At 32.7% G+C, this 144,179-nt stretch overlaps 4 protein-coding genes and 1 long non-coding RNA gene across 10 annotated transcripts; 3 read left to right on the plus strand and 2 right to left on the minus strand.

Moving 5' to 3' along the window:
- Positions 1-211: 211 nt before the first annotated feature.
- On the plus strand, positions 212-8,355 carry LOC149033113 (uncharacterized). The gene is made up of 2 exons (XR_016176027.1): positions 212-4,666; positions 5,128-8,355. It is a non-coding gene; the product is annotated as an uncharacterized LOC149033113 (long non-coding RNA).
- A 736-nt stretch (positions 8,356-9,091) lies between these two features.
- Positions 9,092-76,670, plus strand: LOC107067045 (uncharacterized). Of its 3 annotated transcripts, XM_089170716.1 has the most exons (4): positions 9,092-9,895; positions 38,987-40,186; positions 40,837-41,600; positions 41,721-76,670. In XM_089170716.1, exons 1-4 carry the CDS (start codon positions 9,793-9,795, stop codon positions 41,838-41,840), a joined length of 2,187 nt encoding a protein of 728 aa, XP_089026842.1. In that variant the 5' UTR covers positions 9,092-9,792; the 3' UTR covers positions 41,841-76,670. The 3 variants fall into 3 exon arrangements, with proteins under 3 accessions (XP_089026842.1, XP_089026840.1, XP_089026841.1); XM_089170714.1 differs by having other exon boundaries at positions 40,837-76,670; XM_089170715.1 differs by having other exon boundaries at positions 38,987-40,102; positions 40,837-76,670.
- LOC107067129 (uncharacterized) lies at positions 55,537-81,132 on the minus strand. Of its 2 annotated transcripts, XM_015322354.2 has the most exons (7): positions 80,993-81,132; positions 80,335-80,428; positions 79,926-80,261; positions 79,458-79,811; positions 79,200-79,321; positions 78,828-79,133; positions 55,537-78,740 (listed from the first exon to the last, which is right to left on the minus strand). In XM_015322354.2, the coding sequence occupies exons 2-7, from the start codon at positions 80,422-80,424 to the stop codon at positions 77,888-77,890; spliced, it is 2,061 nt and encodes a 686-aa protein (XP_015177840.2). In that variant the 5' UTR covers positions 80,425-80,428; positions 80,993-81,132; the 3' UTR covers positions 55,537-77,887. The 2 variants fall into 2 exon arrangements, with proteins under 2 accessions (XP_015177840.2, XP_089026844.1); XM_089170718.1 differs by lacking the exon at positions 80,993-81,132 and having other exon boundaries at positions 78,828-79,321; positions 80,335-80,743.
- Ndc80 (kinetochore protein Ndc80) lies at positions 80,210-84,550 on the minus strand. Its single transcript, XM_015322358.2, is given in 4 exon segments — positions 80,210-80,428; positions 80,993-82,109; positions 82,112-83,722; positions 83,982-84,550. Coding segments are annotated over 3 exon segments (1,908 nt in total). The 5' UTR covers positions 84,208-84,550; the 3' UTR covers positions 80,210-80,428; positions 80,993-82,038.
- A 149-nt stretch (positions 84,551-84,699) lies between these two features.
- Positions 84,700-89,671, plus strand: LOC107067131 (calnexin). 3 transcript variants are annotated; one of them, XM_015322359.2, is made up of 8 exons: positions 84,700-84,841; positions 85,569-85,824; positions 85,951-86,252; positions 86,343-87,002; positions 87,081-87,221; positions 87,457-87,582; positions 88,467-88,637; positions 88,938-89,671. In XM_015322359.2, the coding sequence occupies exons 2-8, from the start codon at positions 85,578-85,580 to the stop codon at positions 88,989-88,991; spliced, it is 1,701 nt and encodes a 566-aa protein (XP_015177845.2). In that variant the 5' UTR covers positions 84,700-84,841; positions 85,569-85,577; the 3' UTR covers positions 88,992-89,671. The 3 variants fall into 3 exon arrangements, with proteins under 3 accessions (XP_015177845.2, XP_015177847.2, XP_015177846.2); XM_015322361.2 differs by lacking the exon at positions 87,457-87,582 and adding an exon at positions 87,993-88,115 and having other exon boundaries at positions 84,702-84,841; XM_015322360.2 differs by lacking the exon at positions 84,700-84,841 and adding an exon at positions 84,977-85,147.
- The last annotated feature ends 54,508 nt before the right edge of the window (positions 89,672-144,179 follow it).

The following is a 144,179-nucleotide window of genomic DNA, read 5'->3' on the forward strand; positions in this document are numbered from 1 at the left end:
TTTTAATATTAGTAATAAAAGAATTCAAAAAGTCGAAATAAAAGAAGGGTAATTTATTGAAACATTATTTAGTAATACCATTTAATTATTATTTCTGAATAATATTTAACATTTGTATATAAATCTCTTTATAATTAACATTTTTTTTTTTAACCATCCATACAACTAATAATAATAATAATAATATTGCCATCGTATATTAAAAATTACAATTAATATTAAAATTTCTAATTATCTTTATAATTAATTTTTTGTATAAATCGTCCACAACTAATAATAATAATAATAATAATAATAATAATAATAATATTGCTATCGTACAATTAATATTAAAATTTATGTATAATTAAAATATAAAAACAAAAAAATTCATTTAAAAAAATACCATTAACAACGGATATTAAAAACATCGATCGAGAAAAGAAAAAAGAAAAAAGAAAAAAGAAAAAGGATAGTAGATAAATCGAAATCGATATGGGGTTGCTCATAAGCAGCGAATAAAGCTTGAATAAACGAAAGGGGGAGAATAGATCGCGAAAAAAGGGGTTGAAACCGCGTGCCGATAGTCGACAACAACGACTAACTTTCCTTGTCGTGTTGTCGTTGGTAGTCGTCGTTGGTAGTCGTCGTTGGTAGTCGTCGTTGTAGTCGTCGTAGTCGTTGTCGTCGTTACGATCGATCGAAATGCGACGAATGTTTACGGTCTCTCAGCTCGGGCCGCGCGAACCCGAAGAAGCCATTGCCCCCTTCCTTCTTTTATCTCGCAATATGAACACTTATACGCCACTTAATTACCAATAATCGAACGAACCACGATCATTCTTGACAATTCACAATGTGATTCGGAGATCTTCAACTTCGTCGTCGTCGACCATAGCAAAAAAAGCTTAACAATTATTTTTATACAATTATACAACGATAACTGTATGTATATCTCTTTGACAATTTTTATAAAAATTGTCAGATCGTCTTTTTTTTCGTCTTTACATATCTTCCTCTCTTTGACCATTTTATACAAAAAAAAAAAAATCTTCTATTCTACAAAAATCGAAGTATCAACAAAGGTCACCGAAACATTATCCCATATTCCGCATTCTCTAAATGTTCTCAACCGTTAAATTTACCTTTCCACCATTTCTAAAGGTAGATACACATAGATGTAACTATAACTACATATTATCGATATTCTCCAAGTCTATACACCATTATCGTTGCTCGTTACGCGACTCTTGAAATTTGATAACGGTTCGTTCCGTCTTCCATCGCTAAAGCATCTTTACATGAAATTACAAGTCACGCGGATTTATTTCTTCGATCAAAAAAAAAAAAGAAAAGAACAAAAAAAACGTTCATTCGTTCGTTCGTTCGTTCGTTCATTATAATAACGAATAATAATTTACGACAATTTCCTGGAAGATACGCGTTAGATACGTAAGCGTGCAAAATATAATAACGTAAAATGAAAACACCAAAAAAAAAAAATAAAAAGAAGAAAAATATAATATTAAAACAGAAAGAGGATAGAGAGAGAGAGAGAGAGAGAGAGAGAGAGAGAGGTAGAAAAAAGGGCCCAAAAGAAAAAAATTACTAACATGAGCGATTTACTCGAAGAGACAAGGTCGGAAAAGAGTAGAGTAGAGTAGAGTAGAGTAGAGTAGAGTAGGGTAGAGTAGGAGAAGAAGAAGAAGGTGAGGGATGTGATCGGGGATTTAGAGAGAGGGATGGAGAGAGAGAGTAGAGAAAAAAAGTAGAGAAAGAAGGAGAGGAAGAGGAGGTATAGGTTGAGAGAAGGGAAGAAGAGAGGAGAAGTAGCAGGTTCGTCGATCGGAGGGAAAAATCATCCTGTCGCGGTGATTAGCCGGCGCTAGGCGTTAACGTCGTCTCGGAGCACCAGCACCAGCACCAGCACTAATACCAACACCAGCAGCAGCAGCAGCAAGCAGGTTTGGTTGGTGGGAGCTTGAACCAAAGAAAGAAAGAAAGAGACAGAAGAAGAAGAAGAAGAAGAAGAAAAAATCTAGAGAGAAAGAGAAATAAAAAGAAAAGGAAAAAGATGCTGAAAGAGAGAAAGAGAAAGAGAGAGAGAGAGAGAGAGAGAGAGAAAGAGGGAATAGAAGGGAAAGAGAAGGAAAGCGAATCAGTCCCAGCAGCAAACAAGAAACGAGCCGCAATGCATTCGCTCTACTCGCGCGCTAGATATAAATACGCGACAGAGGGCAAGGAACCAGCCACGCCTGTGCAACGACAGCAGCTACTACTGCCTAACGCTACGTATATACTTATACCTGCATATATACGTATATACATACATACATATATATATATATATACGACGGCCTCGTTCATTGTGATAAAGCAAAAGAAGGAACAGCGTCGTATGCACACACCATCTCTTTCTTTTCTTTTCTTTTCTTTCTTTCTTTCTTTCTTTCTTTCTTTCTATATATATATATAATATATATGTATATAGACATATAGATGCTGTAGGAAAAAGCGAGAGAAAAGAAAAAGAAAAGAAAGAAAGCTGGCTGCTCGGAGCTGCCGCGTTCGTTCATACGAGAGCGCATTTGTTCGTTCGTTCCTTCGTTCATTCGTTTATTCGTTCATTCGTTCATTCGTTCGTTCCTTCGTTCGTTCGTTTGAGCGAGAGTCGAATGAGAGATAAATGTGGCCGAACGACTTTCTTTCTCTTTCTTTCGTTCTTTCGTTCTCGTTCATACGAGAGTTCATCTGTTCGTTCGTTCGTTCCTTCGTTCATTCCTTCGTTCATTCCTTCGTTCCTTCCTTGGATTGGTTCGTTCGTTCGTTCGCTCGTTCGTTTGTGGGAGAGTCGAATGTGAGACGAATGTGGTCGAACGAGTGAGACTTTCTTTCTCTCTCTTTCTCTCTCTTTCTTTCGTTCGTCCTACCCCTCCAACTGTTTCTTTCTCTCTTACACTCTCACACTCACTCAACTCAAAGAGACGCAGCCAAATATTGCATCGAAGGATAAATATAGTCGGGCCATGGGCTACACAACGGCAGGCAGCCTCGACCGCTTAACGCGCACTTTTCTTCTTCTTCTTCTTCTTCTTCTTCTTCTTCTTCTTCCTAACCGTCTTCTTTGGGACGGCCATCTAACCCCCGTTGGCATTCCTTACTCACTAGAACGACTAAGAAAGAAATCTTCTTCTTCTTCTTTGTCTTCTTTCTCTTTCTTATTCGTTCTTTCTCTTTGAGATCGTTAAATACGTTCGGTTGGCCGAGAACTTCGAAGAGGCAAATTCTATCTCTTTTTTTTTTTATTTCTTTTTCTTTTTTTATGTTCTTTATTTATTTCTTTCTATGTTTTTCTATCTCTTTCTAGCACGCAAGCAAATAAACGAAAGAACAAACCACAATGCGCAAATCTACCGACGCCGATTCTTAACGGAGCGTCGAATTACCGTAGGTTTTGTTTTACGAATATCTTCCCGCCTCCCTTTTCATTTTTAATAATCCTATTTTGTAAGCTGCTTTATAGATTTGTTATATAAAAAGATTTTTAGAGTTGTTTAGAAAAAAACATAACACGAAATCTACCAATGACGATTCTTAACGTAGTGTCGAGTTACCGTAGGTTCTGTTTTACGAATACTTCCTCAATAAAACTTATTCCCCCTTTTTCATTTTTAATAATACAATTTTGTAAGTTTTATAGATTTGTTATATAAAAAGATTTTTAATGTTATTTTCAAATTTGGGACTATTTAAAATCACACATGTTTAATCAATTAACTACTAAATATTATTTGGCGAATGTTTGAATAATATGTTTCCGTGTATACGTTTTAGAAGTTCATTAAAATATTAATTAATCATATTACTTTCTAACGAGTGCATTTCTTGCATACTTTCATAGAAATAACATATGTTTCTTACGAGTTTTTTTATAATTAGAAAATCAATTATGGCAAGTTACAGTCTTTGTACAAAGTTCAACAAACTTTTTGCGATATATGGTAGATTTTGCTTGGCTTTAAAACGAGTCTGTTATTTTTTTTATTACTTTAATCGTAAGACATGTATCACGTTTGAAAAGAAAATCTTATTTTTATGTTAACAATTAGTACTTTTTTTGAATAAAAAAACAAAAAGGTACCTCTCTTGTCAAACATGTTTATTATTACCAAAATATCATTTAAATGAAAAAAAAAAAGTAATGAAATTATATGTAAATATAATTTTGATTTTAATATTACACACATGATCAGATCTTAATTTGAATTAGTCAATTCTTATACCGCGTGCAAAATTCACTTAAACATTATTTTCGTTGATTTAAATATTAATATATTCGTCGTTAATTATTAAATCAAGATAAAAAAACCGATAATAGATATACCGCGCATTGCAAGTAATTAAGCGAAGCTAAAAAGAGGTGAATCTCAAAAGATGGCACCACTAGTACGTACATTAACATGAATGCAAAACAATCAAATTCCCATGAGGGTCTTTACGTAAGATTTCATTATTTTACGTTTCAGAATCAATTTCCCAAGGTATACGTCGTAAAATGTCGCGATACGAAGGGCGGTCGATTGCGACGAGCAGTGGGAGGAGGAGGAGGAGGAGGAGGAGGACGTTCCTCGTTCGTTGACCGAATCGTACGTTTTCTTTTAAACTCGTGACTACTACTATTATACAGGTGAACGTTCTTTATTCTACAAGAATTTATTATTTTATTATTATTCCAAATATAATGGAAATAAAACTTCTCGATTATTCATACATTTAATTCATTCAAAAAAACACAACATTATCGTAAAGAAATTTTTATTGATAGATCATTCTTATATAAAATATCTGATATCAATTTAATGATATATTTACATGCAATTTTATGTATGATTTAATTAATGGCATTTCATTCCTGGTTTTTGATACGTATCTCAATTTTTGTAAACATTTACTTCATGATTAATGATATTTCATCCAAAAATTATTATGAGATTGGACACTTGTGTGTTTTTTTAGAGTTCTATAGTTTTTTTTTTTTTTTTTCAAATAAAATATCGTATAAATTAAAATTCAAACAGTTTTTTTTTTTAATGGCTTTGATATTTTGGTTAATTCGATGAAACTCGTTTTGGTTTTTTTTTTTTTTAGGTTTCGCTTGAAAGATATTTTGGAAAAACAGAAATGTTGAAAAAAATTATAATTCGAATTGGTACGATTAAGTCGTGCAAAAAATCTTTACTGAATGTATAAGAAAAATAAGAAAAGATGAAGAAGAAGAAGAAGAAGAAGAAAAGGTTCTTCCAGATCGGACACCCCTTATCGTCGTGCACGCATTACGAGCGGCGATAACTCGTAATCGGGTCGGTACAAGGATGCATTGTACGTGCCGTTAGATTTACAACGTTCGCCTTTGACGTTTTTATCTCCGACGGCGAAAGAACGGCGTCTATCGATGATAGAGTTGAAACGAACCAACGTGTTGTTGTTAGCTTCGACTCATCTAATTTCTCTGTACACTTATTATTACTTTTTTTTACATTTATTATTTATATATTTAATAATTTAATTAATATTATTATTATTATTATTATATATCTAAAATATATTATTATTATTATTATTATTATTATTACATATCTAAAGTGACAGAGAATAATATTTTATAATATGAATATGGTCGCCATAGTAAGAACACCATTTGCCGCCATTTTGGTGTGCCAAATTTATTCGTGATAAATTCAAAAAAAAAACAAACAAACTAATTGTAACTATCTGATTGAAAATCACATATCATATCCATAATATATAAAGTATTGCTATATAAATCTATAATCATTAAAGTACATAAAATGTATACTAAGAAAAAGATACAAAGAATCTATAGAATAGATAATCAAAAAAGAAAATCTTTATTAAAAGAGTTAGTCTATTACGATGGGCAAAGTACAAGTAGCAAAGTAGATAAGAGTCAAAGAATTCGGACGATAAAGAAAGTCCAAAGTGTGTTATGATCGTAAGACGGTCCAGCGATTTCATCTTTTATCATGGAAGAAGCGTCATCGCGAGCGCGTGGGATTTTCGCGGGAGTAACGCAGGTGAAAGGGTATATACGCGCGCTTTGTTTTCGCACGAGGTGCACCCGTGCACGTGGTTAGGTGCGCGCGCGCGCGGGAAAGAGAAAGAGAAAGAGAGAGAGAAAGAGTCAGTGAAAATCATCGTGCGCGGTCATCGAAAAGGGATGCTAGTGGGGGATGCCTTTGTTACTGGTAGCGTAGTTGGCGGGAAACGTGCGTGACTGGAGAAACTGGCGGAAGGAGGTCCTAATCTTTTCGCTCACTCTCTCTCTCTCTCTCTGTCTCTCTCTATCTCTTTCTCTGTCGTAAACATCAAACCAACAAGAAGGAGGAGAAGGGAAGACGCTACATAGAAGTAGACGACGACGACGACGACGACGACGACGACTACGACGACGAGGACAACGACGATGACAACGACCGTTATCGCGGAAGTTCGGCAATTATAGACGCGCGGAGAATCGCCTTTTCTCTTTTTCCTCCGGGTTTTTTTTTCGACGAGTGATATTGATTTGGGAGAGGCAGTTCGTATTCGTGGCACGAGCATACCTTGTGACTCGTGAAAAGAGAGAAAAAGACGGCATCTGACAGGGGAAGTGGGGTGCTAGCGGGCAGGGGGCTGGGGTTGGGTGGTATGGGTGGGTAGGTGGGAGAGGGAGGAGGGATGTGGCCAGCAGCGCGATGCATCACGGCGCAACGCGCATCGAGGGGGTACACCTCGCGGTGGGCTCACGGAGGGATGATCGCGTGGACGACCAAGAGAAAGAGAGAGATACGGCGAGAGAAGGGCAGAGCGGAGGTGGCCCGAGACCGAGGATCGCCTCCACCTTCCTCTACCCTTCTACTATTCCCTCTCTTTCCCTCCTGCTCCTCCTCCACGTCAACCAAACTCCGTCCCTCTACCGCTAGTCGAACAGCGACGCGACGCACGCTATCGCGTACCCCCTTCCATCAGTTCGACGAACGTATCTTGCCCCTCTGGACCCTCCAACCCTCTTCATTCCTCACTCTTTCTCTTTCTATTCTACCACGCCCCCCTCCCTCAACCTTTCTCGTCCGCCGTCGTCTCGTTCACCACCACTATGCCACCACCACCACCACCACCACCACCACCATCACCACCTCCATCGCCACCGGCAGTCGCAGACTCGGATACCGTGTCTTAACTCAGCCGTTGATTTTATCATCGATTTTGTGCTTTCGATCCTTAGTTATAGATCATAGATCTATTCTAAGAAAGAAATTCTTTCTTCCTTCGTTGATCTACGCGGATAACAGACTCTTAGAGTCATAATAAAGTTGAGAGAACAATAATTGTCTTTCCCAAGTAAAAAGAAATGCATATCATTGCCATCAACGAATTTTAATTCCGCTATGAAAAAGTAGGTGGCGCAGAGATTAGTCGGTGCGGTTATCATCGCGAGAGATGAATCGCGACAAAGAGTCGATAGTAATTTATTTACAAATGTATATATAAACCGATCGATTTAACGCAGTACGGAAAGTTTTCATTAAAGTTCATTATAGATTTAATCGAATATATATAAAAACGGTATAAAAAGATCGTTGGCTATATGTATAATATACGTGTAAGTATGTTAAACCACGATTAACACATATGAGTATGCATTAGACTGTATAAATAATTTTAACGTATTTGTTTTCCTAGACATTTGCACTATGTTTATCTCGTTATTTCTAATGCGAATACAATGCAAAGCAACGGAAATACACATGTATATATAAACAAAAGGGTTACGAGGCAACATTTCGACGCGCCATCTGTCTTCTAATGCAGAAAAGTAAAAATTGTGGAGATAGTGCATCGCGTTCGGATATATAAAGTTGGAGGGCCCTGAAGGCGAATCCGATCCTGTTGGGTTGTTGTAAGCGGCGGCGGCGGCGGCAGTAGCCTCCCCTCCCACCCTTGGGACGCGCGTCTCCACCATCCGAAAGGCGAACCAGTCGAGAGAGATCCCCCCCCACTCTGCCAGACTTGAGGCAGATCGTGCGCTGTTCGGTGCGGGGTGGTGCGGTGTGGTACGCGGCGTGGCGCGGCGCGACGTGTGGTATGGTATGGTGCACGGCGCGCCACCACGGAAGTCTGGCAACCTCGCTTCGCAGCTCGACAGTCTCTCGGTTTCTGCGAGTTACTCGGGGAAGTTCTCAGGCCGAGTCTGCTGCCGCGAGAGAGTTTTGTTCCACCGTAGACACGGCGCGCGCGCGCGCGGTTACACTTTAGTTAAAAAGAGTCAGCAAAAGAGAAAGAGAGAGAGAAAGAAAGAGAGAGAGAGAGAGAGGAGAGAGAGAGGAGAAATACAAATACAAAGAACGTGAGTGGTAACGAAAACGACGGTGACAGTGACGGTAACGGTGTGACACACGGTGACGGTAACGGAGACACAGAGACTGTAACGACGACGACAGTGACGGCGAAGACGACGGCAACCACGGCGGCGGCGGCGGCGGCGGTGGCGGCGACGACAACGACACGACGACGACGACGACGACAGTTAGAACGTAGATAGACACGCGAGAGAGAACGGAGCATGCGAGACCGTCACGAGACTGCTGCTGCTGCTGCTCCTCCTCCTCGTCGACGTGGTAGTAGTAGTAGTAGTAGTAATAGTAGTAGTCATAGCGATAGCAATAGTAGTAGTGGTGGTTGTGTCGAGACTAACGATACTACTAGTGGGAAGTGGCCATAGATCGAGTTTCGTCGCGCGCGCAAACACTCGAAAAAGAAGGAGAATAAGAGCGTCGAACGATACGAGAAAGAAGATAACGAAACCGAAATCAAATTTAAAGAGAAACGAAAGGAGAAAGAAGAAAAAGACGAAGACGCAGACAGGGACGAAGACAGAAACGAAGACGATAAGGAAGACGACTACGACGACGACAACAACGACAACAACGACGGCGGCAGCGGTGGCGACTACGGCTACAGCGACGGCGACGTCGAGGTCGGTGACGGTGACGGTGAAAAGCGGCGTCGGCGGCGGCAACAATACAGTGTCTTGCGGAGGAGTAGCGCGTGATCAGGAAGTGGAGGAGGAGTCGGACGAAGGAGAAGGAGGAGGTGGCCCAGGGGGAGGCGGCGGTGGAGGAGGTGGAGGAGGACGAGGAGGAGAAGAGGAGGAAGAGGAGGAGGCGGCGGTGGCGGTGGTGGCGGAGGTGGTGGCCAAGGTGTTTTTCACGGCCGCTAACCGATTGTCCGGTAACGTGCCAAGAAGGAGGAGGAGGAGGAGGATACCGACGACGACGACGACGACGACGACGACCACGACGACGACGACCACCACGACGACGACGACGACGACGACGACGGCGACGACGACGACGACGACGACGACGACGACGACAACGACGACAGCGGTGGCAACGAGGACGAGAACAAGGACAAGGACGAAGACGGATACCAAGAGGACGAAAACGGTTAATAATAAAAGCGATAATAAAAGTGTTGCTTGCAAAAGCGTTAAAGATTTTGGCGTTACCGCGCACCTTTACACGTTTCGTTTCGTTTGTGTCATCCCAACCGTCGCCGTGCAGGACGAAGACGAAGACGAGGACGATTCCGAATATTGGAACAAAAAGAAACAAGACACGAATAAAAAATATTTCATCGAGGACGCGTTGTGCTCCCGCGTTTCTCACCGCTACCACTTTTAGCTTTCTTATTATTCTTCTACGGTGTTGTGTGAGCCGCGAGCGCGCGCGCGCGTAAAAAACAGTGTAAATGGCGCTCTCAGCACAGAACCAGTCGACGTCCTACGTGAACTTGTACTACTCGATCGTCCAGCGTGCGGCGACGCGATATTTTAAGGAATACTACAATTCCGGTAAGTAAAAAAAAACAACCAAAAAAAATTGTCCAATTTTCTTATATTTATTCTTTCTCTTCTTCATCTTCGTCTTCTTAATCTTAATCTTCTACTTTTCCTCATTCTAAAAGTGCCCTTTAATAAGTCGAACAATAGCGCGCGCAACATTTCCATGTGTCCGCTGTTTGTTTTGCAAAAAGCTGACGCGAACGTGCTTTCGAATTTTCCCGCCGTGTCGTTCGTTTATCGCGTCTCCTGTTCCCCACCTATTAGCCACTTTCTTCCCACCCGGCGAGTGCGACACACGCGCCGTGCGCGTTGCAATCGAAAACAAGCTACGACTAAACCTAACGAAGGAACGAACGAACGAACAAGCGAACGAAAGAACGAACGAACGAACGAACGAACAGCCGGCAGAAATACACTCTCTTATTACACGACGCCTCAAACATGCCGACTAGACACGTGCTGCATCTTTTCAATGTGTTTTTAGAAATTTCAAAAAAGAACGTACGTTTGCTTGGCTATAAGATTATGATTGTGTTAAAATTCGTAATATGAAACAAAATATTACCCATTTTTTTTTGTCTTCTTCATATTTTCGAGACTAATTCTTAAACGATGAAAAAGAGTTTCTTCCTTATTACTAAGAATCATGTTTCAAGGAAAAAGAAAGGCCATCTTTATTTATAGTTTTGATAAGCCACGAAACATAAGGAACGAGAACGGCCGACGTGGGACGTTAACGCGTTCGACGAACAATCCAATTGGAAGCTATTTAAAGTCGAAAAAGGGGGCTTGTACGCGTGGGACAGGAGGCTTGTTCGCCGACCAGATAACGTCCGAAGAGGAGACAAAGTACCGTGAAGTCTCGTTCGCGTTCACTACGATCGAGGGATAGCGATTTAACGAGGGATCAACGATTATTCTTTCGTATAATGATTTACTACAAAACCACAAGCTCTCTTTCTCCAACTAGAAGACAATTTAACAAAACTTTGTTTTTCATCTCACACATATATTATATATTTCCGAATAATCCGAAATTTTGAATATTGTTTTAACACTAGATATACCAGACCAATTATTTTAACTTGTCGGACCGGGCCATTTTAATTCCAAATTTCTACTTCATGTAACATTTGATTTCTGTAAATAATTAAGCGTTTTGTTATTTACAAATGTCTCTAAATCTATCATTTATCTATTAAAATTATTATTGTTTAACATTTTGTGTTATTTTTTTATTTTAAAGCATTTTTTTGTATACACCAGTCATTTTGACTAATATGGTAGAAATAGATATATTAAAAATGGTGGTATATCTAGTGTTAAATTAAACATCCCTTTTACTAAATCTCTAACGTCAGAGTTGTTTCAATATAATTTCTTTGTTTGTTTCCAATCTAAATGAAAATAACGCATTTGAAATGAAACAATATGTTGCCATCATTTTCGAACTCTAACTGTTCTTTCATATTCCTTTTTTATGTCAGAATTTGTTATTTGGTTTTTTAAAACATACGCCAATTGAAAATAACTTTATTTGTCATTTTGTCGATCACAGAACATCTCACACGTGCTCGTTTGCATTCCTTGAAAAGGGTAGCGATCTCTCGACTCATCGTTTAAGAAAAATTTTATCGAATTACGTAAGTGTTTCGCGACATTTTTTTTTTATCGCTACTTACATATTATACATGTATCATATTTTTAATAATACACACGCACGAAACTTATAACCAACCAAGTTATCTCGGTCTCGGACATTACAGCTAAAAAAACTGTTCGATCGTGGCATTAGGAAAATTACACAAACACACAATTACACAGAGAAAGATTTTTTTGTCAATTTTTATATTATTAATATTAATCGATAAAGTCATTGATCGTTTTTCTACAATTGCTTTTTTAAAATATTTTTTTATTTTTATTTTTTTGCACAGAATATTTAATTAAAGTAACCTATATATCTCATTTGTCCGAATTTCATTTGTATTGGACAGAAAAAATATAAAAATAACACTTAAAATATTATATAATATTTAATAATAAAAATATAAATAATAATTTGATGTATAAATTGGTATGAATAAAATAAACAAATGTTATTCAAAAGTTATAACATCAATTGTACAAATTTATAAATGTTGTACTGTTCAAAATATTGACCACTAATAATATGCCGAATATTTTTTTTATAGATTTCTATTAATATCTGCAATTGTGTAGACTTTTTATTTCATTCTTTCAGTAACCTCAAGTTTAGTTATATCTCTGTTGGTTTGCTTAAAAACTTCTTCTTTTAGTTTAGTCCACAAATAAAAATCTACTAGGGTAAGGTCAGGTGATTTTAGGTGACCCAAGTTATTTTGTTCAAAGTGGGGAAAATACATTGAGTCATTCGAAGATGGTAAACAATATTTTTACATAATGGTTAAAAATCATATTTGTTTTTATATTTTATATAACATAGTTTAAAAAATATAAACTAAAAATAAAATAAACCAAAGAGTTAAATAAAAATATAAATCCAAAAATCGTTAATTTTATTTTAGGAAAATAAAAAAAAATATTCTTTCATTATTACTAAGTTATTTAAATTATTATATTATTAATTATTAAACAATTGAACGAAATTAATACTATTTTCAATATATATATATATATATATATGTGTAAATACTTGACAAACATATTCAGATAATAGAAATTACAGAATTTAAATATAAACTAAAAATAAAATAAATCAAAGAGTAAAATATAAACGAAAAATCATTAAAAATGCATGAAATATGTGAATGTGTATATATTATATTAAACGATAAGTTATAAATCTTTTCTATAAGAATTTATCGATAAGAAAAATGATTCAGCGTTCTAACACGAAAAGTAGTTAAGAAAAGAAAGATTTGGTGTCTCGATTTTCGATGATCCTCAGACGAGGGGAGTCTCGTTCGAGACTACGAAGTGTGGTTCCCGCCGGTCAAGGTGAACGTCGGAGCCGGTTCGTAAAACAAGGGAGTAAAAAGCAGAAACAGAGAGAGAGAGAGAGAGAGAGAGAAAGAGAGAAAGAGAATTCTCGACGAGATCCATCACAATTTTGTGGCCACAATCAAGAAAACGATGGTGTCTGATCGTCATCTTCTTCTCCTCATTATAATCTTACAAATACTAAACTTTGAAATAATTTATTCAAACTTGAATGCAAATAATCGCGTTGAATAAATTTCAATGATCATCAAATCATCAATGAAATAATATGAATCAAAGTATGTAGATAATAATAAAATATAAATTACTATTTTAATATCTACATAATCATTCTATCTTTTTTTTTTTTTTTTTAACAAATCTTATATACAATTGTCGTCATCATTATTTTAAAAACTACAAATTTGAAATCATTTATTCAAACTTAAATGCAAATTATTGAATATATCTTAATGGTAGTCAATTCATCAATGAAATAATATGAATCAAAGTATATATAGATTATAATAAAATATAAATTACTACTATTTTAATCTACATGATCATTCAATCTTTCTTTTTTTTTTTTTTTTGAACGAATCATCAATAGATTTTTTTTGAAATATAAAATTGTCGTCATCATTATCTTACAAATACTAAACTTTGAAATAATTTATTCAAACTTAAATGCAAATCGTTGAATAAATTTCAATGATCATCATCAAATCATCAATGAAACAATAAGAATGAAAGTATGTAGATATCGTTTAAAAAAAAAAAAAAAAATAATAATAATAAAATTTAAATCATTATTAATCTACATGATCATTCATCTTTTTTTGTGTGTTTTTTATTTCAACGATTCATCGATAAATCTTATGAGAGACTACACGATTGTCTAACGATTGTCTATATTATAGTACAGTTTAACAGAGATTTGTGATAGAAAGATGATCGGTTATAGAACAAATTAAAATGTCCACTTTCGATCGTGACTGTTAGAATATCGAATAATAGTGATACGTAACAAATTTGAAATCCGTTGCAATTCTCTGTTGCATTCAGGTACGAATAGCATTTGACAGACGCAAGCAAGCAAGACCGGTAAAAACATATCCAACTGTCAACGTTACTACCAATGACGTTTTGATCCTTTTCATTCTCTCTGCGCTTGGTCAACCTAACGCAACACATCAAAGATACTTTCTCTTATTTACAAGAATCGATTCGTCTAAGTCGTCGTTTATCTATGAGAAATAAATAAATAAAAAAAAATCAAAAAAAATAAAGAAAAGAAAAAGAAAAGAATAGATGTTACATTGTGTTATTATAACGGCAAAGTTACTATAAGTAAACTACAAAAACTATAAAAGAAAATAGTAAAGTTAAAAGGTTTTTTTTTACTTTTTTCATTTTTTTTTGTTTTTTTTTTTTCGTTATAATTTTACGATTAAATCGTCGTCAATCTATGTAGAAGTAAATAAATGAAACAAAATAGAATGAAAGAAAGATGTTACGTCGCGTTATTATCACGGCAAAGTTACTATAAGTTACTATAAAAGAAAATAGTAAAGTTAAAAGGTTTTTTTGTTTACTTTTTTTTTTTTTTTTTTTTATACAGATTTATTTAATTTAGATAATAATTTTGTAATTTTTCTCAATGTATAATAGTATAATAATACATTAAAAGATTACAGTGTAAATTTTAATGTGAACTAATAAAAACAATTACAAAAGTATATCTAAACAAAAAATATGTAATAATAGGAAAATATATATATATATATATATAAGATGGAATATATTTTGTTCTAACAAAAAATTCGACATATTATCAAATGTCAATTTATTATCTAATAATTATCACGTGAATTAATTTAAAATATGTCATGTAAATTATGTGTGTGTATGTGTGTAATATGAATTTTTGTTGTCTCGTTAAATGATTATAAAAAAAGAAAGAAAAAAATTCAAGGTATATCTGTTATTATTATTATTTTTTTTTTTTTTTTTTTTTGTAAAGAACAGATCTTTGTAGATTTTTCTGTTTCTTTTTCTTTTTCTTTTTTTTTTTTTTTGTTCAAAGTACTCTGAACACCTAAAGTTGTTAAACGAACGAACGATCGTCGTTCACACTGAGCAAAGTATCGAATGAAAAGTTTACGAGACAGTTCCGCAATAACATTCACATATACACGAACAACTCGGTTTCCATATATATCGATATATAATACCACTACCACTATCACAATTCGATAAAAAAAAAAAAAAAAAAAAAAAAGTTTCTTACCATTTTTCCGCATTCACGTGAACACAACCCAAATTCACATCGATAGTTCCTACAAATATAAACCCTGTTTTAATGTGTAATATTAACCTTGAACGAGGTTTTTTTATTTTTTTTTTTAAAGAAAAAAGAGAAAGCAAAGGCCATCATCATCTTTGATCTTTTGTATCCTAGGAAATTTTGGTTTTAATGAAAAAAAAAATTGCTATTGTTGTTAAGAAACAACCGGTTTTTATTTTACATTCAACCATACTACTACAGGTTACATCAAAAGTTATTAACGGATCATTTTAACAAATCAATTATGTAAGTTTTCTGTTTTTTTTTTTTCAAAATTGTTTTGATTTTATTTGTTTTATTTCAGTTTATAAATTTAAAAAGTTTAGGAGTTCTGTTACAATGTAGAAAAATGTCTCTGAATTTTCTTTTGAATGATTAACTATTAAAATTATTATTTACTTTTGACCCCTCTCGTATACAGTTTGACACTTTTTGAATTTTGTGAATCTTTCGAAAGGTTAAGAAAAAAAAAAAAAATCAAAAATTAATAACAAGTTTTGCCAGTTTGTTATCTAAACAATTAAAATTCAAATTATTTCTTCTTGGGTGGGTTATGATATTTTTCAGGACAACAAAATGTATATTAAAAACACGAAGTATTGCAAATTGGTTAATCGTCATTTTTGAAGTATTCAAAAGTCGAATATTTACAGGCTAATATTATTCAGTATTATACAGTAAATATTAATGATTAATATACTAACTAATACAGTTATTAATTATTCGATAAATTATCTTTTTTATGATTAGAAAAAATTATAGTAATTATTTGATATTGAAACAATTTTAATTTTATTTAGAAAATTACATTCGAATGAATTCAAATTGATACAACATATTTCTCTATTTTTATTAAGTTGTAATACTTAATATTGTAACATCAAAATATAAAATTGATATTTTGATTACGTTTATCAAATCCAAAATCTTTCAAAGATTAATGCTGATTAATTCAAAACGATTACAAACAAAATTCGATGAAATATTTTCCATTTTCTAATATCGATAATATAAATCGTGTGGTGGTGTGTTTTGTTTTCTAATTCTTTTGACTTATTTCAAGATATTTATAAAAGTAAATATTTATGAGAAAACTTCTTTAACTTTCTAGACGATCGACACAACGTATGTGTACTATAATATACATATATAGTAATTATATATATATATATATATATATATATATATATTTATATCGGAACGGATAATACTCGATTTCTTCGTCGGCTTCTTATCATCGAACAACAGTGAGATAAAAGCAAAACGCGAAAATCGTAAAATTTTCCATAATTCACTGTGAGATTCCTTAGAAATTATTTATTATTTTGTCAATTGATTTTTTTAAATTAATTTCTCAATATTACAAATTACAATCAAAATATAATAAAATATTATATTTTATATTATTATATAATTCATATTTTATTTTATGCATTATGATATAATATAAAATATAATTTATCAAATAATATAATTTATAATTATTAAATAATTATTAATAATAATTTATTATCTATAAAATTATTAAATAAATTAAAATATAATAAATTATATATAAATATATAAATATATATATATAATAAAATAATTAATTATTAATTAATTTTGAAAATCATATTCAAAATTTATATTAATAATAATTTATATAATTGAAATTATTGATCACTTCAGTTTATTATTATTTTTGATAAATACTAAGAAAAATAGGAGGTTGGGGTGATAGGAGGGATGTTCGAAGGAAAGAGACGAGTTGAAAGATCGTTTGTATTTTTTTTTCTCTCTTCGTTTTTCTATCGAATCAACTTCAATCGGTTAAGAATCTTTTGAAATTCAAAGCAACGTAATATCCGTAAGCTTCTCCTCTCTCTCTCTCTCTCTCTCGTATATAAAACTTGCCGTTGAAAGCTATACGAGCGCGCATATTCATTCGTTAGTATAATATATATGGTCTATTGCTAATAACTTTTCTATTCTAGTCGTTGGCAAAAAAAAAAAAAAAGAAAAAAAAAACTGTATACCTCTTTAACGTTAAAGATACTTTTTCTTTCTTTCTCTTTTTTTTTTTTTTTTTTTTTTATATTTTATTTTCTATTTTTCTTCCTTCCCCTTGACTCACCTCGTTTTCTATTCTTTTCTATTTTTTTTTCTTTTATTTACTTTTCTTGTATATTTCATCACTAAGAGAAATGATTTTTGATTTTTTTTTTGCATAACATTTGCATTTGCATAAATTATTTGATAAATATTTAAATAATTATATATAATTAATGTATTTTGAATAAATAGTTATATTTTATATTATATATAATTTGTATATTAAAATGCAACAATAAACTTTCGAGTTCCTATGGCCAATTAATAATAATAATAATAATAATAATAATAATAATCACAATAATAATATATTAAAATAAATAAATATATAAATTGAATATTTAAAAGTAATTTATTATTTAAAAAAAAAAAAAAGAGAAAAATTCGTCATTCGAAATAATCAAATTAGCTTTAACAGTTCAATTTAGTCGTGCAAAATATTACAAAAATGTTGTCCAATCATATTTGACATCTATGAGATATCAATAAATTTTCTAATTTAACGAACTCGATATATTAAACAATAACAATCATTTATTATTCATAGTTTATAGAATCTATGATTTTTAATGTAATCTTCTCTTTTTCACTACTTTTCTCTGTTTCTCATCATCATCATCATGATCATTATTATTATCATAAAGCTTTTATTCCCTTCTTTATACCTTTTTTAATCCTTCTATATATTATTCCACCTACCTACCCTTTTTCTCTCTCTCGTTGTTGAAGCTTTACGCAATTCGATTCGTCTGTTTCATCATATTATTGTCTCATTATAAAGTAATGTAATTATCTTTCGAATAATTGCACTTTGTCGCGATTTCTTATCACGTTTGTCTCTCACACTGACTCTCTTTCTCTTATTCTCATTATTTAACGAGATACTTTGAATGTGAACAAACAAATGCAAAAAAAAAAAAAATAAAAAAAAAGAAAAAAAATATTTTTAAAAAAATATACAACCATCTTATATCGACCCCGTATCCTGTGCCAAGAGTTATGATTTACCGTGACAAAGTGTATCTCAGTTATTGCAACCTTTTCATGCATCGTCAATTTCACATATGTATCATCTATTCATCTATTTATCTATCTATCTATCTGTCTATCTTTCTCACTCCCTCTCTCTCTCTTTCACTGTTTGTATTCCTCTAGCTCCTTCTTGCTTTTTCTAAAATTGCGTCTTTTTTTTTTTTCTTTTTTCATTTACATTTCGAATATTTTATTAATTTATATATATATGTATGAGACGTCATGTCGATTGATAAATTGATCATGATAAAATTTCAATGAGGAATGAGGTGACAAAAAGTTATTAATAATGTCTAATAATGTTATTATAAACAAAGTAGTTATGAATAACATATAAATGTTTGAGCGAATGAAATTTAGAATTTAGAAAGTAGAATAAGGATTGATCATTGATGAATAAACATTTAAATGTCGTTTGTTTTGATTACAGGCGCTAGAATAAAATGTTCCGTAATGTTTTACATGTGTATTTCTTTTTAATTGAAATAAGTACAAATTATAATAATAAAAATAAAAAAATAAACTTTGATTACAGAGCAACAACAACAACAACGACAACAACAACAAAATAAGAATTTATTTTTAAATAAATTAATAAATAATAAAAAGAAAATAAATAAATTTAAACATATATATGTATAAATACGTATAAGTATGTATAGTTAATATAATAATGTAATTTAAAGTAATTTAATAAAATAAAAAAATTAACTTTGATTACAGAGCAACAACAACAACAACAAAATAAAAAAGAGTTTATTTTTAAATAAATTAATAAATAATTATGTATAGGTAATATAATAAAATAATTTAAAATAATTAAATAAAATAAACAAATAAACTTTGATTACAGAGCAACATAAAAAGAATAAAATTAAAAAAAAAAAAAAAAAGCTCATCTTAAATAAATTAATGAAAAAAAAGAAATAAATTTAAAAATTACATTAAAAATTAAATTAAAAATTAAATTATAACAAATACGTATATGTACAGTTATGTATAGTGTAATAGGAAAATAGATAAATAATGCTAGTTTTTTAGCTCAGGGAATTTTCGTGATAAAAATAATACTTATTTTTATTATATTTTTTTATATTTTTTTTTTTTGTTAATTTAGATTATCGCGTATTAGTCCTTCATTGTTAAATATATGTGCCCATAATAATGAAAGTGGTCTAAGTCTCACAAATCTTCTTTTTTTTTTGTTTCGAAATATTTTAAACAATTACATTTGTATGCCAAATGAATTCTATGTTATAAATATTGAAATATATATATATATATAACAAACACCTATATCTTTGACAATAATCTTCTGAAAAATTACAATTTTGAATTGATTTCATTTTATTAAAATAATGTGGTGTGATACTAAACTAATAAACTCATTTTTTTTTTTTTTTTTTTACTTTTTTCTTTTCTTTTTTTTTTTTTTTAATTTTGACTAATGGTTAGACCACTTTCATAATTATGGGCACATATATGTGTTACAGTTACTCGACGGCAAGGACCATAATTATCAACGTAGACAGGAAAACTATCTACGAGGCTGAGGTAAGAACACAGGGGGGAACAAAATTGTAAAACGTGTCATACGTTTAATTTATTTATATAAATTAAATTATGAATAATAATATTAAAATAAATGATAAATAATATTATATGTAATAAAAAAATATATACATATATAATATAAATTAAATAATAAAAAGTGATGGGGGGGGGGGAGGGTGGTGTTGTTGAACGAACGATTAAGGGACGATTGAAAAGTTAAATGAATGAAATGAAAGATTTGTAAAAAAAAAAAAAAAAAAAAAAAAAAAAAATTGTTCAATCAAACTAACAACTATATGCCATTCAATAATAATAAGATCATAAAATTAATAAAAACTTTAGAAAACGTAGATCTGACAGCCACTTATCTCAGGCCTCACTACTCACCAGGCGGAATATATTTGTTAAATAGTTCAAACAGATTTATGTATATATATATATATACATGATCTTAGTAGGTATGTAGTACTGTATACGTTTGACTAACTCGCAAGTGACGGGGAAACGTTTTAGAGAAAGTATGTTAACCTCGAACAGAACTCTCGCAGACATCGACGTTATCTTGATCACGTCAAATAAAAAAATTATGTATCATCGACTTTCATAATCAGAACGAATTTTATCCCCGCCTATGAAATCGGTATATACATATTTTTATATATATATATATATACCGGTCAAGATTTTTATTTTCCTCCCCTATTTCCGATCTCTCAACGAGATCGTAGGATTTTTTCGTACAGGTGGCAACGTTAGATTCCGCCATTACTCTTATTTCGCCTATGATATTTCGTTATAGGTTTTTTTTTTCTTTATTTTTTTTTTTGTGCAAGTCACTATTTAATCCGTTAAAATTGATCGTTCTTCGATTAAAACATAGTACACGGTCTCGCACCGTGTGATATGAAATCATTTCCATACGGATGAATATAACGTATTTCTTTTTCATTTCGTTTCTACCCCATAACTTCGTCTCTCCGAAGCGCTCAATATACACACACACACACACACACATATATATATATATATATATAGATACGTATTTCAATTATCACATCTTTCGATAATATTTTTCTTTCTTTAAAGTTCGCCAACGCTTGGATGGTTCGTTTTCTTTTCTAAAAAAAATTATTCAGAAAAGCAAAGGAAAAAAAACAATCTAATACAAATAACAATTTCATATATGTAATAAGTAATAGTAAAAAATACAATTAGAAAATATAAAATATAAATATAATTATAATTATATAAATGATATTAAATGTTGTTCAAAATATGTATGAACAAAAATGTAATTTTACGTCAAATAAAATTATTTCGCCAAAATCATTTATATATTACATTATATAATAAATAAATAAATAAATAAATATGCAGTATTAAAAATATATATATATATATATATATAAACATTTGATTAAAATTATCAAATTATTTCGGTAGAAAATAATTTTCTTTTTTTTTGTCTATGATAATAAAATAATAAAATAAAAAGAAAATAAAAACTAAATAAGAACTTTACTAAATTAATTGAAATTATTAAGTAGATATAAAAAAAATAAAAAAAAAAAGAAAGTTTAAGTAACACTTAACATTAACCAACCAACCAACCCTGTAGTGATAATAAAAAGTTAGAAGGGGTTAAAATAGGATCAAAGACAACACGCGACAAGCCGTTCATTGATTTGGCATTGGATTCGCGACTCGTTGTCTTCGTCGTCGTCGTCGTCGTCGTCGTTGTTGTCGTCATTGTCGTCATCGTCGTCATCGTCGAGACGACAATTTTAAATGATAGTAGTTGTACATGCAGCTGTTATAACTGGACAGTACATACGAGTTTCGAATATCACATATGCCATGGGTAATAGCAATCATTCATTTTTCTATCGAAGAATGTGTGACCATATTTCATACCTTATCGGTTCACTTTTTCCTTTTTATTGTTCATTTTTTTTTGACTTCATCCAAAAAACAAAAAAAATTATCGTACATTTGAAAAAAAAAAAAAGAGGCGATAAATTTTAATGATCTTTTTAAAATAAATTGAAACATTAATTATATTTGAGTTAATCATTAAATAAGTAAAGATGGTGGAATATTTTAATGTAGGCATGGACGAAAGTTTTTTTTTAAACAATATTACAAATTAATTTAAAAATATATTTGTAATTTCGTTAGTTTTGCAAATGAATTTTGTAACTTTTGTATTTATATGAAAATATATATATTTTTCATTTATTTATAAAATACATTTTATATTAATTATATTATAAATATAATATAAAAATAATATTATAATTAAATTAATTAAATTATAATGTAATATAAAAAATAAAGAAAATTAATTTATTTAAATTAAATTAAAAAAAAATAAATAAATAAATAAAAATTAAATGAAATAAAATAAAATAAAAAATACAAATAATATAATATAAAAATTATATTTATAACATATATATATATATATAAATTTTTGATGGCACAAAAAAAAAGTAAAAGAATGATTAAATTATTAAATAAATCATTAACATTATTAAAATTAATACTTACTAATCACTATAACTCGCCTTCTTCAGTTTTTCTTTTTTTCTTTTTATATACGAGCTACTTTTCTTTTTTTAAAGCCAAATTATAAGTTTTTTTTTGTAAACTTATTTGGAAAAACAACAACAACAAAAAAGAAGAAAAATTGGTGTTTGTATTCTTTAAATTCTACAATTTGCTCTTTTGATTTTTTTTATTATTTGAGTTGTTACGTTTTTGTTTGATTAGCGTATGATCTGTGTTTGTAAAAAAAGAGTTTGGTAAAATCATTGAGAAAAATACATCTAACTGTTCGATTCGTAAACGTTCGAATTTTTATTGACTTTTATCTGACAAAGGATTAAATTTGTACAAGTTATTTATGGAAGTAAAATGATTCATCTTCAGAAAATTAGTACAAACATATAAAATATATATTTATACACAATTTATAATCTTATAATCTATCTTATTATTTTTCTATTTTTTTTTTTTTTTTTTTTTTCATAAGATGTATATAAATAAGAACCATTAATTTACTATAATTATCATTCAATTGGAAAGAAAATGTTTATCAAACGTTCTATGTTTAAACGAGATATTAAATATAAATAAACAAACAACAAAAATTCAATCTAATCTTGAATATATATATATATAAGTAGATCCTGATTTAATCTAAAGTTTCTTAAAAAGAAAAAAGAAAAGAAAACTCTATTAGAAAATCGTTCGACTTTCCGACAAACACGTTTTCATCCAAATAAAAAATAACTCGCGATGACTTCCGATCGTTTCCCCACAGCATATTATTATTATTATCATTATTATTATTATTATTATTATTATTATTATTATTATTATTTTCATCATTAACATCGTTATTATTTTATATTATTTATATTTCTTCTTCTTATTATTATTATTATCGCGAATGAGTTTAAACTAAATGCAGAAATGGATAAGAATATAATACAATATTATATATATATATATATTATAATTATATATTTATTTTATATAATTTATTTTTTATTTTTTATTACATATATTTTTTAATACTAATTGTATATTATATCAATTATTTGATATATATTATTTATTATACAATTATTATAATTATATATATATATATAATTGATAAAAAAAATATATAAATATTTTATCTATTATATAAAATAATTATTATAAATTATACATATTATATATTTATTTATATTATTATTATTAATATATAATATGAAAAGAAAAATATATATATGTCTATAACTTATGAAGATGATAAGAATATTGCTGATTATCTTTTAAGTTTTTTTCTTTTTCAATCAAAACCACCGAATAGGATCGTTAACTGATGCGAATCGTTGAGAGAATCGTTTAATAAAATGCTCTTTCAGAGAGAGAGAAAGAGAGAAAGAGAGTGAACAAACTTGTAATATCCAAGCAGTAGCTTCGTTAACCTTATTATTTCGTAGCAGGCGAATCCAAACAAAAGCAAAACAAGTTAATTTGCATTTACCAAGCGGAACATGATCAAAAACGTAAAATCAGAACCAATCGAGAGAGATTTTGCTTTTCTAATAACACATTTTCTTTTTTTTTTTTATATATACGTTTTACAACACGACTAGTTGTCGCCGTCCTATATTTTATATATATATAATCCTCCATTTATACTAATAACTTTATTTTTTTTATATTTTTTTCATAAACTAATAATTATCAAAAAAAAAAAAAGAAAAGAAAATTCGCGTTTTAAATTATTTTTTCTCCTTTTTTTTTTTTTATTATTATTTCGTACTTTAATCGTAAAATATATTTCAATATAATAATAATCCTCTTCTTCTTCTTGGGACCAGTTTTACTTTTTATTTTATATTTTATATTTTATATTTTATATGTATGTGTTTTTTGTATAAGAAGAAGATAAAAAAAGAAGAACCGGTATCAGCCAACGATATAATTCGACTTTCACATAATCATGAAGATACTACTAATACTACTACTTCTTATCTCTATTGAAATAAGAAGAAAATCGGCTGGAAATTGGTCCGATTTGCTCGTGAGAAAGTTTCCCTCCTCTTATTCGATGTATCTTTTACGGTTTTTCCCCTTTTCTCTTTTTTCTTCTTTCTTTCTTTCTTTTTCTTTCTTCCCCCCTTCCCTCCCATTTTCTTCTCTTTATTTCTCAACCTCGTAGAAATCCTCCTCTATCTCTTTTTCTTCTCTTACTTCAAGAAACTACTTCTTTCTTATTCGAGTACGATATTATAACTAAATCAATAGAGTATATTTTTGTTGTTGATGAAAAAGAAGAAAAAAAAAATAAAGTAAGAAAAGTATAGTAAAACTAATGTATACATACATATGCGTAAATGTGAAGTTCTACAAATTCATTTGAGATCAAAATTGATGAAAGTTGAATAAAAAAAAAAAAAAATCAAAATAAAAATGTAAACGGACACGCAAACGAGAGACATTTCGGAAAAAAAGAAGGAAAAAAAAATAACAATATTTAATATGAAACAAAAATGTTCAAAAAGATAAACAAAGAAAAATAAAACAAAAAAACTAGACAGTGGGGTAGTGGTGGTGGTGGTGGTGGTGGTGGTGGTGGTGGTGGTGAGTGAGGTAGGTGGAAGAGAGGTGGAAGAGGTTTAGAGAGGTAAAAATTGAAAACGCAAAAATATTGTAGAAAATAATAGAGAAAGGATAGAGAGATAAATTAAAAAAAAAAAAAAAAAATAACAAGAGAGAGAGAGAAAAAGAAGAGGGGGATAGAGAAAAAAAAACTTGATCCAATTGAGAAAAGGTGCATATATGTATATATGTGTGTGTGTGTGTGTGTATGAGTGTGTGTTAGGCGCCGTTGGCAAATCGACCCGGGCGACTTAAATCTGCGAGCCGCGGCTATAGGAGAGAGAGTCGGCTGGAAAAATCTTTAAAAATGCTGTCCGACGAAAAAAGTGCGCCTGCGCGTGCACGGGCCATCTTTTCCTCTCTCTCTCTCTCTCTTTCTATCTCTACCCCTACCCCTATCCCAACCCCAACCCCCTACTTCCACTTCTTCATCCCTTCATCGCACTCTTTTTCTCTGTGTGTCTCGGCCTCCGATCAAGCACCCTCCCCTACTCTTCTTCTTCTTTTTTTTTTCTCTCTCTCTCTCTCTCTCTATTTCTACCTATCTCCAACCCTATGCCCACTCTCTCTCTCTCTCTATTTTCCTATTTCTCCTCCCTTTTCTTCCATTTTCTATTCTGTTCTATTCTGTTCACTTCTCGCCGCCAAAACAAATCGTAAAGACGACTTCCAGCACGTAATCGCGTGCTTCTTTCCAACGAATCGATGATACAATACCCCCACCCCTTTTACTCTAACCAATCCTCTCCTCCTCTTCCTCCTCCTTCTCTTCTTTCTACCTGCTTCTCTGCCTCTTCTTTGCCCCACCTTTTCCCTTACCCCCTGTCCTATTCTACACAACCTTTCCAACTTGCATTTCGTTGAATTTTTGGAGAAGACTAGAAGGCGACGACTAATACTACTACTACTACTACTACTACTATTACTATTACTATTACTACTACTATTACGATGAGGACGATGACGATGAGGACAAGGACGAGGACAAGGACGAGGATGAGGATGGAACGCGGTCGAACGTGAAATTTGTCGAGTGACTTCGAGTCACTCGAATTTTCCCGACCATTGGGACTCGATGAGAGAAGATATCCGAGCGAGTTTTCACAAGCTTTTTCTTTTTTTTTTCTTCTTCTTCTTCTTTTTTGCTTTTTTTAAATCTTTTTTCTTTTAATTTTTTTATCAACGTTTTAGAAAAACACACACAGACACACAGCCCGTTCTCAAAGAAGAAGAAGAAGAAGAAGAAGAAAGTATTTCTTTGTAAATCGGGTCCATTTTGTTTCTCCCTCTTCCATCTTTTCTCCCATCTTTTTTTTTTCCATTCTTCTCTCTTCACATTCTTCCCACCATTTTAAATTACATTTTTACTAAGTATTTCAGAGGATGAATTTTTTTTTTTACACTCATTTTATCAATGGGATAATTACAGAGATTGATTATAGGAAATTTTATCAATGAAATAAAATAGAAATTTATTCTACTAAATTATATCTATATATGTGTTCTTTGTATATAAATATTAACATGACCCAGTATTATTATTGTTCATTTTGTAAATTTGTGTTTACATTTTGTTGAAACATCATGGAATCATCTTTAATTATTAACGACAAAAAAGAGAGAGAGAGAGAGAGAGAGAGAGAGAATAAAAATAGAAAATATCCACATCGCAACTGTTAAATATCCGACAGTAAACTTTCGGGATTTGTTTGTGTTGTGTAAAACCTATAGAAATTATATATTCGTAAGCTCGTTGCTTCTCTCTCTCTCTCTCTCTCTCTTTCTCTCTCTCTCTCTCACACACCTCCCCTGTTCTATATTTTTTTTAAAATTTTTTATTTTTTTGAACCTCACTTAACACGTTCCAGTATGACTATTATCGTTCGTACTCGCGATAAACCAGCAACATTAACGATCGTTTTCTACATAAAGTATTTAAACATTTTAATTGCATCAACTTTTTATTTTTTTATTTTTAATCTTTTTTTTTGTTTGTTTTGTTTTGTTTCTTTTTCGTCAATTAATTTTTGCCACTTTGTTCTTATAATAATAGATTTTACGCGCCGTTTTATATTACGCATAAAATTTTCAACAATAATAAGTTATTGTAAATAATTTAATACTAACTGAATTTTTTTTTCTTATTCTATATTATTTTTCTATATATATATAGATATATACGTGGAAGATGAAAGTCGCGAGATAAGTTGCCTTCGACACGCTTAAAAGAGGAAATCGTGCGTTTATTTTACTCTAGGAATATAATTAAAGTTGCCGGACGTTTCAGACATTTTTTTTTTCCTCTCTTTCTTCTTACTTCTTCTTCTTCTTCTTACTCTTACTCTTAGGACTTTGATCATACGCCATACAGTAAGCCATAAACATTTATAAACGCATATATGTATAATTATATATTGTATTATTATATAATATTAATTATATATTTTATATATATTACATTTATAAATTACATATATATATATATAACTACTTACTCGAGGATAGAAACTCACAAAAAATATTGGACACGTTCGTATATAATAATCGATACGCCATAATATCATCGATATCGGTCAATTTCGATTGGCTGATGTTACTTGTAAAATCCGATACAGAATATTATTCCTATCATTCTCTACTCTGGGTTCTAATTACAATGATATTCGGTTATCGTTAAATGGGTAGAACCATTTAAATGAAAAAAAAAAAAAAAAAAAAAAAATTAAAATTGGAAAAGACTAAGAAAATATAGTTTAGCGATATGGAAAAGAACTTTGCTTTCCCCCAGCCCCCCACCCCACCCCCTTCTTTTTTTCATATAAGCGATTTATGTTTGTCATTATCGTTAAAAGTTTGTCTTGTCTTCCTTTCTCTTTCTATCGAAAGAAAATTGTATTCTATACACGTCATTTTAATTGGAGAAAAATAATTCGATGAATTTTATACGTGGTGGGGTGAGGGGAAGGGGATGGAACAGGAGGTAGCGGTTACAAGTTCGATTAAAGCTCTCATATGAAAATGATTTTGGCGAATCTGTTTTTTTTTCTTTTTGTTCAAACGAATCGCACGAAATAACAAAAAATATTTCTCGCGAATTTTATTAATAATAGTAACATTGAATTTGTTTAGTATTTCAAATTTGTTGACCAAAAAAAGTTCTCGTCTTTTGAACCCAAGAACGTATTCAGCCAAAATTTTAATTCCCCCTACTGAAGTGAAGCGCATTCCGGTAAGAGCGTTCTGCATCGATCGAAACAAGTGATAGTCGGATGGCGCCAAATTTGAACTATAAGGCGGGGGTGAGGTAGAATTTCCCATCCACTATTATCCAAGTAATTTTTGTACCGAAGCAGCAACATGTGGCCGAGTGTTGTCGTGGTTTTTCCGCCAATGTCCGCTTCAAACGAATTAGTTGGGTTCGATACAATGATCCTTTGATGGTTTGACCACTCGAAAGCAGTTCGTAGTATATAACAACCCTTCCGATCCCACCATATGCAGAGTATGACCTTATTCATGTAAATATTTCGCTTCGGCGTCGATTTGGCCGGTTCGCCAGGCTTCTGCATATGTTTTTTTTTCGCTTAGGATTATCATAATAGATCCACTTTTCGTCACCAGTGACAATACGATGCAGAAAGGACTTTTTTTTTTTGATGCCGTTGCAGCAACATTTCTGACATGCAAAATCGCCCGTTCGACATCTCTCGGCTTCAACTCGTACAGCACCCCCAATTTCCAACTTTTTGGATGAATCCCAAAGCTTTCAGGCGCAGGAAAAAATGGCTTGTTGTGTGACGCCCAATGATGCAGCAAGCTCTTCTTGAATTTAACACGGATCCTCATCCTGCAAAGCCTCCAATTCCTCGTCTTCAAAATTTGTCGGCCTTTCGGAGCACTCCTTGTCTTCAACGTCAAAATCACTATTTTTGAACCTTTTGAACACCACTCACGACAAGTCGATTCACCAATACATTCCGTCCCGTAAATTTCCAGAAACAAACGATAGGCCTCAGCTGCACCTTTTTTTCATATTAAATAATAGAAGCAACGCGCGTCCCGTAAATGACACTTATTTGGCACATAACTTGCCATGTTTTTGCTTCGTCAAATATACGACGCCGATAGAAATGCGCAAATATGATGATGCAGTGTTGTTAACAGATACACAAGCTTCGAAAATGACACATGAGGTGTAACACATTTTCTGCCCGGAATCTACTCGTGACACCATCTATTTAAAAAACGCTGGAAATTTACTTGTAGGCTCATATATGTAGGATTCGTGAAAAAAATTGGGACCGCTGGACTGATTGGACCGAGACTCGAACCACGGATGTGGTATATGTCGTATTATTTTGCATTATGATATTTTAAAAAAATTATTTAAAAATTTTTTATTTACCCTATATACATATATATATGTAATGTAAGTAAATATGTATAAAATCAACATATATTCAGTATGTCCAGTGTTTTACGGCTAAGAAATCTTAACTTTATAGGATATGTGTTTTACCGGTGCGTCCGTATAAACTTGAAAGCTTGCGAAAAGTTTTCGGAGAGAAACGTTTCCAAGTCTCGGGAAAGTTCGACTATTAAACTACTTGTACTTTCTTCTTACATTAGAAGAAGGAGGAAGGGCCCGTGCTGGTTTTAAACCTGGCAAATCTTTCTGGTGCCTATCGTTCCACGTTTCTCATTCAACAATGTGTGCGAAAGTTTATTTTCATTTTCACAATGAAATAGAATTTATCTTTTAATTAAATTTTCTATTTTATAAGAAAAAAAGAAAATAAATTATCGTCAGTTGTTAATGCACACGATAAAATGTTGAATACAATTATTTGCGATTTATCATTTTTTTTTTTTTATGATCTCATCTCATTATGAAATATGGCCAAAAGAATTTATTTCTATTAATTATTTTATCACAATCGTATTTTCGAATGTTTAAAAACTAACGTCGTTATGATTTACCAATAATTATATTTGTGCTAAGAAATGCCAAAAATATAGGAATTTTGCACAATATAAGCTTAACACAAATAATTGGATCAAGTAATGAGAAGAATATAATTCGTTATAAACGTTTGTTTTGAACAAATTCAAGACTTAAACTATCGTTAAGTAACGATATAATGTTTACATTTTTTGAAAATATATATATATATATACAATCTAAAACAAAACTTTGGTAAAGTCGTGTACTGTAGCTTGTTTTCATTTTGTTCTAACACTTGATCAGTTGTTTTTAAGTCACTGTAATTGCAAGTTCTTCGACTTTCTTTGAGGATTGATTTGTGCTGTTTTTTTTTTGGATTGTGATACAACTACGGAATTTGAACAACCTTTGTGAATTCATCTGACGAGAAAGGACTCTGTTAGATATCTACAAATGTACTGTAAGTTACGCGTTTTAATCGAAGGTCGAAATATATATATATATTTTATTTTGGTCAAACTTCTTTAAAATATTTGTGTGTTTTTTTTTTTTTAAATACATATACATTTATCTATCCATTTATCAATCTATCGAATACTTTTCTATTTCATATTAATTATTTATTAATCTTTAACATATAAATCTTTATCCTAAAACGATTAATCGTTTCTCTTGGAAAGTTCGGTCTCTTGTGATCTCTTGGAATGCGTGATATTTTCTTTGTTCAATTTTTACCATTTGAATAAAAGTAATAGATAATATTCACGGGCACGATTTTACTTGACTGAAAGAAATTTATCGTCCACCTTAAAAATGGTTAGATCAGTACAAATGATGCGTCCTAAGGAAGTTTATAATTCTTCCAAGACCACCTTTTAAACCACCAACTCTGCTTACTCTTCTTCTTCTTCTTCTTCTTCTTTCTTGTCCTTTTTGTTACTACATTTTCTCTTCTTTTCTTCAAATCATCGTCAGAAAAATATGATAGAATCACGGTGCCAGTATTTCTTTTTCCCTTTTTGTATTCTTCTCTCCCTTTCCCTTCCCTAGTCTCCTTTTTTTTCACCCTTCATTCTATTTTGTTAAAATAGTTCCAGCCAGAGGTGTGCAACCTTATTTTAACAACGGGTCTATTTAAATTTTGAAATTTTTTCACGGCCCAAAATCGCACTTTTTAGTAGTATTTTAAATTGTATTCATATTATAAATACGAAATGTGAACAAAAAAAAAATAGATTACATACCAAAAATATATTAGCGGGAGAATATCTGTAATATAAATAAACGTTTAGTGGGCCGCAGGTTGGTAACCCCTGGCCTTCATATATAGGGTGTTTAATATCAATGCACAATATATATATATATTATATTATATAATATTAATATAATTTATTATTTTGTTAATATATATATATTAAATATATGTGCCCATAATTATAAAAGTAGTCTCTAAAAGTTGAAATTAAAAATAACAAAAAAAAAACATAATAACCAAAAAATATGTATTTATGAAACACCTTGTATATTAGAAATATCTCATACTTTTTCCACGATTCTATTTTATTCTTCGAAATTTCAAAAATTCTATTTGACAGTATGAATAATTCATTTTATTTTATTTTATTTTTCTTTTTTTTTTTTTATCTCTCTTCTTATCAATCATATTATTTATTTTGTATATTTATACAAAAAAAAAAAAAAAAAATTATGCATATCGTAACATTTCAACTAACAGTAATATTATGTCTGTTACAATTATTGATAATGTTTTAAAATAAATGAATCGTTCTTCAAAATTAGAACCCTTAACGAACTAGTTTTAAAATACATATATAATTAGATAAAATTATAGAATAATTATTAACAACAAATATATATATATATATATATATATATATAACAATCGTTTAATCTTGTAAAAGATCATTCGCACTTCTTTTCTTTTTGTTTTTTTTTTTTTTCACCTGTATTCCTTCTTCAATTCACAATAATTCAATTGAGTAGGTAAGTAGTAAGTACTAGAGAAGTAGATTTTATTTTGAGTACAAAAGCCGAAACCGGGTGTTTGTATGCACGCCGGAAGAAGAGCGCAACAATGCCGGAGGCAACCGATAAGAGTACTACATCCAAGCAAGACCAATTGCCCTTTGCTGTTTCTCATCCTCCATCTTCTTACATCTACGTCTTATTCCTCTTGTCGTGTATTATATCGAGCAAACCAACAAACCAAACACCATGTGGACTTTTTACATCAACCAACTATACACCAGTTAAACTAACTCCTAAAAAAGTCACTTCAATATAAATACACGAATAAAAAGTATACTAATTTTTTTTTTACATTCGACATCACCACACTTTTATTTAAGTGAAAACTTCTTTAGAATGGGTGTAATTTGACAAAATGAAACAGTAAATTGCCAAATAATTTAAGAATTTGGCATGTTGAATTCTTGCAATTGTATTTCAAGACAAAGATTTCTAAGCTTTGAAAAGAATAATATTTTATTAAACAAAGACTCTTGTTCGAATACAAACATTTTATATGAGTAACGGTCAGAGCAGAAGTGAGCATCGGAAGATATTTTTAACGGAAATCTTATTGGTGGAAGCAGCAGTCTCATTGTGGGGCGTTTCTATATTCGGTATTGGTATAAATCTCTAGCGTATGAATATCCGATTTAATAACTAACTAAAAATTAGAAGATTACATTGGTTGAAATGAACCCCTCTACATTAGGCATTTGTCAAATTGTCAATAGATTTCCTTAAAAACAGGTTTTTAAACAAACAAAAGAATATACCTGAGCATAGACCTTCTTCACGTTGAACGAGACAACTCACCGCAGTTTCCAACGGTCCCCGGAAGACCTAAATAGTGATATGTAGTAATATTATTTTTGTGATTAATTATATTTTAAGGTAACAATTTCGTTCAACGATGTCATATATTGCGTATATAAAATGCGAAATTAAAAGTTTGTAATAATTATTCAAAAAGTATAGTTAATAGTGTTAGAGAATCAAGAACAGTAAAGATGGCGGATAACTCATTTGCAGGATATTACATTGGGATTACATGGAATACGAAGGTAATAATATATTGAAACACTTAAAAGACGGGCCCTGGAAATTTACGTTTTTCCTTAGTAGAAGTTACTAGAACGGGCCACGTGAATCTACTTTCCGTTCTAACTTTCCAGAATCGACCACGTGGTTCTACATGTTTCCATGAATTTGTAGTATGTTGCATTAGGGTTTTCTTTTTTTTTTTTGCACATTGTTATTTTTTCATGATATCATCAGTTACAGGTATAAATACCGTTATAAAATATTATAAGAAATATAATTTATTGAATAAAACTACAACACTTTCAATCCATACATTTCATGTTGATCTAATTAACCTGAAAAACGTCCGTTAAGTGTTAATATTGTTGAAAATAATTTTATGACTGGCAAAAAGACACCATCAGAAATCCCGACAATTGTGGGCTTCAGACAGAGTGAAATAATGATGATGAAATATATATATATATATATATATATATATTAGGTCAAAAATATTTCATTCTAATGTTGTTTTGATAGTTTATAGGTGTATATTTTAATTAATTATATTATTTATTGCCCGAGATATAATAAATCAAAATTTCGATCTCAAATCAGACATTTTATACTTAATGACCTAATATATATATATATATAATAGTTTATTAAATTATAATGATGAAGAGTGGTACTTACATAAGTTTACATAAAGTGACGTGGTTACAAAAATACAGAATACAAAAGAGTTACAAATATAACACCGACTGACTGATTTACAGAATAACAGATAACTGACTAATGAAACTTTCTTATTTCTTTTCACATATTGATTAGAATGAGTAAAAAATGAATTCTCCTTTGGAGAGGGGATGAATGAATCTATTTGACCAATAGCAGCATAAGGATCCACCCCATAGTCCACTAGTGAGTAAAGCCTATGATTGTTGGTAACGGAATCTAGGCATAAAGAAACTAGTTCTAAAATATCGGTATGCTATTTCTTTTTATGGTATTGTACGTGCTTAGATATGAATGTGAATCTTGACACTGCACAAAGGGTTTTTTTTCGCACCAATATATCTCGATAATTCTTAAGTTTATTTATGATCTTATGGGCCCTCCTAAAGAATTTCTTTTAGTCTCTAAATAGAGTTTTCTTTTCGGAAAATAAAATATAAAGAAAAGAAGTAAATACTAGTTTTTCATTTACAACAAGGGTGGGTCGTCGGCAACCTTTTCAGTCGGAAGAATCAAATAATTACTAAATATAGAAAATTTCAAAGTTTTTCAAGAGTCACCAAAATTTTGTTCTTGCCAACAATAAATAGTGCTCGTATAAATGAAGTTTTTTTGATAAAAAAAAAAAAAAAAAATAATAATAATCTATTTATTCATCGTGTGCCTAATCCTCGTGTTAATCGATTCCGAACGATTTTTAAATGTTTTTTTTTTTTTCTTTTCCTTGTTGTTTCTTTTTTCTTTTTTTCTTTTTAGTAAACTAAATATTTGCGTATGGAACTAAAGAGCCTCGCAGGTTCACATCGAAAAAGCCGCATGTGGCTTGTGAGCCGCAGGTACATCAACGGATGGGACAGCCGTAGCGAAAGGGTTAACCTCGTAAAAGTCATACCGATTAAGATGGGCCTGTCACGTGGTGCACTTGGGGAAGGATCGAACACAATCGATGGATCGGTGAACAAAATATTGATCGGTGGTATACCGATGAACGAGAAAAGACTACTAATTAAATCGAGACGTAGATGGAAGGACAATATTAAAAGGGATCTGAAAAAAAATGGAATACGATACCGCGAATGCAAGGATCCCCCGCTCAGAGATGGAAACAATGACGAGATTTCGTATTTGCAGCAATGAACTTTCGAATTTCTAATGTCAATTAATAATAATCAAATGGTACATATGAGGTAGAAATTTTGAATAAAAATGATCCGACCAGTCCAAATGACTGGTTTGGGTATATCAAATGTTCAAAACAATGGTTATCATTAAAAGAAAGAAAAATGAAAAATAATTATTCTTCTTACATTTATCCTTCCTTTCTAGATCACAAAACGGAATATATGTAAATAAAATATATACTTGGTAATTAGAAGTTATCTATCCTATACATTTATATGCGTGTACAGTCACTATACTTGTTTATGTTTTTTCCTACTACATAAATCGAGATATACTTTTCTTTTCTTTTTTTTTTTCTTTTTTTTCTTCTTCTTCTTCTTCTTTTATATCGTTATTAGTTGAAACATGAAAAGTTAGAATGCGGTAAGAAGCCGGTAGGTAGGTAAGGTAGGTAATTAAAAAAAAAAAAAAAATAAACCACCTTTAAACTCGAAGTGTATTCGAACGGAAATAAAAGATTAAACGTTTGAACGTCGTGTCGACGATTAGTTGAGATGCAACGATTAGTATAGTAGCATTAGTATACTTAGCAATATTCTAATAAACGACGGAAGTGTCTAACACCGCGTTAAGAACTTTTTTCTTTTTTCTTGCAAACCGGCTTATCGTTACTTCATTTTTTTTTTGGACTTCATCATTATAACTATTATTATTATTATTATTAGTAATAGTAGTAGTAGTAGTAGTAGTAGAAGTAGTAATATTTTTATTCTTTTATTATTTTTCTATTTAATTTGATGAAAGAAAAGTATATTATTGCAGACAAAAAGAAAAAAGGTGAAAGAAAGAAAAAAAGAAAGAAAGAAGGAATGAAGGACGTAACGAAGCCGAGAGAAAGTTGACCAACCGGTAGAAATGAAGGTGGTGGGGAAAGGGTGGGGGAAAGTAGAGAGAGGGTTGGGAGGGGAGTAGAGGGGCATTCAAGTATGGTGAACGGTTATCAAAAACCGACCTTCACCGCGAAATCAGTATACCTATCTATTTTCGTGGAAGCAAACATGCTAACGGATGAGATATATATATATCAATAAATTCATATGTTGAATGTTGAAATATAATTGAAATATATTTTGAATGAATAATTGAAATGAAATATAATTCAATATTATATATTATTACTATTATTATTATTTATTATTTATATAAATATATAATATTATAATATTTAATTATATTAAAATATTAAAATATATATTTATAATATTATAATAATATAATTATGTATTATAATATAAAAATATAATTATATATTTAATAAAATAAATTAATTAATTAATTATAATATAATAATATTATTCCGGTAATAGTCTTTTTTTGGATGCTAAATTATCGTTCAAGTCAAAATTGCAAGGGGAAGAAAAAATACAAACAAATTTCGGATTTGAATTTTTGTAAATTTTTTTTTTTTTTAAACGATTCGAAATGAGCATTTCGTCGATACGACGCAAAATCGTATAATCGTGATCTTATCGCTTGTAAGCCAGTTCAAGAGTATAACCTTCGGATAAGGTTGCTAGCTACTGCTAGCTATAGCAAATATGATCAAATAATCTTTAAGGGGAGAACTTGATGAAAAATCAGACTTTTTGATTTTTATTTTATACAACAACATTATTTTTTCTTTTTTTTTTTCTTTTTTTTTTTACACATTACTACCTTTCCATATCCTCATTTCAACTTCATTGTATTTATATTAACAAAACAAAACACCTTTCTCAAAAAAAAGAAAGAAAAAGTTATGAATTTTTAAAGATCATTCATCTTATAACTTTTAGAACTTTTGGCCCGTCTAGGAAACTGTTTTATTTATTTTTTTTTTTTTTTTGAGAGTCTTAAGTTCGTATTACTAATAGATTTAATTTAAAAAAAAAAAAAACCAAATTCATATTCATATTCATATTGTCTATTAAAATTTATTCTACATATAAATTAATCGATGAATTTTTGTCAATAGGCTTTATTCATTAAAATAAAATGAATTTTTGTATTATAATTATTTATTATTATTTTATTTAATTATTTTGTATTTATTTTAATAATATATATATATATAATTTAATCAATCTTTGCGATTAAAATAGCTAATAATTTTTGTTGTTGTCTTTCTTCGAGATCTTATTTACATTATATACATATTGTATAAATACAGGAGATAGATTGAAAGATAAAATTCATTAGTATGGTGTCGTTGATTTAATCATGTATAGTCAAGCTAACTACGTGTCGATGATCTTCTTGACCGCTAAATACATATATATAAGAGAGAGAGATCATTAGAATTCCATGCAGGATTAAAAAGGATCAGCATGTAACCTAAGAGAAATAGAAGGAAGAAGAAGAAGAAGAAGAAAAAGAGAAAAATAAAATGAAAAATATATACACTATCCTTATCGTTTATATATATTATACTTTGGTCAGTTAATGACTTCCTTCGACCAAACGGGAATTTTAACGCCCAAGAGAACTTGGGATTATCGATTTAATAAAGTGTTACCATTTAAAAGACGTTCATAAACTTTTCCACGCGAAACTCTATTAATTTGTGAAAAAAAGAAAATATAAGAAAAAAAAAATTGAAAAAGATCTTCAAGGACTAGCAATCTTTCCTATTTATTTTTTATTTATTTTATATATATATATATATAATATAAATATAATTTTTATTAAAAAAAATAAATATTAATATATATATTTATTATTATAAAGTTAATTAATCATTATTAAAATTAAATAATATAATATATTTAAAAAATCATCTAATTAAATATGTACATATATACCAAGAGATGATATATAATATCGAATAAAAAGATTTCATTTAAAGAATGATTTAATAACATATATATATATATATATATTATTTTTTTCTATATGTAATCAGTAAAATTGCCGATATGCACAATCTGCAAAAAAACATTAGGAGTAACTAAATATACACATGAGTTCACGGAGCGATAGCGTCAAGAGATAAGTCTATTGCACCGTTAATGTCTCTTCGATGATCGAATTACGAACAAAAATTCATATATTTACTTAAATTATTATTTATAGAAATTTAGATAAGAGAGATAAAATTGGATTTTTTCTTCTTTTTCTTTTTTTCTTTTTTTTTTTTTTTGTATTTTATTTTATTTTATTTTATTTTTGTTTCTTCTTCTTTTTACTTATTCAATTTATTTTCGATAACTTTGAAATATAATTCGAGAATGAATAATAAAACGATTGGAAATTTCTAGTAACTATTTCTGGTAATTATTGGAATATTTTGTTGTCTCTTCATGTTATGGTTTCATAGGATTCGAACAGTATGAATAAGCCGGTTCAATTTGCAACGTTCAAACCGGATATATCAGTTCATGCGTGACCAAGAACAACGTGGTCAATTCGATATTGAACGAAGAATATTTTGTTAAACGATTTTATTTTATTATTTATCATTATTATTTTCAATACTTTGGTTGAAATTAAACAAACGTCGTTATATTATCGTTAGTTTTTAACGAGACGACTATCGAAATAAATAAAAAGTAGTAGAATTTAATCAAAAGTTCTTTTTCTTTTTTTGTTTTTGTTTTTTTTTTTTTTTTTTTTTTTAATACGTACCACCACACATGGACAAATTATATAAATGAAACTGACTGTCTATTATGTGAAACACCTTTCACACATAGAAAAGTGTTAGGTGAATATTTGTTAGCTAAAGGTGCACGCAATTCTCGTGTTCGCGGGGTCAATCGCAGGAAAAGTAGAACATGCCTTTGATAAAAACTTTTTTGTCCCCCCCCCCTCCCTTCTATAGTGCATAAAAAAGTACAAACGTTTATTATCGTTTTCTTTCTTTTTTCTTTTTGTTATGACAAAAAGTTGTTTCCTTTTTATATGAATAGAATGAAACCTTTGGTATATTCAATCGAATGCATTGCAATTAGCGAAAATATCTCATTCGCTTTTATTTGCGTAATGAAACATTATAATGTTTTACGCGTACACGTGTACGTAAGTATGAACGATTGTTGAAATTGCCTGATTACAGATACTGGCGCGCCTTACGTGTTATACAAGGATAACATGGAGAGACCCCAAGGGCAATGGGGCCCGGGGCCGGGATCTCTCCAGGACGGAGGACTGTATCCTCAACAGCAGCAACAGCAGCAGCAGCAACAGCAGCAACAGCAGCAGCAGCAACAACAACAGCAGCAACAGCAGCAGCAGCAGCAACAGCAGCAGCAACAGCAGCAAGGTTCCTCCTCGTCTGGTAGTCCACAGCAGGCCTGTGGTCCTCCCGTCGAAGGAGAAAACGGTCCTCCGCCCTCGTTGGCCTCCCCTGTGCCCTCCCCTTATCCCTCGGCACCTCCCGAGCCTCAAGCCTTAACCCCGGCCGAGGACGATATACAATCGAATCAGACCACCTCTCAGCAACAACAACAACAACAGCAGCAACAACAACAACAGCAGCAGCAACAACAGACGCAACAACAACAGCAACAGGTTCAACAACAACAAGTTCAACAACAACAGCAGCAGCAACAACAACAACAGCAGCAACAGTCGCAACAGGACCATTCACCGCAGCAGCAATTAACGCCACACGAGGTGGATCGAAGCGATTGCTTTCCAGGTGCGGGGGAACTTCAACAATATCCACAACATTATTTCAAAGAGGCAAGGCCTCATCCGTCACCGTCCGTACCGCCACACATGCTTACGCCCGGCGGCTTCTCGGCGTTACATTATTTGAAGCAGCCTGGGGTAATGCTTACGTCTCTTGGTCAAGGAGATGGCGGACCCGGTGGCCTAGAAGCTCATCAGTACGCGAGTCCAGGAGCGCCAAACATGGCGACAGGTCTACCCGATATTGTACAACAAAGTGGGAAATCGTCGAAAGGCGCTAACAGCGATCTACGCCTCTTCAAATGTCTCACCTGCGGCAAGGACTTTAAGCAAAAGTCTACTCTGCTACAGCACGAGCGGATTCATACGGATAGTCGGCCGTACGGATGTCCAGAATGCGGGAAGCGGTTCAGGCAGCAATCGCATCTGACGCAGCACCTGCGCATACACGCGAACGAGAAGCCCTATGCTTGCGTATACTGCGAGCGTACGTTCCGTCAGCGTGCCATCCTCAACCAGCATCTGCGCATCCACTCGGGTGAGAAGCCATACCAATGTCCGGAGTGCGGAAAACACTTCCGTCAGAAGGCGATCCTGAATCAGCACGTCCGCACACACCAAGGCGAGCATTTCTCTCTGCCTCCCAGACTCCCAAACGGGGGTGTCCATCCACGGTCGCAACCACCCACGGTCGCTACCCATCCACCTTTGCTACACCATCATAACGTTTATAATAACGATCGTTTCTAACGACGGGACGACTAACGACCCTGCATCTCTTATTCTTTATCTCTCTCTCTCTCTTTTCTCTCTCTCTCTCTCTCTCTCTCTCTCTCTCTCTCATTTGTTCACTCTCTTTCTCGTTTCTTTCTTTTTTTTTTTTTTTTTTTTGTTTTTTTCTTTCTTGCTTTCTTTCTTTCTTTCGTCGAGCAGACCAAATGCGAGCCGCGAAACGGAGAGAGAGAAAGAATGCTCTTTATGCTAATCCTTGCGGATTCCTTCACAGCTACTAAATTTCCACCTACCTGCCTACCTTGCCTACCTTGCCGACCTTATCTACCTACCTAAACCTATTTACACCTACCTACCTACCTATCCATATTTCCTAACCATTGTCTAACATATGCCTCTTGTCTTCTTGTACGAACGCAAATTATATTATCGGATCTCTGGTTCGACGCGTTACGCTTATGGAGAATAACGTTCCTAGGGCGCTAAGATAATAGGAGAGATGAGCGAGTCCAAATGACGAAGGTAACGTTCTCGTTTCAGACGTGAGCCCGCATCTTATCTTCAAGAACGGGATGACACCGACCCTTTGGCCGCAAGATGTACCATTTCCACCGGAGGAAGGCAAGGAGGAGGTAGCGTCGACCTTCGGCGACACGGACACGCAATCGGGTGCGTTTAGTCCCGCGCCTGACGCGAATTCCATCCAGTATCCGGCATACTTCAAAGACCCAAAAGGCGGAAATCATGCAGTGTTCGGTGCCGGTGGTTCGAGCAGTTTTGGCGCATTACAATATATAAAACAACAAGGTGGTAGTAAAGGCTGCCTACCGGACGTGATACAACACGGTCGTTCCGCGGGAATGCCACTTTACGTTCGTTGTCCGATTTGTCAAAAGGAGTTTAAACAAAAATCGACTCTCTTACAACACGGTTGCATACACATAGAGTCGAGACCTTATCCCTGTCCGGAATGTGGCAAGAGGTTCAGACAACAGTCCCACCTCACTCAACACTTGCGCATACATACGAACGAAAAGCCATACGGTTGCGTTTATTGCGGTCGTAATTTTCGACAACGTACAATCTTGAATCAACATTTGCGCATTCATACGGGCGAAAAACCATACAAGTGTCAACAGTGCGGCAAGGATTTTCGTCAGAAGGCGATATTGGACCAGCACACACGTACCCACCAAGGTGACCGGCCATTTTGCTGTCCAATGCCAAATTGTAGGCGACGATTCGCTACGGAGCCGGAGGTTAAGAAGCACATCGACAACCATATGAATCCACATGCGGCGAAGGTGCGTAGGAACTCGAGCAGCGACGCGAAACCACCCGGTACGCCTACCGGTTTAGGACCCGTGCCGGTACCGCGCGGCCTCACACCAACTGTCGTCAAACCCGAGCTATACTTTCCACAGTGTTACGCGCCCGCGTTCAATCATCAGCCGCCGGTATCGACTGCACAGTTCCCCGGTCAGACGAACGGGGTATCCGTGGCTGGCGAGTTCAAACCACCTAGTGGGCTGCCGCCACAGTGACTAACCGTCCATCCTGCCGCCTACTAGCAAGCAGGAATACCGCTGTCCTTTCAGCGATCCTTTGCTCATCGCTTCGAGGCTGAGCAGCCATCCGCCTCCGCCGCCACCACCGTCGCCGCCGTCGTCGCCACCGCCTCCACCACCATTGCCACCACCTCCAACAACGTCATCACTACCTCCGTCGACAGATGCGGACAACAGCAACAACAACAGCAACAACAACAGCAACTGATTCAGTAACTCATTTCCTATTATCCGTACGATCTAACAGGATCTAAGGAAGAACATCTAAAAGCAAAATCTAGAAAAGGAGATCCTTGATCTAATTACGATCCTCTTCCTCGACTATCTTAATCATCTACCTACCTACCTACCTACCTACCTACCTACCTACCTACCTACCTACCTACCTACCTATCTACCTACTACTAGTTCCACCTATTCACTTATCGCCTTTCCTTTCGTAACCGATCCAAAATCGGTTTTTAGTAGAAGAAGGATGACCAACAATTGAATATACTCTCGTCTCTTCCTCCGTACGTATTTTTTTTATATCGTCCGATTTACAAACAAAGCAGTCTCGTCTTTCTTTCCTTTCAGTAATAACTCTTAAACTATTCGACTCATTTGATCATGAGAGTCGTCTACTCGTGATAAAAAACAAAATGGCTTGAGAACATCATGTTCAATTATCGATTATGATATCGATATTTCTACTTGCCTATGTTTCGAACAACTATATATATCTATATATATATAAAGAGAGAGAGAGAGAATAAATTTGGTTTGCATTGTTGCAATAAAAAATAAAAAAGGATACACACACGATCATACGAGACCAATAATACGTACGTACGTCTCCTGTATATATCTCTTTGTATGTAAAAGCCGTTTTGCTTGAAAGGAAGAGAGGGAGAGGAAAGGAAAAGAGAAAGAAAGAGAGAAAGAGAGAGAGAGAGAGAAAAGTAGGGAGAGAGTAAAATCGTGCAACCAGAAAATATATATATATATATATATATATATATATATATATATATACATACATATATATTAAAATAGCGCGAGAATGGTGGAGTGAATGCGTGAATGTTATACTGTACAAAAGGATACGTGAATCAGTCAGAGGGGAGGACCTGTTAGGAGCAAGAAAAAAGAAAGAGATAAAGAAAAATTATACACATACACACAAAAAAAATAGTGCAAAAAAAAAAGTGCATAAGAGGACAAGAGGACAAGAAGAAGGGGGATTGGATGACGAACGGAAGCGAAGAAGGGAGTAGGTAGGATTTAAGAGGACTACGTATTCCAAACCAACCCCACACCCCATCCTTAACCCATCACCCTACCTACCATTCTACCAATACATACGATTATCCTACAATCACGTACATATTACACACAAATTTACATACATTCATACACAACTCATGTATAGAAGCGTGCGGAGCCATAAGCTTTTTCGGTATGACCGATTTAAACGATGACGATTTTTTGGTCTCGAGGGATAGAGGTAAAAAACCCAACAACTCTTGTATACTATATATTATAATAGTAATATTTGAATGTATATTTATACGACAGGTTCTTATTATTCTAACTAATAATTGACACGATATTTTGAATCAGTTTTAAAAATCAGAATTGGTGCTGATAATGAAAAAAAAAAAATGAAAAAAAAAAAATAATAGATAAGCAAACGAAAGAGGAGGGAACGTGGAAGAAGGCTGAGACATCTTAGAATAGAAGAGAAAAGAGAATTTAAATAGGGGATATAGTTGATAGAGATAGTAGAAATCGTCGAAATATTCAAATCATTGACAACAAATATATACAACACACACACACACACACATATATACACGAGCATACACGCACATATTTTACATGTAAAGAACTCACGTGACGTCACACGATGTGTTAACGTGTGAAAAGAAGACTAAGGAAGAAAGAAAGAAAGAAAGAAAGAATGAAAAAAAATAAATAAAGAAAGAAAAGATGTCCACTTGCAATCGAGATATGTAAAAAGGAGAAAAAAAGAAAGAAAGAAAAAAGAGAAAAGAGAAAAAAAGATGGTTCACCACCACACACCGATGATAAAAAATATACATTTCATGGCAATACTTAAAATGAGTAAACAAAAAAAAAACAATTATTTCAACGTACTAGAGAATAGTCTTTTAAATTTCTAATTAAGACGTGTGATCTCTCTAATTAGTGTACTATATATATATATATACATATATATATATGCATATATATATGTTTATATATATATAAAATATATAAATATATAATAATAATAATAATAATAATGATATATCTATATCTAGATAACTCGAGATGCATAAGTATAATTATGATTACGTATATTAGGCGTTCGACAGTTAGTCTTTTATCATTTAGAGACACAGAGATCTGAAGAAGATGATGATGATGATGATGATGATAATTGTGCGGCCATATTCTCTGTGGCCTGTTCGTAGTGCCTCGGAATTGCTGCTCGCGGCAGTAATTTGACCGTATTTTAGGATGGTGTATTATAATTATTATATTGTGAACTACAATTATATATATATATATATATATATATATATATATATAAATATAATATATATATATATATTTAATATATATGTATAATTTAATACATAATATTATCTATATGTATATATACATACAAATATATATATATAATATCGATACTCTCTGATACAGTACTAAAAAAAAGGAAAAGTTTAAAAAGAAAAGAAAAAAAAAAAGAAAAAATACAATACGTGGGGGTGAGAGTTAAAAAAAAAAAAAAAGAATAAAAAAAGGGAAAGAAAGAAAAATATTCCGTGAGAGAGACGTGTCACGTTAAACGACTCGATTTAATAAATTATTAGAATCTTAACTTATATAATATTCGCGCGTTTAAATGTGCAACAAGAGAGCACCGAAACCGCAGAGTACGTAAAATCATCCACCAACATAACCTCCCACACACGCAACATAACCACCTCCACCAACATATAAATACATACTTACATGGCATACATAAAACATTAAAGTTTTCAAATGAAAAAAGAAAAAAAAGAGAAAAAGATGATGTGGAAGGGAAAAGAAAAATGAAAAGGAAAACCGATTCAATCGTGTTAGTTATATTTAATCGTTGTTCTTTATCCTTGTGCTTATCTTTTCCGCGTTTAATACGAAAATACATAGTGAAGAGAGAGAGAGAGAGAGAGAGAGAGAGAGAGAAAGAGAAAGAGAGAGAGAGAGAGAGAGAGAAAAAGAGAGAGAGAGAGAGAATAATCCCTGTACACTTGAACGTATTACCGGTTATTGTCTTTGTCTTTTTTCTTTTATTTACTTCTTTACTTCTTTACTTCTTTAGTTCTCTTCTTTTCTTAGGCTATTTTTTTTTCTTTTATTTAATCATATCATTTTTTATAATATTATATATTCTGTTGCCCAAGTACAAGGGGTGGTGAAATTTTCAACTTATGCCGCGTTTGTTATTGTTTTAACTTATTAAAAACCGATTGCTATTATTTTACTACTTTTCGTGCCTCGTATGCATGAATATATTAGGTCTACCAAGAAAGTTCTGTCCATTGTAACAAACAACAGTTCAATTTTTCATTTCAAGGGATAAAACATTTTCTAAAAGTGCAATATACAGATTGTCATCACACTGTGATAAGAAATTAGAAATAATATAATAATAATATAATTGAGAAACAGAAGACCCAAGGATTCAAGAAAAATAACAGTGTATAAAGAAGAAAGAAGCATCTATAAAGTATTTAACAACTCGAACTGTTAAGTCATGCAACGCATATAACTCAGAATTAATGACACCTACTTCCAACCATAAAGCTCAACACAAATTCACGTTTGGTAACAACCGAGGTCAAAAGTCAACTATTGACTATTTCACAAACAACTTCCTTTAAATCTCTGAAATACACAACAGAGATTTAAACAACACTCGCATGGTAATTTTACTACAAGCGTGTGAGAAATTTTTTCAAAGATGATTTATCAAAAAGGAAGTAATGGAGAACTACTTATCAATATAACATATGGATACATCGATAAAACTATTGGACAATTCAGTTCGCTGAAGATTGTGAACAGCGTTCATCCATCAAGCGGACAACTAAGGGGTGGTTGCATCTTCCTCAGCGTGCAAGCGTGGAGGTAGTGTTCCTAACCCCCAAGGAAGTTGAAGGAAAGCTCCTCTCACTCGCAGACTTCGTGACAATTAGCCATTCATTTAAACTATTATTAAATATTATTAACATCTGGGGATCGTGGAGTCAGGAAATTGGCGTGGGATTCGCTTCGAAGATGATGTATCAAAGAAGAAGTAATGAAGAACTACTTATCAATATAACATATGGATACATCGATAAAACTATTGAACAATTCAGTTCGCTGAAGATGGTGAACAGCGTTCATCCATCAAGCGGACAACTAAGGGATGGTTGCATCTTCCTCAGCGTGCAAGCGTAGAGGTAGTGTTCCTACCCCCAGGGAAGTTGAAGGAGGGCTCCTCTCACTCGCAGACCTCGTGACAATTAGCCATGCATTTAAACTATTATTAAATATTATTAACATCTGGGAATCGTGTAGTCAGGAAATTGACGTGGGATTTGCTGAGGGGAGTCGGTAGCCTTCAAGTTGAGACACTTTCTCGCTGTGGTCGAGGACTCGCAATGCCACGAGAAGAAGGAGGGCAACGAATTTTGGAATCCGGTGGGAATGGTGTGGGAAGAACCAGGAACTCTCTCCCTGATGTGCCGAGGAGATAGGAAACGATTTCGCATGTCTTGAACCACTGCTGTCCTTACTCTGCTACACGGCAGCTCTAAACCAGAAGGTGAAGGGTGCGCGATCTCCCAACGTGACGTTGAAGCCAGACACCGTAATAAGAAACGAAGCTGAGAAAAAGATAACGATCATCGATGTCGCAGTTCCATTTCAAAAACCGGAGGGAGGTACCGAGGTGGGCAATATATATTTACTTTTGACATCCTATATATACATTTTAGTAATTGTTCTATTAAATTCCATTTAAAAATTCAATTAAAAATCCTGTTAACTTCAACAAGAAGAACGTCACCCATATTTCAGGTGATGGGGGCCCCCACAGAAATATACTCAGATCGTCTTCATTTTCCAATATGATGACTGCTTCGTCGATGTAACATATTATTTTTATATTTTCTTGATTTTTCTATCTTAACTCCTTCTCCAGCTGTTTTCACCTCCTTGATTATTTCGTCCATGATCAGGTTAAACAAGATCGGACTTAGACTGTCTCCTTCCTTGTTTGATTCCGCTTGTTATTGGGATCTTTTTCGTTGTTTCGATAAGGATTATGGAGGCAAATGCACGCTCGGCGAAGTTTTCGCTGTTTACTGCTGTCTTATATGCATAATCATAAATACATAGAAAAAAAAAATAATATTCAGTCCCAAGCTGATCGCTTCAACTTAAAGTAGTTAGCAGTCATAGGGTTAAAACTATCGAAAACATCTACCGAAATAATCGAGTACAGGCAAAGATAAACAACGATTTGGTGGAAAGAGGATGATTCACTGAGTCTCCTACTTTTTAATATTATAATGGATGAAATCATAAAGAAGGTGCGCGGACAAAGAGGATATCGAATGGAGAACCGAAAGATAACAATTTGGAAGACCCCGAAAGCGCTGGAGCGATAATCTTACTATATGAAGCGAGAATATGAGGAATAAGCATTGTATCAAGATTTATTAATTTGTTTAATTCTAAAAATGGACAGAACTTTTCCCGGTAGACCTAATATAATATATATATACTAACAATATATTTACGTTCATACATTTATTCATTATCAAATCATCATCATTCGTTCATTTATTATTCATTCATTCATTCGTTTTGCTCGGGTCTTTCTTTTGTAAACTCTCGATTAACTGGCATACGTTTTAAAAGATATTTGTGAAAATTTTTGTCTTTTTTCTTTCTTTTTTTTAACCATTTGGCTGTTGACAGTATATTTTCGAATATATGCCAAAACAATGACACTAATTGCACGTATATGGGAAAAAATGTAAAACACTTGAAAATATATTGGGTCATTAAATATGAAATGTCTGCTTTCTAGATGAAAACAATTCGAGTAATCAGACATTTCATAGTTAATAACCTAATATATAATATTATTACAACAAATGAAAAATCATATGACTCGCAAATACAACGCGTTTCACTAGACATACAAATTTTACTAATTCAGAGTAGCGTTATTGAGCAATCTGCAGTTTTAAGAAAAAGAAAGAAAAAAACAAACATTTAGGATTGAGCCTGCGAGAGAATGAGACCGACAAAAAAATGCTGAAAAAAAAATGTAGATAAAAATGGGAATTCGAAAATCAGCTTAATCAATAATATTTTATACCTAAGTTTTACAAAAAGGATATTATTCTATATTTATTTATTTTACAACGATAAACATTCTTGAAGAATGAAAACGTTGATGCAAAACTCTAGTCCAAGAAAAAACCCAATTTCTATCCTTAATCTTACATTTCTTGGGGCACGTATCGAGGCTTGATAATACCTTCAACAACATTATTATAAATAATAAACTGTAAATTTAGCTAATACCGTATCAAAACTGTACACATTCGTCTCATTCTCTCGAAGATTGGATTTTTGAAAGTTTCACTACTAACATGTAGAATACACATATTTTTTTTTTTCTTTTTTTTAATACAATTTCATATTAGTTTTAGTTATTTTATTTTTTTCTCTGTCTTTTGTGTGGAAAAAAAGAATTTGTCTTTTTTTATTTTTTATTTGTAAATGAATACTTTTATAATTAATTATAACAGTTTCATTAGTTTATTTCGTGCATGCAATTTATTATTTTATCTTCAGGGTTTAATTTTTGTGTTTCTTAAGGTATGCTTTTAATTTAAGAATCTGAATTTTTTTGTGGTATTTCTCTTTTGTTAAACATAGACTTATTATGCTTATTTATTTTTCAATATTTTTTATGCAATTAAACACTTGACATATCTTGATTTCATTTCATGTGCTATTGTAGACTTTGATGACGTCTCCGACACGTCAAGAATTGTTTTTGGCCAACAACGTTTAGTATACCATTAAATTAACTCTATCAGTCGTGCAATTTCTTTTCAAAAAATAGCCTAAAGCAATGTACATGTAAATATAAAAAGCTCTGGTTTTTGGTTTGTACATAAGTGTTCACAATTAAGTCAAATTAAATGGTATCCTATGAACGCGTCGGCAAAAAAAAAAAATTTTGTTCATATGTCAAGTGGTTAATGTTTATATTTGTAATGCATTTTAAATTTAAAAAAAAAAAAAATTTATCAAAATTCCTAGAGTCATAAAATTTTTTTGTTATCCCCTTGTTTACTAACTTTTTTTTCTTTTTTCTTACTATCGACACGGTTCAAAACGGTTCATATATTAGGTTAGCAAGTGAAGATAATTGCTGATTTTTAAGTGGCCACCTTAAAAAAAAGAAATCTGCAATTATTTACTTGCAAACCCAATATATATATACATGTGAAAATTAGATTTTTCAAATATTTTTTGAATAATCGATACTTTTATTCCAACTTGCATTTATTACACATATTATACAATATACATATATATATAATACTAGAAAAAACTTCATCTAGATAGAAAATTGTTTTCTTCGTTCGACACAAACACGTATCCCTCAAATTTGCATAATAACCAATTTTAATGAACACAAATTTATCGATAGGAGGAAGAAAAAAGAAAAAAGAAACAATAACAACAAATCTTATTTCCCACCTGAGATTGAAATATTATAAAAATGTATTTATTTATTTTTTTCTTCTTTTTTTTCATTCAATTGCAAAATTACGAGAATAATTAATAATTCATAGTGAAATGCTTAATTTCGAAGGTTTTTCTAACTTTCAAAAGATAGGGGGGTTGTTGAAGGGAATTTAACCCTTTGAGTGTTGAATACTTTTAACTAAAGTGCTTTTATAGGAACGGAATAATTTATTATTAACTAAATTCTAATAATAAATTATATTTAATAATTAAAGTTTTTCTTTCTTTGAATATAATTTAATTAATTAATATAAGCATTACATTATTTTACATTAATATTAACAAACACGTATATGCGTCAATAGACCTCCCTAGTAATTTTTACCAAACACCAATAGGCGCCCATAACACTCAAAGGGTTAACAAATATTAATACTAACATAATTACTAACAAATTTTCTATTGACAAACTAAGTTTGTGCAAAAAGAAATAAAATTATGGATTTTTTCCAGGAAAATAATTAATGTATACACTATATAAAATAATAGTATGTGTTAGAGAAAGAGAATAAGTGATAGAGTGTGAGGTTAGGTATGAAGAGAGGGAGAGAGAGAGAGAGAGGAGAGAGAGAGAGAGGAACAGAAGAAAAAGACATACAACATGTCGCGATCGAGACGTTAATAAGAAAAGAAATAGACAAACATTTGAATAAAATGAAATAGTTAAGAAATTCGTCAACCAAAAAAAGAATAAACAATAACAATAAAAACAACAACAATAACAGTGTGTGTGTGTGTGTGTGTGGAGGTCTTACACGATGTAGAAATTGAACTGTTCGAATAGAAATTCTCGTCTTCGTCTTCGTCGTCGTCGTCGTCGTCGTCGTGTAGTAGTCGTCCGTGTGTGTCTCGTTGTTGTTCTTTCGAATGAACGACGAAAAGACGAAAAAAAAAAAAATAATAAAGAAAAAAATAAAAAGGGGGATGTTTGTGTATCGCGTGGCCGTGGGGAAAATGAAAAAAAGGGGTAAAGGGGAAGAAGGAAGGAAGGGAGGAAGGGGATGATGATAATCAACGACGAATATTATGACCCGCGGTTTCTTCTCCTTTTTTCTCTTTTTTTTTTCTTTTTAATCTTTTTTATTATTATTATTATTATTTTTTTTTTTTTTTTTTTTCATCTTTTTCTCCTTTTCTGTAGAGACAAAGTGTAGATATAATAATGTCACCTCTTGTTTTTTTTATATTATTATTATTATTATTATTATTATTATTATTATTATTATTATTATTATTATTATTATTATTATTTACAAATTATATCGTTCTAAGTGCATATATTATATATATATATATAAAATATTATTGTCATTTTATTAGAATTATTTTATTATTATTATTTGTACTATTAATTATTGTTTTATTATAATCGTAATCGATCGATGATTATTATTATAAATATATATATATATATATATATATATATATATTATTATTATTATTATTATTATTATTATTATTATTATTATTATTATTATTATGATTATTATTATAATTATTAAGTTTTCGGAAAAGATTTCGTATACGGTGCAGTGGTTAATTTCATTTATAGAATTGTTTTTTTTCCTTTTCTTTTCTTTTCTTTTCTTTTCTTTTATACAGCCTTAATAATAATATTGTAATTACATGCTCGTTCAACTATATGTCGAAAAAGAAAAAGAAAAAAAAGGAAAATGAGAAAAAGAGTGAAAAGAGAGAGAGAGAGAGAGAGAGAGTAACAAAGTGAGGGAGAGAAAGAGAGAGAGAGAGAAATGCTCCTCACCCCTTCAACCAACACACATTCTTTTTTATATCTGACGTTCAGAATGTTTTATCTTTTACCCTTTTTTTTTATATACGTTATTATCTTGAATAGTCGATTGCTAGCGCTTATACTTATCATTATATTATTATTATTATTATTATTATTATTATTATTATTATTATTATTATTATTATTATTATTATTATTATTATTATTATTATGATTATTATGATTATTATTATACTCTATATATCTCGCAGTCACAAAATTCAAAGTGTAGTATATACATGTATATAATATATGTATAAATATATATATATATATATATACATGACACATTGATATGACTCGATGAAAACGTAAAAGAAAAACATTAATGATTATAACGAAAAATGTGCGATATTCAATTGAAATATACATTAAACTTTTTTTTTTTAATTATAGAAAAAAACAAAGGGATAAATGTAATTATAAATATGGATTATAATTACACATATAATAATAATACGCACACTCAAAACAGGCATACACTTAAACACACAGGGACATATATGAGATAAACAATATATAGATATGTATATGCATAAGTGCTTGATCCGATTCGTTAAAAAAAAATAAAAAACAAAAAACGTTTTTTAAAATGAAAAAACAAACGTTAAAGGAAAAATAGAGAAAAGAGAAAAAAAACATTGGACTTTTGCACACAAAAGGATAATAATTAAAAAATATATATATAGGTATATATAAAAAAATGAATAAGAGCCATGATGGTGTGTGTTGCATCTGGCACGATAAAAAGAGAGAGAGAAATAATGTTTCTTTTAATTTTATTATTATTATTATTATTATTATTATTATATTATTATTATTATTATTTAAGTTCCTTATATGCGTGCGTGTAACGAAAGGAGAGAACTCAAAGTAGTAGAACTCCTCCTTCGAAATTAACTGCGGATTAATGTTGGAAGAAAACTGGTTCGATCGGTTGGTTGGTTGGTTGGTTGGTTGGTTTACTTGCTTGATCGGTTAGACGACGTCAGAATCTTACCCGGTGCCATTTTGATCGACGAATGTGTTATTATAACTTTAATCATTTTAATAACCACAGAAAAATATTAATACATATATATATAGATGATATGTATAATCTACAAATTTCATAATTTAACTGAACTCTATACACATGTATACGTATATATATATATATATATATATATATATATATATATATATATACGCACTGTGATTTAAAAAAATTAAAAATTGTTCTCATTATTATTGTTCTATTTAAACAATAACGAGAAAATATATATCAAAAGAAATTGAATACCGATCGAAATAGGATTAATTTTCAATAAGAACAAATATTTCGTCGATACAATTTTTTAATACAAATATCTATAATACATACATATTACATATATATAGATATATATATATATATATATCTTTTATATTTTGCGACAGAAACGCAGAGATACGAGATAACGACGTTGTCTGACCGAATCGAAATATGTTTTTATATATTATTTGTTAGGGGGTGAAAATAGTCTCTTTCTTCGTTCTTGCCTCTGATTTCAATCCATTTTATTATTATTATTATTATTATTATTATTATTATTATTATTATTATTATTATTATTATTATTCTATAGTCGATTTAACTATATCGCAATATTGTTTTATTTTTTCTTCATTTATATGATAATAATAATAATTATTGTTTTAATTATTTGATAAGGTTAAAAAAATTCGTATACATATATACATACATACATACATATATATGTATGTAGGTTAATGGCGACAGAAATAGACTAGATATATTCTTCTTTTTTTGTTCCGTAATGAATTTTATTTAAAACAAATATTTCTAATATTATCATTAACCGTGCCTATCAATTTTTTTATTATTATTATTATTATAATTATTGTTTAGTCGATTGTGTGCTTTCATAAGAACGAAATGTCGTTTAGATTGGGCCATCCCCGTCGTCCCATTCAATGCTCAACATAAATATATATATATATAGATATATATATTATATATAATGTAGAAGTTAAGTTTTATTATTTTTTTCTTATTATAATAATAATAATAATTATTATTATTATTATTATCATATTATATTATATTATATTATTATTTGTATTTCTTTTAATATTTTTATTGTCATCGTTAATCATAATAATCATAGTTCAGCGTGGTTGGTCGTTAATTAATATTTGTATTTACAATTTGTAAATTATTGTTTTTCTTATTATTTTTTTTTTTTTTTTTTTTTTATATAAGACTCAGAGTTTATTGGACGATTTAAAAAAAAAAAGAAAATCGAACCAAAACTCGCGACAGGATGGCGCATCTCCAACGACTTTTATTAATTATCATTATTATTATTATTATTATTATTGTATCTAATATTCTTATAGATATATATATATGCATATATATATATGTTCTTCTCCTCCTTTGTTTATTAATTTTTAGAAACTTCTTACTACCTTGAAATATGTTTGTAATTTATATATACGTTGTCTGTTTTTTTTTTTTTATTATTTTTTAAATCAAAATCTTTTCAAAATTTTATTTTAAAGTTTTTTTTTGTATTTTAAATGAAAAAAAAAAGAAAGAGAAAAAATAACAAAGCATAAGAATATTATAATAATACCTTTTGAGGTTATGTCAATATAATAATGCAGGTGCAATACACAAGATCGTTTGTGCGTTAGAAAGAAAGAAAGGAAGGAAGAAAAGAAAAGAAAAAAAAAACGAAAATAATACACACATTTTTTTTAGGATTGTGGCTCGTGATGCGTTGGAAAGTTATATATATATAAATGTTTTTTTTTTTTTTTCGATGTAAACGAATGTATTTAGAAATAATTATTCGAAAATTTGATTATTTTTAATTTTAATTTTAATTTTAATTTTAATTTTAATTTTAATTTTAATTTTAGTTTTAGTTTTAATTTTAATTTTATTTCGACTAAAAAATAAACGAAAAATATATATTATATATTATATTATATATTATATTATATATTATATTATATATTCTACTATATTATATTATATTATATTATATATTATTATATTATATTATATATTATTATATTATATTATATTATATATTATTATATTATATTATACATTATTATATTATATTATATTATATATTAGATTATAATTAAGACAAAAAAACACACACCCATGTAGGAGAACGTTAATTTAACAAAAACAAAAAAAAAAATCTTTCAAGCTTTTTACTTAAAAAAAGAAAAAAAAAAGGAAAAAAAAATAAACAACGAGAGGTTATTATTATTTTTTACGTTTTTCTCTTCTATTTTATATTTTTGTAGAGAAAGAACGAGAGAGAGAGAGAGAGAGAGAAAGAAAGAGAGAGAAAGAAGGTGAGAAAGTTAAAAGAAAATTTTTTTCTTTTTAAAATATCTATTTATATTTTCAAGAATCTTGAATAATAATAAAAAAGAAAAATGTGATAATGTTAAGAAACGAATTATGTTATGTGAAAATAAAAGAGAGTAAAAGAAAAAGAAAAAAAAATTATGAAAAAAAAAAAAATTCAAAAGAAGATGGCGCATTTATCGTTTTCAACGCACGCGTAGCCCGCCTTTTATTTATATAAATTTATATATACATATATATATATATATATATTTATATATTTATATATGAATAATATAAATATATATGTATATGTATGTATCAAATGCAAATACATAATATACAGACACATACACACAACACACAAAGATAAGTTGCACGGTCGTAATTGTAAAAAAAAAGAAGAAATAAAAATACCGCTAGAAAGAGAGAGAGAAAGTTAGTGTGTAAGAGAGAAGAAAAAGTGAAAAAGAGAGAGAAAGAGAGAAAGAAAGAAAGAAAGATATAGAGAAAGAGATAGTAGCCGTTGTGCCAAGCACCGGTGATGCATATATCATTATTTACAAGTTTTACAAGCGAAAGCAGCGAAACACCGAGTCCCAAACTCTCTCGACATCATCCGATTTTTAAAATCTCTATTCCTTTTTTCTTTGTGCTGAAAAAAAAAAAAAAAAAAAAAAAAAAAACAAGAAAAAAAAACTTCTTTGTCCCCTTTTGAGATTTGGAAATTAAAAGCAAAATAAAAGGAATAAATAACAAAAAGGTGTAACAAAAAGAAAAGAAAAAACTCTCATTGCGCTATAATTCGTTTTAATTAAAACATCATCATTTTTATTATTATTATTATTATTATTATTATTATTAGTAGTAGTAGTAGTAGTAGTAGTAGTATCAATATATTTGTATTATTATTATATATATGTATATTGTAATTTTTGTTTTTGTTTTAAATGAATCATTGTGATCTCGTCGGCCGAGATTCGGCACGGTTTTCGCTGCTATCCAATTAGATGTAAAGTTGTGGCGGAACCAGGTTCCTAATAGTAATATTTTTTAGGGGAGTGGGAAAAGAGAACGAAAAAGAACAAGAAGAAAAATAAGAAAAGAAAAGAAAAGAAAAGAAAAGAAAAAAAAAAGAAAAAACACAAGATTCGATTCGTCTCATAAACATTTTGTGACTGACGAGAGAGTAGTGTCTCGGCGTAAGTTACGGGCCCAGGATCTCTAGGGTTGAACAAGCAGCACCCAAAGAGAGATACGTCAACCAGGATTTTTATAATCTTTTATGTCTTCTTTGTGACGTTGTTTTTCTTTTTCAACCTTCTTCTTCTTCTACTATTACTATCCCTCCCCCTTCCCTTCCCCACAGCTTCCAATATTCTCCATCTTTTTTTTTATTGCCGAGAGTCTTACCCCCCTACTCTCGATTACCGTATACGATTTTTTTTTTTTCTTACTTCACATACTTCTTCTTCTTCTTCTTCTTTCTTTCTTTCGTTCTTTCTTTTTATTTCTCCTTCTTTTTCAATTTCTTTTTAATATATTATATAGACGTGTATATTATAATTAATCAGCACGCGTTGAAGTTCACCGAGAAAATGGGCCCGTTTAACCCCCTGTCCCGAGCGTGTTCTGTTTTTCATTTTCACTTTTTTATACAATAAAACTTACAATAAAACCAGAGGCTGACGTATTCGCCTAGGAGGAGGCAGACAACAGGACCTCTTATATCCTCAAATCCTTCCCATCCCTGATCCTTTATCCTCCCCCTCCCCCCAAAACCTATTTTATTCTTTTCTCTTTAGTTTTTCTTCATTATTTTTTTTTTTTGTTCCTTTCGGTCGTAATAATCACGGATGTTTCACCGAGAAGATTAAAAAACACCGAGAAGACGCACGACTGACAAAAGTCATCTACCTTTCTTTTTTTTTTATATATATATTAAAAAAATTCCTTTCATCGATAAGAAAAAAAAAAATGGAATATGTGTGTGTTTGAGAAAATATATGAAAAAAAATTTTTTTAATTGTCTCGGTTAAATATCCGACATTTTAATATTTTTATAATTCGTTAATATATATATATTTTCAGTTTTTGTCAATTTATTTCCTACCCGTTCCGTTTGATTTTCTTTTAGGAGCAAAAGAAAAAAAACCTCTCGGCCATTGGTTTTTTTTTAATATTTTTTTTTACATAAAATAACAATGAAAAAAAATAAACAACTATGAGAGAAAGAAAAATAACGTAAAAATTGTGTATTTTCAATCGTACAACGCGTAATTCAATTGTCAAAATATTAGCAATAACACTTTAAAATCGAATTTTGAAGAATGATCTATATCAAAATGGCGGCTACTCCATTTTTAAATTCATTAATAATTTTGTTTCTTTATTAAATTCGTGTTTTATTTTCAAAAATACACACATATAATACACACAACGATTAAATGAATATTTAAAATGTGTCATATAAATATAAGTAAAACGAGAGAACAATTAATAACAAGATACTTAATTATTTTCTTTTTTTTTTTTTTTGGTTATAATTTCAAATCGAAACATGTCGATCAAGATGGCCGACAAAAAATGGACCACGAATTCGTGTGCTCGTCTTTAAATCACATTCCATTCTCTAAACTAAAAAATATACAAAACAATATTTGAAAAAGACTAATATTAAGATGCGTCATAAATTCGACGAGGGCGAGACGGAACTTTCGACGTCATCAAAAAGAAAACGATTCGGCATTCACGTTCCGAGTCCGAAGTAAGAGTCCGAATGAGCCCGATGCTAAAAAGAAAGAAAAGAAAGAAAGAAAGAGAGAGAGAGAGAGAGAAAGAGAGAGGATGATTTAGCCTTGATTCAGATTATTTGCGCGACTCTTTGCACACCACACGTTTTATATATACATGTATATGTATATGTGAACGTATATGTGAACGTATATGTGTCTCGATCCCATACTTGGCACGTAGAATATTAGTAGTAGTAGTAGTAGTAACAAGCAGCTCAACATACACACACATTAAAATCTTCGCGAACGAAGGTTCGCGATCGTACGGTCAATTTGCTTTCGCTGTGCGCACGCGCGCGCAAGAACTCTCTAAGAATCAGTGGTTCTCAATCTTCGAGGAAAAAAATTGACGGATCCGTCATTATTCGTTGAACAATCATCAAAGTTTTTGAGAATATCGTGTAAGATTCTTCTCTCAAGCAGTCATAACCCAGTGTCTCATTCTCTTCCAGAGAATTAGCTTTTGTAGAGAAGGGTTAAAGGTCGAGCGACAAGAAAGGGGATACTGAGGGGGAGAAGTGGAGTGGAGAGGGAATGGGAGGGGAGTTAACAGGAGATAAACGATGTACTATGATTGACGATGGAAACTGATCTCTTTTACGTATTTTCAAATGATTAAATGTATGCAAATATTATGGTGAACCAATGAATGGTGATTATTTTAGGGTGAACCAAAAACATCCCTATTAGCACAAAATATTGAAAAAATAAAAAGAGAATCAATGTTATTGGTATCTTTTAAAATGAATATTTTCAAAGTAAATTGTACAAAAAAAAAAAAAGAAATAAAACCAATCAATTCATTGTATGCAATTTCAAAGTGAAGTTTCAACGCAATAAAACTCACGAACCTTTTTTTGGTTCACCCTAATTATATGAACAAATTTTATGAAGTTATTATACCATACTTCTTTTGGCGCGTTAAGGAAAAAATATGACGAGAGTGAATTTTTACGACTTGCGCTCCTCACAGCGTGACACGAAGAAAACAATTTAACAGGATGAAGTTGGTCGATGATATTTATATTCGATATATTCGATATATCTCTCTTATTATCCGTATTTCAATATACACAATACTTGTTTTATTTATTTCAAACATTTTTTAAGTTAAATTTTTATTTCAACGTAACATTTTTGTTGAAAATTTTTATCTAAAAGGAAAGAAAATAGAAAAAAGATCGTCATAGACTAACAATAAAGTAAATAGACTCGAAAGTTCGATTTAAAAAGTTTAAGAACATTGCAGCGTGTAGAGAACAAATTTTGATAGGACTTTGGCGTGTTCTGAAATAAAAAAAAATGATTAGAAAAGTGTGCGAAGAAGTAAATCGAATTAAATAATGTCTCAGTTTACGAGACAATGGAGGACGATGGAAAGAAAGAGAGAGAAAGAGATCAACAGATATCAGAAGAAAAAAGGGAATAAAAAAGAAACTTGCGAAAAGATCTTTTTTCTTATTCGTTGAGCGAATAAATGAAAAATAGAAGGAGTGGGAGGTTGAAAGGGAAGGGGATGGAAGTGAAATTATAAAAGAGAATAAATTTCACGTCAATTGTATTATTAATATTCGATATCACGAAGAAGAGGACAATGGAAAGAGAATTTCTTTCATTCAAAGTGAAAGAAAGAGAAAGAGATAATAAAGGAATAGTAAAAAATCGCTAGTTCGAAGTTTGCCGCGTCGATAAATCCAATAGAGATGCGTGACCCCCTCTGTTCATTCGCTTACTTGCTTGCTTGCTTATGCGCGTATGCGCGCGCCCGCTAACAGAACAACAAGAGATAAGAAACGAAGAAAAAGGAGAGATAAGAGCTTTGAAATAAGCATCCATCGAAACTCAAGACACCACTTTATATAGTTACAATTGAAAAGACTTGGAAGAAGTAAAAGAACATTTGTCAAAAATTATGCACGTGACTGTTAATGAAAAATAATATCCCCTAATAGCACAATATATTGACAAATATTGTAAATGTCCTAAGATGGCGGAAATAGAAAGAATTTCTTATTTAGAAATAGATAGAAGATATTTCCTTACGTTAGTCTTTCTGCTGTAAAACTTGGCCATAAAGACTTAGACTTCTGTTAGCGTTAGCGTTCGCGTTCTTTGTGGTTAGAACGAGCGAAGAAGAAGAAGAAGAAGAAGAAGAAGAAGCGCGTTAATGTAGTTATTGCCAAAAATGACGAGGAACGAGTTTACGCGGCTCGCCAATCGTCGCGTACCACCTTAACCAGCCGCACGACGAATCCGGTTAGACCGGTTCGGTGAGACGCGTTAGATTTTCGCGTGATCGCACTTTCGGTTTCTGAATATTGTGTCCTTGAATGGAGTCGAACACGTACGAAGCGCTCGGATAGTCCACCTTCGTCGTGTTCGATGATGCAAGAAGAAACGAGAACACACGATCAAAATGATCAAATATAATTTAGACTTTTAAGTTATCTCGAGCAAGCAACGATGAGAAATCAATCTTTTTCATTGCTCATTGTCAGAAAAAAAGATTCTATTGGGTTGGCAGCTAAAAGTAATTACGGATTTTAAATAAAGATTGACAATTCCAAATTTTTGCTTAAAAATATAAGATTTATTCAATTAGGTACTGTCCATTTTTGTTGATGACCATTTGCCATCGATCAGGCAGTGTCATAATGCCACGAATGCCACGGAATGACGCGAACATTTTTAGAGAAAAAGATAAAATACGTCATTTAAAAAATGCGAATAATTATATCGTATATAAATATTAGACACTGAAATCTTAATTACAAAATTATTAATAAGTACATTTGTTGTTTGAAGTTGTACTTTTTTTGGCGCGTTAGAGACATAATAAATGATGAGGAATGAATATGGTTACGATGCGCGCGTACAGCGACGCGAAATAACAGTTTAACAGGATGAAGTTAGCCGATATCGATTTTTTATCTCTCGATCATTTGAAGAAACGGTGTGAACGAGGCTTAATCATTGTCATTATTTGGCGAGTTTAACGGACGATGGATTGTCGTTCTTTTCTGACGATTTGAGTAGGAGAAGAAAGAAAAGAAAAGAAAAGAAAAGGTAAAAATGCGGAGGTGGGGAATATGACGGGTGAGAAAAAGCAAGAAAGGAAAGGAAAGAAAAGAAAAGAAAAGAAAAGAAAAGAAAAGAAAAGAACAGAAAGAGACAGAGATCTTGGTTGGGAGGGCAGAACGTTTGCTTTGCCAGAGAATAGTTGCACGTTCAGCCGCGAAACGTAAGCCGAAGGATAAGAAGAACGAGCAGAGGCATCGGTATGGTGCGAAGGATGATGGATCATCGCGCATGCCCGAAAACCCGTTGGGACTCGTACTGGAGACGAAGAATGTTGTCCAGGGAAGAGGATCCAGCCAAGGAGAAGTAACACGCTACGATATCGCGCTGCACACCCAACCATGATCATCCCACTAACATCTTCTATATATTTCTTCCCTTCTCTCCTAACTTCTCTTTTGATCGTTATATACCTACATATGTATACACCCTAAATATTTTCTCATCGATACGATTATTTTAAACAAGTATATTGAGACCAATTTTCATCGCTAATATATTGGTAACAATTTAACAATGACTTTTAATTTGTTCATCAATAGATTCTCTCTCTTCTAATCGTTTAAAGATTATATTAACCTATGAATGTCAGGGGTTCCCAACTTGAACTACATATTTCGTCTCGTTCATCTTTTTCTTTTTTATATTGTACATTATATATATATATAATTATGTTGGTAATTGTAATTCTGAACAATAAGTCGTAAAATAGACAACATTTTATTTTATCAATTAATCATTTAATCACAATGTTACTTTTCAATTTCTTTTATTTTTACCTAGTCCATCATCCAATTATAAAACGTATTTGATGAAATTGTTTAAAATAAAAGTAAAAATATCAAAGAAGAATATAAAGTATAATTAAAAGGTGAAAATATAGAAAAGATAATCAAATGATAATAAGAGTTTTAAGATGAAAAATAATCACAAATAAAAGAAGATTTAAAGAATCATAGGTGCAAGTTAAAGAAAGACAACCCCAACAGGGTACATGGATATATATGGATACAGTACCTTAACATAGAACACACATAGAGGACATGCATAGGTGCAAAGAAGAGAAAATAAAATAAAAGAAAAGAAAATAAAATAAAATAAAATAAAAGAAAAAAAGAAATGAGAAGAAAGAGAAGAAGCAAGCAAGCAAGCAGGCTGGTTATGTGGCTTCGAGTCGAGTCGGACCGGGCTGGGCCGGACCAGACCAAGCCGGGCCGGGCCTAGCGGTGGGGGCTAACGCCCTTGACTCGACTGGCGGGGGAGTGGGACCGTCGTGCGGCCTTGAGCCGACTCGTCTCGTTCCACACAACAGCGTTTCTCAATCTCTTTCTTTTTCTCAATCGCTCGGAGTGTGACATTTTTCGATGAGAGAAAAGAACTAACTCCTCTTGGAGTTATCACTTTGCGTTCTGCTTGCACCCAATTCTTTCTTTATTTCTTTCTTTTTTCGTTCCTTTTCTTTCCATTTTTACAAATAAATATACTCTACATTGATACCTTTCGATGGTTTGTTCCTTTTTTTCTTTTTCTTCTTTTCTTTTTCGTTTTTTTTTTCTTTTTCTTTTTCTTTTGGTAGAAAGAACAAATGGAATGAAGAAAAAGAGAGACAGACAGAAAGAAAGAAAGAAAGAAAAGTAAGATACCAAAAAGAAAATTGTGAATGAAATGAAAGATAGAAAGTGTTGCGTTAGGTCAGGAAACACATCGTGAATTCGCGACGAATAAAACAAGTGTAGAAATTTAAATAAAATTGATTTCGTAATTTATCAACGAATTCTCTTTTTACGTAATGCAAATACATTATAGTAGTACAACATTAATAGGTGGTATCATATGCAAACAAAAAGAAAAAAGTCAAGATATATATGCGAATACATATATAAATATACATATTTTATGATCGCGAAACGAATCGCGAATAAACGAGAATAAACGTATAGTAGAAAGAAAGGTCCAGGGCTGAAATAACGAGATCGAAAGAAGGGTTCAAGGTTCGCGAACTTGGCACGACGCGACTGTCGCGACGGCTTTTACGAATGGCTCTCGGAGAGAGTCCGGGTTTAGATCTTCACGTTTCGTTGTTCCTTTATTCGCACATTTTCGTTTTTATGAATCGTCAAGAAACTAAGATTAATAAAAAAGTAGACGAATAAAATTTCGCATTTTATTATGAATGTGCTGCATCGCAATGTGAGACATCGATCAATATCTTTAAATATATTTTATCCTCATTTACTTCTTGTTTCTTTTTCTTTTTCTTTTTCTTTTTTTTATCGAAAATATGCGTAGGTAAGTGAAAAACGCCTCTCTCATCGTGTCGTCTCCTTTCATGCAAAAAAAAAAAAAAAAGAAAAAAAAAAAGTTGATATACTCGATCGATGATATGTAGAATAGAAGAATTGGTGATGGTGGTGGTGGTGGTGGTGGTGGATCGTCGGTCATGCAAATTCATATTTCAATGTGATACCTTTAGGCGTACACGATCAAAGGCGAACACTCTATAACCTCTATAATTTTATACGATCGTGATCGAATTATGTGCCATTCCAAGCTCGATGAACGATACGATCGCGTTTCTCCATAACTAATTCGATTAAAGCTTCTTCTTCGTCGTCGTCATCATCGTATCGTCATCGTCGTTGCTCGTTAACTTCCATAATTATTCGCATTCTTAATTTTTCACGACGTACATATACATACATATACATAAATGAAATATACGAGTATACATACGTATACTTCTCGTTGATTAATTCAATAATCGTCTTATACGAATTCGATTGAGAAATAATCCTGTACAAAAAAGAAAAAAAAAGTATAATTTCAACAACAACCAAAAAAAAAACAAGAATCAAAAATAGGGAGAAAGTAATAATTTGATCAGGATCTGTGTAAAAAAAAAAAAAAAAAAAAAAAAAAAAAAACAGAAAAAAAAGGGAAAAAAGTGTGTTGATGTGGGGGGGGGAGGGAAAATGAGATATTTTGAAAACATCGAGTAAGAAAAGTTGTTGACGATAGAACGAGGGTAATAAAGAAAAAGAGAGCCCTTTGATTTCCGGAAGACACGAAAATGCAAGGAAGTTGAGAACTCGTCCCGTCTGGCAGAAACGTCTGCGCGAGCCCAATGGAGTAGAGAGTAAGAAGGGGAAAGAAGTCTGAGGGGTCTGGCAGATATCGTGGAAAACGAGAAGAAGAAGAAGTAGAAGAAGAAAAAGAAAAAGAAGCAGGAGGAGAAAGAGGAGAAGGTGGGAGAGAGTGAATGCAGCAACACCACCACCACCACCACCACCACTACCACTATCACCAACCACTTGGGAAGAAGCAAGAAAGAGAAACTGTGAGAGGGATTAGAGAAAAAGAAGAAAAAAAAAGAAAAAGAAGAAAAGAAAATAAAAAAAAGATGGGGGAACGACGACTACGACGACGATCCAAAGTAGAGAAAATAAAAGATGAAGAAGGAAGGTTCCTCCACTCTTGTACGCGATATACCAAACGACGCACCAAACACCCTTTATACTTTATTTTGCGTCCGCGAAATACCGGCTGACTGTTACTCCCTCGAACGAAATAAAAGATACCACCTTACCTTTTTCACTCTCTCTCTCTCTCTCTCTCTCTCATCTTGTTTCATCTCTTTTTCTTCGTCTGTCTCGGAAGAAAAGGAGCAACACTCGAAGGAAGTTCCTTCCACTTGGCCTACTACTCCACTCAGCTTGTTCGCCATGGACGAGCGCTACTGAGAAAAAGAGAAAAAGAGAGAAAGAGAGAAGAGAGAAGGCTTTTCTTTTTAGGCGAGCCACTTCCTGCTTGAACTTTGTTTTTCTTGCTTGTCCCTCGACCGTTCACGGCTCTCCTCTTTTCTTTCTTTCTTTCTTTCTTTCTTTCTTTCTTTCTTTCTTTCTTCATTTCTTCCTTTCCCTTTTCTTTTTCCACGACCGACCGGCCGCCCCATAAACTCACACACACACACACACAAATACATACGCGTGTATACTACACAACAAGAGTTATGCAATGCATAACGGGAGATATTTAAAACGAGCACGACGAAATTCAACGAGTTTCAAAATGTTAGACCCGTTAGATTAATCGTATTATCTAATTTAATAGGAAAAATCTTCCAAGACATTCTTGTTTATTTTTATTTATTCAAAAATAACGATACAGTGCAAAACTATACGGTTACTTTTGATCTTTTTTTTGTTTATTTGTTGTTCTACTGCTACAACTTCATAGAAGACTATTCTATATTTCATGCCGAATACAAAGGGTTCAATCATTTGCTCGTAGTATTCAAATATTGGGTTGGCAAGAAAGTAATCTCGGTTTTCTAGTGTAAAGTTAAACTCAATTGTTTCTAAACTAACAGTTGTAAACAAAATTACACAAAGTTTGTTTCAATAGCAACTTAAAAGTGTCAACTACCAAACCTCAAAAGAAACAAATTCTAACATCAACCAAAAAATAACGAAACAAACATAACGCTGTCTATTGGCGCAAGCCAAAATTACATTCTTGCTAACCCAGTAGATCAAACAAAAATGGAGGAAAAGGGGGGGGGCTAAAATAAAAAGATAATTAAATCACGATTATGATTTTTAGTATTAAATCATAATATACGACGATTACTATGTGATCTTACTACATACTTTCGTAGAAATATACGATGGATTCTTCCCCAACAGTGTTTATATGTTGAGAGATCTTTTTTCTTCCTTTTTTTTTTTTTTTTTAACGTAAAAGCTACCTGCTACGCCAATGAAACGCCTGTCGACCTTCGAATCGGCGTTCAAGCGTTTTTCTTGCTCTCCACCATACACCATTGCCAGTAGCAACCCAAGGAGGGCGCGATCAGAGAGTGGAAATAAACTTTTAAGAGGTGGTAGAAGGTGGTAGTGGTGATGGTGGTGGTGATGGTGGTACGGGGGAGAAGGGGGGTAGAGAACAAGAAGAGAGCACGACGACACCACGACGACGATCAACTCTCTTTCTTTCTTTCTTTCTTTCTTTCTTTATCTCTCTCACTCTTTTACTCTCTTTCTCTCTTTTTCTTCTTACAGGCATTCGTAATCGAATATAAAATACGTACATGGGCTATCAAGTGCCATTTCTCGTGCACTTTTATTTCAAATCGTTTATTTCAAAATCCGTACGATCATCTCATTAATTTCTTTGTCTCTTCCATTTTTCTCGTACGTGTCTGTCTGTCTGTCTGTCTGTCTGCTGTGTGTATGCGTGAGATTGTATATTATTTATTTGATATTTTGGAAATTATTAGGCAACAAAAAAAAACCCAAAAAAAAACAATGACGAGAGTGAATTTGTACCGATGCGCGCGCACAACGCGACATGATAATTTTCTACGCCATGAAGTTAGTCGACTACTTCAGGACTATCGATAAAATCGATAAATCTTTATTAAATATGGTGTTGACTGATATAATATACCTATTTCAAGATATTTATTCTCGTATATATTTATATTCTTTTTCATATTCGACTAGATTATACGAAAAGATTCCCATTTATTATATTTCTTTAATTTATCACGAATTTATCTCTGTGGGTGGGGGGGGGGGACCCACACACACACACGTTGTTAGTCATACAACATCTCTTATATTTCTTTGGTATGCTTAGGAAAGGTTAGGTTAGGATCAACGTACCTACTTTATTCCAATGCGCTCTCTTTATGTCCCAATTTCAATAGCGTTCTTATATTTGAAAGAAAGTACACGGGATAAAGATATGAAGTGTTATGTTTGTTGTGTTTGTATTCTCTCTCTCGTCTCAACATTTTTACATGAAATTTTTTTTCTTTTCTTTTCTTTTCTTTGTTCATTTTTCATTTTTCATTTTTCATTTTTCATTTTTTTTTTTAAACACGAATACGATCTTTGAGTCGTAAACTTTTTTACATCTTCTTCTTTACTCTTTTTTACTTTTATCGCAAAACACACAACTGTTAACACTAGATATACCAAATCAGTCATTTTTTGACTGATGTCCGGCCATTTTTAATTGAAAATGTCTACTTCATGTAACATTTTGATTTTTTTAAATAATTAATCGTTTTGTTATTTACAAATGTCTATAAATCTATCATTTATTTATTACAATTATTATTGCTAAACATTTTGGGGTTTTATTTTGTAAAAGTAGAAAATAAAGACTGGAAACAAAGCTCAAACAGCATTCTTTTTGTATAAACCAGTCATTTTGACTGGTGCAATAGAAATAGGTATATACTGATAATGATGGTATATCTAGTGTTAAGGAAAATAGTAAAAAAAAAAAAAAATGGGGAGGGGATAAAATGTAAAAGTGTACAAAAGGTTTCGATGCTTTCGCAAACGTACGATTCAAAATTTGAAATAACTTGTAATAATTCTCTTCACAAAGAGTATTATATACTTCGTTTAACGAAAATAAGATAATCAAACGCATTCTGCAATTCGTTAATAATAAAGTGAAATTATTATTGATACGATGACGCACAAAAGGGTAAAGAAACGAAAGAAAAATGTTGTCGTAATAAAATTGCAGAGTGCAGAAACGGTTAACTGTGATTGGCTGGTTAATAACCGCATGGCTTTTATGGCCACGATTATATCAGCATAGAAACGATTACTCCTCTGATCCCAATAAACTGATTCATTTTCAAAGATTTTTTGGGATTTTTCAAAGAGCGAGTAGTAATAATAATAATAATAATAATAATAATAATTAATTAATTAATTAATTAATGAAAAAATAACAAGAAAGAAAAAAGATAAAAATAAAAACGAAACAAACAAAAAGAAACAGGAATACCGTAGCTGGTCCGGTTTTTCATTCAAAAAAAAAAACCATACAAAACAAAACAAAACAAAAAATACTTATATATAAATAACTAAACAAAATGAAAAGAAAAAATAATAAAAAAAAAAAGGGGAAAAGAGAAAATCTTAAATCGCGAATTTTAAGAGGCTCGATTCGATAAACAACATCCTAATAATAACAATAATTATTATTATTATTATTATTATTTAAGTATAATAATAATAATAATAATAATAATAATAATAATAATAATAATAATAATAATGATTATTATTATTATGGTTTGGCAGAGTAAAAGAAAGAAAAAAAAGACAAAACAAAAGAAGAAAAAAAAAGGTGTAAAATCATTATCAACGTCATCGTGGTCGTTATCATCGAGCACGCACGTAAGTACATAATATAATTACATATGTGTACATGAATAAAGAAAAAAATAAAATAAAATAAAATAAAATAAAATAAAAAAAGGGGATATTGCGGATAGGTGCTCCGAAACTTTATATAAGTGAGCATCTTCCACACGCTCTACCGAAGAATACGTAATTCAGTGTGACTTATTATAGATTGAGATTGCGAGAAGAAGAAAGAAAGAAAGAAAGAGAAAAAAATAAACAGGGAGGGGTGGGATGGGGGCGGGGGGAAACAAAACGAGATAGAAAAAAAAAATAAATAAATAAATAAACAGAGAGAGAAAGAGACAGACAAGTAATAAAAAAAAAAGAAAAAAAAAAAGAAAGGAAGAAAGAAAAAAAAAGAGTATAAAATATAATTAATAAAAAACATTACATTTTAAAATGACTGTTTTACCAAAAATAAAAACGTCTTTTGCCGCAAACAAAAAACTTACGGATAAGATTTTCGCGATAGGAAAATTAAGAAGGAGAGAGAGAGAGAGAGAGAGAGAGAGAGAGAAAATAAAAACGAAGTAAAATAAAAAAAAAAAAATAAAATTTCAAACGATCTCGATCGATGGGAAGCAGCAATGAATTTTTTCTTTTTTTTTTTTTTTAAAGAATATAAATGTTGAAAGGAAATAAAATTAAAAAAAAAAAAAGAAATTAAAATCAAATTACCAAAAATTCACGTGCCTCCAACGATCCAGATTGTTATCCAATTTTTTCGATCGCGTCGTAATGTTTATATCATTAATTATGTTTTATTATTATTAATTATTAATTATTATTAATTATTATTATTATTATCATCGATAAGACGGTGTCCCTCGTGAGGATTGCACGCGTACGATGCGCAATGTTATTATTGTGTATTTAATTAAACAACATGATGAAAAATGAAAGCGAAAATAAATAGTAAGAGTGAGTGAGTGAGAGAGAGAGAGGGAGACAGAGAGAATGAGAGAGTGTGTATAAGAGAGAGAGAGAGAGAGAGAGAGAGAGAGAGAGAAAGAGAGAAAGGGCGCGCGCACGCACACTCACGTACATAAACAAAAAAAAATAAACACTACACATACACATTACTTACATCATACACTTATCATAATAAACAACATTTTTGAATCGATCGAAGTTGAACACGCGAGGGGACCGCCATAAAAACGCGAGGAATCGTATAAAGTGTGCATAAACGAAATATTATAGTAAATAAGGATAAAATTACAAAAACTGAACAAAAGAAAAAAAGGTGAGGGAGAGAAAAGAGAGAGAGAGAGAGAGAGACAGGTAAACGAAAAATCTGCATGAAAAAAAAAAAACCCAAAAATAACAGAAGCTAATTATTATTAAACAAACAAAACCAAAAAAACATTCCATTGGTTAATTTCTACAGTTAGACGACGACACATTTTTCGATTTGGATCTCTCGCATCTCTTTTTAAAGAACTTTGTTTTTATTTCTTTCTTCTCTAATAATTTGTTTGAAAGAAAGGACAAAGTATAGTTAGAGAAAAAGGAAAATATTGAAAGAGACAGCAGAATAATTGCACATATGCAAAGTAAATATATCAATTGGTCTCTTTTGAAGAAAAAGTAGGGGGAGGGAAGGGAAGGGAAGGGAAGGGAAGGAAAAGATATCAAAATATCCTTAAATTTTAAGGAAGAAAGGGAAAAAATACAAACAAAAAATGGAGAGAGAGAGAGAGAGAGAGAGAGAGATAGGATAAACAGATGGAATTAACACTTTCCTTGCGCCGCTTCTTTCAAAAAAAAAAGAAAAGGTAAAAAAAAAGGAATAAAAAAAAAAGAAGAAAAATAAAATGTCGCGTCGTGTCCGATAAATTACGATTTTAAGGAGAGAATAAAGGTAGCCCATATTAACGAAATATTCTCATTTATCTATCTCCCTTTGAAGAAAAAAAAAACAAACAAACAAACAAAGAGAAGGGGGATAAATAAATGAAAAAGAAAATAAAATAAAGTAAAATAAAGTAAAATAAAGTAAAATAAAGTAAAATAAAATAAAGTAAAGTAAAGTAAAGTAAAATAAAATAAAATAAAATAAAAACGTCATTTTTTCCAAGTGATCTCTAGTTTTACTTACTACAGGATTTAGTCAACCGCACGCTAAAGAAGAAGAAGAAAGAAAAAAAAAGAAAGAAAGGAAAAAAAAAAAAGATTAATCACACAATATATTAAAATTAAACATTTAGTAACGGTATTAAGAATATTTCTCGGTATACGGCATATAAACAAAAAAAAAAGTGAAAGAAAGAAAGTGAGAGAGAGAGAGAGAGAGAGAGAGAGAGAGAGAAGAATGAAGTAAATAAAAGGTAATAAGGGAATGAGAGAGAGAGAGAGAAGATGTATGATGAAAATTGTAGAAATGAGATGATAAAAAAGTGGGAAAAGCAAAGAAACACTAGGTGTATAGTGTGTGTATATATATATACAGGACCACATGGTACCACAGATTCGTTAATTTTTACAGTGTGACAAACACGAGCGTTCTTTATATATTATATATACATATATATATATTATATATATAAGAAATAAAAAAATGGCGATAGATAAAAGATATGATGGGGATTTTCGCTGCTCTGTCCTCTTGTTGAAGCGCCCAAAGGACCATAACCCATTTTTATTATTATTATTATTCTTGTGCTATAAAATCGATGAAAATTATTATTATTATTATTATTATTATTATTATTATTATTATTATTATTATTATTATTATTATATATACCATGAATTATGTCAAAAATAATAAAAAACAATAAAAAACAATGGGATGCGCGTAGAGTCCTTTTGGCGCACGAAACGGGAAGTGCATAGTGTTTTTAAAAGAAGAATAAAATAAAAATAAGTATAATTGCAGCAAAACGATAAGAAAAAAAAAGTATGTGTCCCAAGATATAAAGAAGAAGAAAAAAAATAAAATAAAATAAAATAAAAGAAAATAAATAACCCCCGGAGCCCTTGTTGATAATAAAAATACGCCACCAGTTGAATGACGATATCTTATTTGTTACAGAGTGCAGTAATACCACAAGCGAAACCGTTTTTAAAATACATTTGTTATACATGCATATTGTTATCATTACCACATAAAAAAAAAAAAAACAGAGAAGCAATTATTAACTCCATAGCCTGGGCGCCATTGTTAAATGAAAAGATTGAAAGAAGAGATGGCAAGATGATTTTTCAAATATCGCTCCTTGAAACTGGGCAACAACAACAAATTTATATTACCGATATTATTGTATATTTGTTTTTTTTTCTTTCTTTCTTTTGCACTACTTTTATTCACTTTCTTTATCTCATGATATTATTTACGTATAAGAATTATTCAAAATTGTATGAAAAAAAAGCATCATTATGCATCATTATGCATCATTCACACTTGATTTTACATTCGTTTTACAATAGATCCTTTTGTCGTTGTATTTTACTTTTGTTTTTCATCGATAAAAACCCAGTGTCAAGAAGAGAAATTATCAAATGTGAAAGAGAGAGAGAGAATGAATGAGTTGGAGAGAGAGAGAGAGAGAGAGAGAGAGAGAGAGAGATATCGATAATAGCCAGGAACAAAAAAAAAAAGTAATATTTATGTTCATTAACAATGGCACCTTGCGTACGAAGTCTGTAATCGAAATGCTTTATATTTTTACACCGAACAAAGCAGTATATAACGTACAATAAACAATAAAACATGTCCTTCCATACGCAACCTCAAGATGACAAATGTTAAATTTTTATTTTTACAGCAAACCCACTATCACTTCCGATATATCTGAGCTATATTCGAAACGTATAAAATAGTTAAATGCTAATTACTTAGGATAATTCGAGTCGATTAGATTCATTTTAATGGACTCATCACCACACACACATGGTTTTACAATTTTTACTCGATATGACCGTCTATTGTAATATATTATTATTATTATTATTATTATTACTATTATTATATTATTATGATTATGATTATTATTATTATACATTACATTATACGGTAATTTGTAATGAAAGGAAAGAAAAAAAAAACAATTAAAATAAGGAAAAAAAAAAAAAAAGAAAATAGCGAATATTGTCTATTGTATAAAAACGGTGACGTTTTGCTGCTTCTTGTGTTTCATTATTAAATAAAAATTGACAATTTGTTTTCTTTCTATTTCTTTTTATCATTGGAATTAAATTTGTTGATGATGATAATAATAATAATAATAATTAAACCAAATAAAATAAAATAAAATAAAATTAGGAAGAAAAAAAAATGAGAAATGAGAGAGAAAATGAGAAATGAGAGAAAAAAGCGTCGCCGTTTTGTAATGAAAAAATAAAAAACAAAAAAAAAAGAACAAAAAAAAAGTGCACCACGATTTCTTCTTCTAAAAATAAAAAATAATAATAAAAAAAAAAACTCATCATATGACATGTGCCGACTTTAAAAAAAAAAACATACAAACATACACATATACATCTACACATATGTACAACACCGTGCATAATACACGCATATTACAAATGGACACGCTATTTAGATTTTAGGACAATTTATCTTCGTGTTTTTTTTTTGTTTGTTAGATTTATCGAACATTTCGTTGAAAAAGAGAAACAAAAGAAAATTTTAAAACGACCGACCCCCTTTTTCTAATCAACAAAAAAAAAACAAAATGCGAAGAGATCCCACAATTATTTTGTTAATGTAAATTACTATTTACTATGAAAAAATATTGTGTAATTATTTATTCTTCTCGATGATGATAATGATGATGATGATGATGATGATGATGATGATGATGATGATGATGAGATGCCCTATAACGCTCAATCAAAATTCATGAGAAAAAAAATACAAACAAAAAACTGAATATTCAAATGTCACAATCAAAAGAAATGAATAATAATAATAATAATAATAATAAAAAAAAAGAGAAAAACAAAAAGAAAGAAACACACACACACAACACACAACCAACAACAAATCTATCAAAGTTAAACTCCTTTTTGCAGAATACACTCAAAACTATTCTTCTTTTTTATTTTATTTTCCTTGCAAAAATAATATTCAATATAGAAAAAAAAAAATAAACAAGGCTTGAAAAAAACGAGTATGTTTCGTAATTAATCGAAAAGAGAGAGAGAGAGAGAGAGAGAGAGAGAGAGTGAGAGAGAAAAAGAGTGAGAGAGAGACAGAGAGAGAGAGGGAGAGAAATATTTCGCATCATCGTGAAAAAAATAAAAAAAGAAATGAAATGAAACATCGTGCGTTGGTCGTGATCGATTTAAAAAAAAAAAAAATAATAATAATAATAATAAAAATTAGAATATATATATATACATATATACATATATGTATATATTTATATATATATGTGTGTGTGTGTGTGTGTGCGAAAAAAATCTAATATCGTTGAGATTAAAAAAAAAAAATAAATTAAAAAAAAGTAATAAACATCAGCATCGTTGTAACACAGAGAGTGAGAGAGAGAGAGAGAGTGTGAGAGAGAGATTTTACACATTCGATATTTTATTCATTGTAAAATGATATCTATCTTCTCAACGACACAGTGTATTTCAAAATGGCGGCGCATCGTTAAAAGGAAAGAGAGAGAGAAAAAAAATAATAAAAATGCAATTGTAAAGAAAAGAAGAAGAAAGAAAGAAAGAAAGAAAGAAAAAATAAAAGTAAAAGTACAGAGATACAAAAGTAAGAATTTTAAATAATGGTAAATACAAGATTTCGTTCGTTTTAGCGAAAAACGCCGCTCTTTAACATTTTATCAAGTAAGTAAATAAATAAAATTAAAATTACAATTACAATTACAAATAAAAATTTAAAATAAAAATAAAAATTAAAAAAAAAAGCATTAATTTGCAACGTGCACGTAAAACGATCACTTTTGTATTATATGTATAGCGTACGATTTAGGAAAGAAAGAAAGAGAGAAAGAGAGAAATTGTGAGTGAGAGAGAGAGAGAGAGAAAGAGAGAGAGAGAGAGAGGTAAGATGTTTTTATATCAACGAAGAATCAAAGATTGTTTCCCGATTAATCTCGGTGTGTAATTTAAAAGCCAATATTCAATATTAATGTGTGAATGAGCGTTAATAAGCGAAAAAGAATGCGTAAGAAAAGAAAAAAAAAGAAAAAAGAAAAGAAAAAAAAAATGCAAAAAATTAAGAAGCAATAGAACAGAATAATTCTTCTTCTTCTTCGATTTGGTAATTTTCGGAATATCGTTCGATCGATTTGATTTATTTATTCATTATTCATTATTATTATTATTAATATTATTATTATTGTTATAAATCGTTATTTTGATTTTCGTAGCAACAAAAAAGAAGATGGAAAAAGAACAAAAATATGATAACGACACACTTATTGTAAATCCTTGTTCCGTACCACACATACACACAAATGTACACACAAACAACACATGTCATCGTCACATATATATATATACATATATAAAGTGAGTGTCACTAAAAATTGTATATTGTTACCTTTGCTAAATTTTTTTGCTTAAAAATGATCGATATGTAGTGTATTTAGTATGAAGGATAATTTCTAAATAAATACGTTTAATATACCTTTATTACATATTTCATGAGTTTAACTGTTTCACACACACACACATGTATTTAATAATATATACTTGAAATATTAAACAATGTTCATTTGTTATTTTATGAAATGTGAGTTTTGATATTAATATGAATAGTTTTCAATGAAAAATTTAATTAAACAATAACTGTTGTACAATTTTACGTATAACACTCACTTTATGTATTTGTTTAGTTTGATTTTTCATAAGTATACGAAATTTTTTATTGCAAAAAATCTATATATCTCTCTCAAATGAACGTTTCATTTCTTTCATTTTTGTCATATTTCTATCTTGCACATAAACATATTTACACATCATACATACACAGACACAGACACATATTTTTCTATATTCTCTATACGCGCGATCATTATAAAAATATGAAATATTATTATACATACAACAAGAAACAAAGAGAGAGAGAGAGAGAGAGAGAGAGAGAGGGAAAGAAATATAAAATAACAAAGAAACAAATGAAATAAAGGATACGTAGGATTAGCCATTTTAAAAACCATCGTTAGGCTATAATGAATGACGATGATGGTGATGATGATGATGATCATGATGATGAAAAAAAAAAAAATGGAAGCAAAAGAACAAAATAAAACAAAACAAAAAAAAAAGAGAGAGAGAGAGACAGAGAGAAGTAAGAAAAAAAAATAAAATTTATGTTTTTAAAATGCATCAGATATTATGTCCGTGTAAGGTCGTAAAGATAAGGAAAAAAATAAAATAAAATAAAATAAAATAAAATAAAATAAAATAAAATAAAGTAAAATAAAAATAAAAATAAAAATAAAAGTAAAAATAAAAGTAAAAATAAAAGTAAAAATAAAAATAACGTACGTACAATTTAAATGTACGTGAAAGTATACGTATGCGAAGAGGAAAGTTTAAGTATTCAAAAGAAAGAAAGAAAGAAAGAAAGAAAGAAAGAAAGCAAGAAAAAGGAAGAGAAAATAAAAAAAAAAAACTTCAAAAAAAGAATTAAAAAAAAAAAAAAGAAAGAAAAAAAAACGGAAATAAAAAATTGAAAAGAAAATGAACTTGAAACCAAAATACGTAGGAATTTTCTTCGACTCCTTCGAGAATCTTTCATAATCAGCATTTAATTTAATCGATGGCCTATTGAAATTTTTCAAACGTAAAAATTTTTAACGAAAATCAACACGAATCACAACGAATTGTCGAGCGAAAAGAAGGAAAAAGAAAAAAAAGAAAAAAGATAAATGTCGAAGGATTACACACAAAACAAACGGGCAAAATATAAAATTTTGACGATAGATTTAAAAAAAAAAAGAAAAAAGGAAGAAGAAAAAAAATAATAAATAAATAAATAAATAAATAAAGAAAGAAAAAAAAAGATTAGAAAGGAAAGATGAAGAAAATATCGTATATGTATGCATGTATGTATATGTTTGTGTATATACTTACATATATATATACGTATATATATATATATAATGCGTGAATATTCATCGAGGAAGATTCCATCGTGAAACGGGGAATGTGTATAAATAATGGTTTTAAACGAATATACAATATATTTCGCGTTTTATCGCATTTTTATCGAAACTAAGAAAATGCGAAGACAGTCTCCTTCCTTCCATTTCGTATTGATACCAACCATTTTCATTCGTTAATTCGTTTGTACCGTAATTTTGTTTCATAATATGCGATTTGTGTGAAAAGAAAAAACAACAACAAAAAAAAAGTCGAACGTTTACATCTTCTTCTTCTTCTTCTTCTTCTTCTGCTTCTTCTACTTCTTCTACTTCTACTTCTTCTTCTTCTTCTTCTTCTTCGATCAGTGGAAATCATGAAGATCCAGTTTCGTTGTATAAAAAAAAAAAAAAAAAAAAAAATTGGTACACAAACACACACACAGGACACATGTGTACTTTTTTAACACGCTTATTGGAAAAACGCGTATGTATTTAAAGACGTCTTCGCTCAAAATCGATGAATGTTTTACTTGTACTAAAAATGTTCCCTTTTAATCCTATTAAGACTTACAAAATATTATATATAAGTATTATACTTTACTTGTATATATACATATGTGATAAAAAATATATATATATATACACCTGGTTTTTCATGTCAAACTTATATTTGTTACCTTAATTCCGCATAGCGTTAGACTTTTTAAACAAGATCTAATAATAATAATAATACATTATATATATTTCATTATAATAATAATAACAACAACAACAACAACAACAAATTATTTTCATCAATGACAATCGATTGAGCGTCGAGTTAAACGAATTTATTTATCGTTTAGTCTCGACCAAAAGTATTACCATTTTTTTTTTTTTAAATATAGTTCCGATTACATTTATCTAATTAATCTCGAAAAAAAAAAACTTTAAAATATTAAAACGAATATAAATTGGTTCTATTAAACAAAAAAAAGAAAAAAAAAGTAGAAAAAGAAAAAAAAACGAAAATTTATATTTCTCGATTGATCTATTCAAATTTTGGGATAATATAATAATAAATAAAGTGGACCTATCTCACTGATCGTATCGTATATAACATTTGTCGAGCAATATAAAGCTGTCTTTATTATTTTGTAATTTGCACAAAAAGAAGATTTTTCTCAAGAAAATTTTTCGCTATACTTAGATAAATCGCAGGATATATTAAATATAAAACCACGTGAAAATATATATTTATAAAATAAATTTTCAATCGAAACGAAACAAAACAAAAAAACAAAACAAAAAAAAAATAAGTACATGTACAATTTTAAACTTACACACACGATTCTCTTTTTGATATATCATATATTAAAAAATAAAGTTTGATGTAATAAAATTTAAACACAATCAAAAGAATTAATTCATTAAATGTTTGTTTCTTTTTTTTTTTTTTCAGTTATTACCATATAACACGTTATGTTTCTATTTTTATTATATCTTTCTTTTCAATATAATAAATCTCTGCAATGGATAATAATGAGTCTTGAAAGTTAACTCAAACGGAATATAATGCTTTGATTTATGATAATTCATATTAAATAAAATTAAATGTCGAATGTTCATTTATTAAAAAGTATTTCTTTAAAATACTTATATATATTTATATATGTATATTTATCTCTCTAATATTTATTTTTCATTATCATATATCATATTATATATATATATATATATCTACACAACCTTATAGGGGGGTATATTCTCATTTCAGAGATGAAAATGTTATAAATAAGAAATATTAGTTCAGTTTAGTTTTGATATAAAAATATAAAGAGGTATATATATATATATAAAATAGAAACACAATATAAAAATACAAGATCAAATAATATTAGGCTGATCAATATTTAATTCGGAATCGACACTAACACTACTAGGTAAAGTACTATCGGTCCAATCCGGATGAGGATAATTTCGTGGTGGACTTGGTACATTGACAGAAATTCTAGGCTTACGTCGAACTTCATCGAACATAGCTTCAAATCGTTCACTTATATTGGAAGTTATTATATCACCTGATACGTTAGTTTCTCTAAATGTACAACTATCTTCTATACTTTCATTATCATGATTTTTGTTCTTATTATCGAATTGTAATGTTTTTCGAATTTTGGACAAATGTTTTTTATATGTTTTGTTTTCATTGTCATTTTCATTAATACACGGAACACTAGATTTTGTAGAATCAGCATCAACAAATTGTTGAACACAATCAGATAATTTAGATTTGGACGGAAACAAATAATCTTTATCTTTATTGATACCACTTTCATCTAAACATTCTTGATCTTTATAAGATCGAAATGAAGTTGATTCCCCAGGAGGTAAACTAATAAATTCTAATTGTGAAGAGTCCCTATTATTCTTTGATTCATTAATCTCTTCCATTATAGTTTCTGCCGTATCTTGTTCTGTTATTCTACTGTAAGATGGAATTAATAAGTTGCCCTTTTTAGATGTTGCCTTTTTTTTCTTATCATCTATTAAAGATACAGACACTTCCAATGAACCATTCCAGGATGTAGGAATATTAGATCGATCGGAAGATGTTGGAGAAGGTGAAGAACAAGAAAATCCATGTTGTACTAATGAACCATGTAAGTTTGCATTTTTTTCTTTGATAATAGCTTCTTTAAACAAATCTAACCAATCTTTTATTTCATTTTGGAATTCCCTAAAAATCATAAATTAAATATTAATTACATTTAACAAGTTTTATTTCTTCAATTATAATAATATATTTATTATCTATAATACTAACTTCATGACATTATGATGATATTCGTTAAATTGTGAGTCTTTATGAGAATTTATAACCGACAATTTGTCCCTTTCCAGCATTACATTTTGTAATTCTAAATGACTCTGTCGTGTAAGCTCTATTTGTTTATTCAAATCTGTTCTTAATTCTGTTAATTTTGTTTGTAATTCTGATATTACTTCATCTTTACTTTCTATTGTCTTCAATGCTTCGTTTAATTGTTCTTTTAATTTTGATATAGTAGATTCTGAGTCTAATTGTTTGCGCTGAGCTTCTTCTAGAAGCTTAGAATGTTTCTCAACATCCCTAAAATAATATAAAATTAGGGAACATTGTATAAGGTTATTCAATAAAAATAATATATCTATATACCGTTTTAAAGCATTTCGTTCTTCGCGTAAAGATCCACATACGGTATTCACTTGTTTACACATTTTCTCTATTTCCACAGTCTTTTCATCAAGTATTGTATGAGGAGTTAATACATGTAAATCCTATTACAGAAATTTATACATCAACTTGCATGTTGCACACAATTATTATGCTATATGATGCAAGATACCTACATTGTTCAAAGTGTCGATATCAAAGAATGTTAAAGGGTTAACATTTGTATTTTCATTAACGTACCGTTGTTGTTGTTGACTTTGTAAATTCTATTGGTATACGAATTAACATTTGTTCCATTTTCGTGAGAATTATGCTGGATTCCTCATCTTTTATTAAACGTTCTAATTCTTTCATCAAAAATCCCAATGTTCGAACAGGATTAAGACTATTATATTGACCATACGAGGAATCAAATATTCCACCACATTGAACTTCTTCGTCAATAACGAGAACCGATTTAGTACATTTTATACATTTTGTAGACGCGCTGCTTGATGAAAATCCCGTTTGTTGAGATTTTTTCACATGTTCTTTTGATACTTTTTGCAAAGGAACCTGTTTAACTGGTACTTCATCCAACTGTTTATTAAAACTCTATAACGATAGAAATTGTTGGTTCTTTAAATTGGAATAATTAAATAAACAAAAAAGTTATTATCAACGACGTTTGTAATATTTTCATTATTCTCTTGTTATATCTTTACTTACATTACTTTTATATCTTAATTTTTGTTGAGGAGTCGAAAGTTTTTTATTGTCTTTACATTCAGAGGAAGATATTTTTTTCGTATGTTGATTTTTGGAAGATAAATTTTGCAAATTTTTCTTTAAATAAGGTCGAGTATGTTCCTGTAAATCTTGCAACCAATTTTGACGATGCTCTCCGTTAGATCTTTGTCTTTCTTCGGTATTTTGTTCACGGTTATATGTACTACTGACCATTTTTTCAGCTGGTTTAGAAGTTTTTTTTTTTATTTTTACTTCTAATATCGTGTTATAATTATCTAATACAAGTTTGCTAGGGAATGCATTTTGAAATATATGCTATAGAAACAAAAAGATTCACATTTTGTTAAATTTCATCATATTTACATTAAAATAAAACAATCCGTAATACCTGGTTATCTGAAGGGTTCTGAATGTTATCCGAAGAATATCCATTACATTGATCCAAAGTTTTACATGTCTCTTCAATTTTATTGCTCATTATACTAAAAAAAACAAAAAGAGAAACAATTTTAATAAAACAAAAGTACTTCTATGTGATAAAAATAAAAAATATTAATTGAATTTATGTATTAATTGTTCATTTGCCAAATTGATTAGCTCAATATAATAAAAAATATCATTTATTGTTCAACAGTCATACACCAATACGTTATTTAATGGTGTTAAGCTTATTATTAAAAAAAGAAATTTATTTTAAATATGAAATGAATGTTTAGCATCAATTAAGTATTTCTACATTAACATTTGTAAACATTCTAAAAGTAAAGTTAATCTCGTTGGCTTGCAATGGCTTATAAATCATTGCTATACTTAACTAAAAAAATATGAACTTTTTAAATTCATTATTGTCACATTATGCAATTGTAGGATATGATCACATATATTATTTTTATATTAAAAGCTTCTTATAATAATTTAAAATCTATATATATACACACACACACATATTACTTCACATTAATATAAAAGATCATAACCTCAAAGTTGTTTGAAAAACATTTACATATTTCATTATAAATATTAATTTATTTAATTTAAACACGTACCGTATAATAAGTATATATATATATCTGTTAGTTATATTATTATAATATTAATATTATGTACATAATTCTTCAAAAGTTGTCATATATAGGAAAATTCGATTTTTCATCAAATTGAGACTTATCGACCATTTATATAAAATTCAACAAATGCACGTATGCTTATTTATTTCAATTTCTCCGATTTGACATATATAAAATCTTATTTATATTTTTATTGTCAAAGTTATCCGATCGTATACGTTTGCATAAATTTTCTATCTATATTTATTATTACGCTACCAACATAAAATAATTACAAACTAGGGATAACCTATTAATAGTTGTAAAATCGATTTATATCGTAGAATATTAAAAATTAATAAAATTAGATTTTTAAAACGTTAAATCTTATTCACATATGTCATTTTTATATAAATTTTTATTGATATGTAATATCTTAGTTTGGTGGAACTAGTTTCGAAATGTATTATAGGAAGCAGGGAAAAGCACGCGTTATTCGATTTACTATATGTTTCTTTGGTGTAACCTACAGATGGCGTTTGTGTTGCAACGTGCCAGCGAGCGCCAAAATTTTCACAATTTGAAAAGAGAAAGAAAGTAAGACAAAAAGAGACACAGCTACAACGCTTTAAAATTTTAAACAATATATTATACAATATTATACAATATCATATAATACTTGCAGAAATATTATTTACATTATAAGTAGATATGACTCTTTTTAAATTATATAAGTAATGTTTCGAGTAAATCGAAATATATATATACAATAATTATGAATTATTTCTTACAAAATTATAGATTGCTGAAATCACAAAAGTATTTAAACACAGAGAAATACGATACAAGAATCAATGAAAACAAAGCTATTTGTCAGTCATAAATCAGAATTTATACAGTATAAATAATATTTCTGTAAGTATAATGTAATATATACTTATATTATTATTAATAAAATATTTCAAGGTAAGTGTTCAAATACTTTCATGAGTTATTATATATATACAAAAAGATAATATTTTAATAATGTATCATGATGACCAGTGTTAATCTTTTTTTAAAATTTTATGCAACTCATTTCTATGTTCACCCAAAGTTTCATATAATTTTTCAAAAATCTTTTCCCATTTTGTTCAATGTACAATTTTCTTCTCCTTACAGCATCTAATTTTTCTTTTAACTCTTCTAATTCACTCGTAACACCTTGTAAATTAGGAGTCATCTCCTTATAACTTTGTATTTCATTTTGCAATATCTGTATTTGTTCTCGTAATGTGTTCTCCTCATTTTTCCAATCATTGATATGAGCTTTTTTATCTTTTAATTTATTATGTAAAATTACATTTTCTTCCTCTAAAGTTTTCATTTGTCTCTGCAAAAGTTCTAATTTATTTGTATCAGCTTCTATATAAGATTCCAATTTAGTTAAATTTTTAATCCATCCATCTTTTAATTCATTCATCAAATTAGCTTTACTATTTAAATTATCCATAATATTCGGATCTAGCATATCTTTTTCTGGCATTTTAAGTTCTTCGACATCTATATTAGTATCACTACCAAAATGTTTAAATATTTCTTGATTGTAATTTAAAACTATTTTGTTTAAATTGCTATTTACAGATGCTATTTTAATATCCAATTTATATATGTCTTTTTGCATATCTTTCAAATGTTCATCAAATTGTTGTATATAAGTTTTAAGTTCCAAACATTTATTAAGTATGTCTTCTTTTTCTCTTTTAGACATTGGTTGTTCTTTTATTACTGAAAGTAATTCTTTATATTGCTTGTTTTGTATTTGAATTTTTTCATAGAAACGTTTATTTTGAATCTGAAATTGTTCTTTTTCTATATTAAGATTCTTAATGTACTCTTCTTGTGCTTTTATATCATTAGACTGTTTAGCTGCATCTTTTTCAAGAGACATTAAAACATCCTTTAAGTTTTGAACATCTGTATCAATATCTTTTAATTGTCGTTCAGTCTCTTGTAAGCTGAGTTCTTCTTTATCTAGAGCAGCGTATGCTTCTGCTAAATCATTTTCAGTAACTCCATACTGTTTTTCAATATCTTGCAAATATTCATTGACAAGAGTTGCTTCTTCATCAAGGTTTTCATTATTCCAAGCAGCATAGATTTTTAGCATAAAAAAGAAAGAATTTCTATTATCTTTCATTTGTTGCTCCGTACCTATAAATGGCAAATTATCTAATTGAAAGCTATTATATGCCAAATCTTTAATTTGACAAACTTCGACCAACCAACATAACCAGCCCAAAACATAAGGCCAAGAATGAGGAGTATTTGCTGTTTTTAACAACGATTTGGAAATCATTCCAGGATAATGCAATTTCTTAGCAGTTTTTGGTAATTGTTCTATATAATTGGCAAGAGTTAAAGTTTGCTTAGGATCTATAAGTTTTACCAATAAATCAGATACTTCAACAAACATTTTCAATGTAATAGGTTTCAAACTGCCATTACTGTTTAACATAGAAGAACATTGAATTTCGTGAATATAACTGTCTATTTTATGTAGCATTTGAGCTTGATAATTTCTATCTAGCAAAGTTCGTGTATCTTTACGAGCTCCTTTAGCACCGATGTTACTTGCTCGATCTTTTGATGGCGTTCTTCGACCAGTTGACAAACTCATCATATTATGCTTACGGACATTGCTGTTTGATGGTGTGGCTGGAGTCGTTGGCAGATGAAGCATGCTTTTGCCTGTGTAATTAATAACAAATATTTGATAAATATCTATTACTTAATAAAGTACTATTTACTAGGTCTTATATAAATTTAGATACATGTATATATATTAATTTCAATTAAAGTAAATATATTAATTTATACTCATTTCTATGTTCACCCATATGAAATATAAAATAAATATACAAATACCTTTGGTATTTCTGGAGTAGAAATACCAAATCCCTACATATATATTATATATAATTTATATATTAATATCATAACATTTTACCAGTATTTTTTAAGGTGGAAAGTCTATTTTTCTCTGAATCACAAGAAGAACTTCTCATACGAGGTCTGGGAATATGAGATACGTCAGAAGTAGAAAAAGAAGTTTTCGTCTTTACTGAAAACGTTTTTCTTGTATCATTTTTAATTAAACTCTTATCCACTTTATCTATACTAGAAATTCTTATGGGATTTGAAGATGATCTGCGTTTAGTCGAATTGTTCTGCATTTTTTTTTTACGATTTTTACACTTTTACGACGATAACACTGTTTTATTTTCTTGACAATTTACTACACATCCAACGGACAACTTTCAAATTTTCGTTGTAGCGCGGAATGATGCCAACATGGTAAAGTGAGTGTATATGCATACGTACCCCACACATGCATAATATAACCCCACTTCTTCCTTTTTTATCGTATGGCGTATTTTCATGTACTGATTAATATTAAAGTACAATATGTGCTAAAATTTTAATTGTATTTATTTTGAATTGAACAAATTTATCAAATTCATCTTTATTCTACAATTTAAAACAAAATATTAAAGTTTTAAAATGGTCCAAAGAAAGATAAAGAAAGTTATATATATTTTCATTGATATAAATATATAAATTCAAAGTTTCCCGCCATATTGAATAAGTGTACCCAACATAACCAATAGTTAGTTATCTTCCCCAAAAAGCGGGATTTTTTGAATCAATTATCAAGGAATATTTCAAGTATAAGATTGGCAGCACTGGTATATATGTATAGTTATATATACGTATTATATATCTATATACATGGATATTGAGCATGATATTTTGTAAGTGACGTTACGGTGTAATAAACAATTATTAAAAATTAAAATACGTATTCAGGTGAGTCCGTTATCTTTTTTATTATAAATTTTAGGATTTTTTTTCTATTAAAATTATTTACTTATCAAAGAAATGTATTGATTAAACATGGCACTCCCTTATTTTCCATTAATCATTTCCGGTAGTGGAATTCGTTTTTAGTACACGTCAAAGTAAAAAGCCCCACGTATAGATTAACATTGCTGCTTAATTAAATAATACAATTTCTATCTTTGTCAAAGCGTATATTAAACTTATTCATTAAGAATTAAATAAAATACATTTTAACAGTGATATTAATAAAATTTAGTATACGGTGTTTCACGTGTAAGTAATATTAATGAAAATATTTAGATAAATAATTAATTATTAATATATAATTTATTATTTTTATGATTTTTTTTCCTCAAACATACATTTTTTTTTGTTCAGAATATATTTCATTTATCAATTAGCAATTATTAAATTATATCATATTATCAATGAAAGTATTTAATTCAAAATTAGCAAGGTTTTGTTTAAGATAATCATATATCAATTTATCAACAAAATTGATATATTTTTTTTTTAACAAACTTAAATCTTCATTATATAATTTATCAGAATGATTTTTTACAATATGACTTACATGAATTGATTATTTAAAGTTTTACCATGTTTTCTCTGTCAATTTAAATAACAGATTTATAAACAAATATTAGATTTATAAGAAATTTCATTTGAATTGAACTTTGTCTTTATATTTCAGGAATATGAGATGGCAAAAATCGTAGCGTGTGCATTATTAATTTATTTAAGTTTAATTTGTAATATATTAAATGCTAATGAACAACATGATAATGATATTAAAGATACAAATACAAGATCAACGTACCAAAGTCCAAAGCCATCTGGATTTGTTTACTTAGCAGAACATTTTGACAATAAGGAAAGATTTGATACTACCTGGGTATTGTCAGAAGCTAAAAAAGATCATATCGATGAAGATATAGCCAAATATGATGGTTCGTATTACCATTACTATTTATTATTATTTTTATTCATATATTGAAACATTTCAATGAAAAATGATCATTAAAAGTTAAGTGAAATAAAAAAAGAATTGTTTTTTTTTTTTTTTTTTTTTATAGGAATCTGGACTATCGAAGAGCCTAAAAGACCTATACAAGATGGTGACTTAGGTTTAGTATTGAAAAGCAAAGCTAGACATGCAGCTATTTCTACTTTATTAAGTACTCCTTTTCATTTCAATGATAAACCATTAATTGTACAATATGAGGTTAATTTTCAAGATGGTCAAGAATGTGGTGGCGCATACCTTAAATTATTAACGCTTGATCCTAAAAATAAGGAATCAAATTTAAAAAACTTTCATGATAAAACTCCATATACTATTATGTTTGGACCAGATAAGTGTGGGAATGATCATAAGGTATATAAAGATATTATAAAATATACACACACATATAAGATTTCTTTGTTTCTATGGATTAATTTATATAACTTTTTTCTCTTAATATAGCTACATTTTATTTTCTGCCATAAAAATCCTTTAAATGGTATAGTAGAAGAAAAACATAGTAAGAAGCCAAAGGAGAGATTGGAAGATTTCTTTAAAGATAAACAACCACATTTATATACTTTAATAGTTCGTCCTAATAACACTTTTGAAATCAAAGTTGACAATAAGATTGTAAATACAGGATCGTTATTAGACGATTTTATTCCTCCTGTAAATCCACCTTTAGAAATAGAAGATCCAAATGATAAACAACCCGATGATTGGGACGATAGAGAAAAAATCTCTGATCCGTCAGCAGTTAAACCTGATGATTGGGATGAAGATGCTCCAGCTCAAATAGTGGATGAAGAAGATGTTATGCCAGAAGGTTGGTTGGAAGATGAGCCACCTATGATACCAAATACTGATTCTGTTAAGCCTGAAGATTGGGACGTTGATATGGATGGAGAATGGGCACCTCCAGAAATACCAAATCCTAAATGCGCAGATGCTCCAGGTTGTGGTCCTTACAAGCAGAAAATGAAGAAGAATCCACGTTATAAAGGAAAATGGTTACCCCCATTGATTAATAATCCTAATTACAGTGGAAAATGGAAACCTAAATTAATTCATAATCCTGATTATTTTAATGACGAACATCCATTCTTAATGTCATCAATTGTAAGTTTTGAAGATGAAATATTAGAAACAAATTATGTTCAATTAAAATCAGTTTTATAATTCAACTAAAAATTACAGTATGCTATTGGATTTGAACTGTGGTCCATGTCTTCTGATATTATTTTTGACAATATTCTTATTACCGATGACGAAGAAGTTGCAAGAAAATGGTCCGATGAAACATTTGAAGTGAGACGAGTTAAAATTGCTGAAGAAAGTGTAAGTAGTTTTATTATCAACATTTTTAAATATTTCTACATATAAAAATTCATTTTTACATTTTATTTGAAATAATAGGTAAAATCCATATTAGCTATTCTTGCCTTTTTTTTTCTTATATAACAATAGCTATTGGTAATAATATTTTATACATTTTATTTATTGTTTTTCTTATGTCAAAACTGAAACTTTATAATCTTTCTTTTATTTGAAATACGCACATTATAACATAAAGGAAACATTTTGGGGACGTATGATGCGTTCCATGAACTACAAACCTGGCTGGTGGGCCCTTTATTTTTGTTACTGTATGGTACCAATCACAATATATGTTTGGTATTTAATAAAACGTTCACGCGAGGTACTTCATTCATTCACGAAATTTAAAATCTCTGCTTATATAATGTATTCAATTTTTTGTAGTAACTTATGAGACCACAATTTTTTCAAAGTTTGAGCAAAATAATAGGACTATCATTATTATGTATATTTTATAATGCTTTTGATTTGTTGATGGCTTTAATAAGCTGTAAGTAGTTATTGTGTAAACAAGAAAAAAAGAAAAAAAGACAATGTATATTTTATATATTATTATAGATCATTTGAACAATTTGTACAGTAATTTAACTATTTCTCATTACAATTTATAATGTATATCATACATGATCACGTAATATTGGTGTTTTTTTTTTTTTATTACATTTATACAGTTAAATTTGTAAATGTATTCGCACAATTAATTTGCAGTATTTTATTGCTGGTTATTTATAGTGGACTATGTGGCGTCAAATAGCAACATTTACTACAGAACATCCTTGGATGTGGGCTGTATATATACTAGGTGCAGGCCTACCTGTACTTCTATTACTTTATTGTTGCTGTTCTGGTAGTCAGGTATAAAACATATTTTGTTGTTGTTGTTGATAAATTTGATGATATTTTTTTACTCTATTTCTCTTGATAAAGTTTTTATAATTAATATTGCAATATATCACAGTATTCACATATGGTATGTGTTCAGATTATAAATTAAAGTTAAACTACATTTGATTTATATTTTTAAAAATTATTTAAGCTAGTTCAAATTATTGCTTGTAAAGTACGTGTTTTCGTGCTATCAATTGCACCAGTAGTGCTATTCTAATATAAATAGTTTTGTATATTATAATATTATTAAACTATTATGTGTTAAATTCGAAATATATATATTTATATTACAAATAATCTTTGCTATATTATTTGTAGGAAAAAAATGATGGTAAAGAAGAGGAAAAGGAAACTTTAGATATTAATAAAGAATTACTAAATAATGAAGAAGAAGAAGAAGAAGGAGAAACTCAGCAAGAGGCAGCTATAGAAGAAAACAAAGAAATTGAAAATACAAGTGAAACAGAGGAGATCATTGAATCTAAAATGGTAAAAGTATTATTATTAACTAGCATTAGGAATTGGAAAGTTCATTGCCACAAATATCAAATCCCGGGGCCATTGTTTCTGTCCCTGAGCGCGATCCTTCCATTCGCGGTCTTCGTATCCTATTTCTTTCAGGTCCCTTCTAATATTATCCTCATGTTAAGAGCATATATATAGTTTCAATTTTATTTAAATAATCTATATATGTTTATTTTATTTATTTACAACAAAGAAAAAAGAAACAGCTTAATGAAATTCTAAATAGATACATTCATAATTAATAATATTTGATTTCTCCTATAGGATAAATCTAGTGGTGAAGATGGTCCAAGGCGAAGAAAACCAAATAAAGAATAATAAACATAAAAATAAATATAAGAAAAAAATTTATTGTTAAAGTGTTCGTCATACTTTCACATTCCACATTATGCTTGTCATTGTGGATAGTAGTATTATCAATCACTAAATATGCGATGTTTTCATTAGCAATTAGTTCCTTGTTTAGAGATATGCTAAGGGATGTGCTTCAATTTTAAGTATAGTTTATCATTATATAATAATTTAAAAAAAAAAAAAAACGTCCTTGTGTACTGTACACAGTAAGTATATTTATAATATATTAAAAAAAAAAAACTCGACTCTCTTATGTGCATTTCAATATTCATATGAGAGATTTTCACGTATGTAATAAATATCACTTTAGCTGATAGAAACTTCTTACCTCGTAGTAATGCGACAATTATTTAAAGTACGGAGGAAAGTTGGTCAAATGGGAAAAACTATGTTGACCAATGTTAAGAAATCTTTTTTTTAAGATCTGTTAAAAAGACGAGTAGGTATATAGATATTAAATACATTCGTTCTTCGATTTACATGGCACTTTTTATATATAAGTGATAAATAATCTCTACGGTTTCAATTTATAAAGTAGAACATTCATTTTATACATTAGACTTATGTTGAATATTTATAATGAAACACATTACTAGCACTCTGAAATAACATGGATTAAAAATTAATATAAAAAAAATAAGAAACGCGTTGATTGTTTTTAATTACAATAGCAAACTAAAATATTATTACTGCTAAGGAAATTCAAATTTATGTGATATTTCTATTCGTCATTTTTCGCAAATGGTTAAATATGTACATCATGTTGCATGCTTAGGATAATCACTCTAATGCCAGTCGATGGTATTTCTCATGCTTACTTATACTATCTGTTGGTATTATATCGATCGTTTCCTTTTTATCATCACCAGTTTCATAAATAATTGCTATCAACACTAGATTGCCCAAGGAAGTCATTTTGACTACTTTTTAGTTTCAATTAGAAAAATAATGATTTATATAATGATACAATTTTTTTAGAATTGTGTTTGTTAAATTAAATTGTAATTGTAAATAATATAAAAAAATATTAAAAATTAATTTTTTATTAAATAAATTTCTTTACACATTAGTTATTCCTTCACAAAGTAGTCATTTTGACTGCTTTTGGGTAATATAAAAAATGGGAATTAAAAAAAAAACTTGTAAAATATATGCATGGTGTCGAGAAGAAACGATGCGGGTTTACCCGAATTCCCGAAGCTTTCAAGATCTCGTGATATCATTGAATTGTTGCACGAAATTGCAATGTTTAGTCTTTTTTTTTTTTTTTTAAATAATTTTTTAAATTTTCAGCATTCAAAATTAACTCGGATAATTGAATGTATTGATTATTGAATAATAAGCGATAGTATTGCGATTAATTATTGAGAAAGTTGATAAAATCATGAATAAAATAGAGTATAATGGTAAAAACCATTGCAGAAACCAATATTAACCCTTTGACTGCCACGTCGAAATCAAATGTTTTGCCCACGGCATTATTTTTATTATTCAAAGAATATAATGGCAAAATAATAATAAATTGATGTTAATTTTGATGTACTAATAAAAAATGTTAATTGTTCAATATGACAATATAGGAGGAGGAGGATACTCGGTTTTACGTAAAAGGAAATAAAAATAGTAGGGAAATGAAAAGGGGGTAGGGGTAAGAAAAAGATAAGGGGATATAAAACAAATAAATATTAAGAAGGTAGAAAAATAAAGGAAAGGTAAGAGAGAGAGAGAGAGAGAGAGAGACAGTTCTTTTCTCGTGTAGGATCTTTCGAAGAGATCTTTGGAGGAGTAGTAGTACCTTTACTAATGGCATCGAGAAACGGTCCCTTTTTTTTCTTATTTCTCATCGAGAAAACGAAGCTCTCTTCTCTCTCTCTCTCTCTTCTCTCTCTCTCTCTCTTCTCTCTCTTTTTCTCTTGTTTTGTGATCTCGCGTTTTAAAACTCCTCCTCCTCCTTCGTTGTGTCGCGCGAGTTTCGTTTATACGACGTAACGCGCGTACAGTTACGTAAGATCGTGCGGGCGTTCGTTCTTATCTGATTGTCCACCGTAGAGAGACCTGGCCAGCGCAGAAGTCGTTTCTCGAAAGTTATGTCGCATGCAAGTGGAGGGGAAGGAAAAAAAAACAAGAAGAAGAAGAAGAAGAAGAAGAAAACGACTCGCTGAAATTGCACAAGAGTGTTCTCCTCCGAATGTTTCTTTGATTTTTTTTCGTACCTTCTTTTTCGATCCTCGTTATATATCCACAACCTTTCGAATCAACCTCGATTGATCTATCATTACCACGAGTTTAAACGAATTTAGAATCTTTCCAATGAAAATACTTTTGATTCTTGAACCGTCGTCAGCGGTTAACCAGGAATAGAACTTGAAAAAACGTGAATTCACGTCAGCGAATGGTCGCAAATGTGTTAACATTTATAAAGTAAATTTTACAAAGAACAAATCTAATTGTGCAGTTTTCAAAGTAAACTTTCAACATAATAAACTCTTGGGGTTCACCTTAATATAATTACCATTGAATAGTACAAAAATAATATTTAAATTGTATTAATAAATAGTCAAATATCTAATCTAATAAGAAGATTCATTTTCAAATCAGTCGTATAAATTATTATTTATTCGTGACGTTTTTAACACGAGATCTTGGATTTAATGCAAATGTGCAGAGCGTGCGGTTTTTATATCACTTTAAGACGGTAACAAAGGTATAAAATGTCGCTGGTTGGATAGACAATCTCTCTGTACCATATTCGTTCTCTTTCATTCTCTTTTCATCTTCATCTTCCATGTTCTATCTCATTTCAAAGCTCTATAAAGCGTCTTCATTACAGAACGAGAGGTGTCGTGTTACTTTAATTACACATCACGGTCATCGTAAACGTTCGTACGTAAGTAAATCCAATAAACACAAAGGAAATTTACGTCAAAAGATCACGGTGGACCGGGTAAATCTTAATAGCGAGTCTGTTATGCTCCTGTGGTTCTATGATCCTGTGTCGGTGGGCGTAAATGGTTCAGGAAAGAGAGACGCATTTGCATCGCACGCACTACAACTACCACTACCACCACGTGTCAACGTGCCCTCGGGTACTTTGATTTACAAATTCCAGGTACAAGGCGTTAGAAATGTTCCTTTAAAACAATAACAACGGCTGTTTTATACCGTTCGAAGGATCAATCATGAGCTAGCGTTTTGCTTGAAGAGAGTCAAGCTAAAGGTCAGTTCAACCGAGTAGAACCACTTTAAATCTGTATAACGTGTAGGCATGGCGAATACGGTAGCAAAGAGAGTCTCTTGGATCCATTAGAGGATGGAATTAGTTTTGCGCATGAGCCAAGCATGAGCAAGGGTAAATGCAAGCAAGCGTAGATGCGGAGACGATGTGGAGGACGTTGGTGAAGGCGGCACTTCGCAAGGGAGAAAAAGAGAAAGAGAAAAAAGGGCATGAGGGAAGAAAAGGGAAGGAAAGGAAAATGGAGTCTGGCTATCACGCTGCCCGGAGGTCGCGGATTTATGACCGGCCAGGTTTTATGCGCTGTTTGCCAAGGAAGAAGGAGCAGAGCAGAGCAGAGCAAAGCAGCACAGCAGAAAAGAGAAGAGAAGAGAAGAGAAGAGAAGAGAAGAGAGAAGACCTTGATTATTTCCTAGTCCGCTTTTACATTTCAATTTAGTTTCTTTGACTACTCCGTTCACTCGCAATAGTCGTGTTTGGTACGAACACGATGGACAGAACACAATCGGAAGTCGAAAGTTTTCTCTTATTCTCATTTCGAAATTGAACTTGTACGTATGTCTTGATTTCACCTACCTTATCCCCTAACGATCCATATAAATAAGAGAGCTAACTAATTAGTTGGAATTATTAGAGACAATATGGCAAATTACGCTTACTCAGTCCTATGCCCGTGGCAAGATCGTGCGCTAAGATAGAACAACAACGCGCTCGGAGCGTCAGTAAGATTTCGTTCATTAATTATACGCGACTCGACTATTACAAGATCGCTTTAATTGCACTTACGCAATCGGAGCTTCGATCGATATATCACGCCGCCGCAGCCGCCGCCACAGCACCAAGTCTCTACCTCCCCAGGGGGTGTTTTGCGACGACGTATAAACCCGTCCTGGTGTGCCTCTATAGTACCTTCCCTCATGTTGTTTTTTTTTTTAATTTTTTTTTTTAACAACTTCTACAACGCCCCAAATGATTTACAAATTAACGCGATTAAGAAGCCGGTTTGATTCCCATCCACTTTATATAGAATATGTTCTTTGATCTTTCAACGATTAATAACATTTCTTTCAAATTAATCCAAGTACCATTTATATATTCGCGTTCGACGTGTATTCTCAATATTATTGTTTTTGTTTGATTATACTAGATCAGTGATTCCCAAAGTGGGCGCTACTGCACCCTGATGGGTATTGCAGCGATTCAGGGAGGCGGTAGAAACATTAATACATATATATATTTCCTATTATAATTGCTATTAAAATTAAAAAACAATTAATTTCCAGGGGGCGTATAATTAATTAATCATTTATAATAATTAATAATATATATAAAATAACAATATAAAAATAATATATATATATAATAATATATATAATAATAATATATATTATGTAAATTACTTTATATAATACTTTACTTACTTTACTTATAGTGTATATTATATATATTAGAGTATATAGTATAGCATAGTATAGTATTATATAAATATAGAATATAATAATAATATTATTACTATATTATATAATAATATTCGTAGGATAAACTGTTTATCATAAAAAGAAAAAGTAAATAAATGTGAAGACCAACAAATAGTCGGAAATCAAAAAAAAAAAATGATTACGCTGGTGGGGTCCAAACTCTTGAAATCTCTTGAATCTTTTTGCTTCTTTTTCTTTTTCTTGTTGTTTTACTTTCGTAGCTCGTAAAGTATATCTCTCAAGGAAGTTTTACGTTCTCGCAGAGTACGAGTTACGATCTGAACGATGTAATTCGCTTTGGTATCGTATCTCTTAGTTTATGCTTATATAATCGCGCATTATGATTGCAGTTATACCAGCACAGTGCGCCGACGTCGTTAACACATCGCACCGGAGGCTTAAATGAGTCAGAATGACCTCTCACCGAAGCGAGATATCCAGTAACGTGGATCGAATGTCCGACACCCACGGTTCGACGATAGCCGATAGATCACGCTCGATCGTAAATAGATCATTCCCTGATAGACGTGGGCGCGGCGACGCCCGAAATCAAAGCGTTATCAAGAGCAATTTTTTGTTTGTTTTTATTTTATTTCTCAAACTCTAATATAACCACTTGACTAAAACTACAGTTTGGGACAACACGAGTTCATGACAATGTAACTGGCACCTGAAAAATTCAAGAAATTTGTTTGTCGTAAATAAGACGAAATATAAATTTATGAGAATGTGTAGCTATTGCAATAATATTTCGAGGTGGGACTAAAAATGTCCCACCGTGTATTACGGTGTATCAAAAAGGTGGGACACTTTTAATCCCACCGTGCCCCAAAGAGTTAATTAAATATTTGAATTAGAAGACATCATAATATAAGAACTGAAGCAACATGCGCAACACGATGGTCGTTTTATTTTTTGTTAGAGTTTTTACGAGAAATTGCATAATCGATTTTATTTAAGTACCAAAGTAAAACCCATTCGGAATTCGAAATAAGGATTTTTCTCGACTATTCTTGAGTAACTAACTCACTTTGTTCACGTTAATGGATCACAAAAGAGCGAGGAGGGGTTTAGCACGAACATAAACGTTTTTAGTTAAATCTAACATAAGCCCAGTTGCTTTAGCTTGACGCAAAATTGGAGGAGGCAGTAGTTAGTTTCTTAAGAAAACTATGTAACTATGTCGATAGACAACATTTACAACATGCTCGACGGGGGTTGATGAAAGTTATTATGCAGTGTTAACGACCTGCGGATAAGGGGATTGTTTACGATCGCCGTAAGTTAGCCATTGTTTGCTCGGTAGAAAATATTATCTCTCTATCGTTTGTTTTATGACTGCATTCCCGGTTAGTCTGCATTGTCGCAAGAAGAAGAAGAAGAAGAGAAAAGAGACGGAAAAGCAAGGAGAAAGGTAAACGAAGACGTTCGTTCGTTCGTTCGATCGTTTGATCGTTGGTCCTATCGAGAAATCCTGTTCAGATATTCTACTGTATTACTTTTTACGTTGTCTTCCTTATTGAATCTACTGTATAAAAGAATTTTAGGAAGATTCTTAAAGAACGCCCATTTAATGTTACCTACGCTACTATCTCCAAAGTAACAATTATCGCAACTATTTTCCACGCGTCATTTCATTGTTTGCAAATTGTTCGTTATAACCTTCGAAGAAAAAGGTTCATGATGATTATTCGTTTGTCACTTCGTTAAAGTTGCTAATTAAATTGCCATCGTAAAACTTTCGAGGATTCGTCAGAATTTCATTGAATCATTGAATTGAAAATTGTTCAATGTTGAGAGAGAGAGAGAGGGTCGATGGAAGAACGTTGTGACCGGATTTTAGGTTTTTACTTTTACCGGGAGCTAGGAGCGGGCAGATGAAAAATCGTGACGGAAGAACGGATAGACGTTAACGATGCATTGTCTTTAACTCTTGTACCATTGTTAAAATGTCTTCTGGATAAGTGAAACGCGACGACGCGACACGTTGTTGGCATTAGAAGAGGCGTTAAGTATAAAACATTTTTTCTCCTATATCAACTTATCGATATTTTTCACATTCCATTCTATAAAAAAAAAAAAAAGAAAGAAAGAAAAATCTCTTTTTCCAATCAAATTATTACGATTATTCCCGATCGCCGGATAAATAATATCAAAAAATCTAAGAAAACGATTTTATCACATTTCTCGATCTATAGTAATCATTTTTCTAATGGATTAAGATCAATAGTTCAAGCAACTATTTGAATACTTTGTAAATTACCGTCGTCGTCGTTGTTGTTCTTATTGTTATTGTTATTGTCTAACATTTAATGGACTTTCTAATAGAAAATAAATCGATTTTAGTATCGTACCTTCAAAGGCGCTTCGAATTTACGTGATTTACACTCTATAATCTCGACATAGCCGGAGCAATGTCTTTCGTAAATGAGAAAGCGATTATCTTGAAATGGTTATTAGATGAGACGGGGAGGGGGGAGGGAAATCTTAGTTGCGGGAAGTAGAAAGGAATAAAAAGTTTTAACGCGGGGCCCGCTAGAACTGCCAACGCGAATCAATGGGAAGGGGGAGAGCGTACGTTTGTGCACAAACGGGAGGTGGCAATGTTGACGACGACGACGACGACGACGACGGTGTTGTGTATAGCTATACATATAATACCTACCACCACCGCGGAGGTGGTTTCAAACGTGAAATAATCACGCGTGGTCGAGCGACAGACATCGAATGAGTCACGCTCCGGCAATAATGTAAGCGACTGGAGTGCATTCGGGCTCGTGCTAAACCCAAGTTGCTACTTGCTGCTTGCCATCTTTCGATGTATGATAACGAAAGAAGAAGAGACGAAGAAAAACAAAATAAAACCAAACAAAACAAAAACCGGAATAAACAAACACCTTGGAATTATTGTAGATACTTCAAAATTTTCTCTACGAATTGATTTATTAAATTGTTATACCTATTAGGAAGTCAATTGATTTGATTCGTAACGTTCCAAAGAGAAGAAAATCAGGAAGGGAGGAAGGATGGTGGGGGTGGGGATTATTCGAATCTCCTAGGATTATTTTGCTCGACTTAATCTCAAGAATGAAAAGACGACGATTTTCGACGAGTTTTTTTTTTGTTTTCATTGGATGTCCTGCTCTCAAAGATAGGTGTACGCGACGTTATAGATAAATTTGCAATTAACGGAATACGAGTGGTGCATGCCGGTGTGCGAATCGTGTCGAATCGATACGATACGATACGATACGATGCGCGTTCCTACTAGGCACGATTTCTAATGTCACGAAGATGCTTCTTCCTCTTATCCTACGGGATACGCGGTGCACGTGGGTGTCCCATTAAGATTGCCGATCTGCACGAGCATTCATCGCGCGGCAAGTGTCGAGCGCCGTTTTCTTCGCATATCTCCTTCGCGTACTTTTACCTTTCTACTACCTGAGCTATCTAACAACGTGCTTCGCATTTCCTGTCCCCCCCCCCCTCGCCAAAGAGAAAAAGATAGAGAGAGAGAGAAAGAGAGAAAGACTTTGACCCTTCCAAAGGAACGATAATTGCTCCGTTAGAGATTAGATTAAGAATCTTGAGAAACTTGGCCGATCATCCTCCTGTCCACTTCTCCCTCCTCGAGCAAGGAGAGGGTTCCCTTCATAAACGAGATCTTTATCGATTTCGAGTTTATCGTAATCGTCTCTTCGTGAAACAGGTATAAGCTACCGATCCAGATTCTTCTACGGAGACCTCGATGACACTCCTCAGATAACGATTGCCAATATATATATATGTGTCTGTGTATCTCCTCTCGCGGAATCACGATTCGATTGTACTCCTTTAATTGCGCTCGTTAAAAAGCGTCTACTTACAATTAGTACGCCCTCTGGAGGTTATGCTTTATCGCAACAGTACGATCTTTCCAAAAGTTCTACGAGTTAAGTACAGTTTAAACAATAAGAAAATATACAATAGGTATATTTATATAATAGAATACGTATTAGAGGAAAAAAGCATGTATTTTTTGTTTGAATGTATTTATATAATTTTCATGAAATTGATCAGATGAAAAATTGTTTTATTTAAATCAATCGGTTTCACGTTGATCGGTCAAGGAAGACTAAGAAAACCTAATGAAATCGTTAAACCGAAGGATAGTTTAACGAGACACGTTGCTAGATGTAGACCGACAGGGACCAGTGACTCGACCGGCTTGGGATTTGCGAAGGTGGCGGGAGTCGCACCGTAAACTACTCATCATGGGCACCCCGTGTGGGCTGTCGGGCTATTGTCATTATGAAAATGACGGCGTGGTCCGTAGACGAAGAGTGGTAGTCGAGCGCTCACGCGTACGTTTTCATAGGCGTCGAGTCATTCATTTTAACGAATTTTCCTTATTTTATCAATGTTTTAATATCTTTCCTGTATAAATTACAGTATCTTTAGATTATAGAAGTTTGGTAAAAACAAAATGTCAATCGTTCGATAAAGTAAACTTAGAACACCATAAACATTATTTCAAATTGTTCATTCATTTATATCGTAAGCTATAGATTTAAATGTTGATTACGCTTATGGCATGTATATATATATATATATATATATATATATATATAATTCCGTACGCTATGCAACGTCGTCATTTGCACGAGCTAGGATCGGAAACGAAATGAATCAGACTTGCACGAGGAGTCTGTTGTTGTGAGTATTTCTCGCAATCCATAGAAAGGTACAGGTTGATCAAATTAGCGAGAGATAAAAGCCAACGTAATAAATCGACATACTTTATTACCGATTGTGTTAGACAGTTGGCAGTTGGTTTCTTCATTTGACGGAGTAGCATCTTTGTGTATACAAATGAAAATATACGTTTGTTTCTGGTAAGAAAAGATAGTTATTTTTTGTCTAGTTAACATGATAGGTGAAAAGAAAAAAAATAATGAAAAATAGAAAAATATAGAAATAAAAAAAAAACAAAATTATAATTATCCTTTGGGATCGATTACACGATATCAGTGTCGATTTCAAATGAATTTTCAAAGGGGGAAGGAAGGGTGAAAAAAGCTTGAGTATGTGTTACGGGCTATCCAATCTCTCGATTTGCATATATACAGTGATGAAGAAGGGGCACGTGGGCACTTAAGATGGCGATGAGATGGTCGCGTAATGAGTCGCGCTTATGCATACAACCAGTGACACCTTCTTCTTCTTCTTTTTCTTCTTCATTGGAGAGTGTGAATCATCGCTTGGTGAAGATAAGAGCCTTCCAATCGTTCTTCCGCCCTTTTCTTTCTCTCTCTTTCTGTCTACCTGTTATACTTCAACTCGTTTCCTCTTCTTCTTCTTCTTCTTATTCTTCTCTGTCTTTCAAAATGCACAATACTGTGCACGTGTATCTAGAGAGACCGGCGCCCCAGCAAGCGATCAGGCCAGAAACTAGTTATTATAACTTTAAATTATAGGTATTCGCGTAGGTGACATACAACGGTCGTAAGTGCGTGTGCCGACGATTTATACGAATGTTATGCACGGTCCGTAGACTCTTACCCCCGAGGCTAGAGATATGTTAGTATAGGTACTACATATATGTATATAACAGCGTTAAATTGTATCATTGATAAACTTTGATATTTACAAACATACACATAGAGACATACGCATATGTACATACCTGAAATATTAAAATTCCATTCCTTTCGATGATATCATTTTGCAAGCTAATTTCATAGCAACAAATTCACTTTGATAATTTTTTATTAAAAAAGTATACGAATGTTCTGACGTTTTAAGGAACTAAGGACTATTATCAACTAAAAAGTTGCTCAAATTTCTTCCAGTTTATTGTCTTGTTGTTTTATTTGTCAGTCTTCTTTCGAAAGATATCAAAATGATATTAGAAAAGTATCAAATTTATTTGACTTATACGTATGCGTGTTTTGTTGCCATGCCAAATGAGATACGCATGATGCAAATGGTGCAAATTCTCTGTCAACGACACGCGTCGATTCATCGACAGGATGGATCTTTGAATCGTCTTATTAGCTAATGTGATTAGATATAAGTTAGGTTCGTTAGTCGCTTTAAGATAAGTATAAAGGTAAGTTTACAACGTTTATAATATGATACACGTTTTAAAAGAAACAATCATTAAAGAAATATGCAGAGCACAGTTCTTGTAACAAGAGAAACGCGTATGTTGTATATGTACATACGTACGTATGTGTAATATTATACATAATACCATAAGTAAATACATAGAACGTAGTTGAAATTAACGCACGTGATAATCGGACTTTACATAAATTAATTTGTTTTCGCGTCTTCTCATGATAGTACAACATTAAATAAGAATTTACGTAACGGGAAAGTCGTTATACGACCACGCGCAAAATCCGTATGCGGACCAAGAATAGTTTATTGTTGAACGTTTATTCTATGTTTAATATACATTTATTATTGTAGTTCGGTAAGGTGTAAAAATGATCGTGGCGATTAATTCGATAGGTAAAACAGCTTTTCCAAGATAAGAATTAAACAAATGCTAATTGCGATTAGTTATTACAACGTTATACACAACATCGCATAGATAACGCGTAGGTGATACACAAGTACGTACGTAGCAAGTAACGTAAGTGCGTGTGTTAAGGATTTATTCGACAGTGTGCATTCGTGTTGTTGTTATATCTCCTCCCCCCACCTTCCCTCCACCTCCCCCTCCCCTCCCCCCGCTGTCACCCGGATAGAACGAACGAGATCACGCGAGAACTTGGAGAGTGGAACAATTAATGAAATATATAAACACGTTCTTATACGATTCATCGGATAAAATTGTAAAAACGTTGTTAAACGAACGCGAGCGAGGCCCCACGACTCGATAAATTGAATTACCTTGAAACGCATGTCCATGGTGAATTGAGTTAACTCGAATGTTGTTGCTTGATTGTTTGTCAAACGAATTACGCGATCGTTATTCTCTAATTATAAGACGACAACGTTTTCTACATTATTTTTCTAATACGATACATTTAACAAATCTTGAAATTTTAAAGAAACATTATATTAATAATAAAAAAAAGGAAAAGCTCATTAAAGCTACAGGTGATTGAAAAAGTGAAATTTTTTAAATTTCTCCTGCTGTGTACATCCTTTTTCCCTTTTGTCATAAATAACAAGTTCCCCTACAAAACCTTTCACTTTTGTCGTGTTGTTTGACAATTTTCGGTACTCAACCCCAAAAGAGAAGTTTCACTTTTAAATAAAGAGAAAAGTAAGTATATTAAACGTATTTAAGAAAATGATGTACAAATATCGATTATTTCTTGTTTTTTTTATTTTATTTTATTTTTTTTTTCATCAATACTTTGTTCATGCTAACTGTCAGTGAGAGTAAAAAATGACGAATGGAGAAAATATCCCAACACCCACACACCGAGTGTCGGTATATGGAGAAAACGGGGAACGTGGCCCATGGTTAACGCGTGTAATAACGCACACAAGCGATAATAACGCAACTAGATCGGGACATTTGTCGCGTGAAGCTTGACTGAGTATGAAGAGAGAAAGAAAAAAGAATGAAAGAAAGAATGAAAGAGAGAGAGAGAGAGAGAGAGAGAGAGAGAGAGAGAGAGAGAGGGAAGAGGAAGAAAGAAGGAAATATTGCGAACATCGTTGGTTGCAACCATGCTTTAGTCGATATGAAATAGAAAAGAGAGAAAGAGAGAGAGAGAGAGAGAGAGAGAAATCAGGAGACTCATGAGTCGTGGCGCTCTAGCACATAGTTCGTTCTAGCTATGAATGAATGTGGCGCCAAGTGAATGGAGTGCGTCTGTTCACCCTTGCCTACGCATTTACGACACGAGTCACCCGTCGTCGTCGTCGTCGTCGTCGTCGTCGTCTCGAGTTTATTCCCTTCCCCTCTTTCTATATCTTCCTTTTTGATTCTTCTATGTCCAAGCGACATGTGCGAAGAATTGTAAATGTGTATCCTAGGATCGGTGATTAATTTGCACGCACTTATCTTACTTACCCTTTTTTGTAAGAATCTTGTTCACCCATTTGTCGGACGTGTTAGACCCACCACGAGTTTTCGTTGTCGGTAAAGGAGGTTATGTCAAAAATCCTTTTTATCTTTCCTTTGTCCTATCGTCATAATAGTAATAGTTATTAATAATTTATTCGAGGGATAAAAAAAGAAAAATACAGATAGCAAAAGGTTTGTGTGAGGAAATCCATGACGATTCGTATCTTTCATAATTTCTAGGCCTAATCCTTGCGTTATCTTTGTTCTTTGGGTAAGTTTTATAGAGATACATAGAAAAAGGGTAGAAAGAGAATGAGAAAGAGTAAAGAGGCGGGACACGGACATTTTGTAGTGCACCTTAATCACGCTGACAGAATCGAGAACTCTCTTATGCGCTTGTGTGCGACAACAACGGACGGCGGTATCGTTTCTGCGAAATGCCAACCGGTCGGTATCTAGACCTTAAGCGGTCGAGCAACTTTGATGTGACGTGACCAAATTGATTCATGGCTCATTGTCACGCACGCTCTCAAAACCTTTTCTCGATTGGTCAGCAGCACCGCTTACGCGCGCGGCATTTAGACGCCGTACAAGCGCCGGATTTTCATTTTCACGAATTGTGAACGAAGAATGGGTGGGTAATGTTAGGGTTGTTGCTTTTTTCTTTTTTCTACGAGCACACTTTTCTTATGGAAATGTCAAGAAGAAATAAAACTGGAATGGGAAATAAAAAGGGCAATATGATTAGTCTCTATTTTTCGTTAAACCAATCCAATAAATCAATTGCAATTTATAACCTTTTATGAATGCTTCGTGATAATTATTATAATTTTCTTTTTTTTTTTTTTATACGACACGATTATGGTGGAGTTACATACACGAAAAAGGGGTGCTCGTAAAAATGCCTCATTCGAGGAAACAAGGCTCCCGTGCTACCTGCTGTAAAGATAAAGAACCAAAGAAAAGGTGCTTCCTTTAGAGGAATCGATGCGTTCGATACACGAACTCTCGAATGCACGCACACACACATACACACACACGTTTAACGATCGCCCGGAGGAGGTCGGTCGGCGATCTTATCGGTGCTAAGGACCGTGCTCGAATGACGGGCAGGAATTAGGCAATTACGTGGCGCTTAATTGCTAATTACTCAAGGGGCCAGCCAACCGACACTAATTACTCCTACTGACAATTTATATCGTTCATTCTTCTCTAATAATTAAAGTTTCACGCGACGACACACTTTTCAAGCATTCCAATCTTTTGAGAATTTTATGGTGAAAGAATCATCTCTTTAAAACTAGAGCCTAAAATTATCGAGATCTTTGAGAAGTTTTTTTATTTATCGATCGAAATCATGGAATAGGAGTCCGTATAATCTGTTTGATTACTAGTTTTCTCACCGTTTTAAAAGATCGAAAAGGTTAACGAACTTACACAACATCGATGATGTAAAATAAACGATTCCGATGATCAATTCGAGTTACCATGTAATGGATTGCAGTAAGAGAATGCGTGCCGAGGTTAAAGTGGGAGGTACGAGATCTTTGTAATTATGACAGGTTAATGTCGCCAATGCAATTCGAGAAAGTTAGGTCGTTTGAAATTGAACCGCCCACGCGATATTAGTGCGACCGCACATCGAACCTAAACGCCCCCTTGGCACATGCACACGCAGCGAAAGCACGTATGTATTCCATTAACGCGATTCACCGGGTCCGATGTCGAGGAGGAGGAAAGCTTCGGAGGGAGGGAAGGAAGGAAGGAGGGCATACAAGCGCATCGCGAAACGTCTCATGCACTGACGTTATTTATGTGACGTTCCATTACAAACTCTTAATTGTTTGACTAATGTGCAGCTAGGCGCGTACCGCCAAGGTCCGGTTCAAGGATTTACCTTCTTCTTGCTTATGGATTTTCTCTTGTTGTTCCTCGTAAGATGATTCATTACTCGTACTGGATCTTCTCACTTTTTTTCTTCTTTTCTGTTTTTCTTTCTCGAAAATCGACTAATTTACCCATTATATATGTTTACGTATAACAAAATTACATCTATTATATTAAATAATAGGATAAAAATAGTGTAGATCCAACACTAAGATAGATACGATTAATTATCTTCGTTGTATCTCTTCTAGATTGTAATCACGTGCTTGAGCGTGAAATGGAGAAAAGGTAAAAAAAAAATACAAAAGAAAAAGGGATCATTCCCCCGTAGCGAGGGAAAAATCAGCGTTTATCTGACCGTTTAAAACAATATTAGGTACGTGGGCCTTATTTTAACGCACCTGCTCTCTGTGTAGCTTAGCGAAAGAACGAACGAAATTAAATATTGATTTACCTGCTAAAGTAGAGAAGGCTAAAAAGAAAAGAATAAAAGGATGCCGAAGAAGAAATGTAGCCACCTGCCAATTTTCGAAGATGACTTAGCGAGTGTGTCCATTGTTTTAATGTGTATGTATGTGTGTGATCGAAAAGCTTCCACCGACGACTCCCCGTCGTTCTTTACGAGCCGTCTATTATCGATCGATTTATTTACTCTTCTCTGGTTCGCTTATATAAAATTATTTATTGTTGTGTATACCTACCTATATATGTTACACCAGGTAAGAGAGTGTGGGTGCTCCGCCTTCTTGACCTTCGTACTTCTTCGCAACTTCCTGTCGTTTTTCTTTCGTTCGACGCTAATAGACCATTGAATATGTTGATGGAACGATGTACGCGAATGCATGAATGCACACGTACGTTTATGTTAGTCTCTCTGCTGTTTATCTGTGTGACACTGTGACTTGACGAGCGCTTTAAATTAAATTGCAAAACTTCGTCTCTTCGACGAAGCAGCAATAGCTAGTTGAATATAATAATCAGGTAACTCTAATGCGAATTCTCGAGACTGAAAAATAATTTGTTGAAGGTCAAGGTGTGACAGTAAGAAAAAGATTTCTATCTATATAATATGTGTCGCATTAAAGAACATTTATTCATTAATTTTGCTAATAAAATAGAAATACTTTTTTTAAATGGAAGAAACTTGACACGCGTTCTGTTTCAAAAATAAAACACGCACACGTCATACTTGCTATATTATATTTCCAATAAAAATAATATTATGTAATAAATGAATTCAACTCTTGGTATACTCTGCATTCGTCTCATTCGTTTTGAAACTTGCTTATTTGAAGGTTTCACTTTTAACGTGTGTGCGTGTGTGATCTATACACATGATATTTTTTTTTTCAAAGTTATAACGCAAGCAAAAGCAATGAGAAACATTAGGATAGTATGTTTTTTTTTTTTATGAGTTCATCGAATATTTCGTAAACGTGTGTGCAGGGGTAGAGTTCTTTTATTCTTGACGATATTTCGCTCGACAGGTGAGGATGTGTAGGACGATCATGTTTTATGGCAATACCATACGAGCCTCGCCCATTACGCGCCATGATGCATTTATTCGCAAAGTAGAGTCACCGATTTTGCATACAAGGAGTCTCAGTACTCTCCTCCGTTCATCTGTTCGCGTTCGTTCGTTCGTTCGTTCGTTTCGCGCGACTATTCCAACATGGTTGAGAAGAGGCATAAGTTTTACCGAGTCAACGAAACCCCAGCGTGTGCGCCAGCGAGCATCGTTTAGATGGAAATAAATCTTTCTGGATGGGGAGTATTATTTAGAGTGTCGCGTTGAGCGTATATACATCGAGACCAAGAGACACGAATTCATATATTTTCCTAACCGTAAACTAAGAACAAAGATTCTTACCCTACGCGTTTATAACTTTTCCAATTTTGTTGGTTAAGATTTTTCTGTAATCTCATCTGAAATAAAAAAAAAAAATGAAAAAGAAAGAAAAACTATTTCTCGTGGCTATTAAGGATCTAAAGATAACGGGGAAGGATCCTTGTTTTTAAAGGAAGGTTTTTAAAACAACTGTGAAATTGTTTTATAGAAAAACCACCCCCTGTTCAGATCTTTCGAAAATTCTAATCGATTGTAAGGTTCATTAGAACGTTATGACCGTTTCTTCCTGTTGATAATCACGAGGGGTTGGTTTAATTGTTTTTTTTTCTTTTAGAATTTTTCTTTCAATATAACATGTATTTCATGTGTAGATGTTGATTAAAAAAATGAGGAAAAAAATTTGATCTTACACAGAGGAATAAATACATTGAAATAATTTATTATATTTTGATTCACCGCGTTAAGATAAATAATTTGAAAAAGGACTCGTGTTGATTTTATTTCATCGATTGTCTATTGATCACGTTTTATAGTTTTGTGTTATCATTTCAAAATTCATCGTATTATTTTATAATCTTTTTTTTTTTTTCATTTATAAATAAAACGAAAAAGTGAAATTGAATCTTTTAACAACCAGTTCTGTATACGACATGCCTTGCCAACGAATTTATTTTTACGTCTCAAATACGATCAATGTAAATATTATGATCAATTTATTATTACATAAAGTAGTATATAGAAATAATGTTTATATAATTTTTTGTATTATTCAACGGAAAATTTATTGACGTAGTTTATTGTTTTATTTAGAAAATAGATAAGACTTTCATTAGTAATTGGGTTCTTTGTATGCTGCAACACAACAACAACAATCTCAATCTCCCAGAAGCGACAAATAATATCTTTTGAATAAGCGTGAATGTTCGTAATCTTAGTGGTCTATCGTAACAATTCGTTATGACTTTGGTTATGAATTCCTAATCGGCATGCCATGAAGACTAGGATTTACTACATCTACAACCTAGAGTCGCTTAAATATTGAATTTGAACGCTCTCAGTCAGAATTACTCGTTGCAGCTTATGATACAGTTAGACGTTTATGAATACTCTTCGAGATCCATGTTTCAAAACGTTTGTCTGGAGTTATTGGAAAACGACATAGAACACCACCCCGACACACCGACAACGACAAAGAAAAACGACCTTTCGTAATATCGACCAATAAAAATGGAGTCTAGCGTTGGTGGTTTTAATGCGTTTTCTACCGCGTTTTACGCTTCTAACTTATAGGATATCCATTAAATACACACACACACACACACATGTATATATATACATGTTTTCTTTGAGCTGGATTCGACCCTATCTAAAACGATTACGTAACAAATCCGACTAGTTTATTAATTACTATTTTTTTCTTCCTTGTCATCACAATTTCTTTATCCAAGAAAAAAGATATCGAAGTTTTCATTTGAATTAAGACTCACTGATGAGTTATAAATCATGTTTTTACAAATATATTACGTAGGTAGTAGTAGTAGTAGTAGTAGTAGTAGCAGTGTTAGTTAAACGGCGAACGACAAAGGCAAAGAGAAAAAGAGGATGATGAAGTTCACGTACAACAGTTTTACGGGTTGTGTTTACAACGTCGACGACACCATCTTCCGCGCCTTGGCGAGACATCTCGGGTTTCAACAGCGCGTGCTCCCATCCGCAAAATATTCGCGACACGTGCATGTTATGGCCACCTTCTGGCATCGTTTGCGTTGTCCCGTATTTAACTACTTATCACCCCCTCCCCCTTACCCTTCTTCCCCTTCGTCACACTATTCCAAACATTAGAGATTGGATCGAATGTTAACGACTTTGCATTCTTGGTATGATGGATAGCACAGTTCCCCTCGCAATTTTTATCTGAAGAACGGACCTACTACTACCTGTGTTATGGATTCTAATAAATTCACAATTTTTCAAATATAATTCTTAACACGTTCCGTGTTCTATTCAAGTTGTTTTTATCTGACTTGTCATTTAGGCCATTTAATTTTACTTGAACAAAATCAACCATTACACATGTAATTATTAATTATTATAAATATAACAATTAAACAATTTTATACTACATTTTGATTGAATTTAATTTCTTATCGAATTTTCGAATTCATTTGTTGAAAAAGTCATATTTAACAAATAAATGTATATACATTTTGATTAATAATAATTTGAAAAATAAATTACAATTAAATGTGTTTTATAAACGAAAAGATAAAAGATAAAAGAAAAAAGTTTTGAATGCTGACAATAGAATTTTGCTTTGTCGACGGAATAACAACGATGACACTCTGATAACAGTGTGAAATCGAGAAGGTGTCGTCCGAGCATATACACACACACGCACACAATTATATCAAAAAGATTAAATTCCTCTTGGGTGTGGTATTTTGATGTTACCATCAGACTGAGTTTGTAAGGAACAAAGTTTAAAGCGATACAGTTCTTTTTCTTTGATTAACTTTAACTTCGTAGATAAATATTTATTATGTTATTAATGATAACAAATTCAACCTTACTCAGAGATCATTCGACCAATAACAGGTTGCTTTCTAAATTTCGTGCACATCGTTCGTTCATCTTATACTCTTCTTCGACCAATAACGAACCTCCTGGCTTGTCAGAATATTAACTTTTTTTTTATTTATAATCGAGGCGTGCTCGTACGAAATCAAAAAAAAAAAAAAAATTTCCATTCGAATTCCAGCTAATCAGTGGCTCTTTCAATAACCCCCTCGCCCCCGCCCCTCCCATCCTCTCCCAAAAAAAATAAAAAAAAAGCCTGTCTCTCTTTTTCTCTTTAAATAAAGAAGATAAAACGAGAGAGAAAGAGACAGAGAGAGATGGAATGAGATAGTGGGCATCGATCTTCACGGTTCTTTTTTTTTTCGTCAGCGTCACCTCAGTCCAGGATATTTTCTCGTTAACCGAGTCACCGCACCTGCGCCACGTCCTTCGACTAAACGATTCATGAGTAAGGAAAAACTTTAAGGAAGAAGACGAAGAAGAAGAAGAAGAAGAAGAAGAAGGTCTTCCATCTACATCTCTCAGAGAAAGTAAGTGAGTAAGAAAGAAAGAAAGAGAAAGAGAGAGAGAGAGAGAGAGAGAGAGAGAACAAAAATTACAATGGCAGCGTGAATCGACGGATCGATGGCCGATTGTTGAGAGCCGATGATGAGAAGAGAAGAAAAGGAGGTGGGGAGAATGGGAAGGGGGGTGGATGGGTAGGGGGAGGGGGTGGGTTCTTAAAGGGGGAGAAGAAGAACCATGGAGAAGCGCGTGGGCGAAGAAGCCTTTTGTAACGGTAAATTACGGCACGAAAAGGTGGTAAAAAGAGGACGACGTGCGTCGTGCACACACACACACATACATAGAAAGAAGAAGAACGACAACGACGACGACGACGAAGACGACGACGACGACGACGACGACGACGACGACGGCGACGACGACGACGGGGTAGAGGAGACGCTGATTTGAATATCGACGTTGAAGAACGGTGAAGGATCACGAGGCGTGGGCTTATACGGGTCTTTTCCTATACAGTGACTGTGGTTGCTGCACCTTACGATTCTTATTTTTCTCTCTCTCTTTGCTTCGTCTCGCACTCTCTTTCAACTTCTTTCTTTTGTCCCCCCCCGTTCCCCCTTCTTTTAAAGATTTAATGCAGTTACACGTGCTTTCGTAACGGTACATCGCAGCCATTGGAAAGCGATACGAGAAGAACGCAGACGTTGCGGAGACACCAACGTTTTGCAAGAGTGAGAGAGATAAAGAGAGAGAGAGAAAGAGAGAGAGAATAAGAAAAATTGCAAATTTTTCTGGTTTTTTTTTTTTTTTTTATGTTGTAAAATATAATATACCGCGAGTATTCTGATTCACAAACACCACACGCAAGATGATGATGATGATGATGATGACTAATAGGATCGATAGATAGATAGTTAAGGATAATGCTGTGCACAACGTAAAACAAGAAGATCGGTTTAACGCTGAACGAGGAGATTTATATCTTCCTGTAAGATTATTTCTAATTTACGAGAATGATAGAAAATCACGTCGAGTAATCTCGCGTGTGTGATGGTCGCTTCTTCTGCTTCTTCTTCTTTTTCTCTTCGATCTTCAAGTTTTAGGAAAATGATTACGCGATTAGATCGGCAATTTTCATTAGAATGATGCACCTGTAAATGATTCATTTATATCGCTAATTTAGTAAGATAATTCTTGACACATTCGTAATCTTAGTGTTGTAAAATCAATTTCCGATTTATGACGAGTTCTTTTTCTAAAAGAAAGAGATAGATAGATAGATAAAAAGATAGATTAGTCAAATAGATTTATGATCGAGAGAGAATTTACAATAATGATAGATAAATAGAATGTATAACAGTAAAGATGTATACAGTATTATATAGCTGTACCAGATTTAAGTATTTTAAAGATATAGATAGATAGATATATAGATAAAAAGATCGTTATGCAAATGTGATAGTTTATTTTTTTCTTTTTTTCACATCGACTACCCACGATAGATTTATTTACAATCTTCACGCTAAAAGAGAGAAGAACCTTTAAGATTTCAGTGGGGGGTTGAAGGTGGGGGGGGATTTATACGCACGAATAAATGTTCTTTTTATTTCAATGTATATCTCGTGTCTATCTTCTTTTTGATATAACATCGATGTATCGATCTTGGGCACACCTGCGCGATTGATTCTACGATCAGAGTTGAAAACAAAAAGCAAAATAAAACAAAACGGAAGACTTCCAACCGAGTAATACGCCAAGAGAAAGAGAGAGAGAGAGAGAGAGAGAGAGAGAGAGAGAGAGAGAGAGAGAGAGAGAGAGAGATAGATGGATAGATCTCAAAACGTAGGCAAAAGTACGTCGGTGGACGTTAAACGTTAGGTAAATCCATTCACTCCGCGTGGCGCAAGGGTTCATTCAGTCTACGGGATCCAGTCGTCGTAGAACGACGACCGCCCACGTGATTTTATTTGCATAGATTCGCGCTTGGCGAATCTCTCATGGCGAAAAACAGAGAAAGCCAACGATACACGAAGTTACCTAGAGAGACAGACACGCGGGCGTATAAACGAAACAAACCCAACTTTTACCTTTGCTCTCGTCGTTCGATCAGAGGACACACACAGACACACAAGGGGGTAACGAAACCTTCCTATTTACATACTCGATTCTCGATCGTTGTTGTTGGTTTAAACCAAGAGAGAGAGAGAGAGAGAGAGACTTGAGATCGCCGATATTCTTCCTCGAAATAACCCAGTCGTAAAGCAAACTTTCCTTATTCGACCGTTCCGTTCTCTCAGCTTGTATAATAAAATGGAGATTACTTGGACGTGGACATTGGAAATCGTTTCGATCGACTCACCGGTTGGTTGACCACTACTTCGATTTTACCTTTCCATTTTCTTTTTGTTTTTATTTAACTTTGAAAATAGATATAATAGATATAGGAATATAATTGATCATGAGAATTATTTTGCATTTTTTAATATTATATTATTTTATCTTCTTATAGAGAAAAATTCTACGCTAATTGTTACTAAAGTTGACTCCTATAAGATTTCTCAATAACTCGGGGCAAGCACAAGCATACGGAATATTAGAATCGCGAAAGCGCCATTTACGAATGAGCGAGAGAGAGAGAGAGAAAGAGAGAGAGAGAGAGAGAGAGAGAGAGAGCATGGTCACATTATCTCGACACGTCGAATAAATCAGATAGAAATTGGAGCACGAGTATGGTGTCTCCATCGTCGTACATCGATAGATCCTTTATCGTGACTCGTTGCGGTGCACTGGGTCCGTTCGATCGGTTGGTTAAGAGTTGTTGCTTGTTGTTCATGGACACGTGAGCTCGCAAAGTTTAACCGAGCGAAGCGGAAGGATTGACGATGCGCCAAGATGATCGACGAGATCATCTACGAAGATGATCTATGAGAGAACAGCAAGATCGGAAAGTCAAAGAGTCCCCCGAGGAAGATCTGGAGTAAACGGTGGGAGGGAAAAGAGGGGAAGAATCCGTGTGACTCTCTCGGTGTCGAACGAGGGGGAGGAGCCGTTCGAGAGAGGCGGTCGCGTTCGCCGATTGGCTGGTAAACCCTTTTACCAGACCTCGCTAGACCTCGCCAGGAGATAATTATACCGGTTACGATAAATTAGCCGGACGTGTCACTCGCCGCGTGAAACTTGTCCGGACTTGAGCGTGTGTGTCCGGTCCAGTCCCTGTCCGGTCCAGTCCGCGGGATTTCGCGCCAACCAATCGCGAACAAGCCCAATACCCCTTTTTTCATTGCAACAGAGATACGCGTCTTTAGATCGTGTTATAGATTTATTACGTCGTTAAAACTGTCTTGCCGCTACTGCGTTTGCTCGCGAATCGGCTATCTTATGATAGACGCTTTTCTCAATTCCATCTTTTTTATACCTTTTAATTATTACGAACGTCATCCTAATGCTAATTAATTATATAGAAAATATTTTACTTCTTACCTTACATTTATATGTTTTCATTCATCCGTGTTATGATATTTTAATGATTAATAAGTATTATTAATAGAAGCTAATACACGATATGTTTTATAAAATAATCTACAAGTAAGATAAGAAGTATAGACCACGCAGTATGTGTGTATTATTTTTTTTTTTATTATAGAAGATATTAAGAATAAATTATTCTCTTATATGCGTGTATATATATACGTCGAGTATGAATGACTGTAGGCGTATCTTCCGGTAAAGGATTAAACGAAAAATTCTCGCGTGTCTTTTTTATGTATTATTATATCCAGTTACAACGATGGGTGTACGAATATATGATGGTTCTCGTCAAAGAAATATTCATTCGTTAAAAATGAGGAGGGTGTTCTTTGTTGCTTACAAAGAACGATCGATCGATTATCGACGGATGCGACATTGAACAGTACATCTGCACCAAATAACCGTCGAGGACCCAGGAAGTTCCTCTCAATCGTTCGATTTATTAATATTTTCCCTTCCTCCTACTCGTTTCTGATTCCGCTTGAAAAATTGGAACGAACTTTGAGCGGATCTTTTTGGGAGCATCCGCTTTCTAGCGGGACTGCTTACGGTGAGGACGAATTTCCGCTCGGTTGGAAAAAAAATGGGTCACGCGGGATGATCTTCACTAGAAATAGATACTAGGAATGAATTCTTTTGGAAAAGAAGAAAGAAAAAGAAAATAAACCTTAACGTTTGTTCAGTAGGTTTCGTTTGAATAGGTTTAAATGTAATATCAGATTCAGTAACGAACTCTCCTCGTACACAGAACGGTTCTTTAAAATCAAACCACTGTCACAAACACGGGTCATTGTATTGCGTGTAGAGAGCATGGTTAACGATAAACTGCGTTCCTTCGAGACCTCTAGCACTTAGTTTAGAGTTTAGTTTAGACGTAGACGTAAGTGCACAAAGAGAGGAAGCAGGTACAGTAAAAGACGGCGCCAGAGAATTGATCGATCATTCGCTATATCGGCCATACAAGTACGTTTTGCGATATGCAAGTGCTCGAGTACGCTATGTACCTACGTACGTATGTACGTAAGAGGCGCATTATAGTTCGAAAAGAAACCTAAGAGAGGGATACGCGTGTCCTGGACACATTGGCAGCAGCAGCAGCAGCAGCAGCAGCAGCAGCAACAGTACCGCAGCAATTGTTAATCGCACTCAACGGTTCACTTAATCCGGTTATATCGACATCGCGAGATAGTGTGCTACGATACCGTCTCTCACATTGGTCTACGCGATTTAATTATTCTGCACGCTTGTCGACGTTATGTTTCCAAAAGGTCACCACCGTTGTTACCTTTTTATTTCTTTTGCCCTCCTATCTCACGTAACGCAAATCTCTTTGCGATCTGCAACAAATGATCTTCAAGAACCTACTACGAGAATTGGAATCGTAATTGCAACATGTTTTCATTTTTATCTTTTATATTACATATTTGAATCGTGATTAATTAATTAAAGTTGGCATATATTGTCTACCACTAATTAACATTTATGTTAATTTAAGTTATTATTACTTGTCAAAGAATTTTGGTTTAATGTTTTAAAGAAAAAAATTAATGTTCTCATCAAAGAAAATATCATTTATCATATCTTGTTAATAAAAATCAATACGCTGCTTGTGTTCATTCACGGTCAAAGAACGATTTGACTCGCGGGCAAATTCGAAAGATCGGACCGGAGGAGTCCCTTAGCCCTTAGTTAATTCACGATTTACGCAATCCGCTTTCGCAAGGATGCCTCGTACATCTGCCACCCACACGCCTTGGGACAGAAATTATCCTAATGACGGTTGAGGTCTGTTTATAACGCATTAAATTGATTCCCTTCACCTTGTAGTTTCAGGCCGCTTAAAAACTTTGATTTCGAACTGTCGATTATTGACGAACTTTCCTCTGAACATTTTTGTATTACTTATTGAAAAATAATGACAAAATCATTGATGAAATTCTTCTTCTTTCTACTTTTTTTTCTTGATCTTTCTTTGGAAAATAGTATTGAACGTTGTGAGAACGTTTACACTGTGAAAATTGACGGCAATTTGATCGATAGAGGTAGCCAACGCTACCTGATCTTTTGCATTGATTTTCGTTAGTCCTCGAGCACATTCGAATATCATTTAGAATGGACAAAACAGGAAATGGTAAGGTAAAGATTACAGTAAAACTTGTAATCTCGATAAGTGCGTGTAATAGATTTATCTTATCCCTTTTCTTAGGAGCCATAATTTTCTTACTGAGAATGGTATTACTGTTAAACGCGTAATAGCAACTTTGTTACTTCTATATTTTACGATAATAGGAACAAATAAGATGTTCGTTCGTGGTAATAGTTGTTTAGTTAAGTTCCGGCTCGTGATCATTCTTCCTGGTTTTGTTTGTAGAAAAGAAAATATTTAACAAATATATATCGAAGTTTTGAGCGTATTTGGAGAATTGACATGACAAGCAAATTAATGTCTCAATCGGTGTAAGCATTCGTTCTGACGAATTTTTGTAAGTAACTCTTTTTGAATCTTTCATTTTGTCCAAGTTTGTTATACATAATTATGTCTCGACTTGTATTAGATCCTTGTGTGTCTTTGAGCGGTCTCGAACAAAGATCTGAATGGCGAGTAAGAAATGCCTTTCATTATAGCGTACTACCACCACCATCACCAAACACGACTACTATTACTTTGTGTCTGCATTAAATAGAACGCTTGTGCACGTGCTCGTAATTAACTCATTACTTAAAGTAACGAGTCGCTAAACTTGCTTAGTTTATACGCTGATTAAAATGTAACTAACACATTTAATATATTTTAATTATTATTATTATTACTTTTGAAAGAACATTTTGAAAATTTTTTAAAATAGAATTCAATTAAAATAATAATATAAAAAGATCTATTAGTATAATTGTTCTATTATTTCTATTCTTAAGTTTAGTTTAAATGAAAGAAATAATCATTAATACGGTAGTTTGTAAATGTCGTTCGAACTAAGGAAGTTTTGTCTTGTTACGCGCTTGAACGAAGCCACACACAACACACACACACGTATCTTCTTTTTCTTTAAACGATTCTTGCTATGTCAGGATCATTGTACGGTGTATTATGGTCATTGGGCAAAAGAGATAGCCCCGATTACTGTCAATACGCACGCTCGAACGAACTTCCGTCGGGTATCTCTTTCTTTCTTTTTTATTGTCGGCCGATTAGCAGTGTGGTAAACGACGCTAATCCGAGAAGAATCTCACGTTTGATTCTCGTTCGAGTATCCATTATGAGCTTCGTATCTTCTCCTCTACTGTTGTTACTCTATTCGTGTATGGGTTACGTATATATACATATACACTTTTTATCTAAGTAAAAAACGGTCCACCTGTCCGGCGCCTGGGAATGAACGATAAATCACGCGGTTTTTAAGAGACCAATGCTCTCCGGTCGTAGGAAGAAAGAGGACGATGTGGACTCGTATGTAAGATACGAAAAAAAAATAAAGAAGAAGAATTCACTGTCTTTTTCGTGGTCTCTCTCTCTTTCTCTCTCTCATTCTCTCTTTTTGGTTCTTTCGGACCTTTCTATCACCTTCTTCTATATACGTTTAATTTTTTTTTTCATTGCTCTCTGTCGGAAACTCTTTTGCACGGCGAAGAGGTGATCACACGGCGATTCACGGCGTGTGTATTCAACGGGTTGATCATTAACCGACTATTATTATATGCAGGCCTTTGCTCTTCTCGCGATCGCGGGAGGGGGGAAGGGGAACCGTAGGACCCAGGCCGCGCGTGGACTGACCGGTGCGCGGGGTCCGACACAAGCTTCGGTTCGACGTCTATTTTTTTTTTTTTTTTTTTTTTCCCAAGAGTGACTTCTCCTCTTTCTCCGATCATCACTGCCCGTAGGTCCTGTAGTAGATGATACTTGACGGTAGAAGGGGAAGGAACATCTTTCAGGGTTATTCAGACCATGCGTTACACTTGTTGGCTTCGCTTTTGTCGATGATCGTGGTGTACGGCAACTTAAAGCGAGTCCATTATTCATTCCTAAGGGATTGTCTATCCGGATATCGTATCTCTTTCTTTCTTTTGATTTTATTTTATTTTTTTTTTATTTTATTTTAGATTACGTAATTCGAATTAACGTTGAAAGTGTGCGTCTGAAGCTGGGAATGATTTTTACGTTTTACTAGTTGTTCTTTCTTCTTCTAGGTGTTTTCTTTCGTGATTTTGCTCGAGCGAAAGTTTTATCCTTTGAGGATTGATTTTTTGTTTCTTTTGTGTGTGTGTGTGTGTGTGTTAAAAGACGACATTGATCATTTCTACCACCATGAAGAATAAATTAGAATAATCATATTTGTATCGTAAAATAATGAACTCGAGTAAGATTGTGATATTAATCGTTTTATACATAGATTGTTAAAATGAAACACAACGAATAATCATCTTCAATGATAATGGACCACCGAGAAGGATCGTGGTGTATCGAGATAAGGAAAAGAAAGTAGATCATCAAGATGAATGACACACGCGATTCATGTCGCAGTGTAAAAGATGAGAAAAAGAAAAATAAGGAAAGATTGTCTTTTCTCTCATTTTTTTTCCCCTCATTCAGAAGTCCTCAGCAGAGAGCGTGCGCATATGCGTGGGGGTAATGACAGGGTGTGGAGAAGAGACTGCTTGCCAAGGTCGCGCGTATAAATATCCTTGGTGGAGAGTTAGTCCGAGGCAAACGAACAACAACGATTTTCGGCGCGCGTGTTGGACCGACCATAAATCCTGAGCCCATTTACGAGACAGATGCACAGATAGCTCGAAACGCGGTCTCTCGCGCGTTGACCACTCGCGTTGGCAACCCCTTACAGAAAAGAGAGAGAGAGAGAGAATCCCAGCAACGGTGTACCCAAGAGCGATAATTATTAACTCGGCTGGTGGTTAAAAGGCGTCTGCCTGAGGAAGTGCCTGAATCGTCCAGGATTTTTACCGCTTCTTCTTCTTCTTCGTATTCTTTTTAATTTTTTTTTCTTTTTTGGCGAAGGGGCCCGACTTACTACAGGTAAGGTTCTTTCATTGCTTCCTTCCCGAAAAACGCCTTAAGCCTACTTTTTCGAGCTCCTATCGTGTGTTCCTTAACGAGCCTTCAACGAGAGAAAGTTTCTCGACCCTGGTGTGCTGTTGTTGTATATATGTGTACGCTTGCAATGATCGTTGACTGAATTTCTTCTCGTACGTATGTTTGTGCAACATTATTTCATAAATTCGATTAAGAATTTCCCAACCCTCAAAATGTTTTGAATTTACTAATGAAGTCAACAACTTTTTAATATTTAACTTGAATTACTAACAATAAGATGTGATTTTACTTGGTGTTGTGTCATATCTCGTTTGACAAATCTAAGGACATCAAATGGTTAAAGTATCGACTATAGTGATAACATTTTAGGATTACTATACCGTAGATAATAAAATTCAAGCATCAAAGCTCACGAATATTCTTCGATGTTCCGTGAGTTTATATCTGCCTACTATCCTCGTATCGATTGTATTTCATATGAAATATCTTGACGTCGTAGAAGGAAGCTAAAATACGAAAGAGAGTTCTTCTATGACTACTACTACTATCTATCGCTTGACGATGAAAATAAGAGAGAGAGAGAGAGAGAGAGAGAGGATGCACCTGCGTTGATCCCACGCAAAAGAATGATAGAAAATAAAAGAAGAAAGAAGAAGTGATAGTCGATGGAGGAAGAGAGTCGTCATTCATAGTCATTAATTTTTTTTTCTTTACCTAGTACGAAAAAGGAACCCCCTTTGCTGATTGGTTGTGTTGGAAAGTACCACGTGGTCGTACGTATCCGGCGAAAGGGAAAACGCAGGCGTGTAACAATCTGAGAGTTTTAATTACGCCAACGTGGATTGGACGCATGCATGCACGCACGCACGCACACCCGCAGAGAGTCGTATTGACGATTGACAATATTTTCCAATTATTCGATTGTTAATTAAATATCATCTCTAATGACGAGAAAGTTCGCGCAAAGGAAAACTAATGGACTGGACTGAACTGGACTGGACCCAGCACACAGTCTCTTAATGAAGACGTAAATCGATACGCATAAGGTGTTATTCTTATTAATGATCTTCATTTATTTTTCTTATTCGACTTATTCGATACGGAAATACATATACGATTATATTTCGTACGAAATAAATATAAATTGATCTCATTCGTAAAAAATAATCGAGTCGGACATTGAACTCTTTTGAGTATTGAATACTTTTAGTTGAAGTGTTTTTTGTAGGGACGGGTATAATTTATTATTAGTGTGATATTATTAATTAGATCTATATAATAATAAACAGAGATCTTAAAGAAATATGCTTCGTAGATCCGCGAATGGAGGTGGAGGAATTTGAAGTATCCAATAAGAATAGAAATGTAATTAAATAAATTAGTTAGAATTGTCTTGTTTAATCACATAAACTTAACTATATATATATATATATATATAGAAAATAATCTTAAATCTCGTAAGAGGGAGAGGACAAAAAAAGATTCAGCGAGGATTGTGTGATGTATAGACGAGTTAGCGAAGAAGGTAAAAAGAAAAAAAAAAGAAAAATGAAATAAAAAAAAGGTCGAAAGGCGCTTTATCCAGGCGGTTAACCGGCTGGTTGGTAGCTCACTCCTTGTCAGCTCCACCCTCTCACGGTTTCTTATTGTCCGCGAGTCGATCGAGCTATCTCACCGTTTCTCTTCCTCGATGTACACAGAGAAAGAGAGAGAGAAAGAGAGAGTCCGGAGAAGCCCGGAGAGGAGGATTGCGTGCGCGGCAAAGGCGAAGAAGGCGAAGGCGAAACTAATAACACCGGGGCTTGGTTTGGTTTGGTTTGGTTTGCCTTACCTTCTCTTCTCTTCTCTTTTCTTTTCTTCTCTCTCTTTCTCTCTCGACTCTCTCGGCAAACACGCAATTACGTCTCGACGGTGTGGCATGAACCGTGCTACCGCATTACGGGGCCCACGGACGAAATCTCCTTTTCGCATCGCACCGCACGAAAAAAGCGATATCGTTTGCTTGCTTTCAGAAAACAACCATGTAAAAAGAATGAAAGAGAAAGAAAGAAAGAAAGAAATAAGAGAAAAAAAAGAAACCTAAAGAAATATTTTAAAGAAAGAAGAGAAAAGATAATATAAAGTTTTTGAAATTTATTTTTTTCTTTTTTTGTAATTTTATTTTTTTATTCGCGTCAAGATTTTCTACAGATCGTTATATATATATTTTTTTTCGTTTACTTACACACGTTTAACTCTTCAACTTGAATGATTATCTTCTATCGGTTAGCTTCAATTTTGTTCACGTCTCGTGATTTACATCGGTTTCGTGAATTTAACACGTTTTGGTACCTACCTTACGCTTTCACGCTTTCATCGTCGTCGTCGTCGTCGTCGTCGTCGTCGACTTTAATTGGCGTAACCGTAAGCTTGCTTTTACAGTGAAAATCATGTTATCTTTGATCGCGAATCGCGGCACGTTCCTTGGTGTTTGTTTGTTCCCATTTTGCGCTTTAATTGTGACCGAACGACGACAACTACGACGACGACGACGACGACGACGGGTATATTTCACCTTTATCCTTTCTCCCGTGGTATCACAACCCAGTGCAAACGGTTTGTTCAAGTTAGTTTTGCATAAAACTTGCTTCAATCGGTGAACTAACATATTTTCTATGCTATGATAAATTATGATACATTTTGTTGTTGTTATCTTTCTTGATTCTAGTAAATAAGTGCGTACTGTGTTACGTTGATCGACCCCTTTCGTCAATGTATCATTGAGATTACGTAATTATCATCATTATCATCATCATCAATGCGTATTTTGCAGGTGCAACACAACACGGATCACATACTTTTACTACGTGAACGTATACGACACATCTAACGTCATTAATATTATTTTAATATTTAGAGTAATAAAATATCAATAAAATATCTAACAACGTAACGAAAGAGTAAAAGGTATGTTATACTATATAGGAAAATATAAGCTTGGTAAGAATCGATATATCGAGTTCTAGTCGTGAATCGTTCGATCTTTTGCGCGATAAGTAGGTCTTGGCCGGTATATTTAAACGAATAAAATGTCATAACATATACAATGTGAAAAAGAAAGAGAGAGAGAGAGAGAGAGAAGTATGAAACGCGTATACGTCGTCGCGTTATTATGCATGGTTTTCGCGTGGGTTCAATACTATCAGTGTATATGTGATGTCGCATAATAACGCGACAATACTTGCGGCTAAGCACGCGATCCTCCTTTCGAAAGAGCCTTGCTTTCCTTCCGGTTCGTCGTCATGTCAAAGATATTCTGATATGCAACTTTGATTATTTTATCCGTTTAATAAACCATACCAAGAATTGTTACCATTTTTTGATAAGATTCTAATTGTTAATTTCTAACAAGTGGAACACGGTTGACCAAAAGGTTTAGTTTAACCCCTTCGGAGTCCCTGTGCACATTGTAATGTACCTCTAATACTTTTTATGTACATTATAAATTATATTTACAAATTATAAATAAATTACAGGTAGCCCTCCTAAAACAAGGCATTCTATAACACGGTTTCATTTCAAGAAACCTTTGTACAACACTGTACTTCTACTCATGGTTCTGGGTCTCATACAATACAGCATTTTTCTAGGAACCTATCTATCATGTTATAGGAGGGTTACCTGTATTATTATGATAATTTAATAAAATTTTACAGAGTGGGAGATTGTACGTATACTTTTACGTAACTTACTGTATATGTAATGATGGGTTTTTCTTGACGAATCAGTGTGTTACACGTACATGACGGGTGTTTAATCTTTGCTGATGATGATTCAAAATCGAATTTCAGTTCAATCTATGTACCCAACGATCCAATTGTTTTTTTTTTTTCATAGATTATACAATGTTTGTGTTTTTTTATTTCAGTTTCATGTTTTTCTGGGTACGACAACGATGACGACGACAAGCCGAATTGAAGTATCGCATGGGTAACGTTCCCAGACTCATCTTATCTGGCGCTAGCTAATAAATCGACTTTAAGGAAAGCCGGAGTCTTTGAATAAACGAGTAACTCTTGTAATACACGTTACATCGGCGGCACGTTGCGCGTTCTCGAGGATATAACGCGAAATAAACGATCATCCAAAGCGTATAGTCTGTCGTATAAGCAACCCACGTGTAGGCGACTTGCGGCGATTAAGTTATGGGTTGGTACACTCACCATTACGATTCTACCCTCGATCTATCTCGTCTTCTCTGAATTCGATTCGACCAAGAATCTCTTCCAAGATTTCTCTTAGCCAGAATTTTTTTTATCTTCTTTTTTTTTATCTGTAAATGAACTGTGCCCCGCCACGTGTTGCTGTTGTTCAGTCTGATTAAATAGAAAAGAAAAAAAAAAGATAACCTATCTTGTCTCCTCTTCCCTTTAAAAGACGATACAAAATAATTAAACCTTAATGTTTAAAACACAATGTAACACAAAATTAAAAATAAGAAATATTCAATAATATGGAAATAAAAATTGAACATAAATATGACGTTGCCGTATAAATAAAAGTTAGATTATGTTCAAATGTTCCGTGCACTCATTAAAATCTATTACCAACAGATGCCCTCTGGATTTATTTGTATATTTTTTGTTTCTTCGAAATCTAAGATGGTTGGGTATGACCTAATAATAATTTATGCGAATATCGCAAAGTCATTCGACTAAAGTTACAAGGAAATTCTTCAAAGAGCAACAAACGTAACATAACTCGTAGGTCGTTCTATAACGTTCGTTCAGGACCCTCTCGTCGTAGTCGTAGTCTTAGTCGTAGTCTTAGTCGTAGTCGTCGTGGTCGTATTATGCGTTTTGCATAACTCGCCCCGGGTCGCAGGTGTGATCGAGAAAGTCATCGATCGTATCGACCCGCACATCTCGTGAGAAAAGTTCGATCCTCGATGTGTGGCGCCTGGCAAAACCTCATAGCCCCCCACCCACCCATTCGTCGCACGCGTTTCTTCTACGTGTCGAATGAAAGAGACATATAGGTGTACGTATAATGAGAATGAGATAGAAATAGAAAGAGATAGAATTGGAAGGGGGGTAGGGGGTCACCGGCGCATTTTGCAAAGGTAACTCGCGAACGATGATATATAACATGACACAAAAGTTAGGCCGCCCAGACGGCGAGAAACGCCTTTAAGACAATAAAACCCGCCGGCGTTGCACGCCGTGGGTACCCGGCGTGATTCTCGTAGGCAATCTTTCTCTCTCTCTCTCTCTCTTTCTCTCTTTCGTTCTTACGTTGAATGAGCAAAGCCGGCGGCGGCTTTCTGTTCTGACTGAGAGAGAGAAAGCGTAGGTCGTACCTCGGGATCTGCCTAGTCGTTCTATGTAAGATAACATCGGTTAAGACTTTGTCTCCCTCTGTATGTGCTAGCACGAACAGAAGTTATCATTAGTTCGATTTGTTGTAAATCTTGAGAGAGAGAGAGAGAGAGAGAGAAAGAAAGAGTATCTATATGGGTATTTTAAGATATTTATTTTGTTAGAATTATTCTACTTAACATCTTCAAAATAAGTTCGAGTAGATATCATCCTTTAGAATAGAACGTACCTAGGACCTAGACTTGATAGATGGAGAAGGAGGGGATGATTGTGAAAGACGGTGAAAGGTTTAGTAAATTTTATTCAGAAATCATAAAACATTCTTTAGGATATCTTTATCGTTTAGAATAACTCAATGGTAGTTTCCTAATGGAATTTATAATACGATATATATGTTAAGATCAATCGAATATGATTTGAATCAAAGAATATTGTTGAGGGAGGGAACGTTAGTTGAATGGTAAATGCCATAGCACTGTTTGGAAGCAAGACAGGACTCAACGAGACGACGGGGGGACACATTATATTATCATATAGGAAGTAATAAGTCGCGTATCGCAAACGTGTATCTTTCAGTGTTCACAGTCCCGCAATGCCCTAGAGTCCTTAACCTTGGCGCGTTATGGACTCGCGATTACCAGCGTGAGTGGTAATGAGAGCATACCAGTGCCTAGCCGTTGAACACCACCACCACCAGTGCTAGACGAATTCATTGGCGTCGATAGAATATTTTCTTCAAATGACTAAGTTTAAATTTCATTGACAATGAAAACAAAATATATATATAATAAATATTAATTAAATACATTTAATAAAAGAAATCATTTATGTATATATCTTATTTTTATAGGAAAATAAAAATGCAATTTTCAAAGATGAAAGTTTTAATCGATCAATTGGATGAAATATTTTAGTAATGCCTATAATCAAATTTTAATCATCAAGTGATGTTTAATTATTCAAATACGATTTATTTTATATATTTTATTAATTTTAGTTAAAATAAATAATAGAAAAGATCTCTCTGTTTCTGTTCATATGTATTCGACGCCAATGGAACAACAAGAAAAGCCAACTCTGCACGAGTTGACTAGAAGTCTCGGCTAGAGTCTCGACTATCGGCGCTATCAGGCATGATAGATGGCGGGCGGTGGCACGATAAATCATCGGATCACACCGAGAGTGACCGAGGATCTACGGAACGATCATCCTGATTTTAAACTCTCTTCGGCTGTCGATCAACTCTCGTGAACAGAGAAAAAGAATCTTATGGGTTACGTACAACCGCGATAACGATCAACGACGAAAGTATTAATTATTATTTGCCCTCTTGTTTCTTCTTCTTCTTCTTCTTCTTCTTCTATCTTTTGCTTCTTACAAAAAGAAAAAAAGAAAAACATTAAGAAAAGAGTTGCCATGCTTGGTTTTTTTTCATCGTGAGGACGGAACGAACTTAAACCCACACCTTCTTGTTTCGTTTTGCTTCGCTAAAGTGACGAAACTCCTGCCGGAACGATTTCACTTGCACGTTTAGATAAATCACCGACGATTCCGTTTATGTTTGTTTCTATATATGTAAGTATAAGTGTGTATGTTTGTATGTATGTACAGGTAAGGAATGAGCCAGGAGAAGTTCGATCTTGGTTCTCTTATCTATCGGATCGATTCCTTTACGAGCTACGAAACGATTAACATTGCTTTTGCAGGTGCCAACTTCGGCAACCATACTCATTCGGAAACTATACTAGTCGAGGAGATACAAGAAGGCGGGATACTAAGTAAGAGAACCGTTTCGTCCGTTAGTTTATTATTTTTATCTCGTAGATATCCATGAAGATAGTTTAAAATCCGTCTTTACAATTTCCCTTGGGAAAAACTTTGTAATATATTTTTCTTTAATTTTTATTATAAGATGAAAATTTATCATCGTTACTAACCCATTACCCGTCAATGGCCTTTCTTTGGGGCGTATTTTGAAATTTTTTAATAACTACAACTTCAGAATGAAATATATTCGTTAAAATCATGAGATTGTACCTTTCGTGTTTCATGAAAATGGTAAAAAAAAAAGAAATTAGAACATATTTGTTTTGATCCTGTTGAACAATTTCGTTCTATTTTTATTAGGACATTTTCAGCAACTTGATCATCAGTAATGTTCCGAGTCTTCTATGTATTATTAAAAGATATACATTATATATAATTTTAACACATAAATTATACCTAGCACCATTAAAAAACAAAAGTCAAAATATTTTATCATTCATGATCTTTCTCTCTCTCTCTCATCACGGGATGTGATATTTTATTCGTCTGGCTCGTTTTTTTTTCTTCCTCTTTCTCTCTCTCTCTTTCTCTTTATCTTTCTCGTTCGTTATTAGACGGTCATGTTACATTGGTTAGCCTTGAAAGAAGTCTCTCACGCACACACACATACACACATATATATATATAAGACGAGCAGACTGGAAATACAAGGATTTAAAGACTTCGTTCCTTGCGGCAAGGTGAACGACGTCTTCGCATTTTCTTCGAAATTGCAAGGATACCGAAAAGATAGCAAACATCTCGTCGACACCTGGCATCGTTTCCACCCTCCCTCCTCCTCCACCTCTTCCTCCTCACCCTCCTGGTGAGTACTTCTTTTTACACGAACCCAATGATTTCGTTTTGATTTTTACGACTCAATTCGTTTGAGTATGTTGCCTCAAGTGTGTGTTTGTGTGTGTATGTATGTTGGTTTAAAAAGTTTTCAAGAAACTGATCGCTTTACCAGATCATCAGATAAATTTATTTCCTTTTTTTTTTTTAGATCTTGGATTAATATCAAAGGTTTGGTTTTTTTGATTCGTAAAAATGCATAATCAGATTCCATTGACAAGTTAAAAAGATCGATTTTTTTTTTATACTAAAAGGGATATCTTTAAACATAACAGCATTTATGTTAATCGTAACTTCACGGTACGTGCTAAATCGAGATGAAGTTTTTATATTCCGTATAATGACAGTTCTTATGAATAATTTCTTGAACCTTTTTGATGATTTCCATAAGTTTGCTTGGCATTCGATGAAATACCGTTAGCTTGGTGGATACTCATTCCACGTAGGAATCCCTTTATGGAAGTGATTCCTATATTTTGCCGTTCGTGCAATGTACATAGTCGTCTTCGTAGTTGTAGTTGTAGTTGTTGTTGTTGGTGTTGTTGTTGAGGTTTATTCTAATTGCACGTTAAAATCCAGCAAGCACTAACGATATAATCGTCCGTGTAATGACAGGTTGGAATATACTCGTATATAGGGGGTAACGCTGTCACTGCTCCGGTGTTTATTGAATTAGTTAATTACATGTGTGCGAGTACTAAGGCTACCACGATGAAAAATAAAGAAATATACGTATGTGAATAAAATGAAAGTCAGTTAAAATTCTTTTGTTGATTGTTGTTGTACAGTAAAAATACTATATAGTAATATTCAAACCACATATGTAAGAAATATATCACAATATGCGATATACATATATAAATGCAACACGTAAAGTATACGTTTATTTTCACAAATATTAGAAATCACTGATAAGTTAAGAACTTTTTTATATATAATTTTGTATTTGTTTTTGAATTTTGTACTTTACCAAAATTAATTAAAAAAATATCGAACGATAGAATCTAGTTTGGTTAATCTGTTACTTTCGCAATCGGCACTACTAAAAAACTAACTACCATTGCTGGTAATTGGGTATCGCAAGCAATCTAATTTTCAGTAGCTTTCGAATTAAACTCATTAGTTATATAATAAAGGTATACTAATATACATCTTCCTAGTAAATAGTCCTCAAGTACTAATAGTTTTCAAGAATAAATCTAGTAAGCTTAAAGTTGCACGCTTTTAGACGATACTAACGGTATGCTAAGTTTTTTAAAATCCTTTTTTAATAATTGATCAGTTAAAGATTTTCAATATATAATTTTGTATTTGTTTTTGAATTTTGTACTTTACCCAAAATTAATAAAAAGAAAATATCGAAGGATAGAATCTAGTTTGGTTGACCTGTTACTTTCGCAATCGGCACCACTAAGAAACTAATTACCATTGCTGGTAATTGGGTATCGCGAGCAATCTAATTTTCAGTAGGAGGCGTGGTAGAGACTCTCCAGCAGCTCGGTTACCGTTGAACTTACCACTTAAGCTTGCTCGGGCTGCCTCGCTTACTCGAAATACTTTTGCCCCTTCATTCCTGAAGGATTGCCAGGCACGGACGGATCAGGCCTCGCCGTAACAGGATTATTGCAACGTTGTACCAGACAGAGAGTGCTTATCAAGTCATTAGGGCGCCATTATGTCCTCTACACAACGTTTGTTTAACCCGATTTTCTTGCAGTTTCGTTCCTCTTTCGTGCCAGGTATATAGGTCTTGTCTGAAAATAAAACAATCGTCAAAATAGGTTTTATTAAAGTGTGAGAATACTTATTAAAATTAAATCAATTTCTTTCCTATAATATTGTAGAATAATGTAATTGAATAATAAGTGATTTAAAATGATGTGTGTAAGTAATACTTAAGTGGGAAAAGGACCGATCATTGAATCACTTTTTCTACTTGGGAACGTGATATTTCAATATTTAAATTTGTCTTGATTGTCAAAAAGTATTTTAAGCAGATAACTAAAAAAAGTGTATTATATTTGATAAAATGGTTTGAAATATAAAATTGATTTATTTGAATTTTTCTTGACAGACAATTTACGGTTCCGATTTAATCCAATAAATATATCGTTATTTCGTTTTCACTTCTTGCATTATTTTCAAAATGTAATTTTTCTTCCGTTATATATATTCTACAATAAATACCAAAGAGAGGTAGAGATTCAATGGTGACAAAGTATTACGTGTAGTTTGTAAAAGGAAACTATCGTCGTAATCCTAAGTTCTACTTTGGTGTTTCAGCAGTCGTTCCGCACGAGCAAGCTCTACAGGATCTTATAGAGGAAGTTTAAAAAAAAAAGAAAGAAAGAAAAAACTATGTCCTGTATAAACGTAAGAAGTAAACACAAGAGATTTGAACGAGCGTACGGAAACGGTTCGGTGGCATTAGACACACGAGTTTGTATTCTCGTACGTAAAACCAACCTGGTGGCACTACCGGATCGCAAATCTCGTTGTCGTCGTCGTCGTCGTCGTCGTTGTTGAAGATAACCGGACAAAATCGGACGTATAAATTACGTTGATCGCATGAAATTACCCTGTCGACCTTAAAGCGTCATCAAGGATTAGTATATTCAACGAAGATGTTTTTTCAATAGCAATAATCTTCCAAGTTAAGTGAAAGTTTCTTAAGATGTTGGAACCATTTCTGCATCGTGGTCGTTCAAAAAGATTAAAATCTAACACCTTTGCTTTCTTTTTTTCTTTTGTCCTTTTATTTTGACGCATTATACTAGACGTTGACTCGAATAAGAGATTTGTATTTATTTCAAATATAATCAATATTTCGTTCAAATATAATCCTTTTAATAGATATATGATTGAAACAAGATTATAATTATGGGCATAGTTAATTCTGTAAAATTGACAAATCTATATATTTAATGTCAATTTCCTATCTCTTCTATTTTGTAAACGAGCTTTTCTTCAGGTAGGTATCTGTTTCTCACCTATACTTATTGTTAATAGATTCAATTGAAGAAACAATGTACAACGAATGGCATTGTTATTGTTGGCAACGTAACCCTTAATTATCTTCATAGAACACTTATACATTAGAAAGAGACGAGACTAGACAAGACAAGACGAGACGAGACGAATGAGGAATTCCTCTGTTATATCGTCGTCTATCATAACGTCGAAGGAGAGATCATTGTTCCTTCGAGGAAGCCAGTTACGCGATTAAATGTCACATAATGATTCATGGTAGCGTAACTTTGTTCGGTGTGTGTCTCTGTTAGGGGCGTAGATTACAAGAAATACGATTTACACGTCAAGCCGCGTGCAAGTGTCGCGATCGTTGTGATATCGTTGACAAGAACCTTCCCGTGACAAATAACGTGTCTTGCTTAAATATCAAAGACGTATTGTATCTTCCAACAACATTGGCTTAGCACAAATCCGATCGTCTTGTTAATCCATAATCATCGTCACACGTCTTATTCTAACGAATTTATAATAATATCTTATATCATCCATTATGCATCACTTTTTCTCCTTCATCTGTATATTATAGTATTTAGTATTATTATCTATTAACATTTTTTTATATTTTATTTTTTTTTATGGAGAAGGAATTTTTTTATATCATCACCCGTTTGATCCTTGTTTTTCATCACAACCATAGGATAAATCTTTAAATTAGATGTTGTAAACATAATACTAATCCCAGATACGTATAAAACTTTAATAGATTCTTTAAGGATTTCTTTAGTAGCGAATATAATTCACGCGAAATAAGAGAAAAGGCGCGTTCGCACCACGGAATTATCCGCATATACTATACATATATATATACCTAGATCGTTTGCGATCTTACTCGCCATTAAATCCACTTATACTAAGGAAAGAAAGAAAGAAAGAAAGAAAGAAAGAAAGAAAGAAAGAAAGAATAGAAAAATTGTTAGCATTATCGCGTCGATATAATTAAGTTGTTAGACTTATTCGCAGTCGGGATAATGTGTAAAAGAATTTTTAGATTGTATCAAAGATGGAGTTTCCAATGTATAGTATATAGATATACATAAAGACAAGAAAGAAAGAAAGAAAAAAAAAAAGAGGTCATGAAAAGTCGCGTGTTGTTCGTGAAGAAAAGTTCGGCGAAGAAAAAAATCGAAAAAAATCAAATCGAACAACGCAAGAAAATTAAAAAAAAAAAAAAAACAATAATAAGAACAAAGAGAGAAAAATAAATTATTGTAGAACGGTGAGAATCGATAACGACGACGACGATGACGACGACGACCATGGGTGAGAACCTTCGAACCTCATTTCTCGTTGTTATTCGTACCTGTCGATATATGTCTGGGCACGCACCACCACCGTCTCGCACTTTTCACAGCACAGAAAGCCGATCATTACGCTGCTATTGCACGAATGATAAAAGTTAAGGTTCCCTGATCTAGATTCTAAAGAAACCGTAAGAAACACACACACAATGGGAACCCCTTGGCGTTTTTCCATGCATTCGCGCTAACACCTTTAGGCCAAATACACGTTTTACCTCTCTGTATTCTTGATTTTACTCTAACGTCATTTACACCTTTCCCTTCCCTTCCTTCCCTATTTCAAATATTAATTCCAATTATTTGTAATATTTCCTTGCAAAATTACAATTCTGTATTGTAAGTTTTTTCTTTTTTTATATTAATATTTTCAGAGTACATTTTTTTTACAAAGAAATAAAATAATCTTCCCGTTGAAGATGTGAAATCCGCGCAAAACGACTTTAGTCGTTTCCCGTGTACACAAGTTGTGTTAATTAATTTTTATACAAACAATAATAGTAACGTAGTTTTGATCGACTTTATAGTAAGGAGAATAGTATAAAAGAGAGAAAAAAGGTACGAATGAGAGTGAGAGAGAGAGAGAGAGAGAGAAAGAGAGAGGAAGAGGGATTAGAGATTTGAACGAAGGAGTGAGAGAGAAAGGGAGGCGCCAAGCGGAGGCGGAAAATATTGCCTTCTGGCAAAACGGGTTCCTCAGATTAACCCACACAAGCTGTACCTATCGATCTTTTGCGAAACACGGGCAATAATACGTCGAAAGCAGCACCGTCACGATCCAAGCTCGTACATCCGAGCAACAGCAGCAACAGCAGCAGCAGCAGCAACGGTTAGAACTGTGTTTCGCGTAAGCTATGAAAATATCGTTGTGTCTGGGTGTGAGTGAATGAGAAAAAAGATAGAAAAAGATAGAAAAAAGAGAGAGAGAGAGAGAGAGAGAGAGAGAACTATGTCCAGTGGTGAATGTTAGCAAAGGACTACTACGGTCTTTTCATCGTCGATTAACTTTAACCAATACTCGGTCGGACCATGACAAATCAATTACGATAGAAAGTCGCTTTGTAGAATTGCTGCCTCGTCGTATCACTTAAGCACAGTGGTGTGCACAAATGTCATTGCACGTACCATTCAAAAATATTGCTTTTGGAGCAAACGGATCTAAGATAACATCGATGACAGACCTCCTATAATACCTTTTATCTCGCTTTATTTCTTCTGGTCAGTCGGCTGGCTATATGATTTTAAAGAATCAATATATTGCTCTCGTTGATCACACCGATATACCGTTCGATCGTTATTGATCTCTGTATTTCATTTGCTTTCTTTTCTTTTTTCTTCTATTTTTTTATTACCTTTGTGTGTAATCGATTATTCAAAGCACGTTTACTTTGATAAACATGTTGAAGTGTTTTTTATTATTTTTTTTTAATTAATTAATTTGAGTCACACTTATCGATGTAGAGAAATCTGACGAATCATTGCAATTTCGACAAAATACATCGATGAAATCGTATAAAAGTTTATTCATATTACAAAAGACAATTATTATTTTAACAAGGATAGGCAAGGGTGAACGTGAATTTGATAATCGTGGTTGAAATTAATTATCATTCTAATCGTATTATCGAACGATTTGTCGAGCAGGGTGTTTTTAGTGCGTGAGAGTTAGTATCGCCGACACGTATGTAAAACTATAATATATACATCTACTAGTAACGTTTTCATGTATGCAAGTATACATGTATGTATGTGTTTTTATTCTCGATTGTACATACTCGCGGTACAGTATTATATTGCGTAAACGCATTGCGTCGTACAACGCAGGAAGGATTTATGGGTTCACCGTGTTCGTACGACTAATCGTTGGGCCGGTATTCCACGAAGGTACTACACTTTCAGAGAGACCTTAGTTGTGATATTTAAGAATAAGGGAAAAATAATGAGTTGCATAGAAACATTGGGCCACAGAAAACAACCAAGTTGTTTTGGGTTTTTTTTCTCGATCGGCGCGAGTTGGGTTCCACCACTCCGTGAACTTTGTGTCCTTCTCCTCTCGTTGTTACTTGTTAAACCCTTGCAACAAAATGAAAAAATGATACAATTTTATCAACTCCGATGCAGTATATTTCTCTCCGGATCGCCGAACCTCGACCAGTTAATATTATTCTGTCGTTATACGGAATGATTCTTACGAGCTGGAGCAACGTTGCTTGATTTCATTCGATCCACTCGACAGGATGTAGGACAAATCGCGCCTATCTCTCGTCTATCTATCTTTTCACAAATACATTGCCGTTACAGGTTTTAGATTCTGATCGTATTATATTTTTCAGATGATCATTTTTGTATTATTTATATAAACGTATTCTCTCTTTCGATCCTTTCTTTTTTTTTATTAATCTATTACCTACCACAATACGAAAATGCAAACAAAAAATTAAATTAATTGGATAATGATATTCATACTAACCAAATAAAGAATTATTTTTCTAACAATTGTTTATTTTTATATTTAAATATAAAAATTATTTTATTTATTTATTAATATTTGCCTGATTTTAACGAATATATTTCATTCTGAAGTTGCAGTTATTGAAACAAAAAAATATTTTTAAAAAATGCGTCCACAGTATATTGGCAGTATAAATTTCAACTAGGACTTCAAGATAGAATTTATAAAAATTGTATTTTTGTTTTTTTACTTTTATTTCCAAAGATCAAATTGATCATACATATAAAGTAACGAAATTTGATTGAAAAATTTTGAATAGATAAGAGACTCGTGGCCGATATATATATAGGTATACATATGTACATACATCCTATGTATATAGTTTAGATACATATATATGTACGTGTCGGGCGCAAAAGTCAGCGTGATTTCTCAGCATGTGGTATCGCGAGTCGAGAACACCGACCTCACCTGATATCACGATCGTTATTATTCACCTCTTACGACACACACAGACACACACGGTGTGTCTACTACGAGTTACGCTTCGGCAAACGAAAACTATGAATTTTATCGGGTACTAGCTGTTTAAGAGTTTTACTCTCTTTATTTCAAATGAAAAAAGGAAAGAAAAAGAAAAAAATGAAGGAAAAAAAGGATTAAGAAGAAAAGAAAAGAAAAAGAAAAAAAAACAAACAGATATTAGAATAAAGAAGCTGGGGCTCGTTCCCGTGTATCACATATAATAATAAATAGAATAATGTCTCTATCGTACGGTGACAGTGCAATGAAAATACAACTCACCCAACTTATCTATAACGCCTTCCATGTTCGGTAGCCGAAAAAAAAAAAGAAAAAATAATAAATTGATCATGATATTTTTGCGCCAGTACAATATCGAGTGTCGAACGTTTTACGTTCCGTCTATAATCGTATTAAAATGCCAACCACACCAGTGGGCCCAGTTAAATATTGTATTAAAACGTAAAAAAATAATGGCTCGTATAAGTTTAGTTATTGAAAATTTGTCATAAAAAAAAAATGAAAGAAATTATAGTTGCGTAATCCATGTGAAACAACGATGACGACTATGTCTATGACTATGACTATGACTATGACTATGACGACGACGACGACGATCACGACAACACGTAGTTGAGCAGGTTGTAATAAGAAAAAAAAATACAAATTCACAAGAATACTTAAGCACGCGATAACATTGCACGTCGTCGACAAGCATACGTTTATAGTGTCGTGCTAAGGCACCTGTATCGCAGCCGGAATTACCATTATCCTTCATTTCATTCTACAATAACCACCTTAGCCAATGCGTATCGCACGCTAGCACGTGTTACCTCGCGTGGAAAGCGTGAGCAAAAGTGTCGACGTAAATGTATAGACGATATAATAGAGAAAGAGAAATATACAAGTTGATAATGTATAATAAAGAAGTATGATAGTAAAGAAGTTGAGCTAACGTAATCCACGATGGTATTTTCTTGAAATATACTTTTTAAAGTCCTCCCCCCCTTCATCCAGAGTTTTGAATATTTTCATGTAAAATTATCACGAGAGAAATGAAAAAAAAACATGTGTACAGATCACACGTGTTAGAAGTGAAATCTTCAAAAAACTAAGTTTCAAGAGAATGAGACGAATACAGAATATCTGCTGTAGGATAATTGTATACTCTTCTTATTTAGTATCGCGGCCGTTTCATCGCCGCCTACCGCTCCGTTACATAGCCGCCTACCGTTCCGTTACATTTTTTCAAATCACACCCATTCTAAAGAAGTTTTCACTTCAAAAAAAAAAAAAAATATATTCTCACTTAATTCATAAAGCGTTGCATACAGGTAGTTTCTTCAAATTTTTGTCATGTTCATTCGTTAAGTTCATTCGTTTGTTCGTTCGTACGTACTTACGTTCGAGAGATAAAAAAAAATGAATGATCAGTACGCATGTTGTGTTATACCTATAGAGACGTGGTAACGAGAAAGACTCGGGTGTGAAAGTTAAAGAATAGCGTAGTAGTAGTACGCGATGAATAAAATTACGATTTATCTTTACCCCCAAGTTTGTGTGTGCTCTGTGTGTTGTTTCACGCATTAGAGGTCGAACTGCGCTTGTGCGAATGCAATGGCGATGGCGATGGCGATGGCGGTGGCGGCGGCGGCCCGTTGTAGAAAAGTCGACGTGTAGTAGAACTTTGCGATGTGGAAAAATTGGATCGTTACTCAGCGTGCGGTATCATATCGAGAGCAGCAACCTTATATTTTCTCGTCATATTAAAGTACTTGCGTTGCTGCCAGATAGAGAGGGACCATTATTCTCCTATCTCTTACGACACGACACACATGGATTACGGTATCAACAACGAAACGCCGATTCCGGTACAATGCATTAAAGTCTCGCGAATATGGAATACGCAGAAAAATATCTTATTAAGCATATAATGCCCAGGGGGGCTGAACCTTTAACGCTCCATTTCGTGCGCACCTATATTGTTGTGTTAAAGTTTACCTATACGAAATATACGGTAGCCTTTTTAAAACCTCCGTATGACGTGTTTTACCCTTTTAATTTGGAATCTTAGTGACTATATATATTATTGGCACTGAAAATAATAGTCTATAATTTTGTTTCATGCTAAGTATGCACTTAGATAATAAGAATGACACAAACCTAACCAGAGTTGAATCTATTGCGTATTATCTAAAGATTCATTTTGTTTGTAAGCCTAATTTAAGGTTCCACAGATCATTTGATAATCTTTATAGTTGACGTTTTGTAGGTATATCTATATTTTAAAGACATTGGGTACGTGTTTACTTGGATTGTGATGTCTTATTAAAGAGGAAGAGTATATATATATATATATATACATATGTATATATTCGAAGGATCGGGGTTGTATTTCGCCTCGAGAGAAGAAGAAGAAGGTACACAAGGTAAAATGGGGTTTGAATCGGTAATTATGATCACATTTCACGAGGCAGTATATTAACGAACGCATCCTTTCTACGGTGTATTACCAGCATGCGTATTCGTGCGTCCGTTAAGATGATCGCGCGCATTACCGTTGGGACCCCCGTCGAGCGAAATGGGTCCTTTCAGGTGGCTTTTGGGGCCGCCAATAATGCGAGGAGACTTTCGAGAATCAAAGAACACTCTGTGTTTCTTGCATACTATTCACACCGGGGCGCATAGGCAGTGCATAATGAGACCGTTCGATGAAATAAATGGCCGATTACAAAGTCGAATATTTCTGCACTGTGTTTCTTACGATCCGATAGGTCGATTCGAATTAAATTTGGTATACGATCGATACTTCATGGTATTTCATTTAGTTTGTTACAATAAACATTACGTTATAATTGCTAGTAACAATTTGATTAGTGTTTGTTATTTATTATATCTTTTTTCGCATGAAATGAAAAATTGACTAATTATTTCATTTTCATGAGTTGGAAGAATAGTTTAATTCAATATTTACTTTGACGTCGCATTAAAGGGATTTAACATTCACCTTGTATCAACTTTATGCGATATAATCAGTCGCGTTATTGCGTATTTAACCGAGGAGAAATGTTGTAGAGACGGTAACTAACTGGTTCTGCAAGAAGAATCGATAATCTTGGATGGGTTGTTTGGTACGAAAGGGACAAAATGATATCAGGTTGGACGTTCTCGTAAATCACAAACTGGATTCAACTCTCGCAATTAACCAGCAAGATAAGTACGTTGTAGGAAATCTTCGTGTTTCACTCACACTATTATATTCGAAAGCTACTAGCATTACGCGACGTGATTAGACTTTAAAAAGAAAAAAAAACCTATTCGCTGTCTCAAGCGCTAATTTCATCGCGTATACATTGAATGTTATCAGTTTTATGCATATATATATATAATTTTTCATTAAATTGTATATCCCTATTCTTACGGAATCGATGAGATGCTATAACATTTAAGGAAAAGAAAAAATAAAAAAAAAAAAAGGAAAGAAAATGTAATTAACAAAAGCGTGAATTAATCGATAAAAATCATCTAAAGGAAATCAAAGTGCAATTAATTAGTACGATGACAGATAACAGGGATCGTTAGCTCGTGCTAAGGACTATCAATTTCTAGCATGAAATACTGCTATTAATGGAGCAGTAAATCATAATGCCTTCCCCTATTCTGAAGATTGTTAACGAGCAAAAAGATGATGTACTGTATCGAATATACGATGAATATAAAACGCACAGCAAACTCTTATTAGTTGGAGGATAGTAGAAAGTTATGAAATTCTTGAGGGTTCGCCGATAATTTTTCTTAATTTTCTTCATCGCCTAGTTATTATAGCATTGGGCAAAGAGATTTAACAAGCGTATAGAAGAGCAATTATTTAAAATGACATCTCGCGACTACTCGTAGGTACGTACGTAATATCCTCGTATCGTATCGTCGTTCGATACAATAATTTATTTAATAAGACAATAAGCAATAATCGACGCTAGCTCGATTGGATCTGGAAGATTGCAGCCGAGGAATTTGGATTAGGTGAGGCACCTGAGCGTATTCGAGACGACATCCTGAACCATAACGTGCACGGAGATAGTAGTAGTCGTGCACATGGGGGGATCTGCACGTACGTTAAAAGTACGAGTGAGTAGTACTCATCCCATGGGCGGAGGATTACGAGATTTCGTTATTTCTAAATCGTACTATGATTTCCACATGATTTTTCTAAAACAATGTAATAAAATGAAAGGTAATATCGTATAACAACATAGTCATTATCTTATTATAAACGTCACAATGATTCTATGACAGATTACTCGACATTGTATAATATCTTTTTTCAATTCTTTACGAGCTCGGTTGGGTTCGTAATAGAACGTCTCAGAATTGCGGGTTTTATCGTAAATCATATTCAAATAAATATCGTTTCTCGAAAGTATTATCAATTGGCTTTTCATAAATTTTCGGTAGAAAGTCGGTTAACTAATCTGCTTCGTATCTACGGATACGTTTTAACCATTCCACCGATGTTCGGCGTATTATAAACGGTGGATGTGGCGAATTTACGATGTTCGAAAGTAGCTCGAGGTTCACCGTAGTCGCCGCCCATGAGTAGAGTCCACTGATCAGCGCGGCAGCCTAATGATCGGTGCACCCAACGATAGCGTATATATATCTATATATATGTATACGCACGTATACACACAGCAACGGCGTCGGATAGTTGAACGGGACCCACCTACTGTCCGCTTCCTTCGTCCTGGAATTATTTTCATACTTTCACGTAAAGTGATTGTTTGGCTCGGGCCACCGGGGTCTGCTCCTTCGAGCATGAACAAGCTCTGGTAATTAAATTTATATCGTATCGACGTTCGCTCGTTACACATCGAACACAAACTACTACCACCATCACCACCACCCTCACCACATCATCGATATCCAGCCAAACGTAGCTTTTTGTCATCGGGGAATCTACTCTATTCTAAGCTCCTGCTCTATTTTTTTTTTCAATCTCTCAGAAATTATGAATATTCTCGACGATAGATTTTTATTTGAAATACCCTTCGATATATTTCTTGCATCAAGAACCGTTGTTGCAATCTGGTTTGAATATATCTATGTATAAATTATTGCCTATAGCTTCGTAAATGTAATTAGATTAAAATATCAGATTCATAAATCTTTCGTTGTTTTTAACGATAGAAGTATTGATGCGAAAAATGAATTATCTATAAATTGTATTATGTGTAGGAACGATATAGGTGATTAGAAATGTGCATGAAAGTAAGCAGAAAGAGATGATCCCTAGGTTAAGACTTTAAAAATTAAAAATGACGAGCAGGAAGAATTTATGAAAGATCATAACTACAGTGTTTTAACAAACTCCAACGAGATATAAATTGAAAGCTCTTTTAAAATGAATATAAAAATGATAAACGGAACAAAGAAAGTCCTTTCGCTAAGAGTTAACTCGTTCAAGGTAGAGTTACCAACCTATGGTGTCCTCGAAAGTAGAAACTTGAGAAAAAAAAAGAATCTTGCTAAACTATCAGACTCCAATGCGATAATTATAACGAGAAGTTGCCAACTGATTTATCTTTGTTGCAAATATAACAGGAGCAAATAGTATAAAAGAAGGAAAGAAAAGAAAAAACATTTCTAACAATAGGAATAGATGAGAATAGCGATGGCAATGTGTATAACACTTTTGTTTTGCGTGTGTGTTATGCATATTGAGAACGGGGGGCCCCGTGGTGTTTCACGGCTAAGTGAATTCGAAAAATGATCTGTTTCCTCGTGAGTTCGTGCTGTTACTTGGTTAACAATTCGAAATTAAAAATAAAAAATCCAATTCTCCTTCTCTTTTAGGTATATTACCCCACTTAGACAGCGTAAATCTATCGGTGTTGTATCTCCGCGACTTTATCAGTCGACATTAGAGAGAACTGGATACGTTCGGGGGCGTCGCCTTTTTAAAAAAAAGTGCTTCACTTCGCTGACCATTGTAAAACCTGTCGGGTATATTATTTCATAAAGCTTAGATATACAGATACCTAGAACGGAACGAAATTATACCGTAGGCAAATCGCTGTTTAAACGAATACCCTGTTATTTATGCCTCTTTAATTCCCCATCTAGTGCACAGGAAAACGGATTTCTTTGCCCTTCGTTGTATCTCCGTCATGTATTTTATTTTCGTCTTAAAGTAGACAAAATAAAAAAAATAAAAATAAAAAAAAACAAGAAGAAAAAATTTTACTGGTTTTGCGTAAGCTATTTCGGAGAGTGAGTGAGTTTGAAATGTTTCGATGGTACAACCGATAACCATGAACAGGCTATGATGGCGTGTATCTTCTCTTGCTGTTTCTTCCAGCTAGCTAGCTAGCTAACGTTGTTCAAGAGAAAGGTTAGAAGAAACGGATGAAGAAGAAGAAGGAGGATAGAAATAGAGTGGTTAATCGTTAATTAAGTATTTTAAATGTATAAGCATGTTTATTATGATAGACGTTCGCAGGAAGCGCGTCGTTATTCGATCGGATACGCCCTGAAAACCCATGGAAAGCATTCATACGTTACGCTCGAACGTTCACCGTCAAGCGTCTTGTTGGATATACATTATTTTAAAGTAATACACAACGCGAGATCGCACACTTTCTATGCTGATCGACGGTGAAAGTATAGTAACACATAATTTTAATATAGTTTACGATATATCTACTGTTCAATATACAATTCGATACCTTCATAAAAAATAAACAAAAACTTTATCTTATCGAATCTTTATTTACGATTGATATCCCGAAATAACAAATTTTATATTATTTTAAATGATATTATCATCGTTTCCTTAGATTTTAACAGTCGTTATCTGATCCAATGTTTACGGTGATTGATAAAAAAATAATCTTTAAAAAGTCCTTTAAATTTCAAGAGATGATCAATTCATTTGATGATGGTTGTTGTTGTTGTTCTTGAATTTCTTAGATTTCAACAACGACACGTGATAGATTATTACTTTTTCACGTCGACAAACAAGCAAATTATAATGGGGGTCAGATTTATCCCAGTCTCGTGTAATAAGTCGCCGGAAGTGGTTAGAGGAGAGGAGAGGCGAGAGGAGGGAGAGTACAATTCTCGCGAGAATTCATATCCCTATAGCGTGTAAATCACGTACTTATTATACCTTAGGAGGTATAATACGGATTATCTGAAAAATCGATCGACGTATATCGATAAATGCAATATGTTCACGGACACGCGTAAAGATATCCAACGTTATGAGGAAATCTTTTTTTTACCTATTTATCTCTTTGTGTGTCTGTGGGATTTATATTCGAATCTAGTTCTCCTGACACATTCGAGAATTCAAAGTCGATCAAGATTGGATATCGGATATAATTCATCGATGGTGCGAATAAAGTTTTAGTTCGAGTTTGCTCAAAATATATAGGTATATATACTAGGTGTTAAATTTATAATTAATTGTAAGAGAAACAGGAAGTGATTTTCTTTTAAAGAATGAAAATATTTCTATTGAGGAAGACGTGAAAAGGTAATGTATACTTAAAGTATATACGAAGACATAAAAGCAAAAGTACCAATTGGTATTTCTATCTCTTTAAACACAGCTAGCTAGCATTACTCGCATCATGGTTGAAATAACGTCGGAGTTTCGATTGAGAGATTCGTGTGGTATCATCTCATTGTTTTTTGCACCCTCGTAAAGTTTATTTTACGCAGGAGGAAGTGTGTCTCGGTTATAACGCGGTTTAAAAGCAAACTGGAACAGGTTGAGAGTTTAATGCCTGCCTCTGGCGGTTCAGGAATCGAATGAAATGCCATTTGGTGGGCTTGGTTGGTTCACAACTTGGCTTCGGCTTTGCTTCGGCGTTGTTAGTACTGAATCTTCTCGACGCCCACCACGTGTCGTCAATGTGTTTGCGGTCTCTTCCGTACGATGGCAACGAATGCAAGCCAGTTTAGTGCCCTCTCTCTTTGCTTCCTTTACTTTTCTTCTAAGTTATTACAGGATTTATTAATGAAAATAAGAAAATAAGCTTGGGAAATGTTTGAGAGAACATGGAAAAGCATATATATGTATATATATATATGTGTATATAGGAGGGTCGACACTGATGATTAATCGATTTGAAGAAAATTATTAGCATGTATACTTGCGTGGGTGTATATATCTATTTGTGACTTACTTGGAAGATACGAGCTCTCTATGTAAATTTTCTAATCGCATATTGCGCTTACGTTTTAACATTGCCGATAATAGTTGGGAGTATATAAAGACGGACGACGGTCAATTTCCTAGTGTAACTGTAGCACTCGTTGTGTAACTGACCCTTAACCGTAGCGCCGTTTACACGTTCGCAACACGAGACTAGGAAAGAGAAGAGGAGAAGGGAGAAGGGAGAAGGGAGCATTGCAAATGGAGAGTAGAATTGAGCTGCGTGCGGGACAGTCCAGCAGCAGCAGCAGCAGCCGGTATACCGAGTTGTTTGCGTGTTCTCTTTTAAAAAAGAAGAAGAAGAAGAAGAAGATAATAGTAAATGCTAGCTTATATTATAACCTAACTTCAATTTTTATCTGACAATGAGATTTAAAGAAATAAAAGATTATTATTCTTTATGTTTTACATAGAAAAAATTGTTGGAGCATATTATTTTAGGTGTTGGCAAGTAAAAATTAAATTTGAAACTTTAAAAAAATTATCTACTTATTAACATAATTACCAATATATATATATAACAAGAAATAATTTGTATTTATTTAAACAATAATAATAATAATAATAAAAAAAATATAATTGTACAATTCGATTAAGAAAATAGCAGCACATGCACATGCATCGGGTTGCATTGCAGGATCGTATAAGTCTAATATGAGCTCGATGAGGTGGTGGCGGCGGCGAGTGTGCATCTTTGGAGAGGCATCACCAGAGGAGAGAGAGAGAGAGAGAGAAAGAGAGAGAGAGAGAGAGAGAGAGGAGCAAGACAAATTGTCGGCGCACGATCCCAAGCACGGGCTTGGAGAGATCGAGATCGCGATCGTGACGTGGCACAGACTCACTACGGCCAATGACGTTTGTAAATCAATTAAGGCTTACACAACACACACACACACACACCGTCTCGGCGTTAATTAAGTATCTTACTTGGCAGCAGCAGGACCTGTCGAACTGTCCTCTAATTTCGTGCCTGCCTGCCTCTCCTCTAACAGCGATAATAAAGACCGCCGTGTTGTGGTTAAGCGAACTTTCTCGACCTTCCTTTATACCCGCACATCCTTCTTCCTCATATCTACGAGTAAGTACACTACGAGAGTACTACGAGAAGATCTCATTTTGTTCTCGATATAAGCATAACTAAATGAGATTCTAATACGGCTGCTGCTTAACTTAACCGTGTGTCTATATACACGTTTTGTAGTAGTGTAAAATACATCTAAAGTGAATATAACGATATGAGAGGATTGTTTTTTTATTCATAGCCTGGTTTAAATTTCAAGGATATAATGGGTCGAGAATTTTAATAGATATTTCAATGAGATTTTAAATCGTACGAGAAAAAAAAGAGTTTCGCTTGTTTGCAAAAAGAGTTTAAATCATTCTTCGTTGGACAAGCAAATGTACTCGAAGTTATGGGGGGGATACGGGGATATCTAGCGTGAATTATGATCCTATCGACAAAAGCGAATAATGCTGAAGCAAAATGAAAGTGTAAGCAAGCAGACTTTTGCGATCGTTAATTTTGACAGTTGGGGTTTATACGAAACTTATATACAAGCGATCGTATATCTTTTCGTTTACGAATTAGTTGACGATTGACGAGTTGTAAGTACCGTTGTTAATCTTTATTAAAGTAGGAGTAACTTGGATATACTTTTTCTATACTTAGTTTCGGAGTAATTTCGTATTATGGATTTGAGAAAGCGGCCCCTGTTATTTCTCTAATCCACCTGTAGCTACCTGAGATATCTGATATAACAATCCAGCCGGGATTGTTCACCTTCGACCTCTATTATACGCTACATTGTACTGTACGTTAAATCACGTTCGATAGAAAGGAAAACCGTGGAGATATTTTTTTGTTCAACTTCATCTATACGAACTGGATCAGAACTGTTTATCTTTTTGCAATTAACTTTTGAAATAACTGGCCCGGCAAATAGGTTATATAACAAAACAAATTTTCCACGTCAGGATTAATCTCACGAGGATCGATTAAACAAATGGAGAAAGTGGAAGACTAGAGATAAGGGAGAGTTAGTTCAGGTGATTCGAGAAACGTTAACAGTGCTTAACTTGTATCCTACTTTCCTTGTATTGTTATCCACGGGGGGAAGGAAGCTCGCTAATGGACAACCAGGTTGTCCAACATTTGGTTAACCGCGAAAAATGTTTACATAGAGAGTCTAGTTATACGTCGATCAATCACGAGCGAATTCTCGGTTACGAAAGCCATGCATGTTCTGCTAGAACACACGCCGCGAAACGAGCTCACATGACCCTCGTAAAATTCGAACAATCGGTCGTATTATCTTGTATATGTACCCCGGCCATAATGTCGGGACATAGTCGTTCCGAGTTTATACCAGAATGTAAGTAAAACGATCTGGAACGCGAGGACGGTTTATATATCTATACGGATATCCCCCTAACGAGGAATAATAAGTAAAAAAAAGAAAGAGATAGAGATATTTTCGCGAGATGCGTTTGAATTACGCTACCAGCGCCCCTACTAATATCATAGAAAATACGACTATTTTCGTCTACTACGATTCTTCTCGTGTTACTTGACAGCGACAAGATCGTAACGATCGAATCTTTAAAACCAACTTGAGATATTTCATCTTGATATTTCCGACTACTAACGTTCAAGTTTTGAAACATACCTACATATGTATACAATGTGTAATATACTATGTAATAAGTAGCAAAGTTATTCGGTATACACGACTATATATATACTACATATATATATGTATATACTTTTGCGTTACGAACGAGTAATAATTATTGTTGCAATTAAGTATTTCAGGTGAAACGAGCTACGTGGTCGATATTTTTCTTCGATATTAGCGCACGACGAACGCACTGCGGCGCGTTCTACGCTCGGAGGATCGTATATCACCCACTATGGGCTCACGGTGTTGAAACATGTAATTAAGAACTCGCGCGAATATGGTGGCCTGCCACTCTCGCACTATATCGCCCAACTTATTAGGGTGCTCGATGCCATTGTGCGTTATAACGTCGGACCAATACAATGGGTTTGCGTTCACGTGCGCCGTAGCTTCGTTATACGGGTCAATGAGCTAATAACGTTAATAATATTACAACACTAAACTTACTTACACGTTTGTTTGTTTGAAAGAAGAAAAGCCTTGGCGTTTGTTAGGTTAAAGCGCAATTGTCACACTTTTTATCTGTATATATAAAAAAATATCCAGATGTCGATTGTTTTGAAATTTTGACACAACTTTGCATTCGCATACAGATATGTTTTTATTACATTAATTTATTTATGAAAAAGATACAGGTAAATCAAACGCCATCTGTTAGCCATAGATTTCGGTAAGTTCGATGAATATTTGAACATAACTTATACGACAACGTCATATTTTGACTCACATGAATTGCAGTAACATGTGGCGGAATGCAGCTAATATTTGCATACAAGTTTCTTTCTCCTCATAAGTTCTCGTAATGTAATAATTCATCTCTAAC

The sequence above is a fragment of the Polistes dominula genome, unplaced genomic scaffold (assembly GCF_049000335.1).
Source record: "Polistes dominula isolate Pdom_NZ unplaced genomic scaffold, Pdom_raw_medaka contig_79, whole genome shotgun sequence".
Lineage (NCBI taxonomy): Eukaryota > Metazoa > Arthropoda > Insecta > Hymenoptera > Vespidae > Polistes > Polistes dominula.

Bases quoted from the DNA above. Each gene is read 5' to 3' on its own strand.
- LOC107067045 (XM_089170714.1), top strand. From the start codon at position 9,793: ATGGCGCTCTCAGCACAGAACCAGTCGACGTCCTACGTGAACTTGTAC. The intron at 9,896-38,986 runs GTAAGTAAAAAA...GCCTGATTACAG, and splicing joins TAAGGAATACTACAATTCCG to ATACTGGCGCGCCTTACGTG. The intron at 40,187-40,836 runs GCGAGCATTTCT...TTCTCGTTTCAG, and splicing joins GCACGTCCGCACACACCAAG to ACGTGAGCCCGCATCTTATC.
- LOC107067129 (XM_089170718.1), bottom strand. From the start codon at position 80,424: ATGAGCAATAAAATTGAAGAGACATGTAAAACTTTGGATCAATGTAAT. The intron at 80,262-80,334 runs GTATTACGGATT...TTGTTTCTATAG, and splicing joins AGAACCCTTCAGATAACCAG to CATATATTTCAAAATGCATT. The intron at 79,322-79,457 runs GTACGTTAATGA...TTTCTGTAATAG, and splicing joins CAAAGTCAACAACAACAACG to GATTTACATGTATTAACTCC.
- LOC107067131 (XM_015322359.2), top strand. From the start codon at position 85,578: ATGGCAAAAATCGTAGCGTGTGCATTATTAATTTATTTAAGTTTAATT. The intron at 85,825-85,950 runs GTTCGTATTACC...TTTTTTTTATAG, and splicing joins AGATATAGCCAAATATGATG to GAATCTGGACTATCGAAGAG. The intron at 88,638-88,937 runs GTAAAAGTATTA...TTTCTCCTATAG, and splicing joins AGATCATTGAATCTAAAATG to GATAAATCTAGTGGTGAAGA.